This window comes from Scomber japonicus, chromosome 2, assembly GCF_027409825.1.
Source record: "Scomber japonicus isolate fScoJap1 chromosome 2, fScoJap1.pri, whole genome shotgun sequence".
Taxonomy (NCBI): Eukaryota; Metazoa; Chordata; class Actinopteri; order Scombriformes; family Scombridae; genus Scomber; species Scomber japonicus.
This window is the reverse complement of record NC_070579.1, coordinates 10009732-10122527: the sequence shown is the minus strand read 5'-3', so window position 1 is coordinate 10122527 and position 112796 is coordinate 10009732. Positions and strand designations below refer to the sequence as shown.

At 39.3% G+C, this 112796-nt stretch overlaps 4 protein-coding genes, 1 long non-coding RNA gene and 4 other non-coding genes across 9 annotated transcripts; 6 read left to right on the top strand and 3 right to left on the bottom strand.

The window, feature by feature from the left end:
* Positions 1–4507: 4507 nt before the first annotated feature.
* On the bottom strand, positions 4508–9022 carry rps19bp1 (ribosomal protein S19 binding protein 1). Its single transcript, XM_053335441.1, has 4 exons — positions 8876–9022; positions 7557–7739; positions 6070–6167; positions 4508–5355 (listed from the first exon to the last, which is right to left on the bottom strand). The coding sequence occupies exons 1-4, from the start codon at positions 8928–8930 to the stop codon at positions 5203–5205; spliced, it is 489 nt and encodes a 162-aa protein (XP_053191416.1). The 5' UTR covers positions 8931–9022; the 3' UTR covers positions 4508–5202.
* Positions 9023–10159: 1137 nt separating this feature from the next.
* On the top strand, positions 10160–14183 carry LOC128375151 (3-mercaptopyruvate sulfurtransferase-like). Its single transcript, XM_053335429.1, has 2 exons — positions 10160–10894; positions 13555–14183. The coding sequence occupies exons 1-2, from the start codon at positions 10315–10317 to the stop codon at positions 13851–13853; spliced, it is 879 nt and encodes a 292-aa protein (XP_053191404.1). The 5' UTR covers positions 10160–10314; the 3' UTR covers positions 13854–14183.
* A 1805-nt stretch (positions 14184–15988) lies between these two features.
* On the top strand, positions 15989–27710 carry LOC128375218 (uncharacterized). The gene is made up of 4 exons (XR_008323073.1): positions 15989–16003; positions 24922–24980; positions 27330–27519; positions 27647–27710. It is a non-coding gene; the product is annotated as an uncharacterized LOC128375218 (long non-coding RNA).
* A 7413-nt stretch (positions 27711–35123) lies between these two features.
* On the top strand, positions 35124–52988 carry LOC128370380 (transmembrane protease serine 6). The gene is made up of 18 exons (XM_053330962.1): positions 35124–35357; positions 38980–39112; positions 39199–39341; positions 39561–39628; positions 40859–41046; positions 41219–41260; positions 41673–41877; positions 42831–42967; positions 44313–44425; positions 44714–44823; positions 47151–47293; positions 47419–47517; positions 48751–48864; positions 48948–49064; positions 49269–49437; positions 50051–50328; positions 51849–51985; positions 52719–52988. The coding sequence occupies exons 1-18, from the start codon at positions 35283–35285 to the stop codon at positions 52881–52883; spliced, it is 2436 nt and encodes an 811-aa protein (XP_053186937.1). The 5' UTR covers positions 35124–35282; the 3' UTR covers positions 52884–52988.
* On the top strand, positions 39767–39838 carry trnac-gca (transfer RNA cysteine (anticodon GCA)). Its single transcript has one exon. It is a non-coding gene; the product is annotated as a tRNA-Cys (tRNA).
* trnac-gca (transfer RNA cysteine (anticodon GCA)) lies at positions 40030–40101 on the top strand. Its single transcript has one exon. It is a non-coding gene; the product is annotated as a tRNA-Cys (tRNA).
* Positions 52989–58873: 5885 nt separating the features above from the next.
* trnar-ccg (transfer RNA arginine (anticodon CCG)) lies at positions 58874–58946 on the bottom strand. The gene has a single exon. It is a non-coding gene; the product is annotated as a tRNA-Arg (tRNA).
* A 698-nt stretch (positions 58947–59644) lies between these two features.
* Positions 59645–59716, bottom strand: trnac-gca (transfer RNA cysteine (anticodon GCA)). Its single transcript has one exon. It is a non-coding gene; the product is annotated as a tRNA-Cys (tRNA).
* A 23741-nt stretch (positions 59717–83457) lies between these two features.
* On the top strand, positions 83458–97844 carry c1qtnf6b (C1q and TNF related 6b). Its single transcript, XM_053331916.1, has 3 exons — positions 83458–83495; positions 90072–90264; positions 97296–97844. The coding sequence occupies exons 2-3, from the start codon at positions 90084–90086 to the stop codon at positions 97841–97843; spliced, it is 729 nt and encodes a 242-aa protein (XP_053187891.1). The 5' UTR covers positions 83458–83495; positions 90072–90083; the 3' UTR covers position 97844.
* The last annotated feature ends 14952 nt before the right edge of the window (positions 97845–112796 follow it).

The window sequence follows — 112796 nt, the reverse complement described above, 5'->3', positions numbered from 1 at the left end:
AATGAAACATGATCCTAACTGAAGAGTCAAATTCCAAACTAATCATATCATGCAGTGATCTGACAATCCCCACAGAAGAATTCATATAGAAAAAAAAACAACAAATGCCTTTTAGATACTTATTTACAATCCTCATGTGAGTAAAATGTAAATCTGATCGAGACAAAAACACTTTTAATCTGCATTCCACATCTGACCGCACATCTCTACGATTTATCAACGTAGAAACCGTCTGTTGTGGTTTAATACTTCAACACAACCGTAGTTGTGTTGAAGTATTCATTGTTCCTGTCGAACATGCCGAACAAGACTGATTACATCTTGCTTTGTTAGCACTCACATCTTATTTCACTTTCGCTCTGAGCAATAACCGACAAGACTGTGGTTAAATAATCTACCTCTGCAAACTGGATATTAGCTCAAATAATAGTGATTCTGATGTGCAATTGGTCTCATGCATTTTAATGAATTTGTTCAAGTAATTTAAGTTAGGAAAGAAACAGACTGATTAAATGTTCTTTGCAATAATGAGAAGCAGTTGATATCAATTGTAATTTCAGATGACAGTCATTAATACACATATCGATAAAATGATGAGAAATGTTTCCATGCAAGAATCACATGCATTGAGCAGGAAGATGGTTTTAATATGAATTTGTGTGTGAGTGTAATTTAATTTAATTCAGACTTGTAAAGCAAATGTATCTGAAATGATACATTTTGGTGCAGAAATTTCAGAGAGATGAAGTTAAGAGTAACATCATCCCTAACCCTAACCCTCTAAATCAAAATAAAGAAGACTTTCTCACTATTGACTTGCAGATTTTGATTTTAAATGAATTGATTTGAACCCAGTGCAAAAGACAGAAATATCATTTTTTTGTCGTAATAAAAGGATTTCAGAATTATATTTGAACAATTGCACCTAAAGAAGATACAGGAGTACAATGGGTGCAGTTCTCAAGAAGTGCCCTTTTGAATCTGATCATTTGTCCTATTATAGCACCGACTCCACCGACTCCACCTGATGAAGGGCTGAAGCTCGAGAGATTTCCTCTACTCAACTAAACAGTAACATTTATTAATTCCCTGCAGTCCCTGTGTCTTGGAAAGAAAAATTAAGACATTGGTAACATTTATTTTATTCTAGACTATTCCTTTAAATAATGTCATCTTAACCCTTTTTCTGGAATGACACGTTCCAGTTTTTAAAATGTCTATTCAACTTGCAAAATAGCAGTTCATTAAATTCGATTCACCTTTTCTTTATTAGGGTTGCAGCACTGATCTCAATCTTGCAACACAAAACTATATGAATGGTTAGAAGTATTATTTGTGATTTGAAATTATGCATCAAATCTGCATTCATATAAATCCATCTGTTCAGCTACTTCTGCATAAATATTAATGTAAAATGTTAAATACTTATGCTCTTTATTTAATGATATGATTTCTTACCTTTAACATGGTGCAACTGTTCCTGCTGTACTCAAGATGCTCTGTGATTGCTCTCCTCTGATTGCTGCACTCAGGTTGACTTTCACTATAAAGACTGAACGCTGATCACTCAATCTCAATCTCAACCGGTTGGACGTGAAATGATTGACATCTCATCATTCTACGAGTATTCACTCTTTGTTTTTCAAGCATCTGCATTGTTGTGATTTTTCACCAGATTTACTTCAGGAATGAAAAATATTGTTTGTCCTACAGATAATAAAGCTGATAGATTTAATTTGACTGCCTAAAACTTCCTTATGGGTTCACACATAGGACTTAATGTTATATAACAGTGTGATGTCTCTGTGGGTGTGTGTGGGTGTGGTTGACGTTCCTCTCTCTTTCAGGTGAGGAGTTGATTGCAGTTACTCCGGGCAACTGTGCCCAGTGTCCTGTAGTATATGTGGAAAACATAAACACCCTCCAAGCCCCCAGAGCCAAGCTCCGCACCATGGGTGATCAATGCTCACATTACTGATGTCACTGACACTTCATAATTTCCTCTAATTTGGCACAACTTCAATTGGTTTAGTTGAATTAAATAAATATATATACTTTGTTAACTAATTGCTAGGGCTGGGCAATTAATCGAACAATAATCGAAACTGACATTTAGAAACTCTAATCGACTTAATCTTGCTCATGTCAATTAATCGTGGTGTTCACTGTTGCCATGACAGCAAAGGTTCCATATCTTTAAGGAATTTGAAAACTTGTCTCCAGTGATCATTTTAACCCAAACCATGATCTTTACATAGTTCTAATCAAGTAAACTAGACATTAACCACAGAGTCTCACCTTAAAACATCTTTATTTTCACTCCCTAAAGATCCTCATGTGTGAGGGCAGCAGTGGAAAATACTAAACTAAAGAAACTGTGAAAATACATCATTGTTCATCAAGGGTGGAGATAATCGTTCATTAATCGCCATCGAGGTTAAAAGTTCAATTAATCGTGATTTTGATTTTTGCCCTAATCGCCCAGCACTACTAATTGCCATGGTGTGTCTCTTATTTTCTTTGTGGCCACTTGAACCAGGTCATAACAACAACAGTCAAACCTGTTTTCTGTAGCATCTGATAAACATTAATTGTGGCCAAGCTCATTAAAAAAGCCACAGTGGAAAGCTTTTTGCATGTTTCATTTCCTTCTATTGCAACCTTAATGAAAACATAAATAACAAAGTAAACTTGTGACTCTCCATATTTAAAACAAAGATAGGTTATAATTTCTATTCAACTGTAAAGCTAAATTTAAAAAAAGTCTCACTTCAATTCAATGATGATCTGATACTAACTGGACTGACAGAAAGAGGGCAGTATGAGCATATAAAGAACAGCTGAAAATATATTGATTAACCCTCCAGTTGTCCTCAGGTCAATTTTTACTAGAGGTAGTATTTGTACTTCATTACTGTACTTAAGTGAATATCTTCAGGTATCTGTACTTTACTTGAGTATTTATTTTTCTGATGACTTTTTACTTTTACTCTACATTTGAACACACATATCTGTACTTTCTACTCCTTACATTGTCAATACAGGCTTGTTACTTTAAACCTCCATGACTTTATAAAAAGAAGACATGACATGCAAATAAATCTTTTTTTCTCTTTTGGTGTGTGCGCTGCTCCGTGTCGCCCCTGACAGTGGCGATCCTAGGAACTGGGGGGGCCACAGACAAAGAAACTCACCAAAAAATAGGTATAATTTCATTTAAATGAGGCCTATTGATCATAATTTCCAAAAGATATGTGTAAAACCTGTGCTATGAAGTTGGCTGAAGAGGTCTAACACAGAATTGGTTGATAATTAATCCCTTATGCTTTATAAACAGTCAAACCAGACCAAGTGGGTTGTGTTTTCCTCTATCACCTGTTTTCTGTTTCCTCTATTAGGCTCCCCCCTCCCCCCTATGTACGGGGATGTGTGTGGCTGAGCGCACCAGATAACCGCAGATCCAGCTGACGGTGCCAGTGGGCCGTTTGTCAAAGAAGCCCAACAAAAATTAGGTATAATTTCATTTAAGTGAGGCCTATTGACCATAATTCCCAAAAACAAATGTGTAAAAACTGTGCTAATAAGTTGGAATGAAGTTGGCTGAAGAGGTCTAACACAGAACTGGTTGATAATTTATCCTTTATGCTTTATAAACAGTGAAACCAGACAGAGTGGGTTGTGTTTCCTCTATCACCTGTTTTCTGTTTCCTCTATTAGGGGATGTCTGTGGCTGAGCGCAACCAGTGATCCAACTGACAGTGCCAGTGGGCCGTTTGTCAGCTTGGAGCTTTGTGGTGTTGCAAAACTAGTTGTAAGTGACTGTTAAGATAATTGGTGGCGGTTACTCCCGTCTGGGAGGAGGGCGAATTCCTTTAATAGTTTTTCATCGTGTTCATTTTACGTTGTTTTTTTTTCCTTTCCTTATTGTACTAGATAATCAGTTTTCAATTAAATATCAGTTTGAACCTTATATATCTGTTAAAGAAAGCTGTGTTAATCCTACTCCGTTTAACTTGTTTTTTCCCTGGTTAACATCAGTGGTCAAGCACCCCTAAATTTGATCGAAGCCCCCCTAAAAATAAGTAAATTATTATTGTATTTTTAAGTTTTAATTATTTTGCAAGCCTGCCTGTTAGAGATGGGACAAACACTTATGCTACAGGTTCAAATAGTTTTATTTTAACAGGTCTATATACTTTGGATAGTTCTGTCAGGGTTCATTAACTATCTCAGGGTCCTCTGTGTAGAAATCTGATTTATACTGAACCATTATTATTATATATTATAGTAGACCACTCTACTATGTATGTAATTTACATTATCCAGTGAAATGAGTAGTTTAGCAGAGGGAGTTGAACACTTCCAGGGTAATGTATGTTAAATTCTCATTAGGAGCTGAGCCCCCCTAAAGGTCTGATCCTAGAATCGCCCCTGGTTACCATCATTGTTACTTCCCTAATCCCCTGTGCTTTTATTCAGGGATGTAACCAATTTGGGGGGCTTGACAGAGATACATTAGATAATTTATTAAAGATAAAACAGGTAATCAGCTATATTATTGTTGGTCTTGTGAGTATGACTATCCGCAGCTCTGCAGTGTCTGGCTCTTTCTCTACATCTAAAAAACTGTTTCCACTCATTTTTGACCCATGAGGACAAAAGCTGCTTTGTGGACAGGAAGACAACGGGGATGTTCAACAAATTCAACGCAAACTCGTGTGTCAAAATCTTTTCTTTACAAATATTCAATTTGCTCTGACACATATGAAAAGGTTTCACTACATAACAAGGGTCCGAAACTTACATCTGAAGTAACCACACGCCGCACTTTGCTGACATCTGTTATGAGTCATCCACAGATGAGAAGTGTCGAATGTGCACTTCATGTTTTGTAATGAGGTTATAAATTCTTTAGAATCAACCTCCGCATCTGATCATTTACCTAAACATTACAGGACATTATATGAGTCAGGCACAAAAAAAAAAAAAACGTGGTTCCCTGAATGCATCATTGTGTGTCTGCGGTCATGTATTACTGGAACACATTTAGCTCATACAATCACTTCTCTTCAAAGTCTTTTGTCTCATTGTTGAGTCAGTCTGGTCCAGAAATCAACTTCCACTCTTCAAGCTCCACAAACGGCCGCCAACCCTGCTGTTCTCTCCGAGGCTGCAGCGTCTTTTATTTTTAGGGGGTGACCTTCACTTCTTCTTCTCCTCCACAGTCCTGCCAAAGTACTCCTTCTGGAACTGCTGGAAGTCTTCCTCCGTAAACAAGGACTCCGGCTCCTTGGCCTTCTTGGCAAGTTTCTCGGAGCGATTCCTGGACTGTCTGCCTGTATGGTGGCTCAGGATCTGAGAGAGGCAGAGAGGAAATCAACACTGTGGCACAAACCTCAAGAGAATATGTAGACCAGGGGTGTCAAACATGCGGCCCGTGGGCCAGAACTGGCCCGCCGAGGGGTCCACTTCGGCCCACTTTCCTCCCTGTCTTTTTTTCCTTCCTTCCTTCCTTCCATCTGTCCATCCTTCCTTCCATCTGTCCTTCTTATCTTTCCTTTCTCCCTTTCATCTTTTCCAACCTTTCCTTTCTTCCTTCCTCACTTTTATTCTTTCCTTCTTTCCACCTGTCCTTTGTTCCTTCTCCTTATCTTTCCTTCTCACCTTCCTTCCTTTCTGCCTTCCTTCTTTTCCTTCCTTCCTTCCTTCCTTCCTTCCATCTTTTTAATGATCCGGCCCACATGAGATCAAATTGGGCTGTTTGTGGCCCTTGAATGAAAATGAGTTTGACACCGCTGATGTAGACAGAAGAGAGAAATTAGCAATGAGTCCCAATGAGATAGTTAAAGATCCACTCATATAAATATGAATCACAAAAGTGTTGTTTAAGACTTTTAACTATCAGAAAAGCTTTTTAAAGATCTGTAGAGTAAAAAACTAATTTCTTCAAGACCCGGTGAGATCCGTCCTTATTTGTTTTATTTGGCAGCCTGATATAAAAATGTAAAGTATTATAGTTGAAGATAATAAACACTGACGGTAGCTGAGTGGATCTGGAGTCTTTCTTACCTTCAAAGTGTCCGAATCTGTTGCTTTGCAGGTGGTTTCCATGAAGTACTTGAGGTTACTACTCATCTGGCTCTTCCCCTGCTTCTTCCTGAACTCCTCTACATTCACCACCAAAGAAGAAGAAAAGGAAGATTGTAATACAAAATAAACAGTGACTGTCGCTGGCGGTGTTTTCTTGTTTCTGATTGTGGCGGTAGAATAATTTAGATTGCAGATTTGGTCGTCGTTACAGTCTGCTACGGAAAGCTTGTTAACTTTATAATGGACTTTAAAACATGTTGCATAGCTGATGAACTTCAACTGAAGCTCACATTGGCCTGCATCTTGCTGTGTGTGCATTTTAAAAGTTAAAACTAGAGCCTTAAAACAACAGTCAGGTGCCCATATAAACAGTGAAAGTGTCTTTTATGGCCATAATCATCCTGATCATACTGAATTTTAAAAGATACCCTTCAAATATGCCTTCAATATAAGTGACGGGGGCATTTTGGGCAAAAATGCATTTGAAAGTGGATGTGAAGATTATATGAGACCTCAGCAGTCTGAATGAGTCATATCAAGTGGATATCTGCCATATTTACAGTCTTCATAGCATCAAATTCCCTCTTTGTGTTTCCTCAGACAGAGTTTCCTTGTTGAGCTGTGGTGGAGTTTAGTAACAAAAAGAGGGACTTGGGCACTAAAAAGAATGTAACGTTGAAAGATATCTACTTGATTTGACAAATTTGGATCAATGAAACTTCATATTGGCTTCAGTTTTGCATCTTTTATTTTTGTCTTTTTAGTTTTGTCTTTTTAATCTATTTTAACATAATATTTAACTCTAACTTGTAAAAAAACATTTTCTCTCTTATTTTTTATTTATTTTTGTTATATAGTTTACTTTATTTATTTTTGTCTTCGGTCTGCACTTGTTCTGTCTTATCATCAGCTTGTCAATCACATGTGAAGCACTTTGAAACTACATGAACCTGTATGAAAGGTGTTATATACATTTTTGTAGAGGAGGACTGTGGATTTCGTCCTCCATCATTTACACTGTAAGTGCATTATGAAGGGATCTAATGGTCAACATGAACAGGAGGAATGATTATAGCAAGAAAAGCATGTTTTAATGTTCATTTGAGCACCTGGCTGCTGTTTTAAGACATAATTGAAAAACTGTGAAGCCATCCTTTAAAAAGAAGGAACAAGCTCCTGTGATCTTCATGATGATCCATTTGTTCCCCATTAGAGGAAAAAGCCATCCAAAACATGAATTACTAGTCTATTCCACATATTTTAGACAGCATGGTCAATCTTGGCGAATAATTTAAATCAAGATTTGATCTCACAATTAAAACATTTAACAGATTCACAGATTAAAACTGAGCTGCAGAAAAGCACCCGACTAACACGTGTGCAGAGTGTGTGTTTTTTTTTTATCTTGAATGATGGTTTGATGCTCTGATATTGATTCTGTGCGGGACAGCAGGAGGCGGACTCACCCACGGCAGACTTGATCCTCTTGTCTTTGACGGTAGCTTTGCTCTTGCCGGGACCGAGGCGACCCTGCAGCCGTTTGACCTGCTTGGTGACTCCCTGCCGCTTGGTGCTCACCAGATCCATCACAGTGGCCGAGCTGGGCGTCTGCTTCTGCTGCTGCTGCTTCTTCTTCCCTTTACTGACATCTGTGTGCAGGAGAAGAAAGAAAGCAGAGAGAAATCTGATGAGATGAAACATTCAAGATCAAGATAACGGCACCGTTACACATAGCGATTACCCAAATGCACTGGTCACTTTATACTGTCTGTCCCTTTAAACTATACTTTTACTGTTTTTGTCTTTTATCTTGTTTATTCATTGATTGCACTGAAGAGCTGCTAAACAGAATTTTATTGTCTTTTTGTACAATGACAAAATAAAGATCTATCTATCTATCTATCTATCTATCTATCTATCTATCTATCCTATAGTAATCAGGGTTGGGAAGGTTACTTTGGAAATGTAATAGATTACAGATGACTTGTTACCTCATTTAAAATGTAACAAATAATATAACTATTTCAATTACTTAATTAAAATAATGTAACTTAATACATTTGATTACTTTTCTTATTTTCTAACCAATGTTTTCAGCTGTTAGGTTAGATGTGTTTCATGGACACTGACATGATTTATAAAGAAAATAATTCCTTATAAAGCAAGATTTATCTCTCATTTGAAAATGTATTCATTAGTTCATGTGATTTTGGAATATAAAATAAAGATATTTGATGAAAAAAGTCAAAAGTCTGGCATGGAGCTTAATTGGTATTGTGGCATTATTTAAGCCCACGTCATGATTTATTTACAAAATATATAAACAAATATTAATTACAAAGAGTTAAAAGCAGCAATATATATATTCAGTAACATGTTAAATATTAAAAAATGAGGAAAAAACCCTCCTGAGCAAAATCTTTAAGGTCTGACTTCAGATGTAATCCTAATTTGTAATCAACAACATTTTCAAAAGTAACTATGACTTTTCTCAGTAGCTGTAACAGATTATACTGACATTTATGTTGTAATTAATTTATTTGTAAGTATTTTATGGTGATATCAGCTTCATATACGCTAAAGATAGCTCACTTTGTTTCTGTTTTAACACAATTTGGCTTTGTGCTGTGACTAATGAGCCTTTAAAAAATAATACAATGGGTTATAATGGAAAGTAATCACTGCTTATCTAAAGTAAAGTAAAATAATTACTCTTATTGCCAAAATAAAACGTGCATCTCATTTATCTATCGAGCTAAAAAAAAAAAAAAGAAGCTAAACTTACTTTTAATATCGTCGCTCAGCAGCTCCAGTCCTCTCCTGATCAACGACGCCGACATCCTCACTTATATCTCTACGTTTAGTTAAATAGTTTACACACTACAGGACGAGAAATGTGCGTTTTACTTAAGACATGTGAACCAACAATCAACATCCGGTGAGCTGTCCGTGTGCACCGATTAAAAGCAGCCGACAGGAAACAAACTGGAGGATGAGTAAAGTTCCTACCGCTTCACCGCCACGTACTGGACTGGAGTTAAGTGTGGAAAAATACATTAGCAGGGGAAAAAGACATCTAAATTATATCTATTGTTCATTTTACTCTTAAGTAATTAATTAGAAACTTGTGTACTTTCCATATATTTTTTAGCAAATTCCCCAATCTAATATTAGCCTATATTTCTCACACTACTGCTTTACTCATACTATTACTCATATTAACTCCCTTTTTTCTTCTTCATGTGTGTTGCAATCTGTGTATGTTAACACGTTTCCGGTATACTATATGTAGTGTAGGCCAAGATACAGCCAAGTAAAAAACGATCTGCTGTATTAAGATGAATGCAAGGTAGAAAAAAGTGTCCAAAACAACAAAAGCAACAACAAAACAACCATATGAACTACAAAATAGACTATAGGTCTACAGAAGCCCAAAAAGGTCAGAACAATATCCTAATAAAAATGCCCAAAGAGGTGTTATACGAGTAATAATAACACAATAGGTCCAAAAAGTGCATAATAAATGTGATTCTACTTCATTTAACTTTTACTTCATTTATCCTGTTTTGAGACCTTGTGCAATTTGCAACAATTAATTGTGCTATATTATTATTAGTAGTAGTAGTAGGAGTAGTAGTAGTATTGGTAGTAGTAGTGGTAATAGTAGAAGTAGTAGTAGTAGTATTAATAGTAGTTTGTAGTAGTAGTATTGGTAGTAGAAGTAGTAGTAGTAGTACTAATAGTAGTACTGGCAGTAGAATTAGTAGGAGTAGTAGTAGTATAGCAGAAGTAGTAGTAGTAGTAGTCCTAGTATTGATAGAAGAAGTAGTAGTAGTAGTAGTATTAGTAGTAGTAGTAGGCTAGTAGCAGTATTGATAGTAGAAGTAGTAGTAGTAGTACCAGAAACCTATTTAGTAGTAATAGTATTGCAGTAACAACAGTAACTATTTTATTATTATTATTATATTATTGTTATTATTAAAGCTTTTCGTTACAAAGTAATCACAACCCTGTCCTGCAGCGTGTCACCGCCTCCAGTCACTTCCAGCTGTTGCACGCTGAGCTGGGGGCGTCTTGTTTGTTGTTGCTCTATCTCTCTCCACGATTGATGCCTCTCTCTCTCTCCACCACTCTAACCCTTTGGCACATGTAGGATTGGGTCGATAGAGTTAAACTAAAAGTAAAAGTAAAGTTTGAAGCCAGTCTACCTCCTCAGAATCAACCATGGCGCTTCAAGCAAAAGCTCTGGTCACCTCTAAATGGCTTTCGGAGGCAATGAAGGCCCGGGGGAAAATGCGCATCTTGGACACTTCGTGGTATTTGCCCAAACTGCGGCTCAACGCCAAGAGCGAGTTCAAGGAGAAGCACATCAGGGGTGCAGCTTTCTTTGACATAGAACAATGTTGTGATAAAACTTCTCCTCTGGACCACATGTTGCCGACAGAGAAGGTTTTTGCAGACTATGTGGGGAATTTGGGAATAGAAAGCGACACGCACGTTGTGGTGTACGATACCAGCGACTATGGTGCGTTCGCGGCGCCCCGTGTTTGGTGGATGTTCCGGGTTTTCGGGCACAGTGCGGTCTCTTTGCTCAACGGGGGGCTCAGAAATTGGGAGCTGGAGGGGCGACCGGTGAGTGAGCAGCACGTCAAACCCAAGCCGACTGAGTTCAAGGCCTCCTTAAACCGCTCCTGGATCAAGACGTATGAGGATATCCTGATTAACCTGGACACCAAGAAGTTCCAGGTGGTAGACGCCAGACCAGCAGGCAGGTTCATAGGATTGGACCCTGAACCCAGAGACAGTAAGTAATCTGTCACCTCCTTATGATATTAAACTTTTTCCATGTCAAGGACCCCTAAACTGACACACATTAGACCACCGACCATCATTTGATAAGATTTGGTCCCATGGTCCCCTATCTAAAAAAGACTTTGGCTTGTAGATGTTTTATTAAAGAAAGTGTTTGAAACCCATTACAAAACATTCATACATATTGTCATTATGTCATTGTTTTACTTATGGAGGGAATCACCTAACCTTTTTTGACTACCTGGAACCTGAGGAACCACTGGGGGCCTCCACACTCCACTTTAGAGAACTACTGCTTTATGATGATAGTCTACTGTTTAGGTGTGTTTCACAGCTCTATTAGAGTGTGCACCTATCTGCAAGTTAAACACTATTACATGATTTAAGTGATCAATTAGACTATCACAAATTCCTTATTACATCGATCATTTTCATAGTCGCTCTCTCTTTAGTGTCATTTTGAAAATGAAAAGAAAATATGTGCCCTGATTTCAATTTTCACTCTGTGGTTTAACACACAGATGACTGAGTGACTATACTGATAAATAAATTAATGGCGCAATCACACCCCAAATCTATAGCAAAACTTGCCGTTTTATGACACTATGGATGAGTTCAGGCATGTAGTGGAAAAGCTACGATGGTCCAGTGAGTCTATGCACAGCTTCCTGCTACATGGGCTTTTTGCACAGTTTACTCAGAACAAACACTAGCAGGGAGCAAGCTTCATGGGTCTAACTCACTGCACAACTCAAACACAGAAGAAGAGCAAGCAGACAGGACATGCTCGCATAACCCTGCCTTTTATCCACAGGCAAACATACTCTCTCTCTCTCTCTCTCTCTCTCTCTCTCTCTCTCTCTCTCTCTCTCTCTCTCTCTCTCTCTCTCTCTCTCTCTCTCTCTCTCTCTCTCTCTCTCTCTCTCTCTCTCTCTCTCTCTCTCTCTCTCTTCCTCTCTCTCTTCCTCTCTTCCTCTCTCTTCCTCAAACACACTGCAGAGGGGCAGTAGCAGGTAGAATTTAGATATGTGCACACTCATACATACATACACATACATACATAAATACATATATATACATGCTCTTTCTCACAGGTGAAGCTCTCAGCAGTGAACTTTGACCTCAGGCTAATTTACTGTTGCCATGGAGAAGATGGAGATGCTTTCAAACAGTTTGCAGTTCAGGGGTTTAGGAGAGGGACTCATTTCTCCTTTTTCTCAACTCACTCTCATTATTTGGCTGACTGAATCCTCTATATTCGCAATTTTGAGTAGAAATAGTTGCCTATTAATTTTCTGTCCACCTCCTAATCCATTAATCAACAAATTCTTTCTCCTCTGATGATATTTATTAAGTATTTTCTCCAATATCAAGCTTTTTCTAATATAATAATATGGCAAATAATAATAACACAGATATGATAATATCACCATAATGATCCCAATTAAAGTCTATAAGATGTGGCCCACGAATAAATCACAATTTAGACTATATTAGGTTCCCATTAATTACTTAAATAAACTTTTATACGGCTGCTGATGGTAAGACAACACTTAACATTTGAGAACTTGAGATGTGCTTTTTTCATAACAAACTCAGGTATTATATACTAGAAAGTGAACGTATAATATAATACCCAATGACTTTATCTATATAAATGTACAGTATAGTCTCCAAGATGACTGAGAAAGGTGAAGGAAGCAAAGGGTTAACTATTCTCTTGTCTGCCGAGCTCTTCTTGCAGCTCAGACGTTCGGAGCTCAACCCTCTCAACAGCTGACATCAATGATGCTCTATTATATTTGCATGCATCTATTTTCAGTTTTAGTTTTGTGAGTTTTACATGTGACTGTCATCTGTTTTTATTTGCATCAACCCCTCATGCTTTTCTTCTGGTTTCTGGTTAAAAACAATGCTAAGTCATAGTGGATAGTGGAGTGCAGCTGAGATGATGTTACTCTTGTGACCCTCTGACCCCCTCTGACCCCCTCGCTCCCTCTGATGTATACGGCGCTCACAGCTGCAGAGTTATGTTTGCATCACAAGTCTGTTGTTGTTATAAAAGACACTTCTTGAGAGAAAATAAAGCACAGCAGTTACAGTCTGCCGCAACTATCATTTTCACTAGTAATAAAAGCAGAAGTGTTACCAGTAACAATGGTTACTTTCTATTCAAGTGTTCCAATAAGCCATGACAGTGGTTATCACCTGATAAGAGTGTCTTTGTGTCATGTGAAAGTGTGAACGCTCATATAATGACAAAACCACAGGGAATGATCAGTTCCCCTTCACCTCTGTGATTCATTTTACCATCTTCCAGCTCAAAACCTCCAAAAAAGGTGTTGGTGGAGGAAGTCACCAGGTGGGAACAATCACACCTCAGAATGAATGCTAATGTAGCTTTGTGTCTGCTAGGAGGTTAAGAAAGCCAGTATATGCTAACATGTTAGCCATGTTAGCCATTTTAACTTTACTATGTTTGCAGCTTGCTATGCTGCCCCTAAATTGTCAAAAGAATCTACGGATGCAGCTTTAACACCACAACAAAAAAACTCTCTCAAGCTTCTCCAAAATCATGTTGTGCAAGACTAACAATCTGTAAACTGTTAACTGATCATTTTTAACAATTTAAACTCTCTCTCTGACTGACAGACACAGAGCCAGGCCACATCCCCGGCTCCGTCAGCATGCCCTTCCACTCCTTTCTGTCCAAGTCAGGCCACTTCCTGCCCAAGGAGCAACTCCAGGCTTTGTTCGCCCGGGCTGGCGTGGACCTCAGCCGCCCTATTTGTGTCTCGTGTGGATCCGGCGTGACTGCGTGTCACGTAGCACTGGCGGCCCACGAGTGCGGGCACCCGGGGGTGTCTGTGTATGACGGCGGGTGGTCAGAGTGGTTCACCCGTGCTGTGCCAGAACACGTTATATCTGAAGGACGAGGGAAGCATTTGTGATTGGCTTAAAAACTACAGGAGGTGTGTTTGATAACTAACTGGATCAGACTGGGACTTGATGACAAGAAAAGAAGATTTTATTGCCTGTTTTGGGGGTAAAGTGCGGTTTAAAGGTATTGTTGTGTGCCTATCTTAATACATAATTAGTGCATCCTGAATTTAATCATGACATGAAGCTTCTTCTTTTACTTGCTTTATCGTCCAAACCGACAGTAACATTACAAGTCCACCTTTTACGCCTCCGGGCTGTGGTCATACAACCCTTCCTGTTTTCCTAAACCCGTGACTCAGTCACAGTACGTAACTCATTACATGACAGGTATAGTGTGGGAAGTACACTTAATTGTTTCTTTGCTGAAAGTTAGAAAAGAAGATTGATACCACTTTTTGAGTATAAATCCACAGCCAGCAGCTGGGCAGGAAGCTAAAGGCAGAAAATAGACGAAAACAGCTAGCCTGGTTTTGACTAGCCTAGCTTAACAAACCCACCAACCAGGATCTCTGTTTTTAACTAATTTACATGTTATATCATATTTAGTGTATATGAGGGTGTTATCAATCTTCTTATCTACTTCTTGGCAAGAAAAAAGTGTAAACATTTCTTTAAGATTAAAAACAACCCTTTGTAATGGGAACATAGATGAGTAAGGTACTTTCTTTTTCATTTCAAATGCTAATAGGAATGAATAGATGACCAAAGCCTGCAATATGTGAACACTACGTCTGATTGTTTGATTCATTTTGAAACTGGAAAATGTTTGTTTACAGCTGTAATGCTCATGTTTGAATAAAATAGATCTGTACTTTGAATTGCAAAGACTTGAGAGTTTGAATATTTGTCTGGACTTTAAGCTTAGTGAAGCGGACAGAAACAGGCTGGTAGAAAGGTGCACTTTGAGTTTGACTGTTGTGCTGAGCTCTGAATTAAAAATGCTGATTAGACAGTTACACAAACATACATATAATATCCATTAGTGAAAGTCCAGTGCTCTTATAGACAATGCACATTTTATCCATCAAATCATAGAAATTAACATGCAAGTTTTGAAAGCTCATTATCTCCTTGTTTCCCAAGCAATGTTGCTTATAACAAAAATATTACTTGTTACAAGCCTCTTCTTAAAATGAAGATCTTGTTATCTTAGATAGTTTTGAGTGGTGAGCAATCGAAATCTGCAAAGACCTACACACTGAAATCATGTAAATCTGCTAATCTCCAATTAAGACTGTCTTAAAATCAGAATAATAATCTTGCATTACATTTAAAACACCAGTGGGTAGGATTCAATGGCATCTAGTGGTGAGGTTGCAGATTGAAACCAACTGAATATCTCTCTGCTCCCCCTTTTTCAAGCATGTAGTTGAACCTGTAATGGCTGCAAAACCTTCCTCGAGCCAAGAAAAGCGATTTAAAAATCTGTGGCGTCATCTTCATGTAAAGCTTATGAGCCGAGCAGGAACTCACAGTTGGGGCCAACGGGGGAAACAATACTGGGCATATTCAGTTGTCACCGAAAGATACCGAAGATAGATACTTTTTTTTAGGTGTATGTGTCAGCTGTGCAATTCTAATTGGACTGAATGGGGGCCATTTTTGGGCCAGTATCCAGCTCTTATAAGACGTCCATGGTACCTGCCCCCTATGTAGAAATAAAGGACTCATTTTAAGATAACAAAGGGGGATTATACACTAATTAAAACATACTTATGAAGATCTGCCAGGTCAGTTCTGCTAGATGCCACTAAATTAAACACACTGCACCTTTAAAGCAGTAAGCACCATTTTGCACATATTTTGACATTTGATACTCAGATACAATTACCACCTACATATTACTTGGAAAAAGAGTAAATGCATTGCAGTAAATGATTACTGCAAAGTTACAGTAAACTCAGGCAATGAACAAAGTCAAGTCGCTTATAAAAATAACTTCCAAAGCTGTTCTCAAGTACAAAGACCAATTGATGGACATGTGATTTAAAATAAAAAGGACCTGAAACTTCTCGACTTCCTGTTTTGGCTAAAAACTGGGTTTTTATATGTTCCCCTTCATAAATGTTTTAAATGCTAGACAGAAAGGACTCAACCGAAGTCTTCTGCTCTGCCGTTCAAGCCTTTGGGAGTAGCCGTCCTGTCCTGACCCTAAACAGTGAGTGTTTTGATCTGATAAAGAAATTATTTCTGTTATCTTGCTGTAAACATGAGTTTCTCTGGCACGTTGCCAGAGATAGGCTGACCGGCAGGGGAACTACACGTCCAAAAATATCCCCAATGTGTCCACTTTTGGTGTACGCTCTTAAAATACAATTTTCATAATAAAAAAAACGTATTACACAATATATAAAAATCAAATTTAACTACAAAATCAGTCAAAATCTTTGACTTAATCTGATAAAAAAAAACCCAAATCTAATCACTTTTTATGGAGAGTTACAACTATTTCAATGAGGAGAGCAGCAAAGCCTGATGAGTTTTTACTTAAAACATAAAGAAATATAGTATTATTCATCTTGTTCATGGTGTTTTGGCTGTATGTTATTCTCAGTGTTAATAGGTATCCTGCTTACTGATTATTGAATGCTTAGCTGAGTTTTTACATCAAGAAATAATGTTGAAACAAAGTGATTGTGAATATGAATTAGGGTGTTGTAGAATATTTTCCTGAAGGAGGACAAACTGCATTGTGCTGAATCAAAGTCTGTATGCTGTCTACCTCCTTCAAAGACGCTACCAGCATTGCTACCAACATCAGGATAAAGTTTGATGGGGTTGATGTGCTTCTTCATTTTAATATTAAGACAAGGAGACAAATGCTTTCAAGACAAACACAAACATCCATCTAGCTCCTAATTGCTTAACCTGATGACGCGTCACTGAATCAAATCTGGAAATCTAATTATCAATAAATATGGATATGCTGCTGCTTGATAACTTAATTTAGTGAACTTTATTTAAACAAATGACAGTTCATGGTGGTCAGCCTGGATAACAGCTCAATGTTTAGTGGGGTTTTTTTGTTGCTGCAATTATATGATCTACCACTTGGGGGCTCTAACGTCCAATATTTGCAAATTGCACATTTGAAGGGCTGAACTTGTGACACTGTAGCTGGGGTTCATGTTAAGTGTAGGCAGCTAATCCACTATGGTAAAGGTTAGAGAGGGTTAGTGGCTTTGGTTAAGTATTGAAAAGGACATGTTCTGTCTAATGCTCTAGATATCTTTGGACTCAGCTAGGCTAGCTGTTTCCCTCTGCTTCCACTCTTTATGCTAAGCTAACAGGCTTCATATTTACTGTATTGCTTTTCTTATCTTAACTTTTAGCAAGACAGGCAATTAACATATTTCACAAAAGTTTAAACAGCAAGTCTAAAAAAGGAAAAAACATGAAGTAAGGAGAAATCGAAGCATGAAGTTGAGTCTGGGGCGTGTTTTAAGTAAGTTCCCCTTTAGACATGACATAAAATACCCCCATTCTCTGAAACTGAAAAGCCCAGAATCTATGAATATGCAAATGAACTTTTTCTTTTCTTTTCTTTCTGCAAGTAAAATAAGGGCTGCATTTTAAAAAGAATAATGTGCATCTTAAATATAAAGTGGACTGATCATATTGGGCTCTTAGATCATTCCTATTTTCTGTGCCTTTGAGTGGGAATGTTTGCTCCAGAGATTTGTGCTTTGTCTGTAGCGATACTTCACAGTCTCCATGGTTTTGGAGCATATGAGGCAAACTGATTTTGGACTGCCTGTGGAAGTATTTGCTCCTTTTTACATGCTTAACTACAGTCATTGTGTATTGGGCTCTGAGTGCTTCCTGAACACAGGCCAACCATGCACCTGAACGCCTCTTGTGTGGTCCCTACTGATCTGCTAAACGTGCTGTTAATGCTATCTGCACAGAGAGTCTAGAAACAGGGTCAGAGCATCTATTCTTATTTAAAATGTCTGTTTTCACTCTCTGCACTTCTCTCTTTAGAGCACTTTTCTCAGACTTGTGCAATAGTTTGTTTCTGACATGCAGGAGTCAGTCTGGCCTGCCCAGCTCACTGATCACTGGTGCATACAAACTTTAATAACATTACATGTCAATCACGTGTTCAATTTGCACCAAGTTTGACACAACAGTCCCCTTTATCCTCAGCCATACACCTGCCAAATGTGGAGTTGATTGGATTAACGGTTCAAGAGACACACACAGACACACACACATACACACACACACACACACAGACATACACACACACAGACAGACAGACAGACAGACATACACACACACACAACTTAGTGAAACTCTAAAGTGTTAAATGTAAACAACACCAGAACGGCAGTAAAACAGGAATAGAAAGTGAAAAAAGCAGGCCAGAAATGAAAAAGCCGACATATGCAGGGGTTTTCACCCCGTTGTTTCATAGTTCTTCTTGGATGGTGGGTAACACCATGATACTACTGACAGCGAAACCACATAACCACAGTTTTTTTTTCTGTGCCGAGAAAAATTTCCAGCACGTCACATAATCACATTTGAGAGGGAGAACAAAACTTCAGTAGTTCCCATACCGATAGATCAGTTCAGACAGCACACTAATCAATCATTTTGACTCTTAGTTATGACAAACTGTCACCAAAGTGGAAGAGCTCTTCACAGAACGACATCGGGCAGGTAAGTTTACATAGACATTTCGTATTCATTTTGTGACGTTGAGCGAACGTATTTTTCTAAGGACTGAATGAATGAGTCTGTGGTGGAAAATGATGCTCCAGCTGAAGCGATAATGGCGATAGACCAGATGATAGAGTGCAGTTTGGTTTGTTCATGAGGTGCTGCTGAAGATAAGCCAGATAAGAAGCGGTTTTAGTCCTGGTCTGTGTGTAAATGTCACAGTGATGATGTAATGATGAATGATGTTGTTGTTTTTTTAAATTTATACCAAGAAATAATTAGTAAATAATATATAAGAAATAATTGAGTAAAGTCATTATAATAATGAATGAGGAAGGTCCACTTCCTTTGCTTAAGGTCTTCCAATGAAACATGACAATAGCAGTAAATGCTTGGTAATGGGGGTGTGTAATACAAGTGCTGAGTTTAGTAAGTGTTCATAAATGCAAATATAACACTGTGGTGCATTTTAGCCCATCATAACAAATATTCAACATTGTAAAGATAATACTATGTTAACACTGGAGACACTGACATACCTGTGAACTTGGTATAATGATTATCTCCCGTAATCATTTAAAACCATCTACTTTAATATTTTTTTGAATGATTACTACTGAAGGTGTTTCTAATGCTGTCAGATAATGTGACATACTAAGTAGTCATACGAGAAAATGAGGACGTGAGCAAGAATGTAAAGAGAAATGCTGATAAGTGGGGGAAGACAGGGTGTTTGAGAGCGAGAAATGATGCATCTACGTGGTAGGGTGAGAGGAAGTGGAGGAAGTGAGACAGAGGGAAAAGCAAATAGTGTGGGCGCGAGTGATAGCGAGAGAGAGAGAGAGAGAGAGAGAGAGAGAGAGACCCAAGTAACTTTTAATGGTGTATGAAAAAGGCCACATCAATAGATCGTACATGCTTTTTTCGCCTATTAAAACTTCTGCTCACCCAATTCACAAAAACACAACGGAGCCTACAGCTACACAAGCTGCTGAACTGAGGCTGAACTTTTAACTAAATTCTAGCAACATGCTTACAACATTACATACATACATTGACCTAAAAAGTTTAACCTGATGATTGGGCCATACAATAGTTTAGGTTATCATTTAAGTGATTGTTACACATTATGTAGGGACTAGGAATGTATGTACCGAATTTCATGGCAATGCATCTGATAATCTCACAAAAACAATGTTGACCTGTTGGTGGCTATGCAGACAGGGGATCACCACAGTATGCAGTTTGACACTCTGCTTATCAGTCATGCCAGTGCTGCTGTTTCAGGTTATGCTTCTGACTCCCACATGCTACATGCTGTTGTTGCAGGTTATGCTAATTTCTCCCACCATCATCCGGCTTTGATTTTATTTCCATTGTCCATTATGTCTAGTCCATATTCAGTAAAAGATCCTGCAGTGCCACCTAGCATTATGTTACATACTAAAGGTAGCAGTAGCAATGGTCCATAAACATCCATAAGGGCTATCTCATTATTCTTTTTTCATGAATGAGCTAAATGGAGCTAGTTTGCCACTGTCCACCTGTCTTATCTTATAGCAGGATACAAGATAAGGGAATATGTAATACGTATACTGACCCTTCTCATTTGTTAACTTGCTGACAAATAAATTAACGACATGTGCCTGCATGCAACCACAGTCAACTCATGTGGTGACGGCTGAGTCAAAAAGACCCCAACCTAGCAGAGTAACACTTTTACTGTAGATGACCCATTTTAGCATTTACAAGCAGCACATTCAGTACGTGGTCACACTATGATGTGGTTGTAAGAAAATATAAATGTTCATAACTAAACCTGTCAGCATCTAGAGCTCCTCTTGGGGGCATTCATTAGTGGAGGTAGGTGTCTAAACCATTATAATGAATGATTATATAGTAAAATACAGTTGTAATAATATGAAATCTGTCTTCAGAGGAGTTATAATTGATGACAAACACTTAAAAATGTGTATATACTGCTTATAAATGCTAAATATGGTTATTTAAAGTTAATTGTTTAAGAGTTAGAACTTCACAAGTAGGAGTTAAATTAAAAGAAATGTTCTTATCATACAAGAAATTAGCTATCTCATCTTGCATGCCAACAAGTCTGACCACACGGCATCTCTTAGAAACTGTGGTGTTAGTCATCTTTAGACCAGTAAAGGTTATACGTGAGAATGCAAAAAAGGAAGAGCGGATGTGCTGGATTCAAGTGTTTGATTCTCTTTTCTGGGTGGAAACAGAAGTAGCTTTCGGGGAAGAGAAGGTTAGGAAGTGGTTTGCGTGTGTTACGTGCGTGTGTAGTTTGAGGGTTTTTTTTTTCCTGTGCTTGTGTCTCTGCGAAACAGAGAGAGGAAAGTAGGAAAAAAAGAGAGACAAAGTGTGTCCGCTGTTTCATTTCACCGTTGGAGACAGTTAGGGGAAAGCCAAATGTCAAAAGAAAACAGATAGAGTGATAAAATGTAGAAGACAGTGGCTAAGAAGTGAGACTGAATAGAGCTCTTGATTTGTCGATGTGATTTAAATAGCTGCTTTCCCAGGGAGGTTTTTCCCATGTGGCTGACTGAATTAAGTCACTTGAATTCCCCATGTTCACTTGTGGGAAATGCTGGATTATGTTAAACTGGGATAGTTGCTGGACAGTACAGCAGACAGTATTTCTATTTTTTGAAATTTCTGGTATTAAGTTGAAGTTTGTTACATCATTGTCATGATGACCTCAGCCTTGATCTGACACAATCAAAGAGGACTTGACATGAGAGGACCAGAGTCTCATCAGTCCAATAATGTTGAGTTTATGAACTGTATCCACCTGAAAATCAGCATTCAGAATCATAACACAGAAAGTGTCCTCAACCAGGGATCTGCCACCTTGAAATTGCATTAAAGAGACACTCTTCCCACCCAAGGCTGGATTAGTACCCCCAGGGACCCCTGAGCACTGACCCCCCACCTGGCCTACCCGATGTTACCCATCCTGGCCATTAAAATCCATCTTAATTGTTTTGAGCTTTCAGTCAACCTGACATGTCAAATCACAAATCTGTTGGTCAAAAGCTAAATAAGAAGTTGAGCTGAGCTGGGAGCGGGTGTACCTACCCTTCAATAATACTTCCATTTCACTCACAAGTCATCTCAGGGCAGCATATGGCTCACGATGATGGTAATATTAGTGTTCACTGAAAATCGCCCAAGCAGACAGTACAACAGTTATGACTGATACATGTGAATGAGTGTACAACAATGCCATCCTGAGATACACACAGCACAGCTGAATTCAGGTTTCAAAATCAGATGGACTAAGTGAGGTAGGCAACAGTCAGGACAATGGTTAGTCAGTAGATTATAACATACATGATGTTCACTCAGTCAGCATTTCATGTAACATACGTGGTGTCATGGTCAGCAGATTATGACACACACATACATCTAATCATATGACATAGTTGCTCATTTGTGTCAGAGTAGATGATTAATAAGAATTCCCATTACAGAGTATAAAAAGAGAGGGAAAATGAATCAGCTGATTCACGATGATCTGAGGAGAGGATGATACTGCATGATCCGTGCAGACTTCACACACACACGTCGGACTTGAATATAAGGGATGTTGTATGGGGATGTTTGCAGTCCCAAATGAGTTAAAGAGAGCTTGAGTTTATGACAACTTGTAGAGAACATAACTGCTCTCCACTGATGTAACTGTGTGTGCGTAAAGTGTTCAGAGCTGACAGCGGGCCAATGGCTGCCGAACACGTTCAATTCTGAATAAGTGAGATAAAACTCTGAGGAAGACTTACACAGCCAGCAGGCTAACCAGAGTTACATCAGATGATTTACTGGGAATATTACAGCAATGTGAATTGCGCAGTGTTTTCATGCGCAATCTGCTCCGTTTAATTTCACTGGACATGGTTAATTTCCTTCTATCCCCTGCGTACTTACCCAGATTGCCCGTGTGGTAGATCTGGGCCAGGGAACGGATGTGTCATCTCACTAAAATTAAGCTAGAATTACCTAAAATCAATCTTCCTCCTCTCCTCCTCTCCTCCTCTCTCCATGCATCCAGAGTGGGCTGGACTATGACGCAGGAGAGAGGGTGGAAGGGTGCAGTTTAAGAGGATTGGGAAGCACAGACTTCCCTCTCTCCATTCAGCAGTTAGATGAGCTGAGCTGCGGAAAAGTTTTGGAGCCGTTTGTCAGATGCTTTTGTCAGTAAACTAGCAATATTCTCAAATGATGTTGCTACCTCCACTTTTTGGGGGCATGACAGGTACAGAGCAGTGTTTTATTTCTAGCAGCTTTGATGGACATGACTTGGATATATCTTTAATAGACTGGATGGATATACAGGACATGGAAATGCAGCTGATCGTAGCTACCTCCTCTTTCCACTACTTCAGACACCTGAGAGAGCTGTCCTCCCAGCGCAACATCAGCACTGCTGAAATAGCTGCATGTATACGTGCGCTTGAGTCTGAGTTCAGACAATTTGGGGGCATGACGAGGTACGGCTGTATCTTTAATAGACTGGATGGATATACAGGACATGGAAATGCAGCTGATCGAGCTGAAGAGTTCAACACTGTGGGCGTTTGTTTGTTTGCAGATTCCGAAAAGCAGAAACCACAGCAGTTTAAGCAGAGGTGGGAAGTAACGGAGTATTTGTACTTGGTGACTGTCAGAGCTACTTTCCTCTCCCATTAACCAACTACCGACCCTTCAGATTTATCTGGTGACCCCTTGGATGGAACTGACCCCTAGGTTGGGAACCACTGGACTAAACCATAGTATATAAAGTAGTGTAAACTATCTCCACCTCCAGTAGCTACAACAGTAACATGCTGCTCTAACACTGTTGCTTCATTATTAATAATCTAATGATGTCATACCTCAGAGGGGCCAAACCACTACTCCTATGTAATTGTGTATTTCTACATTTACTGAAGTATCTGCATACTTCTTTCACCACTTCTTGTTTGATCATGGGTTTTAACCTTTTGACTTTTATAAGCATCACAGAGCCAGAACCAGAACTTGATACATGGCATTTGACTTTAAGAGGATCTATCAGCTCAGCTATCAGATGAGCTTCCCTTTTCTCAGCTTTTTTTAAACAGGTGTGAACTCTTATCGGGCGTTTTTCAGAAATAGTAAAGAGGTGTGAGTGATGCAAGCGATTTCTCTCTGATAACAGTCACCATTAGCTGTTTCCTATAAAGCACACGTGAGAACATTTACTTCTTCTTTTACATCTTTTATGGTGAAGATAAGTAAGAATGATTATGTTTTAAAGTCACCAACCGAAATCTAATTAATGCTATTTTACAAACAAGAAGAGTAGGTAGCAGGAAGTGCATATCAGAATAGTGGAAAAAAACAACCTGACCTTTATTAAACCGCACTAACAGGTGACCGGGGAGTCAAGAGGAACGGAAATGGAAAATTTTAAAAAAAACAACATATATTTTGAAATGGTATGTGCATGCTGCAAAAAAGAAAAGATTGCATTAACAGATATTTTATCTTATGGATATAAAATGTTTAAAAAGTGTGGAAGTGTGAAAGGGGATATAGGATATTGCACAGTTGTTGTTAGTGTGCAGACTGAAAGTTAGTTTTTGTATGTGGGGCTGTGGGTGTTTGTGTTCGACTTATAGTGGGCTGTAATAACCACATACCGCGAATCCTACCTGAAGCATGAGTTGAAACATGAACACTTTCATTTACTTTTTCATCCTGTTTACACCCGAGTTTAAATGTCAATGTGGTTCAGATGCAAAAGCAGTCACTTTTCAATATGTGACAAACGTGGGTTTTCCAAAAAAAAGAGCAAAAATGTTTTTTAAAGAAAGAGAAGAGAGACACATCACATTGAAGATGTAGAATGCCATGAAATGACAGGGAAGTAAATGAAGGTTAACAATTAACCTGCATGGGGTATAAAGACTGTAGCAGCAACAGTGAATTGACCAATATCCATCTCCATTAAGACAGAGTTGTGTATTTTTTTAATTTTAGTAGTGGACTAATACTCAGAAACAGCATGGTACAAGTATTGAATGCATGTGGCAATACCTTCTAGTGTATAGTTATTCATTAGTCAAAGGAAGACAGGAGAGGAAATTGCTCTGAAGTGCTCAACCGCAAACGAAAAGAACGAAAAAAAGAAGAAGTGTGATGTAAAGACAGCTTCAAATTTTCACACCCAGTTGTATAGGAGCGGCGTGGTTAGGGAGTGGGCTGGATTCAAATCGAGAAGACATAAAAGGCTGATCGAGACTTGTGATTACATTTCTTAGTACTGACCTTTATAGACAGCAGACAGTATTCTCTATCTAATATCTTTGCGGGTTGACGGTTATAAGAGAGGAAAACCTGATGTGTGATGTTCTTTCACAGGACATTAAATGGACTGAAACCAACACTTTGAAGCAGATCCTGCACAGCTTCATCAACAGGTAAGACACTAAAGCAAAGGCATTGAGCTCATCTATCATGTTTGTTTCACAGATTAAGTCTGTTCATATCTAGTTCAGTGAGGTGGAATACATGTAGTAAACTGGCATCAGGTGGTCAAAGAGGATGTGATACCTGACAGACAAACAGCTGCTTTGATTAAATACTTGTTTTTGGTTGTTTTTTTTAATGTTAATGAAAAGTTGGTAATTGGTAAGATAAGATGCATTTTTCCAAGACACATTATCAAAAATGTTTTACTGAAAGTTGTTCAGTTTCTCCAAGTCATTTAGTTTGCAGAAGCAGCTCAACCACCCACAACTACTGAATTAGGCTGTTTGTGGTTGAATAACAGCGGGAACACTGCTGGTACTCTTTTTTTTTTTTTTTTTTTTACTTGTCATAACTAAAAATCATTACAAGAGAAATAGGACCAGCTGCTACAAAAATGTCAGACTAAAGTATAGCACATGACAAAAGATAAAGTACTACCAACAATCCATATACTAAGGGACCCACCTCACCCAGGACACTTTGAGCTGCTGCCCTCAGGCAAACACTACAGGACATTGAGAGTACGCACTAATAGATTACAAAACAGCTTTTACGCTAAAGCCATTAATGCACTAAACTACACTAAATAATTGCTGACAAGAAAGACTTTCTAGGAACAAGTGCCCATGTTGGTTTTAAACATGAATCAGCTACACTGCGGTGGCTGGACATGGGTGGAGGGGCAAACCTGATTCCATGAATTGAGGAAGTTGCTTAGCATCACAGTGTTTGTTTGTTTTGTTTTTGCATCACACTGAGACATAGTTCAGAATAAAAATGCTAATGAAGTTCTGCTTTTGCAAATGACATAAGTAAGGGAATTTTTTCAGGGTGTGAAGGAGAGAAAGAGCCCTGGCCCCGATGGCATCGGAGGCTGCATACTTAAAAACTGTGCAGCACAGTTGGCTGATATATTTTGTTTTATTTCATTTTATGTTTTATGGTCACTGTCTCTCCATAGGATCACCAGTCTGTGGAAAGACTCTATAATTGTACCTATGCCTAAGAACAGAGATCCACATTCACTAAATGATTTCAGGCCAGTGGCACTTACCAGTCTAGTAATGACATAATTTGAAAAAATTGTGAAAAGTGAGTTTCTAAATGTTGTCCAAGATCAGTTAGATCCTCTCCAATTTACTTATAGGCAAGGCAGGGCAGTTGACGATGCACTTTACAATTTTAACTCATCTTGAAACTGCAAAAACAGCTGTGCGCTTGGTTTTTATTGACTTCTCCTCAGCTTTTAATTGTATTCAGCCCCACATTGCACATTAATCCAGGACAGATTTGTTGGCTTTTGGATTTTTTAACACTTCGCAAATCTGTTTTAACTTTTACTTTTATTAGCTGCTTTGGCCTTCTTAATGTTAAAGACAAAAACCTACTTCTGGGTATTACAAAGCGAGAGTTTTAAGCAAGACCCGGACAATCCTTGCTGAGCTGTTGATGAGTCTTAAAACCTAGAGTTGGTAGTGATGGTATAACCCCCTCCCTACCACCAAAAAGCAAAACAACAAAAAAACATATGGAACATCAATGTATGCCAAGAATCTTGAGATCTGAGATATTGATACACTTTCAGAAGTCTTTTCAACTGCCTCAAATGTTTAAAGATCCCAAAAGCTCCAGTATCATTTTTTGCCTTCAGTTGATTTTTGTTCCAGCACCTGTGAAAGTTTTTAGATGTGCGTACCCTACACACTGTCCTGTCTGGTGAAGGGTCCCTGTGTCAAAAACCAGTTTGAAGAACAATCTTCTTATCAGACAACAATCTAGATACTGGACGATACTGCAAAACCACCAGATTATGTTCACTGACAACATTTTTTTTGCTTCCCGCACATAGAAACTACAGTAGGGTAAGATAAATTAGATTAAAAATAATCATATGTTGAAGGAATAAAATTACATGTCGGGCTGCTCATGACCTTTTAAACCTGAAGTAGTAGGGGACTTCCTCACAAAGTATCAACTTATCACTGCATCACACTGGTATTTTCCACATTTTGCAAAATAATCTGGCCTATTCTAACAGGTGTCCCTTACCAAACAAAGTAAACTGCACCAGAATAGGATGTGAAACACTTCTGTTTCTGTTTTCCGATCACCTGTTGATGTCACAACTGTCTCTTAGTATGTTTGTGGTCAGGTTTATTTGGCTTTGTGCATGTGTGTTACCAGATGCACAAACAAACTGACATACATATAAAGTAAAGAAAGTAAAGAAGTAATGGCATTGTATGTGCCATTTGCCTCTGCCACTTATCAGCAGATATCTCTTTTTATCTACACAGGATGAGAAGAAGGAGGAAGCAGTGACTTACACCTTGAAGAAAGTATCAAACCACATCTCCTAGTCGATTGCAAGAACCCAGATGACACATTAAATGGAGAGAAATAAGAAAATCCCCCTGACTCTTCTGCTTGCTCTGCTTCTAGTCTGTGCTGTCAGACCGGATGACGGTTGCAAGGCACAACTGAAGAGTTAGTAACACTAATAATAATTTGATTTATGACAGTAATTATGTTTAATTTGACAATCGTTTGTTACACAAGACTGAACACAAAATAACAGTCACTCTTGGCTTCTCATCTCCATTATTTCTCATAGGTCTCACCTGCTACAATGACTACAATAGTAACATCACTTGTGTGTGGGACAGCACAGATGTGCCTAATCTCGCAGACAATGTGTGCGAAATACACGCCAAAAGGGTGGATGGTCGTTCAGTGTAAGGATGAGAGTTACAAAAAAGAAAAAGTGTACAGTCATGTATTTTAAATGTATGTAATTAATTATAAATTACATGTGTCATTACAGTTCCACTATTTACAGCAATTCTTGTACGTTGGAGCCCATTGATGTCTCCAAACCAGCACTGAAGAGTTGCTCCGTGATCTTCAATAAAACTGCCACTGTGAGTCTGAGAAGCTTAGTGACCAAACATTATTACTATATTATTACTATAGCCCACTTACATAAAAAAGAAAAAAAAATATATTTTGAATATCTGTGCATAACCCTGCATGGGATGTATGAATGTGTGTGAATGGGTGAATGAGACATGTAGTGTAAAAGCGCTTTGAGTGGTCATAACGACTAGAAAAGCACTATATGTACAGTGCATATGTATACTATAAGTACAATCCATTTACCACTGGAAAATACAGGAATAGTTCATTTTAAGATATTTGCTTATTGGCTTTGTTTTCCAATCTCATGTATCTCCATTAAATATGAAGCTATAGCAAGTAAACAGTTAGCTTAGTGTAAGGGCTAAAAGGTCCAATACCAAGAGTCCAATATAAAGAGTCCAATAACAAAATGGGTGCAGATTAAAGTAAAACACTAGTTAATTTAGATCTTATTTTGTTTTGTATTGTTGTCTTATTAATGTGTTCTAAGAGCAACGTTTTTTTATTTTCAGTTTTACAGTTCCCATGTGTTGTCCATTAATCTGATCTGTAACCCTGTGAAGCAATGTTGGACGATGAGCTACAAGCCATCTAGTCACAGTGAGTACAATAAAGTATATTGCCTCTTTGTGATATTACCTTGTGAGCTATTCATCACGACCTTAAACACACTCTCTGTATGTGTTTGTCATATTGCAGTAAAGTTGATTCCACCAGAAGCACCAAAAGTCAATTTTACCAGCGTTTCCTGGATAGCCCACGATCCAAATAAAACGAGACTCAAAAGATTCAACACCCAAATGCAGTGGAGACAAAACGATCAGCCATGGAGTGTGTGTACATATTTTATTTTTATGTGACTGCATGACTGGTATGTTGTCAGAGATGAGTGCAAGTGTTGTGGAGAGATCATGGCAGTGAATGTATACAAATGATTCACAAGACATGAAAACCAGCACAGTAAACATCCTAATATTTGCAGGCTGAAAGGACAGAGGGAAGGGATTGTAAGTCGGAGTGCGAGGCCGAGCTGGACCCAGACCTGTTGATAATAGGGGAGGAGTATGAGGCACGCGTCAGAGTGAAGTCTGATAAATATACGTCAGTCTGGAGTGAATGGAGCCCCACTGTAACTTGGGTTTCACGCGTTGGAAAACCTAAACCACCACAATCAGGTAAGGGTTACCAAATTTATAGAAAGCAAAGTGGTTTTGTTAAAAAACAATGTAGTCAGACGTAAGCGACAACTGCTGTGTTTAACTGCAAAGAGAAGAGGTGCATATTTTTAACTTTTGTCTGCTGCCCATGTAGCAAAGTGGAAGGTAGAGGTGAGGAGGTTGAAAGGTGTTGGGTTCGTTGTACGCCAGACTTTCAAGAAAGATAGCAGCGGTCTTGTCACAGACCTGTCATTTACTGAGTTTAGTTGCCTAACCCTGACCGTAATTTATTTATCATAGCTAATGGCAAATCCCTAACCTTACCCATACTGTAGTTGCAATGCTGCAGATACTGTTCATTGAACGTAATCTAGGGTTTAGTAGAATCATTTAATATTCTAGTCTGCCCATAGTGTTTTTCCCTTAGAGTCTGTAGTTTAGACTAGAGGTTCTCAACCTTGTTGGCTCGTGACTCCTTACAATGAAGCAATGCCTCCCCATTGACTCATAATTACCTTAGTGACCTTAGTAGAGATGGCTGGGCAGTTTAATCAAAGTGATTTTTCCCTTCTCAGATTGTTTAATTTAAGCCCCCATATACATGAAAGCGTAGAATACAATATTTCATGTCAAATTCAGCACTCAAGATCCGGATGACTAAAGAGAATTGCATAAATATCACAATTTGTTCTTCACACAGAGATACATGCCTAACCTCTTGGCTAATGTGATATGTCTGACTTGTCTTTACCAGGTGATCTCTGGATCGTCTTGGGTATGACTCTTGCAGTTGCAGGCTCCTTGCTTCTAACACTCGTATATTTTAAGACTGACAAAACCGCCTGGTAAGTAACCGCACCGGAGTAATATTCCAAGATGTTTATGTCTGTTTTGGTGCTAAACCGTGTTCAATTCTACCCTTCTGTGTTCAAGAGGAGTATATTGACAACTTTGCTTTAAGATGATGTTCTTTTGCCTTTTAGGGTTTACATAGTAGACAAGGTCAAACCACATGTGCCAGACCCAAGCAAGTCCTCCCTGATGAAAGACAAGGTGCGTTGAAATGTTGTTTTTCTCAGGGTTTGTTTCATCTCAATCAAGACATTGGGGACTTTTTAAAAATGTTTCAAAGTTTTGCAATATATGTTTAAATGTTAGTTATAAATGTGTTCATTGAGCAACATAAAAACAGTGTTAAATATTTCACAACATATTAAAGCAGAAATATTTTATACTTTCTGGCCACTTGGGGGCAGCAGAACAAGCTGTAAACAAAACATAGATGTTATTATGATTATACTGATTTTATTAGCAGATAATGGCCTATCTACATGTTTGGCTGACAAGGGGTATCTTACACATACATGGTGTATGTGTAAGAAGTCCTCTACATTAAACAACCACATAGATTATTTGGCCATGCACTTGTCTAATTTGGTTCTCCAAGCAGCAGTAATTGGCAGCACAACACCGTTACACACCACTGTTAAAAAATACTGATGTTTTATTATGAGATTACCAACTTTAGACAAAGATATCTGTCTCTTAAACTACTGGGTGTTTACCTCTGGTCTTAAGCTAGATGCAAACTTTGTCTGTCAGCTGTTTGGTGCTGGAAAAGAGAAGTCTGTGCTGCCCTAAATTTGCTAACCCAGTAACAACAACGAGCGAAAAAATACTTAGAAAATCAGCTTTGTCACTGTCAGCAACCCATTTCATATAACCTTACAATCATTTGAATACATTGTCAATACAATAATATTGATTAGTGCAGCTTTAATGAAAGAAAACACACCAGACCACATATCAAAATAAGACAGGGGAAAAACATGACACAAAAGCATGTTGTAGGAGTCAAATCGCCCACATAGGCTTTGAAAACCGACAGAAAAAATTAGTCATCACTGAAGTGACAGACATGTTATTTTTATATTCCAAAAGGTTGCAACTGTCTCATATACGACAACCATAGACACTCTGTATATGCCTATTTTTAGACTTTATGATAAACTCATAGTCCAGTGCAAATTTAAATTATTCTGTATTCATGTTTTATTTACTTCTCAACTTTTGACCCTTTATCCTCCAGAGTTGGCCGAGTCCTCAATTCACCAACAAATCCTTAAATTCCTTCTTGAAACCAGAGGAATTTGCCACAGTAGAGGTAGCCAATGTGGATGGTTTTGTGCCCTGCAGGCCAGACATGGCACTGCTCGAGAAGAAGAGGACCGAAAGCAGCTACGATTCAACCAATTCCAGTTTCTCCAACCCCAGTTACTCCCACCTTGATCCTCTTCCTCCTGTCACCTCTCTCACTGCGGGGAATCTGGCGCCCTGTCCGACTGATTCACCTTATGGGCCTGTTGGTAGTCATGGCAATGGTAACACTGCAGAACAGGATAGAGAGGTAGAAGAAAGTAGGAAAAACGAGGAGATTCTACAGCTGCTTACCAGACGCAGCAGCAACAGCAAGCCGATACCAGTCATTTTCGACTATAATAGGGTTGAGAAGCTCCAGGCTGAACGTGTCAGGCTCCAGAGTCTAGATTCAGGTATGTGCAGTGGGGAAGAGGTCAGTCAAGAGAGCCTGGAGGCAGATAGCATCAATATGACTGATAGCCATGATGAGGTACCACAAACCAAGGAGGAGAGGGAAGGAGACAATGGGCAAGATGAAGGTTTTCGGAAGTTATTTGGTAATAGCAGCGGAGGTATTGTTTGCAAAGGGTCCATTCAGGTCTGTTCTGGTTACGAACCAGTCCAGAAGCTGCAGGCTGAGAGCAATGAGCTCCTTAGCCTGGATTCAGGTGTGAGCAGTGGGGGCGAGGAGCAGCTGAGTCAAGAGGACAGCATGGAGGACATTGACAAGTCCACTGAATCTACGAGGTTCCCGTTTCCTCCTGCCTCTTGTGCTTTACCGTGCATGCTGCCATTTTCCACATCACTGCCTTTCAGGTTCTCTGGGCCACTTTTCAGTCCAGCTCAGCAACCTCTGCCATGTCACCTACTGGAAAGAATTGCTCTGATGTCAACTTCCAAGTCAGTGGAGCCCTCTGGAGATGGATATATGCCAGTGGCACAGAAACAGAGCTAAAACAGACAGAAATCTGTTCAGTAAGCCAAACAATTAATGTTCTACGATACAGTATCCCTGTAAATAAAGTATAAGGTCTTCTGTTAGATATATATACTATACAGATTACTGAATTGACACATCATATTATCCTTTAGTAGTAATAGTAGTAATAGTTTATTTTTGGATAGGGACAGTGCATATTGATGAACATAAATGTTAAACATCTCTGTACTGCATGTTTTCTGCCTGTGCGGAATTTGAGCAGGTATGGGGCGTGGTCTCTGTTCCTGAACTTTACTGTTATAAACCTTCATTGAATGAATGTATTCTTATTGTATTTATTATATTTAAACCAGATGTAGTATTGACCTATGTACTAGTTTCCTGATTGGCTAAAGTGAAGACATAAGTTTTTAGCTTCCTTTTAAAAATATTTAGTGAGCTGGCTTCACTGATATCCATTGGTCCTTAACTTTGGGGTGTAACTGACGAAGGCTGCATCTCCAATTTTCTTTCAGCTGTGGCTGGGAACGGCCAATAAACCTGCAGCAAATGGTTGCAGTGTTCTTGAAGGAAAATAGTTAAAAAGGCAGTTAGCAATGTAACCCATCTAGGGCTTTGAATGTAAGGAGGAGGATGTTAAAGGGAATTCTAAATGTTATAGAAAGCCAGTGCAGAGCAGCTAAAACTGGACTAATGTGCTCGCTCCTCTTGGTTCTGGTTAATAGCTGAGCTGCAGCGTTTTGAATGAGCTAAACAGAGGTGGCAAAAGTACTCACATTTTGTACTTAAGTAGAGCTACAGATACAGAATCTATAAAAAACTCTGCTAAAAGCAGAAGTACTGATTCAACTCTTTTACTCAGATAAAAGTAAGAATGTGCAGGCTTTAAAATGTAATTAAGTAAAAAAGTAAAAATATGTTTTTACTGTCAATGATACACAATACCTCTTTTAATAACTCAGTTTTCCTGTTTGTTAAAAAAATGAGGCACATGCCACATAACAGCAGCAGCATCCCTGTTTTGGCTGCAGGTTTATTTGATAGAGGGAGGTCCCCTCCCTTTATCAAATAAAGGTAAAAATGCAAAAATGTGCCTCCAAAAAATCGTAAAAAAAAAAAATCACTTTTTGCTACGAGCCAAAAAAAGCTGTTAAAACTGTCACAAACTGCTGTTATAATGGCCCTCTGTAAACTGTGTTTGTATGGAAGGAGTCTTCCTGCTGCTGTAATATTCCTGCATTGTCTGCATTGTCTGCTCACATTGTCGGGACTTTCATGGAGTGCACACACCAAAAGAAAAAACGTTTTTCTATAACTTATTTGCATGTCATGTCTTCTTTTTATAATGTGACCGAGGTTGAAACAAGTAAAAAGTACAAATACTTTGTTACTTCCCACCTCTGGACGTGAAGTTTAGATCTAAATCTATGATAATGCTGAAATAACCTCATATTTAACCTAGCAAGTTTATTGCTCCACATTATTAAACAACTTTTTTCTTTTTGTTGGGTCAACTCGAAGGATCTCAGTTTCGTCCTCATTTAACTTTCAGAAATTATTGCTCATGCATTTATTTAGATTAGGAGTTTTATAGCTGCTGACTTGCTCCATTTAATGTATGTTTTGAACCAGTTTAACACAAAGTCAAAAAGGCCACAGATTCTGAGGTCTTTGTAATATATATATATATTTGTAGTTCAAATATATGTATATTTTATTTTGCTCATTGTGTGAGAACTTTTTTTTTAACTTGTTTTTTATCATATTGTTTTTATCCAGTGTTGTTAGTGATGTGATAAAATAAGTCTGAGCTGATTGTTTTTTAAAGATGCGTATACTTGCAGATAATGATGAATTCTGCCTAAATGGTCCAGTGTGTGAATTTAGGGGGTCTTTCACATTTGATGTAGTTTCACAGTCACTGTAGGTTGTAGGTGGACTATGAGGGGAGGGGTATTCAGTTGGTCGCTTAATCACACTCACACATCCTTCTTCTGAAATGCCGACTTTTGACAAATATTCTCCCTGTGAGAGATCAGTGTAACCACTAATAGGAAAACAAGGATTCCACTAGATGTTGAAACACACACTGTGTAACACTGAACCTTAAAACAACATTTCTCTTACATTATTACAATATAAGTAAGATAAATTGTATATAATATTTTATATCATTTGCTCTACTAGTTAAAACCCATGGTCAGTTTTTGATGCATTTCTGTATTGTATTCTGTGGAGTTAACCACCTTCTTGTCATTTTGTTTTTTTTATTTTTTTGCACTGCTACTTTGCCTAAAGTGTGTATTATATATCATGTACTTGTGATATGCATGTGGTGAAATATTCATCCAAACATTACTCTAGAGCATAACTAATGATGGATGCTGAATTTTAAAGGGAAAATATTTGAATTGAGTGAAAAGTGAAAAGAGGCAGCTATTTTATAAAGACACCATGCAAATAAATTTGATTGTATCTACCAAATGTTTTGTTTGCCTCATAATTTAAAATACACGATCCTGATATATACAAATGTCTGTTGGTGCCTTAGACTTCCTCACTATGTGCTTACATTATGGTCCACTGGGGAGTCTTGTTTTCATGGAAAATGAACTCTGGAGAAATGAGTTATAGCCTATCCCTGCTCCACTCCCATCAGATCTACTTGTGCAGGGGGAGGTGACTCGGAGCATCACTGTTGCTAGGTGAGAGTTTTTGACATCAGCGTACCTGCTGCCTATCTACCTGACTCACTGCTGTGCTTTGCTACCTGTGTGATCAGTTGTAATTAAGCTACCAGTCAGGGCTTTGTGAATGTGTTTTTTATTCTACTATCAGTCAGAGCATATATATACCTATCTTTGAGAAATGGACGGATTCAAACAAGCTTTGGGAAATATTGACTGACATGTTTTTACCTTTGGACTTACAAACAAAGAGGCAGCCATTCTCTGTCTGTCGGAGCAGCATGTCTGGTTGTGTGCTTACCAGAGATGCTTTAAAAGCTTAGTTAAATTGTAAATTCAGACATCGATGAGCTTGCTCACTTGACAGTGAGATGTTTTCTCAAGGAACGAGGGATCTGGAGTGACACAATGGCGCTCGGACAGGGGTCTAAGAAGTCCATTTCATGTGACCAGGGTATTGCACCCGCTTCTCTGAACAATGGGGTCAGTAAGGCAAACACTGAAATACATATGTTTTAATCTGAGGTTTATCAGTCAGTATGTTCAGATAAATGTGTCAAACCTGTAGAGGTGTTAGAATAAATAAGTGTTTAACAGAAGGCCTTCATATGATGGAAAAGCTCTTGTTTTGGTTGACTGTGGACCTTTAGGCTTAAATCTCCACATTTAGAAGCTTCATTCATATATTCTTGGGTTCATGAATGCTTCACACACTGAGAGGCAAATTAATCCACATTCATAAATACAGAATACTTCAATGAACCCCAGAGGTATTGTATCTACACTGGATTAAAGCTGAAGAACTTTAGCTCAAGGCTAAAAGTCTGTATTCCTGCATTTAAAGGAATAGTTCAACATTTTAGGAGATATTTGCTTTATATAATAAGATTGAAAGAACTCCCTTTTAAGAACGGTATCGATTTTCTGATCCAACTCTCCACCAGAAAGCAAATAAGCTTATTCCACAAAGATATTTCTTTAAAATCTGTCTGCATGTCCCATTTAGTGGACAAACCTTCCTTGTTTGAGTCTCGCCACAAGGACAAAAGATTTGCTCTTTTACTGCAAATGCACGCATATTAAAATTGTAAAACATTTTAAATTCTCAGTGTTTTAAATTCATGATGGAAGTGGGTAAAATGATCAATATAAATGTTTGCACAAGGTTGTCTTAACCCTTAAATACTGTTCAGGGTCAAATTTGAGTCATTTATACACTTGAAAGCTATAAAAACACCTTCTACACATTTATTTTGTGACCCACAGTTTACAAAAATGCAAATAAAATGCATCTTTTTTACATTTTTGTGCACATTTCATATAAGCAAATGTACAAAGATGAAAAAATCAGCATCCAACATGTTGCTGTATTCATCATGTTCTATAAAATAGTTATTGTGAATGTCTTTTTTCCTATAAGATTTATCAATTGAAGGATTAATCAGTTTATTAATGACTGATGGGGAATTTATGAATGTGAAAAGGTGTAGAGACTAATTAATGAGTCAGAATATGAACAGTATGTAAGAGATAAAGATTATAGATATGATGACAGTTGCAAATATTGAATATATTACACCACTTATTAGTATCTCTGTTCATCATCATCTCTCACTAGCACTTTCCACTCAGACCAGGACCACTAACGATAAATTATTAGTGAGAAATGTGGCTTTTGACCACGATAAGTTGTTGCTTACGTGAATGTAAAGGTGAGTGAGTTCACCCACTCACCTTTTCACACGTCAGAGCAGAGATGTGGCTCATCTCTAACCTTCATAGAAGTCAGTAATATGTCAGTAATATTGGCCTATCACAGATCATATTATATTATATGTTGTCTAATATGTGCTGATATTTTTATTTTAGGTATATAGGTATCATCTTATGTATATGTGATCCTTTTTCTTTATTCAAGCTTATACGTAAATGCTTTTTGTTGTGTTTTTTAATTTATAGTTATTTATGATTATTAAATTCTTTCAGTTTCCTGTTTCAGTGCACAATAAAATATATACATCAACCACATTTGAGGGATCTTTGCAAAAATATATGCGTTTAAGTATATATAATATGTATAAGATTATCATTTAAAATATAGATATCAGACATTTTTTACTCCCTAATATCGGCATCAACATTTACCCAAAAAAGTTGTAATTAAAAAGCTTTCTGTTAACATATATGTTGTTTTTATATATATTTTAAATGATCACAGGTTCATTATAGCATTGACAGTTCAGAGGTAGGTGACACGTGAATAAAAATACAACTAATTCACTAAGTGCTTAAAGGTAGAATATGTAGAATGAGCAGAACAACGCCATCTAATGTTCGAGATCGTAGTCGCAACAACCAAAAAGTAATTCCAGCAGTCGGGTTGCCAGGTCCGGTGCCGGATTTTATTTTAGCTCTAACTCTGTAAATATACCACTTTATCCACATGTCTAACCTTTTTAGGCGAGAAAGTAGCCCTTTAGATCCACAATGTGACGCTAATTTGTCCAAATAACATCTGCTTAAAGTTTTGTTCCTGCGAATTCGGAGCCACTCAAGTTAGCCGTAGCGAGTAACGCACTTCCGGTCATTTTCACAAAATAAAACACCCGTTGCCTTTTATTATTAAGAAAACCATAACGATAGAGTTGCTGATTTTATTTTGAAAAAAGGAAGCGAACATACCCTCGCTGTAACTGACTTGAAACCACCGAGGTACATTACATTGTAACGCCAGTGGGAGTAGCAGCAATGTCTCTGCATGTCGTCAGAAGCAGAAGAGGCTCACGGTCGTAAACATCTAGTCACGTGTACTCTGAGATGGACGCGCAGGTCAGGAAATGACGTAAACGGACCGTATATGGTTTGTTATTTGTGTTATTACGTTACGTGTTGGACTAAATACATGGACATATTGAGGAAAATATTCCGGTTTTATGGAAACGGATTTCATATTTCACAAGAATGGATACTTGGCGAGCTGTACAGAAAGTCCTGAGTCATAAGATGATCGTTGTGGATAAAGGGAAGACTTTGAAGGTATGTAGGCATTATAGCTTTTCTCACTTAGCTGAGTGGCTAGCCAAGCTAATCGCTAATACTATTACGGCTGTGAGCAACCATATAAGTCGTGAGTGGTCTTGAAGGAATCAGGACAATCTAAGCTTTCCAACAATATACGGCATGAGTATATATGTTTAAGGGTTGGTGTTTAAAACATTCAGAAGAACGTGTGGCTACCTCCTAACATCCGTCCCGTCCCGTGAACGGAACAGCGTGCGTTAAGAGGTTAATGATCAAATATCAAAATCCGATTAGCGTCAGAAAGTCAACCCACTCTCCACATTTCCATTGCTACCGTTTTGATACTTCATGGTACACAAACAAATAGCATCTCATATGAAAGCTAAGACCCTGGCGAGATCAACAGTACCACTATTATTGCGCTAAAAACTCAGTGAACCAGCAGCATACAAAAGGTAAACAACCACTTATTTACAGCGACTAACAGATATTCTGTCTTACCTTCGAAGTTTTGTGATGAAAAGTTGTACTTGAGAGCAAAAAACGCTGGTTTTAGTGAGTCCAACACGGCTCTGCTTGTTTACAACTCCATTTCACCCAGTGCCAGCCTACAGTAGCTGCAGCCTGCACCGGAACAACAGACAACCCTGGCAACCCGCAATTCCTGTCGCTAATTGGCTGGTACAATGTACACAGAACGTGTCAGAACGTCATTGTCGAACCCGTCAAAAAATTTTAAAAATATTAATTCAGACAAAAAATTTTTTTTTATGGAAAAGCAATACTTTCATTCTGTACCCCTCAAAACGCCCCGTGGCTGTATTATTTTTTTAAAAAAAATATAGCTTTTAATAAATATTCTACATATTTTTTTTATATTTCCAAAAATCAAAAATGTAATGCTGTTTTGTAAGAAGACACATTTCACCCACCAGTTAAAAACAAAGCACCTAACAGCCCTGTGGCTAAATATAGTCCACTGGGAAACATCTCAGTGCCTTGTGTGCTCTGTTGTGCAATCATTCAAGTTTGTTTTCAACATTGCAGATTCATTATTATTAAGAAATTAAGTGTATCTCCACAGATAGTAACTGGTGCACAAACTGTGGCTCAACCCATCAGGAAGACTCGCTCCTGCAAGTGTCTCCTGGCCTTTCTCATCATCCTCATCATCATCCTCATTGCTGGAGCAGCCGCATTGGCCTGGTACTTCCTGGGTGAGCGACTTTTTTCCCTCCTTTCTTGTGTTATATTTACATATTTATTCATGCTGTATCGATCTTCATACATTTCTCTCCGACAGAGTACAAGGTTTGGGTGTTGGAGCCCCGTGTCCAGCAGCAGTACACGGCCTATGTGTCAATCCTCAACAGGAACTTCTCTGCTGATCTGTCCTCTCACAGCAGCCGTGCGTTCAAGAAAGAGGCCAAGGGAGTACAGAGCATGGTGAGCAGGGATCATTCATTCCCTTGATACTAATGTACACTTGAATAACATGGCTCATATGGCATGGGAGTTCACAGGTGTGGGTTTTCTAGGTATTTGTGAACTTAACTACTACTTGTAAAAAAGGAAGCAGCAATATTTAGATGTGGGTATACATAGGCCTAGATGTGGTTTAATACACTCATGTGAAAGGTGATATTTTCTTTCTCTGTGTTTCAGGTAGAGAAGATAATGAAGAGCTCTTGCCTTTCTCGATACTTCAACTACACCACTGTGTTTGCTTTTGGGTAACTGAATCAGACTTTTTTTGTTTTAGAAGGAAGTAACGACTCTCAGTAATGTTTTTGCTCATAAGAAGCCAAATAAAAAAACATAATCACTCAGCCTATAATGAATATTGTGAGTATGGTACTTATTTTAAGGAAGGGGGTATAGCTCAGTGGTAGAGCATTTGACTGCAGATCAAGAGGTCCCCAGTTCAAATCTGGGTGCCCCCTGTAATACTCTGGTGACTTCTAACAAGTATCAGCTTTGATCCCAAGAGTGAAGCATGGATTATTTTAGAACTGATTTCTATTTGGTGTGCTTGAAAATGAACAAGAACCACTTGTTTTCACCTTCATCCAGTTGTTCAATTCATCAGCAAGCTTATATAATCAATGTTTTGAATGATCATCTACTTATCAGAGGGGGTATAGCTCAGTGGTAGAGCATTTGACTGCAGATCAAGAGGTCCTCAGTTCAAGTCTGGGTGCCCCCTTTATTGGTGTTGTGGTTTCACTTTTAATAAGTGCTCAAGCTGGTTTGAAGTGATGTGTATTTTATATTATGTTATTCAAAAAAAAGTGCAACTTGCAATCCTAACATTGTGGTGCTCCAAATAGACCACAGACATATGGAGCATTTATATCTTAATTTAAAGGATATTTCCAGCTCATTTTAACCAGATGTATGTTCCTTAAATGTGACCATTGTGGCTCTATGGGTCATGCCAACTTCTTATGCACTCGCCAGCTCCAATATAGAGATTTGGAGAAACAAGAACTGGCTCAAAACAACATATACTGGGACCATTAGCACAGGCCTCAAATGGTTATAAATGAACGAAAGCTGACACAGAAACAAACCGCAAAAACTCCCCATTATGATTAACTGCATATGGCATAAGGTATTTGTAGAGCTGTGAACGGAAGAGGACTGTGAGAACGGGTGTGGTCCTGTTGCTGAACTTCAGCTGACATCATCTCCTGTGGTGTGTATGTAGGAGATGCACGGTGACTTTTCAGAGCTTAAATGCTTTACCTGAAAAAAATATCAAACACACACTTGATTGTATAATAGGTTTGTGAACTCTGCCCACTGTCTCCATTACTGTTGGTTTATTATACCCTTTAACAGATGGACGATAGCCAAAATGGTTGCAACTTCTATAACAAAACAAACAGAAGGAAAGCCATATTCTGACTGTTCACATCTCCTCAACACCATAAATGTTGGTCTCTGCTTTGTTTCTGCAGGGAAGGGAGTGTTGTGGCTCACTTTTGGATAATACTGTCTGTGCCCAGCAGCCATGTTGAGAGGGTGGGACTGGAAAAGGTAACCAGCAGCGTGGTGGACGGTCTGAGAGGTTACTGGAGGTCAGAGGAAGAGGAGACGGTCAGCTTTGATGGATACCTCCTTCACCTCCCCTCGCTGTCCATCAGTGGTGAGAGAAAGAGAGGAGGGGAAGCAAAGAGAGGGGAGACTTTCTCTGTGTGTGTGTGTGTGTGTGTGTGTGTGTGTGTGTGTGTGTGAAGACATGAAAATACAGGAATGGAAAGTGTTTTTTTTCCTTCTTCTTTATTTTCTCTTCTGTCTTTTTGTTCTGCTCCCTACAGAGACCGACTCCAAAGTTATAGAACTTCTCAAAGCCTCATTTGGTATAACTGTGTATTTTCATTTCCTTATTCATAATTATAGTTTCTTTCAATGCTTTTTTATTCATCTGGTCTATGAGTATGCATCATAAAAAATAATTAGCAAATTCATTTTCTGCATGTACTGCAGTGATCTGCAGTATTCTTCTTGCATGCACTGCTATACATGGTTGTTCCAATGCAATGTAATTACCAAAATGAATAACATAGGCCTTCATAATGTTGAGTAATAGATCAAATCCTTTATTAAGGGATCGATAGTGTTGATATTGTCATTCATCTCCTACAATATCTGTAACAACTTGGACACATAAGTCAGTCTCAACCGCAACACAAAATTTACTCAAAACAGTTCCCACACAAGGACAGCTTAGTTCTACCGCTCCTCATTATTCTTTACAATTTCTTCTTCCAGACTGTTACCGTTATCAAAAGTTGGTGTCCAGCAGTCCTGTGGCTCTCCGCGGCCCCGACACGCAGCGTTCCTCCTGCATGTGGCACCTCCAGGCCGCCCCTGGCTCCCAGCTGGAGCTCCACATGGAGTGGCTGCTGCCAGAGTGCCGCGACAGACTGGTGGTGTATGACTCCCTCACCCCTACTGATATTCACCTCATCACCTCGTGAGTTTCATCCACAGAGACAAGGAAACAATTAGACAGATACTGTACATATTAGTTGTGACATATGAGGCCAATATTAACCCTCTGGTAAACACCTGATATCAGTTGGTCACTGCTGTCTGCAAATAAGAAGAACAACACATTCACATCACTTTCTGTCCACTTCTTCCAAAGTCAGTGCATAATTAGAGACTAGAGATTTGGATTAAATGTTTAATTTAACCCTGTTCCAGACTCTTTTTCACTTAGGTAGGTAGTGATGTCCGATATTATCGGCTGATATTTACTTAAAAATGTGATATCGGGAAGTATCGGTATCGGGTTTTTATAACCGGCGTCTGTTCTGTACATTTCAGCCTTTCCGAGTCTGCATGAACGCAGCATGGGACGTTTACCTGCGCGCGCTTGATGACGTAAAACAACAACAACACGCTAGACTCGCGGATTGCTAACCGTGGCTAACAAGTTCATAGCATCCACTGCAACATACACGAATACACAAACCAGAAACGAGGTTTACCTCCTCGTTGTCATTTTCTCTGTCATGTTTTCGGCGAGTAGCCTCTGTCAGAGTCCGGTGGGTCTTATCTGGGTGTCTGTTGGAGACGCAACAGCTGAGAGGATCGAGCGAGAAGACTTCCTGGAAAGGTCCCGCCTCCAGAAACGGGGCTTATGTCTGTGGTTTGGAACTATAGTCAATTTGTAATTATAAATAAATATGGCAGTGACATATTGTGTTAATTCCACAATAGGATATATGTTGTTACCTAACAGCCTGCATCGGTATTGGGTGATATATCGGTATCGGAAATTAAGAGTTGGGGAATATCGGAATATTGGATATTGGCAGAAAAGTCAATATCGAGCATCCCTACTTATCGATGTTTTCACCACCTGTCACTAATTATCTTTGCCTCTAACTCCTTCTATCCATATTTCTCTCTATCCTTTAGGGTTTATGGCTGCAGCAGACATGAACGTATAGTCCGTGTCCTTTCATCAGGCGAGTGGATGACAGTAGTTTGGAAACAGGGTCTGTACAACTACAAGGACCCCTTTTCTCTGACTGCACAGGCCTGGGACCACCAAGGTAAGACCACCTGAATGCCCAGATCTTCTTTACTAGTTCACAAATGTTACATCCACAAGACTGAAAGGAGTAGGATGAAGTATAGTACACTGAAATGTGAATTATTTACTTTGCAATTCAGTGAGCAGAATAAAAACCTGAGGCTGAGGCTGATGGGAATGTCATTATGCAAATAGACAATAAGAGACATTCATTAACTGCGAAGACTTTTAATTTAAAATGACAAAAATGTCAACCCCATGAGGTTTTAAAAGTCAAGTGATTACAAAAGTCGTTAACATCCATCTTCTGGTCACGTCGATGATTCTTAACAGACCAATTCTTTTACTTCGTCCTGCAAACAGACTTTATGTTCATGGCTTTTCTTATGTCCTTTGATTAGTTTGTTAGCTCTTGGTTGGTTATCTATGCTATTAGCTTTCTATCGACTGACCATGACAAAAGAGAGACACACCATGACAAATGTTTAACAAAATAAGTTTATCTAAGCCAAAAAATGTGTGGCATCAGTAGTGTAAGGGCTGGATGATGAATGGTGAGGGTGTTCGATATCTACAACTGAAGATGCATATCCAGAAACCAAACCAAAGATGGTGATGCCTGTGGGGAGAAGCAGAGGGAAGAGAGTCAGCAGGATGCTCTGAGCTCTAGCACAGCCTTCCCATGAATGAGAAAGAGGAATCACATTATAAGCTACAGGGCGTTGGACCCAGATGATCTGAGTTACTGCAATCAGCCTCAGCTCTTCACCTGCAAGCGAGAGAGAAATTAGTCCCCACACATGAACCCACAGGGGCTTCACAGACCACAGCACTATTATTATACTAGCGTTATAACACTACGCCGTCAGTCCTCAACGTTCTAATAATATTATTTAAAAAATGATACATCATCGTTTTGGCTACATGAATGTCTGAATAACATGTTTTGCCACTTTATCAATCAGCGGCTGTAGGAGTTTAAATGTTTCATAGGAAAAAAAAACAAAGATGTGATTATTCAGCAACTGACATTAAACCAGAATAAGTTAATGATGTTATTTCGTTTTCAAGGGAAAATACGCAAAAAAAAACAGTGGTGCGGTGAGTCATCTCCGACATAACTAAATGAATACCACTTGGGACCTGATTGAGCCAGTTTGTATGAAAACCTGCAGGCTCTGTTCTCAGATGCAGACAATGGTGGAACGTAGACGCCACAGAATCCAAGATGAAATTTGTTCTCATTCTGTGTGTTGTAATTAAAATGCATTGAGGCCTCAAATGAGAATGGATTTTTATTTTGAGGAACATCTCTCTCTCTCTCTCTCCCTCTCTCTCTCTCTCTCTCACTGTCTCTTTCTCAGACTGTAATTACACTATAGAGCTGAAAGCAGTATCAGGGATCCAGGGTGCACTGAAGACACCCTTCTTTCCCAGCTACTACCCCCCCGACACCAACTGTACCTGGAACTTTACTGTAAGACACTTGTTGATGGACTAACTGATAAATTTGCTCATTTAATCATCAATCTAATCATTCACCCAATTGCATACATTACTTAACCTTTACAGATCAAATTTGACTCATTTTTGACATTTGAGGCCAGTAAAGAACACGCAAAACCCTTTTAGCATGAAATTTACCAAAAATACGTTGGGTTTTTTCTGTCTGTGTCTGTGTGTGTGTGTGTGTGTGTGTGTGTGTGTGTGTGTGTGTGTGTGTGTGTGTGTGTGTGTGTGTGTGTGTGTGTGTGTGTGTGTTCAGATGCCCAGTGAAGGGATGGGCTTATCTCTGACATTTGAGGGCTATGAGCTAAGCCGAGCCAGCTACAACCAGGCCTGTACTCAGGGAGCGTGGATCATCCAGAACCGCAGGTAGATTTTTACCACAGTGAGTCCAGCTGGTCTGGAGGAACAGAGGGTGACTCAGTACCTCAGTGGGATTAAACTAGAAAAAAACTGCCTTGTGCTTTTATGCCATCACCAACCAGTCAAGTTGCAGTTTACATCCATGTCTATCCAGACTTGAAGGAATGTAATAAGAGGTATTCAGTGTATTTTCCAGACAGTACACAATGCTTTAAATATGAATATTGCAGCAAAGAAGCTACAAATTTTAAAATGTGGATGCTTCACACACCTCATCAACCCAGCAGCACAGAAGATCAATACAATCATCAGAGTTTCAAGATGAAGAGTTCAGTATCTTACCAAATTACCCTTTTGTTCCTGAGTAAAGGCGTTGAATAATGGTCATAAAAGTGTTTTTTTGCAGAATATTAGAATATTATGAAATTATCATAAAGCCATGTTAAGCTGCTGCCTCATGTTTTACTATAATACGAGACATTTAAAGCCTTTTTCTTGATAAAACTGAGTCTAATTTGAAATTGAAATATCTTTAATTGGTGTTTTTCTACCAAGTTAATTAAGGGTTTTATTAAAGTTAAGTCAATTGCAGTAGTAAGGTAATCATTTAAGTTGTCATATTTAGAGTTTTAATGAAAAGTAGTGGATTCGTCTATGATCTTCAAATATTGACTGAAGACAATTATGAAGCAAAAAATTACCAAAAGTATTAACATAGGCCTTCATAATGTTGAATATTACATAAAGTCCTTTGTTAAGGGTTTGTTAATGTGGATATTGTCATTCATCTCCTACAATATCTATAACTGCTTGGACACACAAGTCAGTCAGATAATATCACATTTGACCTTTTTAGATATCAAATGTCATCACTTAATCATTTTAGACATTTTTGGGAAATTTTGTCATAATCAATGTATCAATTCTTGAGTTATGGCCAAAAAAGATATTTTGTGATGTCACAACTTTGACCTTTGAACACCAAAATCTAGTCATGGGTTAAATTTTGCTGCGTGAAGACATTTTAAAACTCATCTGTATAGTGCTACAGGTGTTTGATCTTCAAATGAGAACAACTGGAAAGTCTGTTCACCACAGCTTAAATATATAAAAACTTTTAATAGGCACAGGTGTTATAGGTTGAGCCCTATATCTTTAGTCTGTATTTTTCCTCAGTAAAACCACACGTAGAGGACATCAATAGATAGATGTTACGCAAAATGTGTACAGAGATCAGAAAAAGGTTGTGCATATTTCCACCAGATTAATCTAATGACTATTTTTAGTCTGCGTAGTTTGCTATCTGACAGGAAGCGTTGGTGCAGGTCAAAGTTTTCCATGTAAGTCACAATGTGCAGACTAGTCAGGTGTTTTCAGTTATGATTAAAAAAGTAAATGATTAAACTTTCAAATACGTATATTGTGTTAAATAGGCAGAATTATTACACAGCATTAATTTTCTGTCTCTGTTATGTCGTCACATTTTCCTACACCAACGAGAGTGGGCAACAGCATCTCAATATACTGCAGATAGCTACATAACTCTCAACCCCAACCAGTCGAGGTAGATGTTCTCCCACTCTGAGTCTGGTTCTGAGGGTTCTTCCTGTTAAGAGGGAGTTTTTTCTTGCCACTGTTTCCAAGTGTTGCTCATGTGGGAATGTTGGGTCTCTTTAAAGTTAAAACCTGAAGAGTTTGGTTTAGAACCTGCTCTATGTGTAAAGTGCCTTGAGAGAACTTTGTTGTGATTTGGCGCTATACAAATAAAGATTGGTTGATTGATTGAGAGCTTTTCATGCATTGCCAATTTTTACCTTCAGTGTGTGTGTGTTATGGCCACCAAAACTTACAAATGGCTCAAAAGATGACCGACCTATAAGACACAGAATCCAAACTCACGATCGCCAAGTTGATTCATTTGAAAAGAATACGTACGTTTACCAAAACTATGAATACCAAAATGAACCCCAAAAAAACAATGAGAGTCAGGAGGCCTGGCCAAAAAGAACAAAAGAAGAGGAAGCCTATAGGGAAACATAGCAGGAGTTCAAGTCAAGTCAAATCAAGTTTTTATTTTTATAGCCTAATATCATAAATCACAAATTTGCCTTAGGGGGCCACAACAATCGGTACAGAGATACAACATCCTCTATCCTTAGATTCAACATCCTCTTGATTCAAATAAGACAAAACTCTCAGGAAACCTCAGGAAGAGCAACAGAGGAGGAATAGACCAAACAGTATATCACATGCTAACTTCCATGCACATCAAAAAAGACACAAACCCTTTGACTTCCATTTGATCATACTGTAGTATCTCTGTCTATTATCAGACTGTGTGGTACGAGGAACCTCCAGCCATACAGCGAACGCCTCTTCCTGCTCTCGACGACTGCCACTGTTGTCATGACATCAGAGGTGTCACTCACAGGGCCGGGCCTGCAGCTGCATTACAGCGTCTTTAACCAATCAGATCGTAAGTTATGGATGCAGAAGAGACTGCACAGTACATTTCAGATAAAGCAATCAATAGGTAAAATTGATTGAATACAGTTTTTTTGAATACAGATGTGTGACTGCATGCATTTGTGTGTTTCACAGCTTGCCCGGGTCAGTTTCTGTGCACTGTGAACGGCCTGTGTGTCCCCGCCTGTGATGGAATAAAGGACTGTCCCAGTGGACTTGATGAGAGGAACTGTGGTATATATATTTAGATTTAAACGTATGAATTCACACACAACATCCTGCACAGTGTTTCCTGTTGAAACTGGAGCAGCATAACGAATTGACTGCTGTGTTACTTTGGAAGATAAAAAGTTGATGGTTTTGTATCATAAAAACTGCTAAGGGCCGGATTGTCCAAGCATCTGTAACGTGAGCCTTGTCAGCTTGTTGCTCATGAAAGCAAGCTGGCTTTAAAATCTGTGAGTGATGCTGATCTGATCTGATCTGATGGGCTTTCTTCTCGATTCTGTCGCTAAACCTACTTGGATGGTTGACAATTTCTGGCAAAGTGAAAACTTGTCAAGCTAAAACTATAATCAGTTTGACTTTATGATAGACAAAAACTCATATGCTGTGACAGCCAAGAGATAATACACAACATGTGATGAAGCAATGGAAAGAGAAAGCTAAGAAAACAACAATTCAAGTTGCTATGACCTCATCAAAAGGTGAAGATGATGGTATTACTGCAAAACTAATGCTGGTCAGATAGCTGCTTGGGCCTTCTGGGTAAAACATTTACAATAAGTACATTATATAAAACCCCAACTCACAAGATATATACATCAACTAGAAGAACTCTCACACATCAGTGCACACAAAATGTAAGATAAGATAGATAAAGATAGATATTGAAGATAAACAGATTAAAAGTGTGAAAATGTGGTTTTCAATGAGTAAGGCAGTATGATTTATATATAGTATAGAAAGTGAAATGGATGCAGATGGTGCAAAGATTGAGTTGAGAGGAAAAACATTCAATCATGAGATATAAAAACAGAATGTATATGAGTAGGTGTATGATATAATATAGACTCTTTCTGATGCATAACAGTATGGCATGTATGTTCTGTAAAGTAAAAAGGGAAGGGCCGCTTTTTCAATCATCATTATCAATAACTGTATTACATACTCATAGTTGATATATTGTTACTTTTGCATTTCCCACACCAAAGATGATCAAATATGACAACATGTACTGTACTGGTTGTCCATTTATGTATCAACACAGAGCAGGATGTAGCCTTTGTTGCTAAATCTAATGCTAATGTCTTTCTGGTGTCATTCAGTGACCTCAGTACTCATCATAGGTCTGTGTGTGTGTGTGTGTGTGTGTGTGTGTGTGTGTGTGTGTGTGTGTGTGTGTGTGTGTGTGTGTGTGTGTGTGTGTGTGTGTGTGTGTGTGTGTGTGTGTGTGTCCTTTTTAAGTGTGTGTGGCGCAGTACGAATGCCCAGAGGACAGTCAGTGCGTTGACCACTACAAGGTGTGTGACCAACATCCAGACTGCCCCGATGGCACAGACGAGCTGAACTGTACTGATGGTACTGGAACACACTCAAATCTACATGTGGATGTTCATACAGCATTTCAAAGTGATTCACAATGTGTGTGTGTGTGTGTCCAGCTGTGCAGTGTACAGATACGACCTATGTGTGCGCTGATGGAACATGCCTGAAGAAACCAAATCCAGAGTGTGATTTCATCTCTGACTGCCCTGATGCCTCCGATGAGAAACATTGTGGTGAGAAGTATTTCTGTTTGTCTTTAATTTGACATAGTTTGTATTTTGACTTTTATGTTGTCTTCATGCGGCTTCTCTTGACTAGGTTCCTGTTAGACCAATACATTCTTAAACCTGATCTTATCTCACAGTATCATTCTTAAACAGGCATTTTCTCTCTTATAAAAATGTCATGTTCACCTTTGTACTTCTGTGTGTATTCAGAATGCGGACTGAGGCAGTTCCCCAGCCGTATTGTTGGGGGGGGCAACGCCACAGAGGGAGAATGGCCATGGCAGGCCAGCCTTCAGGTACGAGGTACCCATATCTGTGGGGGCGCGCTTATCTCCAGCCAGTGGGTGATATCTGCAGCCCACTGTTTCTATGACGACCGGTGAGTACAGGAAAAGAGAGGGGAGGAAGTGGTGTGTGACTTGAGGTGTGAGAAAGTGTTTTTAGAGCAAAAACAACCCAGGGCACGTTGTTGAGCAAAAACTTTAATTATCTTCAGTAAAAGATGTTTATGTGCTGATCTCATGGAACATTTTGTAGCATTTTTAGCACTTTTTTATGATTATGTCACAATGACATATGACTATGTCTCTACTATTCAGGGCTTAGCTGTGACAGCATGTCTGACTCACACGAATGAGTATTTATTGGATGCGTTTATACACTTGTATCTTTCAAAGCCAGCATCAGCCGGTTGGATCAGTGCCACGGCTATAGCTGCTTGCAACATACTGTAAAGGATTAGCTCTCTTTTAATGTTTCTTGTACAGCGATTAAAAGCTTGTGCAGCTCTCAGAGAGCCATGAAACTTCAGTGGATGAGAGATTTGGCTCTGAAGTAGAAAGTAAGTTTTGAAAGACAGAAACCGTTTGAAGTTGGCAACAGTCAACAAATGCAACTATTTAAAATCAGTGAGGTATTTTACATTCATTTGTGCCATTGGAAGAAAAAAATCATACTTATTGCCCTCTTCTTCTCTCCTCCTCTTCCTCCAGTCTCTACTCCCCCTCGATGTGGACGGTCTATCTGGGAAAACTCCGTCTCAGACGCAGCAGCCCCACCGAGGAAGTGGCGCGAGTTCAGAGGATCCACCTACACCAATACTACGACGATGAGTCCCACGACTACGACCTGGCCCTGCTGAAGCTGGATCGGCCCGCCTCCATGCTGCTGGCCGGGCACGCTCGACCCGCCTGCCTGCCCCCACCCACGCATCAGCTCGAGCCGGGCCTGCTCTGCTGGGTCACCGGCTGGGGGGCGCTACGAGAGGGAGGTGAAGAGGGGAGGAGAGAAATCGGGGGCGGGGGGCGGGGGGCGGGGGGGGGGGTAAGAGGGTGAAAGTTTGGTTGTGGAAGTGGTTTAGTTGGTAGACAATGAATTTTACTGGTAGATTTCACAAACTTCTGCTATTTGGAAGTTATTGCCAAAAGGTTTTGTAATCTTTGGTATGTTGTGTTAATGTGTCGTCATGATGGGAACTACTGGGCCACAGCAACTGCACAGTTACTCCACAGGTTTGTTGAATTCATTCACAGTAATGAATGAATGAATTCAACAAAGTTTATCTCAGCACTGACGTCAGAAGAATATGTTTCCCTGCATCGTGCACACATAAACATTTGTAATATTGGCTTTTATTTGGTGCTTTTGAGTATTTTGTTTTATTGTAAATTCCCTTTTTTTCGTGTTAAATGTTGAGCACTACACTTTTTCTACTGACTGCAGTATTTTCACAGGAAGCGACCTTTTATACGTCTTGTGCAATCGTTGAAAGCACGCTTGTTCTGGGACACTTTGAACACTTGTGGTGGTTTTTTTGTGGTGATACAAAAGAAAAAGTAGGCTATACTATCATAATAATAGAGCAAACATAAGCTGTGGAGTAAGTCTGTGGAGCAATGAAGCATTTAGATTAAAGTACTGGGAGTGAATAGAGTGATCTGACCATTTCAAACATTAGTGCCAAGTGCCTTACAAAGACAGGAAATAAAGAAAGAAAAAAAAATAGGAGACCAAAGTAGAATAAACATAATTAATTAAGACTGAAAATACCACCAAAATATTAATATTTGCACTTAAACACAGAAAATGAAAAAAAAACACTAAAAAGAAGAAACAGTTTTGTCTTTAAGTAAAGGGGGTGGAAGTTTGTGGTTCTGGTTTCCGGTATTGTGATGAACTAAATGAAGTGGGTTAAAGTTGCTTGAACAAGAAGTCAGTTTCAAAAATTCATAGAAGTTGACGGTTTTGCATCTTTTGAGAGGAAAAAGTTTACCTTGATTCGTGCACATTCGATGCAATGCGGTTACACCACTACAATTCCAGTGAAGTGGTTTCATTTAGCTGTTAAGATAAAACATGTACTACATATTGAGCTGGTGTGTAACTGCACACATAAAAAGGGCCGCTACAGTCATGTAGAACATTTTCAGGCTGAATATTGTAGAGTGGTAAAACGTTTAACGACTGATTTTACAAGCAGAGCTCTGCTGAAGCTGAGGATATATGTGACATCAGTCTGTGAGATATTTCACAGTTGATTTGTGTGGTTTGTACTTTGCTCATATAAAGTCATCTGAAGCTCTAGGATTGACATTCAGTAAGCGAATCAAACATAAGTAGTTATTATCTTAGTTTCAATTCTCAGCAGGCTTAAAAAACAGGATATTAGTAAGGAGGAGATGACTTCTGGGTTCATTTTGAGAGTTCATGCATTGTCTCAAGTGTATGAACAGGAAAAGGATTCATCTTTTGGCCTTCCCTTGCTGACCTTTGCCCTCTGACCTCTTACAGGCAGTGCCAGTAACGTGCTACAGAAGGTAGACGTTCGCCTCGTCAGTGAGGAGGCCTGTGTTCGCTCCTACGGCCATTTGGTGACTCCCAGAATGCTTTGTGCCGGTTACCGCAGTGGAGAGAAAGATGCCTGTCAGGTACACAGAAACACATACATAGACCACATAGATATAATGCTCTTTTTCTACTTAATTGCGTGATCCAAAGCTGCTATAACCAGTATGTTTATCAATCAAATGTGAAACTTTATTTGCAGCATCTTTAACTGTAAAGAAAAAGTGAGCATCTAGTTGTTTAACATAGTTGACTATTTAGCAGATATTTTCCTCAGAAGTTAGTGGAGAGTAAAAAAAGAGTGAATATTGGATCAAATCATTGCCAATGTTGCTGTATATCTGCTGCTGGATGTGCATAAAGGCAACTGTTACCACCAAATCATTACATAAAGCCAGATTTTTAGATGATTTGGCACAACAGTAGTGTTTTTGTAATATTTTATAGATAATTTTTTCACTGAAATGTAAATTTAGGTATGTATGAATTGGGTCACTTTCTCTCTTTCTCTGTTTGGAATCCATTTAATGAAAAAAGTGAAAATCGCATGTCCTCAAAACAAACCCTGCAACCTATTGCCTCTCAATGTAAATAGATAGGTCCAGAGAATCTAGAAAATCCTATCTATCTGTGTATTCCTCCCCATACACAGTCCATAAAATGAGTCTTAACAGCAGCACATTCATGCAATCGGTGATGTCATGCCTGAGTCACTGGTATTGATCATCAGCCCTTTCAATGAGTATGGTCATTTTTACTGTAGAGCCAATAAAATCTAAACCCCCCTGCCCCTTTAACATTGCCTGTCTCTGTCAGGGAGACTCTGGCGGCCCCTTGGTTTGCCAGGAGCCGTCAGGTCGCTGGTTCCTGGCCGGGGTGGTGAGCTGGGGCAGAGGCTGCGGGCGTCCAGACTACTACGGCGTCTACACTCGTGTCACCAGGCTCACCTACTGGATCAAGCAGGTCATCAGCAACTTCTGAGTCATTGAGTATCTTCATCATTTTTACATCCTCATCATGGTGAAGCTGGGTGAAAATGAAAAAAACATTAAACCAATGAACTCAGAAATCGATGGTAGATTTTTTGAGATTTCTTCCCTGCAAAAAGAAAGGAAGTAAAGTTTAAAAAAAAGGGCTTCCAAAATTAGTAATAAAGCTAAGACTATTTATGTGGCACATTTCAAGAACTGGTATTATGAAGTGCTAAGCTGGCACATACAAGGAAAAAGAACATGCCAAAAAATAGCAACAGAAAGGGGAAATGAAACTTTTAGCTAGGCTACTTCCTTAAAGACCATCCCCTTTTTTGATCATGTACTCTCTTACAGACTGAATCTTTTTTATTTGACAGTTTCCCAAAATAAAACATAGTCCTCTTTTGTATTCTTGCTTGCAAATATTAATTTACTGTGTGTGTGTGTGTGTGTGTGTGTGTGTGTGTGTGTTTGTGAATGTGAATCTGTGCTAGCAGCAATGTGAGCTAAATGCTAATGCCATATTCACAATGGTAAAGGACCATCCACACTGAGAACGATAAATATAGCTATAAATGTATAGTTTTATATGTTGTTCTAATTCAAATGGATGGCAGAGTCCACACCACAACTATAACGATAACGATAGAGGAGAACTATATCGTTGGAATCCATTTCAGAGTAATTTGATGAACGATAAAAATGCTGACTGTCATACAAAATCCTTATTTAATTATTTATTTATTGATCTATGCTCATACTTTGTGTCACTGCTGCAGCGATGCACTTTTACACACCGCGCTTCAACATCTGCTGCGGGTCAGTTTGGTCTGTAAAAACTGAAACATCACAGCAACTAGTGTCTGAAATACTTCTGATCAACACACTGAATCAGCAGCCGCCTCTGAACTCTTCTGGTTTTCTTTTTATTTATCCGTACTACAAACTACAGCAGTAACAGCTCATCAATAATTAGCTGCAGACACAGCTGGAGCATGCACCGCTGTTTACAGGACATTACCGTTATTCTCAGTGTGGACGCTCACATCGTTGTCATCATAGTTATAGTTATAGTTATCATTATTATCAGTGTGGACAGCCCTTAATGCTAACATCTGGTTCAGCAGGTGTAATGTTTACCATGTTTACCATCTTAGTTGAGCATATTAGCACCCTAACTTTTGCTACTTTGAGCCAAAGTACTGGACACATCATAGTTTTGGTCTGATATAAAGTCACACAATCACCTTACAATTCTTCCTAAAGGGACATTATTTTCATGGCAGCTCATTCAATAGTTGTTAAGAATATGTCGGCCTCATGGTGGCACAAGTGGAAAGGTCAGGAAATTACCAAAGTCCATAGGATACATTATGTGGGCATTATGGACATCTGCACCAAAATTCATGGCAATCCACCCCATAGCTGTTGAGATATTTCATAGGATACATGGAAACGTTGATCTGCTGGTACTGGTATGAACCTTTCTCCATCCTCAGAGCCCATGTATGGTTCTCTGATTGTGTGACTGACACCTCCCTCTTGTGGAAATCACATGCAGCTGCAGCAGCCAAGGTACAACTTTTAATCCTCTGACATCTGAACTCAGCACGACCCATGCAGTGCAGGTGTAAGGTTTAATGTTTATTCCACAAGCTGCTTTTCAGAGTGTAAGGGGTCTATGAATCACTGCATCCAAGGAGAGGCTCTTTTTTTCTTCTGCTTCTTTTCGGCTGATTTTATTTTGCTCCCTGTGGCTGGATGCTCATAAGTCAGTGGTTTGTAAATAAAAATGGATATCATCAAGAGAAGACACACATCTATCTATCTATCTATCTATCTATCTATCTATCTATCTATCTATCTATCTATCTATCTATCTATCTATCTATCTATCTATCTATCTATCTATCTATCTATCTATCTATCTATCTATCTATCCTCATACTTCTCTTTGTCTCATTAACTTCTCTCATCTTTCTCACTCTGGAAATGAGCTATAATCCTCAGGGGATGTTTCAATATTTGGAATTTCCCATTTTCAATGTAATTGCTATTTTATTAGGCTGTAAACCATAATGACAGTTCTGCTCTATGAAGCATAACTACAGTGCTCAAACTGGCCTCTGGGGGCCACAGAAACCATCTATCATCAAACATTTTCAGTAATGGTCAATGCTTATAAATGACCTTCATCATTTGCTGTGTAGCATGATTTTCATTGACATTTAGGCCTAAAATAGACAATAAGTTTCAAACATTCAATGGATTTTTTCCCTTAATGTTATGTGTAAATGACAGCAGGATTTCTAGGTCATGCAGTTGAAAAAGTTTTCAAGCTCTTTTGCTTCTGATCACCATTAGAGGGCACCATTGAACAAAAATCCCACATGTGCTTCACAGTTTTTCCTCAAATGCTTTATAGCACATTTTCTTCCTCCAGTTCCTTTATGTAATGTCTCATTTAGACTTATAAACAGTAACCTAATAATAAAGTCAAATAGGTGAATGAGCTCATGTCACACATACATTAGTCTCAAGAGTCAATCCTCACTACAAATGTTTACCTTTCAGATATGTCCTCCTAAAAATCTAACCTTTTAAAGCTGTCTATCTGACCACAGCATATGCTATGATATCAAAATGATGCAAAAAAAAAACACATTTTGGCATTCACACATCTCTGTTATAATGTCCTCACACAGGCAGCATGTAAGCTGTGTCCTCTGTGACTCCACCTCAAGGGCCATCGCTCTCTGACCGAGCACATCACATACTGTGTGCATTTTCCTGTTGACGCTCTATGATGTCTGCCTGGACCAAAAACTCAGGTCCACCTGTGTTGTGTAAATGATAGCTGAGGGGTTGCCCTTGTAATCCATATTTGACAACATGAGATAAACTGTAAAGCAGAGCACCACAGTCACTGGCCAACAACACAGCATGAGTGGCGATGGTCGTTTCTACTGCTGTTATTCCTGTTATACTTCCTGCTATATTTCCTGCTACACAGAATACTGTAATTGACAAGAACTGTTCACTAAGTCTGTTGTTTTGTCTTTTGGATTTTATGGCAATTGGCAAATTTTGTTGACATAAACTACAGATGCTATTGTTTAAAGCAATCAAAACTTTCCCCAAACACATGGATTAGATAAATTTCATGTTGTTCAACAGCTTGTCGAGGACACTTTTCCACACATGCTGTTTTAGCCTTAGACTGGCTTAATGCTGTGGGTACCAACAATTGAACTGCGACCCCTTGATTTGCAGTCAAATGCTTCAACACTGAGCTATAACCCATTCTTCTCTGAACACGAGGCCCTCTATTATTGTACATTTGGTGAAATGTGAAAGCTTGAGGCTGGCCTTGATTTAAGATGTCCATTTCAGACCCTGAGAGCTGTATAGCATGCTAGTTCAAATGAGTAACTACGCTCAGTATGAATGATAGCAGCCAGGATGGGGATGACTGAATGTCAACTTCAGTTCAGAGTGGGATTAAATCTCTCATAATGACCCATTCTTCCAAAGAAATAGTCCTGGGTCAAGATTGGATGTTAAGGTCCTTGAGGTATTGAAGTACTCCACATGGCTATTGGTGTAGCTATATATACCTACTGCTATTAGTTATAACTGAAGCCACTGGAGCTCAGGAATAGCTTCACCTTAACACTCGACCAACTCGTTGCAATACAATCTGATGCAATTGAATTTCTCCATTATCAATCTTTTTATGACATTACCAGATTACTTCTGTTAAAAGGGTTGTATCAGTTGTAATATTTGGCATATGAGGATTTACACAATGAGCATGTTTAGTAATACAAACCACTATAAATGACGATATAAAATTTCTGTTTGAAAACTACAAAAAATTGTTTAGAAAATGGAAATGATTTTAAAAAGCTAATGCAGTCTGTCTCGCTCACTAGTGTGTGGGAGCTATTTTTGGTAGCACATTCCTCCTTGACACACCAGGTAATACTCAGGTGTGCAGAGATTTATTTATTTATTTATTTTTAGAGAATCTCAATGTGAAATTAAGGTAAAAATCAATCAATACATTTTTAAGATAACACTTAGTTACATTATAAGAGCTTTAGCTATTCACAGGCTTAGTTTTGTCGTCAACAGCCAACATATCAGTGAGGCCATAGGACCCATGACGGACTTATACCCACAATGCACAGCTTCAATGGGCTGTTTTGAATGTGATGTAGATTTAAGAATCAGATACAGAGAGATTGACAGACAGGATAAAATAAAACTGTTTTATGTCGTTTTTAGCTATGATTCAATTCTAGTTGTTGGTGCTCGTTTACAGACAAGTCTACCAAACTGGGCCACTGAGCTGAAGTTGTAACAAACAACAACAACAATAACAACAAAACAACAACAAAAAGAAAACCTCTTCCAAACTTCCTTTCTGAGCTTTCCAGATAACATCACACACATATCCTCGGGGGTCCCAAAAACACAGTTCTGGTACGTGTTTACCGTCTAAAAATATGATGCGTGTCTTAAAATATGTGTCATTATCATCGATGCAAGAACATAATTGTTATTTCCCTGGGAGGTAAAAAAGAAACTGCAGTGTCTTGGTTTGTTTTCTTCCTTAATGAGCTGTTTCCCACTTTGCCCTCTGAGGAGTTTGAGGTTTTCAGGTCACTGATTGACAGCTGGTGATAGAAAAAGTGACTGAGGTGAAAGTGAGGGGACCCGAGGCTGTATTGAACTCCATTATTCAGACAACCGAGCAATTCATCCATATGTACAGATCAACCAAACAATCAGTATATTTATCAGGAAGGCAGACGCTAAATGAATGCAGGCTAAAGTAGAAGAGTGGTTATGAAAAATTGTGCAGAGAGAGCCAGAAGGAGAAGGCCAGCAGACGTGGGATGTTGATTAAATTATGGACATCAGCCATCTCGCTCCACTTATGTTTTGCTTTGACTATGAAAACAGTTAGGGAGACAGATGGAGCTGATTTTATTCCAACTAACAGAACAGCATAATGTATGTCCTGTCAAATACGACTTGACAGTGACCACAATATTTACATTTATAGCCTGTATGATCAAACAAACATGCAAGACAAGACATGAAATATGTAAGAAAATAGACATATTTAAGTCCTGTGTGTGTGTGTGTGTGTGTGTGTGTGTGTGTGTGTTTTTCTATCCTGGTGGGGACCGAAACCTGACATTACTAACCCGTGGGGACTGACTCCTGGTCCCAACAAGTGGGGGCAAAATTCAGGTTTCAGATTTATGTTCGAACACAATTATGATGAATTTAGGAGTTAAAATTACGTCTCTAGACCCTTTAGAAAGGCTGGAACCCAGTCAGGGTCCCCACGAGGTAGTAAAAACGGGTATACGTGTGTGTGTGTGTGTTTTCAAAAGCAAAGGCAAACAAAAACTCAAGTGTTGGAGGGATTTTTGTGGCATTTGTTTTTAAAATATGTTATAGCTTTGTGATAACAGCTAGATACTGTTACCGTCACAAATCCAGAAGCAACAATCATAATTAAGCATAAAATCCCAACAATGGACAGAAGCAGTCTTCATGCATTGTTTTTGAGTTGTTTATTTCTGTGCCCTTTTTTTTTTTTGTAAACAGAGACTTGGAAGCTTTTAAATGACTGGAAACAACTTCTCTTTAATTTTAAACTGGCAGCACTTTTTTTGGTGAAAGTAAATCATATAAGTGAAAGCAGAGATGATTATGGGGGAAAACGACTAGCTGTGGCCGACCTTGTTGACTGTCAACACGTTCCTCTGGTCACTTTGACTGTTTGTGAAGTCAATGAATATCCAGCGAGCCTCCGGCTGCAGCTTTAATTTGGTATAAAGGATGTATTCTTTCTTCAAATGGGGTATTTATTTTTTATTAAATTTGAAAATCACTATGACAAATTCAATTTATAACAGCACACTTCCTTCAAATGTTGGAGTGTTTCATGATTCACAGTTAAATGTTTCCACTTTCCGACCCAGGTGGGACTTGAACCCACAATCCCCAGCTCCGGAGGCTGATGCCTTATCCATTAGGCCACTGGGCCACACTTTAACTGTTATAAACAGTTAAATAGCCAAAAAGGGATTGACAGATGGTATCAGTTAATGATGATGTTGCTTCTCCTACATCTTCCTGGCGTCAGTGTGGAAAGCTTGAGTCTCACAGTTTCTGTAACTTTCCAAAACCAACAATCTAATATTTACACCCACTTGGTCAAAACGAAGCAAGATTTCAATTTCTATCTCAAGATCTCTTACAAAACTATGTCACTTCTAATGTACACTATAGGAGAAATACCTTCTAGGAGAGATTGTTGAGCAGTGCGTACCCCCCCCCCCCCCCCCCCCTCTCTTCTAAGATGATGAGATAATAAATCTTACATACTGGGTCTTTTCTTACGTCACTCAGCCCTAACTCGAACTTTCTGCTCAACAAGCATTTCAGGCTGTCAGTTTGATCAGCAGCCGTATTGCTTTTTGCATGAGTCATTGTTTTTTAAAAGGTGAAAGTGAAGGCGCTGTGTGTCATTGCTGGAAGTCGCAAGCTGCTTGAAATTCATACCTCAGCACTGTGTTTAGTACATTAAATCAGTTACACAGTCAGAATGGGGCAGATGCTGTTAACACACAATACAAATGCTATTGTTTTAAATGTTCCTTGACATAAACTGGAAGAACACATGTTGAACAATGTGTGGTTGAGATAGTTTTCCATGTGAACTGAAGCACATCAGCCTAACAAAGGGGGCACCCAGAATTGAACTGGGGACCTCTTGATCTGCAGTCAAATGCTCTACCACTGAGCTACACCCCCTCTTCTCTAATCAGAATTATCCAACACCATTATCCAACATTTGGTGATATGTGAAAGACTAAACTGAATTTGGATGCTGTCCAGAAAAAGGCGTCTTTTGTCTTTATGGATTTTTTTCGAACTGTCCTTTTCAGACTCTGAGAGGTGTATAGCATGCTTGTTTGAATGTGTAACTATGTTCTGTGAAAATTATAGCACCCATTGAGGGCATGACTGAATGCTAACTTCAATTCAGAGTAAGAGCAGCCTTCTCATAATGACCCATTATTCTAACGAAATAGTCCTGGGTCAGCATTCAAGTATTTAGGCCAAGTATGAAAACGCCCTTTGACAGCATTAAAGTATTCCACGATTCCAAACAGCCTCTCTGACCTCAAAACACATCGACCAACTACGTCTCACTCACTGGGACATATTTTTCATTGCACAACTAGGCAGCCATATTAAACTTTGAACAGCTGGTTTAAGTACACAAACACGCTTTGTTGCTGCAGGGAGTTCAGATCTAACAATAATCTGTTCACAGCTTCCCACAAAATATTCACCCATGGTGTGTGACATATTGAATACATGAGGAGAGCGGTGACTTTTTATTGGATCAATAGATGAGCATGTTTGTACACGGACACATACAGAAAGTTACTGTTGGAGGTTAACACATCACATTTGTCTTCATAAATGCGGTCAAACCACAAACTAAATCCTGCTGAGTCTTTGTAATGATACTGCTGCTATACCAAAGCTTGTGTGTGTGTGTGTGTGTGTGTGTGTGTGTGTGTGTGTATGTGTGTGTGTGGGGTAATAACTTTGTCCACAGCGAGATGAAATCCATTTAATCTACATCCAGTAGTTTACTTGCTGTCCTCGAGGCTACTAGATTAAAACATCTTCACTGCACTCACTGAACCATGAATACTGGCCTTGCAGTAGTGTAAGCGGTGTCCTCGCACACAATAGGATTTACAAACCAATTTTTCACTGTTATGGAAGAACTGAGTACACGCCATGGACGCAGGCTAAGATGCAGTACATTTGTCATCATAACTCAAAGAAAAAACACAGGAGCATGAAGGGAAGCTTCTGTTTTTCCTGACAAGGACCACAGACTAGGAAGAAAGAGGCACACGTTGCATTCACTGGAATCATGTTTTTATTAGCTAGTAACCTCTGAACTTTACTGACCTCTGCCAGCAAAGAGGAACTACAAGAACAGCAAGATCCTGAAACAGAGCAGAGACATAAGTGAAAGGTCTCATTAAGACGGAGCATACAGTTAACTAGTATTAACCCTCCTGTTGTCCTCCAGTCAAGGAAGGAAGGGAGGGAGGAAGGAAGGAAGGGAGGAGGGAAGAAGCAAGGAAAGGAGGAAGGAAGGAGGGAAGGAAAGAAGGAGGGGAGGAAGGAAGGACGGAGCTAAGAAGGAAGGAAGGGGGATGGAGGAAGGAAAGAAGGAAGGGAGGAAGGAAAGGAAGAAAGGAAGGACAGAGCTAAGAAGGAAGGAAGGAAGGAGGATGGAGGAAGGAAAGAAGGAAGGTAGGTGGAAGGAAAGGAAGGAATGAAGTAAGGAGGGAGGGAAGGAAAGAAGGAGGGAGGGAGGAAGGAAGGACAAATGGAGGGAACACTTACCCTAACAGCTGAATTTAGATCTTAGGAAGGAAGGAAGGAAGGAAGGAACGACAGATGGATGGAAGGAAGGAAGGAATAAAGGGGATGGAGGAAGGAAAGGAGGAAGGGACGAAAGAGAGAGGAAGGAAAGAAAGAGAGAAGGAAGGAAGGAAGGAAGGAGCAGTCAAAACAGACGGGGCCAATTTGACCCGGGAGGACGACAGTAAGGTTGAGGAACATGTCAACCAGCTAATCCAATCCAATCCAACAGCAGTGCAAGATTTATAAGGCCCAGTTTTTGCTGATGCTATTAATACAAAGATTTTCAAATACAGAACCCTTCATATCCTTAAAGGTGATACTTTACTTTAGACACACACATTTTCATCTTGTTTGCACAAGTTAATAACATGGATCTAAAAATATATCACTTTTTGGGCCTCTATAGTCATCCCACCATGAAAACCCCAATTCATCTCAATATGTGCTCAACATACACTCAGTGGACATTAATAGGAAACTCTAAATGTCTCTAAAGGTGTTTGTGAATGTTTTTGTCAGTGCATTTAGTCCAGTAATAGTCTGGTAAACTGTTTTTTCTCCAGCCCTGCAGCAAAAGGATCATCAATATATTAGGAGTCATTCTCTGGGTAGAAACAAATCCATCCTTAAGAAGACGATATAACACTCTGAACTAAAGTGTTCAACAAACAGTGACAGGCTGACGTTGCCAAACCGATGGAAAAGCCTGCACACTTAATTTTCTCTGGACTGATGAAGGTTAATAGCTCTCTCCGTCTCCAAAGCTGACAGCAGTGAATCTCTCTCTTCATAAAAACTTAACAATTTGAGTCCTGGTGGCCGAATGTCACAGGACCTATAAAGAGAGGAGGAACCACACGCTCCCTCTTCCACTTCACAGCAGCAGCTTGTGTGTTTCCTGTTGTATGTTTGTTTGTTTAATTGGAACCGGCAGTCCTGTTTCTGCTGTATTTTCTCAGTTAAGTTGTATTTTTAGGTTAGAGGGAAGAGCACAGATCCCACGGCTCTTTGTCGGCTGGTCTGGGTCTCTTCCCTTCCTTTTGTTCAATTTGGCCGGCCCATCATCTTTAGTTAGAAAATTGGTCATTTTTCCTGACAACCTGATCTGATCTGGTGATGTTGTTATGTTTGTCCCTCTTGGATACGAGCCATTTCAGAGAGTCATAACAACCACATATCCACAAAGTCCCTGGTTTGACTCCAGCAAAGGGACCTTTTCCTGTTTCCTGTTGGCCTCTTTGCCACTAACGGTCCCATAAAGCCAAAAATGCCCCAAAACACAACTAAAAAAAAACAAAGAAAGAAAGAAAAAAACAAAAACCCTACTACTCAGTCAGGGATACACAGATCTCTGACTGACAGTCAAATGGAAAGCTCAATCACGATCGATACTGTACACAAGCACTTCAATTAATGGAACAAAGACGACGTAATGGGTCCACTCTGACAGCAGTGGAGAGATGCATGCAGGGATTGACATGGACAGCCTTTTACTTCAAAATATCAAGTTTATATCATTTTATCTTATTCATGACAACATCCACGTTAAATCACATTTAGTCATCCTCTCCTCTCCTGCTGTCAAAAATAATATCAACGTATTTCTTCTATGTATGTCAATATTTTTTAGTCTTGTTTTTGATGGACAGCTGCTGTCAGGCTGAGCTCTGGCAGGAAACTACAGAGACAAAGTAAACAGACTTGTGCTGTAGAGTATAAGTCATGGGCAGACAGTGTGTTGTTAGAAGTGGTATTAAAGAGTATAAGGGCAACAGCATCTAAACAGACCAAAGTGCTATTTTCCGCTGTGTATACGGATGCTGATGCTTCAGCTAAGCAGATAATTATCTATATTGCCTAACTGACTGATTAACAATGCATTTGTCCCTGCTGAAGGTTTGTTTGGTCGCTTGTTAAGTGAGTTCACATGCAGGACAAGACGTATGTTCATATTTATAAGAAGTTGAAGGAGACTTTACCAGGAAAGCTAATGTGGGCTGTTGTTTAACCCTCCTGTTGTCCTCAGGTCAAGTACGGAAGGGAGGAAGGGAGGAAGGAAGGAAGGAAGGAGGGAGGGAGGGAAAGAGGAAGGAAGGACAGGAGGAAGGAAGGAAGTAAGGAAGGGAGGGAGAGAGGGAGGGAGTAAGGAGGGATGGAGGGAGGAAAAGAGGAAGGAAGTAAGGGGAGAAGGAAGGAAGGAAGTGAGGAAGGAAGGAAGTAAGGAAGGGAGGAAGGAGGGAGGGAGGGAGGAAAAGAGGAAGGAAGTAAGGAGAGAAGGAAAGAAGGAAGGAAGTGAGGAAGGAAGTGAGGGAGGAAGGAAGGAAGGAAAGAAGGAAGGAAGGGAGGAAGTGAGGAAAGAAGTGAGGGAGCAAAGAAAGAGGGAAGGAGGGGAAGAACGAAGGAAAAATTAAAGACAGAGGAAGGAAGAAGGAAAGAAGGAACAGTCAAAAGAGATGAATTTGACCCGGGAGGACGACAGGAGGGTTAAAGTCTGTGGCCCTTGTTTTTAGTAGCAGGATGCTATCACGCTTTTGGTCAGCAAGACTGTGATAGAGGAAGAAGAAGAAGATTTAAATGCTTTATGGAAATATAGTTTAAAATGAAGTGGTTTGATTGGCTGTATGGAAACAAGTGCTCTTTCTACTTTCCTGAAACCAAATAATATAAAATATAAATCTATCCCTTTTCAGTTTCTCTGTCTATTCTTTTTATATTTCCTAGAAGGAGAACACAGTGCAAATGATTTATGGGGCAGGAATGTACATTATAAATGAAAAAACATGCCATTTCATTTCATTTTGACTTTCATTTTGGTCCATGGACTGAGAAACTAACATGAAGGCTGGTTAGAGGAAGACAGAAAGTGGAGCATGCTTTTAATTTACAACAATTTTGAATTCTGCAACCTTCATGTTACATTATGGTTTAACATTGCTGTTGAACCGCACTGTTTTTGGCTCACAGCTGCGGTGCCTGTTGCGCTGCCTTGATGACAAAGCCAGCCAAGTAACTTTTATCTTATGTTGAAAAAATATTTCTCTGCCTCGTTTTTTTTTTTTTTTTCCTTCCTTCTGCATCTCTCCATTGCTCCCCTGGGCTCCTCTCCCTCTTGTTCCTTGCAACGATGGGTTAAACAGCTGAAGGCAGTGTGTGTTTTCATTGTGGTTGAGATTTATCTTGGGACTTGGGAGTAGAGGTTAGACTGGGAGAGAGGGAGGATGTGGGAGGAGGGTGTCGAGAGTGTGCAAAGGTCCAGAGAGAGAAATGTGCAGAGAGAAGTAGACAAAAGAACAGATGGACACACACACAATGTAAATTTACACATAGGCATTATTTTTGATAAATTGACCACATATTCCAAATCTGCAACTTTAATTTCTTGTCTTAAAGTCTCCAAACTTCATTTTGCTGACTTAACAGTGATGAGATAAAAACTATGACAGTTGGGGGTCTGGCTCTGATCCTCACTGCAGCTGGTTGATTCAAGTAGCCTGCTGGGAGAGGAGTCGTCTTCCCCCAAATCTGCACAAGTAAGCTCCCAAGCATTCTCACTAAAATGGGTGGAACATGAACATTTCTGGTCATTTGGGTATTTACAGTGAGACAATTCGGAAGTTGAACATTTTTGACCTCATTAATTGAACATTTTGGAGTGGCTCTCAGAGTTTGAGCTACAGCTGGGAGCTTCAGGCCAATTTCATGCACAAAACCTACGACCATGGAGGGTAACACAGTGAATGGTAATGAATCAGCTTAGGGTCGATTTTCGATTATCCAACAGAGTCTAACAACAGTTTTATGAAAGAGTCACACAATGTCCATGTTTGTAGGAGGTGGATTAGGTGGATGGTTAGACAGATAAGTAACCAAACGGGGACTTCGCTGCAGGAGACCAACATTTGCCCCCTGTTTCCAACCTCAAGTGTCATGCCTCCAACTGCAAGTCCAGATGGTTTTGTGTCACAGCGTTTATTTTGCCATGACGACAATGGTTACCCAACTTTAAGAAAGTATCATTTAACCTTAACCATGATCTTTCCTTAACCCTAACCAAGTGGTTTTTGAGCCTAAACCAAACCAGATTTTAACCACGGCACTGTCACATCTATAAACATCTTTTTTTTTTAAACAGTGCAACAGTTCAGAGTCCCAATTGCCAGAAAAAAGGCATGAAAGATACCCCCATTTAAAAATGCATTAGTTTCAAAGTCATGCTGAGTGCCATGAAAAAATGTGTCCAAGTACATAAATTTACAGATTAAATTTTGTGACTATTTCACAAACTGCTGTAAAGCTCTGTTGGATTATCTGTGCAGAACGATGTCAAAATTAATCATGAGTGTTGCAAATATTCACTCTGTCTGTTCTAAGAAGGCAAGTTTATTTTCGGTCAGCCAGGTTCATTGTTTGTGTTTGGCGCCTGAGTCGTGGAACACTTTGGGCCTGATTTACTAAAGGTCTGCGTGTGCAAAAACGTGTGCAAAGTTGACATAAGATAGTACACGCTGTCCATTTAGTACGTTTGCCATAATGAATGTAATATTAGTAGTTTACCGTAATGAATGTAATATGAGGCATTTCAACCCCAGTGTGCAAAATACAGAGAAGAGAAAATGCAAATATGTTATTTAGCACACGCATTGTGATTTACCAAACATGCGTCTATAAATAATACCTTTGAAGGGCAGGTATTAACTGGCTACGCACAAATGACTTCTGTTACTATGGAGACGAGGAGACGGAGGCACAATGACAGAATAGACACAGGATGGAGTTTTTCCACCTGTATTATAATTTTGGAGTGGAATATTTTTGGTTTTACTAACAGCACTGACTTCATCACTAATACTCTCCCATATGTCAGTTTTTCTGGTAATATTTGTTTTTGTTATAAGTCAATATGTTTATTAACCTCTTCCATTAGAACCTGATCACATTTCATTTTGCGCTTGCAGCTTTCTGCTCGTCCAAACTCTCCATAAAGACACAAAACCCTCATTTAAATACTTCTGTCTCCACCCTGTTGCACCTGTTTTCATTTACGCAGTTATTACGCAATTTACTACCCTTTATTTGGGATCTTAGTAAATCAGGCCCTTTGAGTTTTGAATCCTTAATTTTCAACTTGGCAATGTCCAACTTTAAAGGAACACATACTGCAAGATACTGTAAATGTTAACCCTTACATACTGTTCATTCCCTGACTCATAATTAGTCTCTACACCAATTCACATTCATAAAGTTTTGAACTACTTGAGAGATGATTGTACAAGTACAGACACACATGGGTATCGACAAAGGACTAACGAGAAGCCAACAGTGACATTGGAGACTGTCTGGCTTATTTAACGTAGGTCAAATACAACCTTAACCCTTTTTAAAGCAACACCATCAACCCCTCACCCACTTTAGCTCTTTGAATCAAGCTTCAGTTTAATAATGAGCTTCTATACTTAAATATTTCACCATTTTTCTCATGTGGCTGTAATAACCTCTAACAACTAAGATGACAAAAAGCTGTAACTGTGACCAAATTCAAGGTTGGTTTGTTGAACCTGCACCTCTTTTTAAACAAGGCAGCGTTTTTCAGACTAATTTGGAGGAGGTTTTTTGGATGAGACAACGCTGTCAAGACATATTCAGCCTTGAAGCGCAGACTCTGTAGGAGGTACAGCCTAGCCCCTGAAATAGGACACAGCTTGAGTATATTTACCCAGGTTAATGAGGTTCAGGTGTGTCTCATTTTCCAGCTGGGGTGCTCACAGTTCTCTCTGCTCACTGACTGGAACTGGATCCCTGTTTTTTGGATTTTTATATTAAAAAAACAAGAAAAAGGGACAAAAAAGGGGAACACTTGGAGCATGACAACTTTAATAACACAGCATGTGTGTTATACTAATGTACACATACACACCACATCAAAAGTTAAAAAAAAAAAAGATCAGGCAAGCTGAAAAAACAGAAAAGAAGGGATGGGTGCTTTAGTTGAGAGTTTTGAAGTGCCTGTGTGGGTTTTTGCCCCGAGCAAAAGCAAAACACAGACACACACACACAAAATCAAATACATAGCCACAACATGTGAGGGGAAAATCTCATGCACATGACATGGATGAGTCACCAAAGGAAGAATACTGTATATGTTTGTGTTTATGTGCAGTCGTGCAAGATGTACAGAAAAAAAGAGACACATTTTAAACTGGTTTTATTTATGGAAGCAATAAGAAATGCTGATAAGAGAGAAGGCTTGAGAGATAATAAGAGACAGGCAGGGATAGAGAAACCTCATTATACTGTATTTTCCGGCTTTCTGAGTGAATGCATTAAAGTGATTAGTCTGACCCACGTCCACATCCTTTGGTTACTGGAATAGGGCTTCAGCTTACAGCAGCTTCCCACAGTTTACCAATGACGGAGAAGTTGTTAGCGGCAGAGGAAAAAGCTTAATTAGAAAATGTTGTCTACATGTCAAACATTTTCCATTCAATGTATCTTCAAGTTGTTTTCTATCCACGCTGAAGCACTTGAAGGCAGAGCAATTTTATATATAGTACAGCACAAACATGCAGCTACAAGGACATTTAAAGTGCTTTATGTAAAGCATAAAAGACTTTCAGGCAATAAAAAGTATGCATACAGATAGGATTTAAAAGACAAGAGAGAATGTTAAACTAGAATGAGACAGATTAAACAGCATAATAAAAGTTAGAGCAGAAGATATAAATAAATGGTTCGCAATCAAACAAAATTAATTCTTGTTACAAGATACAATTTAAAAGATTAAACTGACTATTTTCAATTTGTTTGACTTTAGAGCTATATTGTCAAATATATATTATAATGTATTATAAATGAATATATATGATATGGATATAAAAAAGTCAAATACTGAATGTGGTGGGAAAGAGGAGGGTTGTGTGGTGGAGGAAGTAGAAGATTGAAGATGGTTGAGATTTCTTTTTAGGGTCCTTTTTATTTAGTTTTTAATTTTATTGTTGTATACATTTGGTTTTTGGGGTTTTTTTTCTATATCACTATTTTTTGAGCTGCTGTAGCAATGCATTTTCCCCACTGTGGGATTAATACATTTATCTTTATCTTCTTACTGGGCTTTTAAATATGGAGTGCATTCATATTAGAATAGGGACACATTACAATAAGTGTACTGATAGATTTCAGTATATGAACACTATATTAGCTTGGTATATTTTCTTTGTGTGGCATTGAATGATTTTGTTGTCCCACAGTCCAATCCACAATGAAAAAGAGAAGAGAAACTTCTGGAAATGATCAAAAACCAATTGTGGACAAAAGGCAGTGCTAGAGTTGGGCTAGAAGAGGCCCCAATAAGTAATTACTAGATGTTTGACATGTAAACTTTTGCCTGATTTGCTTCTCTTTTTTTTGGCTGCTTTTTCCTCATATTTCGGTTACCATAGCAACTTTCCCCATAATCGAATCATCTCATTGAGTAAGTTGCTCATGTCACGCAATGTTTTCAGGGAGTTCACGCTAAGCTATTATTTAGTTTGCTTTGGTACGTTGTCAGCGTGATGAAAATATATTGTTTCATCATGAAATAACCTCGTCAGAGAGCGAGAAACTAGTGAAGAAGACAAAGTGGAGGCAGGCAGAGAGAATAGCCTGTAGTGTAGCCCGTCACACGTTTGGTGCCACCTGTGACAGACTACATTAGCTCCTCCGGTGCTGCAGCCTCAGGGACCCTGACACCCAGCCTTGAAAATTTACCCCCACAAAAAAACCTCTAAAACCTGCAGCAGGCTGTTATTGAGAGCTGTTAGGAGTAAAAGCCCTTTCTGGAAGATTCTGTCTCTAAAGATGCTGTCATCTCGTGGCAATTTACTCCACTTTACTTCTTGTTTGTTGCTTTTTCCCCTCTCTAAATGTGAGCTGTCAGTTTTTTCGGTCAGTTTCCAAAGTTTACCGCAGTAATCAGACATCTGCCTGCCTTCTGTTTGCACGTGGCTATTAAAATGCTGAACATTGTTGTTAATTATCACCTTGAAGAAAAAATCTGGAGTCATTACTTTGTGTAGTGTGTTTCAATACTCAGAAGGGTTTGTAGGTCCCTGCTTGGGGGGGTTTATGCTCTACCAGTAAATGACACAGCCCCCAACTATTCCCAGCATCAAACTATCTCTGTTGTGGATGATGGTGAGACAGCTTAAGCTACGTTTCCACCACAGGGGACTAAGAACATTTTGAGGAACTAATTTCCTTTACTTGTGTTTCCACTAGAGGAAGCAGGCTCTAATGAAGTTCCACAGAGATTTTGTTACTGCCAAATCGTCCCAGCTTGGGGGGTTAATAATACTTTCCAAAAGTACAGAAACTTTTGGGGCAGAGCCTGTAAAGCTGACCATCCCTCATTGGTCAGACATAGGAACCGTAGCTGCTTTATCTTGATTCAAAGCTTTTTATGCAAGACTTCAAGCCTCAATGTTAGCTAGTAGCATGCTAACATTTGGCACAGCTAGTATGATGTGTTCTGGCTACAGTTGTTGAATTATTTCACTTTAATAAAGTATGGCTTTCTTTGAGTCAAAGTCATATATTATATAGTATCTTGATTCAAAGCTTTTGTTGCAAGACTTCAAGCCTCAGTTTTCCTCAGTACAGTCAGCTAGTAGCATGCTAACATTTGGCACAGCTAGTATAATGTGTTAGTTCTGGCTACAGTTGTTGAGTTATTTCACTTTGAACCAAAGTGTTGACCAACATATAGATTGACATTGCTATCATGATAGCCCTCCAACTAGTGAGGCATGTCATACAGGTACATGAAAAGTATGAGTAGTCTTTCTTTTTTTTAATTCTTTAATACTTTCTATAGGGCTGGCCATCGCTCATTGGTCAGAACATAGGAACCGCAGCTGCTTTATCTTGATTCAAAGCTTTTGTTGCAAAACTTCAAGCCTCAGTGTTCCTCAGTACAGTCAGCTATTAGCATGCTAACATTTGACACAACTAGTATGTGTTAGTTCTGGCTACAGTTGTTGAGTTATTTCACTTTGAACCGAAGAGTTGACCAACATACAGATTGACTGACCAGCTGACATTGCTATCATGAAAGCCCTCCAACTAGTGAAGTCATACAGTTACATGAAAAGTATGAGTATTTTTGTTGTTGTTGCAAGACTTCAAGCCTCAATGTTAGCTAGTAGCATCCTAACATTAGGCACAGCTAGTATGATGTGTTATACTAGCTGGCTATAGTTGTTGAATTATTTCACTTTAATAAAGTATGGCTTCTTTAAGTCGAAGTCATATAGTTACATGAAAAGTATGAGTAGTTTTTACCTTTCCATATTCTACTTTAGGAGGAGATTTTGAAACTCACACTTTGACAGTTTGGTGGTATTTTTTCGCATTTATAAATATCATGAGGATATACTATGAAAACGAGTATAATGTCAAATATTTATCGTATTAGTAGGTAGTATGGAATTAGGTCATATGAGAGACAAGGGGGGCGGGAGGCAAAAGCAGAAAAACAGGGTAGTATAGGAGCTGAGGGAACAGTAACACGAGTCGGAAGAAGATATTGAAGAAGAGGAGGTGACAGCACAGCAAATGGGAGAAAGTAGATAGTGAGGCAAAAAGAAATCAGAAAGAAAGAAGATAAAAAAAGAATTGCAGTAACTTAGAAAAAGAAGATGAGAAATGGAGAATATAGAAAGAGGACATGGGAATGAAACAGACAGATAGAAAATGACCCAAAGCTACACAATGGAAAACTCCATAAAGGCGAGCTCCAATCAAGTAGACAGCGTGACCGGCAGATGAAAAGAACTTAACGATGTGAGGGAGTGGAGGCGGAGAGCGAGCAGGACAGGAGATGACAGAAGGAAGGAAGAGGAGAAAATTGGATTGAGAAAGAGTGAGAAAGATGTTAGAGTGGAAAAAGAGACTTAGAGAATTAAAATGGCGGTGGGTGTAAAAGAAAGCGAGAGGAACCGAATAAGAGAGTGTTACATGCTGCAATGTTCAGTGAGATCTCAAACTAGTCAGATACAAGAAAAAAAGGGGAAAGTCGGTTTTATTTTATGTCTTATTTCAATGTTTTTGGTCATTATTCATGTCAGTTGTGATACCATCTTCTTATTAACCCTGCTGTTTATAGCAACTATTTGAAATTACTAACCTATACCATAAATTCAAATATGAAAATTGTTCAGGTTTCATTTTCTTTTTTATGTTAGTGTTACATCATGGGGTTGAGTAGAAGAGACCAGCCAGATAAATCTTTGTTCTGGTCACATCATCCTTTCACTTTGAATGGTCCACATCTATGCAGACATCAGTGGCTTGTCTAATGTTTCTTTAGTCTTTTTTTTTTCATCTTGAGTGGAGTGAATGCATTATAGCGTCCGTCCTTTTGAAGCCATCCTTTCAACCGATTCAATTCATTCAAATACATATTTCTCTAAGATAAACATAAGAGGTGCATGTAATAGAAACATAAATAATAAAAAACGCTGTATGCCAGAATCAACACAGTGTTTTAAAAATGATCTCACCTTTATTCAACCAGGGAAGATTGCCTGAGCAGTCATGATTGTTTTCAGCTCTGCTTCACATTATTCCTGCAATGCATATTCCTGCAATGGATTACATCTTAATTAAAAGTAAACTGAAATGTTAAGTTTGCTTGCATCCAACTTTGGCGTGATATAAATGATATTGTGAAGGTTTAGCAGAGTAATCCGCTGAAGGTTGCGAGGTTTATGTGTCTGACTCATAAACGCAGAGTTATTTGAGACAAGGGAGCAACAAAACATTTCCCTTTTACTCAGAGCATGTTACAGTAAATGACATGGAAACTATTGTTGTGTATAAAGAGAGGACATAGCCAGACATACGTCAAAAGACATTTTTGGAAAAACAGTAAGAGAGGAAATGGGAGATAGATATGAATGTAAATACACTTATTCTAAAACCACAATTCATTCATTCAAAAAAAAAATTTCAAGGTTCAAGCTTCAGTGTTTATTTGAATTGATTTTCTACAATGCAGGCTTGCACAATGAAGTTCAGCTGCAGCCTCCTCCATGCTACATACACAAACAATTTACAAATATTGAAAATATGAGAATGGAATAGAGGTTTATATACCCACAGGTTTTATAATATGTGCAAAATAAATGTAATATGCAAGTTATAGTGCCAAACAAAGCAACAAAAAACCTGAAGTTGAAGTCGTGCAGGTAATGCAAAGCTAAGAGCATGTAGTGATTTGTTTAAAGCATACCTTCAAATTTTAGATTAATGAATGCATTTCTGCGCTCACACATTATGAATAAAGGTCAAAGAATGCATAAATACAAAAGAACTTGAATATTTCATGTGTTTTGAGTATCGAGGTATTCTTCCTCTCTATTTCGTGCTTTGATCCACAGTTCATGCAGTTCAGTCTTGTACATGTATGCAGAGCTAAGCAGGTTTGGCATACATGACTGGCCGTGGTGGATAGATTTCATCCTGGCCAAAACAATTTTTTATCGGTTTCGATTTTATAATCCATTAAACAAATGATTTTAAAATGAATTTTGATGCAACACTAGCAAAAAGCCACATGTACGTGAGCTCATAAAGAAGATGAGTGGACAGAAACAGACAGGATGCAAAGTGGAATTCATAGTCCGGGAGACTAAACTAAACAAAAGTGTACAGAATGAAGCTCAGTGTATACAGTTGAGGCCCTGAGCAGTAAATCTGTCCTATTCTGTGTAGTTCACTGGAGTTATGAAACTATGTATACAAAGGACAATTTGAGGGGTGAAGGAAGACATGAAGATTCAAAGGGCTATAAACTTTCCTTATGAAACCCTATCAACACCCATTTTTTGACATTGAATAGCTCCGCAGAGGCAGATTTATACTCAACGACAACACCTTTTAACATTCATTATGAGATGACGAGAGGAAAGGAAAGAAGTAGTGGGAGAGGGATGTAAACAGAAGAGAGGAGACCGAAAGAGAATAAAAAGAAATAGCGAAAAGCGCAATGACAATAAAGTAGAAACTGAATAGGAGCATATACTGTGTGTGGGTGGATGTTATCCATTACTGATCCTACAAATGTTCTGGCTTCATGTGCTATGTGTCACACAGAATATTCCTCCTGAAGCTGTTCATTGCATTTCTATAGAGAGCTCAAGCCTGAAAGCTCAAGAAAAATCTATATTTTATTTTATGTAACACATACATACATAACATTTTACAGGAATCAGTCTGACATTAAGTGGAATCTTTTTAAAAATGAAAGAAGTTGTGTGTGTGTGTGTGTGTGTGTGTGTGTGTGTGTGTGTGTGTGTGTGTGTGTGTTGGCTTCACTCTCACATGCTGCTCCTCTGTAAGAAGCCTTTCAGTTCATAGATGTGTCTCTGAGCTTTTAAATAACACTTAATACCGTCATACTGTCAGTCATGCACACACACACACTCTCTCTCTCTCTCTCTCACACACACACACACACACACACACACAGACACAGAGAGAGAGAGAGAGAGAGAAAGAGAAAGAGATACAATAAACACACAAAAACAGAAGACACATAGAAACAGGAAGATAAAGACCATTAATCTCACACAGAACACACACACACTCAGAACACACACACACACACACACACACACACACACAGACAAAGAACACACACACACACACACACACACAGAACACACACACACACACACTGTCAACTCCCCCAGTATCTCCCACCATCTGTCTCATCTTCTTCCATGTTGAGTTTCCACAGATGGGACCCAAAGGTGTCACACAGAGCTGGGAGATGATACAACCTGAACCTTGATTATTAAAAAAAAGGGGGAAAAAAGGAAAGAAAAGGCTGGTTTAAGACGTCAAGAGACAAAGAGGAGCAGAGAGACACACACAGAACAAAAGACAATGTGACAGAGAGACAGGTGGTATTATGAAGGTTTACAATAAGGTATCAGATGAATTGTGAATATTTTTGGCATGTGGAGTCGCATGGAGGAACGGGGATTCAGCTGCACTTATACTGCTCTGAAATTTATTATGATAATACTTACAGTACCTACAAAAGATTTTTACGTCAGCTGATAAGACAAGACACTGAATAAAAATTAATCTTTTTATCAACCAATATCGATAGATTCAAATTCAGATCAACGTTAAATCTGTTTTCATGGTTTATTTTTATATCATTTTGTTGCATCAAATCTAGTTTTAAACTGAACTGGATGAATATTAAATCTTTTTCATTTCATTTCGTCAGTAATGTACTGCATTGGTTTAAATTTCCAAATTATTGTATTTTTTCTTTGCAGTAGCTGAAGCAGTATGAGTGATGCTCCAAGAGACAAGCAATTAAAGAAAGTCTAATTCAATTTTATGATTCAGAGCTTTAAACGTCAGAATAAATGTAAACTGATGAATGAAAGATCATTTAAACCTCCTAAAACTTATTAAAATCAAATTCAATTCAATTCCAATTTAACTGAGCTATGATTTTAAATTAAACCTCCATAAACTGATTTTTCCCAGCACTTTGGAGCCACACATAAAAGCTATGAACACAACAGTGACATAATATCACCATATAAAGTTATGCTGCACTTGATAGTAATCAGTTTTTAATTAAAGGATAATTACCGTTTTTTACAACCTGGACCTTATTTCTAGCATAAAATACGATCATTTACTCACCCAGACAACTTAGGTGTCATTTGGAGTCGTTCGGATGAAATTAGCTCCAGTGTTGCGCCGCGTATATCCGTATAATGAGAGTACACGGGGCACCGAAGCGGAGCCTCTATATAACACATTATCTGCCGCGAAACTAGTTAATTTCACCAATATTTAGTTATGATACGTTAGTGCTATTCCCCTCCGAGCCCGTGGTGGCATGTTATCAACATCCGGGGTCTGTAGGTTGACCTACTAACCTCTGATCTGGATGATGTCATTGAAGGTCTTAGCCATGGTGAACTATAATAAGAAGGTTACTCGCATTATACGGATATACGCGGCACTCAACAGGAGCTAATTTCGTCCGAACGACTCCAAATGACACCAAAGTTGTCTGGGTGAGTAAATGATCGTATTTTATGCTAGAAATAAGGTCCAGGTTGTAAAAAACGGTCAACACATTCAGCAGATGTGAAGTAATGTTAGAATATATTGGCGGTCGTGACACTGAGCACTAGCTGTAGTGAAGCTAATAGCTGTAAAACCAAAACAATGAGCTGACATACACACACATGCTCGGTAGAAGAGTCACACACATGGTTATTTTTCAATTATTAATATACAAAATGTTGATTATAGCAGCTTTAAGTCTGTATTGATGGAGCACATTATAAATATCTGTTGTATCTATTATATCTAATCCAATTGCCCTTATGAAACTCTGTAGACTTCCCCAACAACAGCAAGTAACAAACTCAGCTTGACAGACGCCCAGATTTACTTCCTTGCTTTTGTAATGAACTGATAAGCCCAACAAACTCCAGATCAGATGAACAACGACGTTACATCTGCAGCCAAGTCATGCAGCACACTGATCCTGCTCGGCCTGCTATTAATGATAAATATGCATACATGCACAATATAGTTGGAAGCCCATGAGTCGAGGGGGAACTGGGAGGAAGTGTACGCTAACTTAGAACATATGTAGACCAAAAGTAGTAAAGACCAATGACTGCACACTTAAATGAAGTGAAGAGCGCTTCATGCCAAAGAGGAATCTTCTGTTTGGAAAATGTAATGCCGACTTTGAAGTTTGGAAGATTTCAGGTTCGAGTCCCCAGTTCGCTGGCTAACTAACTCAGGGCTGGAGTTAATAAGAAATACCTCCCTTACCTTGACAATCAGCAGTGAGTCGCTTTTATACAGTGCATTCAATTCTATGTTCTCATTTTTTTGTTTTTTGTTTTTTTTTAGTATCTCGTCATTTTGAATCATCCTCAAATGAGTCATAGGACACAATAAGTTCACAGAGCATGGAAACTTTTGAATTCCCGACGTGAATCATATACTTGTTTGCTTTAAGAAAATTTAAGGGATTTTCCATTGTTGTTTTTTCCATTATTCATCTCCAAAAACACATTTTGTTTTTGCCAAATGTTGCCACGGTATTCTGTGGCATTGCTAGTCAGTCCACCAATCCAGACGGAAATATCTCAACAGCTATTGGTGCTGTTGAGACTTAGAGTAGATGTTCCTGTTGAATCCTAACGACTTTGGTGGTCTTCTTGCTTTTCCTGTAGGGCCACAAATAGGTTTACATTTTTGTTTTTTACTGGGAAGTTTCAACACATGGATTGGTAAGATTTGGTACAGGTATCTATGGCGCTCAGAAGATCCTAACACATTTGGTGATCCTCCAACTTTTCCGCTTGTGCCACCAGCTGGTCAACATCTATCTCAACATCTGGATGAATCAGCTCAAAGTTTTGTACAGTTATACTGACTTTATGAGCCCCTGACTTCTTCCTTAGTGCCTCTACAAGGTTCACATTTGTGGTTTAGAGTGAAATGCCTCTACAACGTAGACGTGACGTAGAAGTCAGTAACATTTTATCTAATACTATCATCAGGTCAAATTTGTATTTTGTCCAGTACTTTGGTTTATGACCAGACCATCAATGTGAACCGCACTTCACTTTCTATTTAGTGCTATTTAGCCAATGTTAGCATGCAAACACTGTAATATGGAGTGCTAAGACATCTGCTAAAAGTCAATACGTTAACATTACCATAGTGAACATGTTAGCTTTCAGTTCAAAGCATCGCTGTGACTAAACACAGCCTTACAGAGCCGCTAGCATTGCTGGACTGTTGTTCTGCATAACACATAACACATTTTGTTTATAGTTTATTCCTCATAAACAATATATCAGAGTTTCCTCTTTTGCTCCATTAATAACTGAAAATGAAAATTCTTTGCAATGTTAGTCTAATATATCCGTTTAGGATGCTATAAACCTGGCTCTTTACGTCATTCTGCAACACCTGGAATCACTCAACACCAACGCACACATCCTGTTCATGACACCATTAATCCTCTCACGCTCCTCACCAGGCTTCAAGACGTAGACGGCGACTCATCTCTGTGTTACTGGATACTGGACTTTCAGAATTGAATCTGTCAAGGTTAACAACGCTACATGACACTCTCTGATCCTCACTACTGGTGCACCACAGGGCTGTGTGTTATCGCCTCTGCTTTTCTCCATCTACACTATCAAGCTCACGCTGACGACACCACTAACACCAACCAGAGGTGAACGACAACCTCTTACACAACACCTCAAACATGATTTAAACAGCTGTAGACTTCAGCAGCAAGACTAACATGAAAGCCTTGCATGGTTCATATCACTGACCAACCTATAACTGTAAGAGACTCCTTCAAATTCCTTGGCACATATATCAGTAACATCAACACCAACCACATCAAAAAATACTTTTTGGCCCACTTCTATATAGCCATTATCATCTCACTGTCTGGTACGGGAGCTCAGACAGACACACCGAGAGGAAACTGTCACTAAAGCCTCCAACATAATTGGTTGTGACATTCCTTCAGTCAGCTCACTGTACAGTACATAAAGCACACTTTCCACCAGCTAAAATAACCACCTCTTCCAGCTTCTCCCCTCTGGAAGGTACAACAGGAGGGATATATGATATGTAGAGTTCAGTTCTCCAGCATATTGAGCAGCCTAACACATTAAAAGTACAATGATTGATGAACCAGTGCACCAAGTTTAGTCTGCATCAAGTACATTCAAGTCACCATAAGGGGGGCTAGTAAGAGGTGTTCTGACCACTGTAGGGAAGACGTTGTTCTTGAATCAAATAGTATTGGTTAATATGGACCCTCCTGTTGTCCTAAGGTCAATTTTGATACAGGAGGACTACAAGCATTAACTCACAGATGAGGTATACCGTAAATTCCAGACTATAAGCTGCTACTTTTTTCGCATGCTTTGAACCCTGCAGCCTAAACAATGATGCGGCTAATCTATACGGGCTAATGGCCTCCAGGGGGTGCTCTAGCAGGAAGCGCAAGAGCGAGACAGACAGGTGGAAGAGATAATGTGCCGAGGAAGATGCTAGTTTGATTGTGTTTTGAACAGTCATTTTGAGCATCATGCACACACCCTCATCATGGAAAACACATGAAGAAATGCATATGATGCAGCTTTTAAGTTAAAGGCAATTGATCCGGCTGTCGAAGAAGGAAATAGAGCTGCTTGGCGTCAATGAATCGATGGTGAGACGTTGGAGACGGCAGCGTGAAGAACTGACTCAATGCAAAAAGACGACAAAAGCTTTCAGAGGTAAGGTTCACCTGCAGTTTATAGACAAGTGCGGCCTATTTATTTACAAAACTTTTTTTCTTTTTAAATTTAGTTGGTGCGGCTTATATTCAGGTGCGCTCAATAGTCTGGAATTTACGGTAATTTCATTTAAATAAGGCCAATTGACCAAAAATATGAGTAAAAACGGTGGTAAGAAGCTGGAATGAAGTTGGCTTAAAAGGTCTAACACAGAATTGGGTGATGATTTATATCTTATGTTTTATAAGCAGTCAAACCAGATCCGGGAAGACAGCAGGATGAGTATATTTACAATAAATACTCTCACATTGATGTGTTTCCTTTTTGTGTGTGTGTGCTGTTTTAATGGTTTATGTTCCCTGTTTGCTTGTTTTCTTCTTTCTTTTACGCTGGAGCTGAGCTATCATGCTGTACCAAACAATTACCACCAACACTGTTGCCTGGCAATAATAAAGTACCCGACTACGCTCAAAATATCAATCCTCTGTTTGCCTGTTGGGTTTATGATCACCCGGAGCACTAACTGATACTCTCTGTCACTAGATGGTCCACTGTAATGAATGTCTCTCCCTGTCAAATGCTGATGCTGTGAATGCTGCTGAACCAGAAGTCCAACAGTGCAGCTGTTCAGAGCACCAGCTGCGGACTGTGGCTGTAAAGTGTGAATGTTGGTAACTATGAAGATGAATCAGCCCTAATAAAAAGAGTGTTTGTATGCAAAGAAGCAATGCCAGAGCCCAGATTGTCTAGCTGTTCACCTCTTGTGGGGAAAACCTGAGTCACTCCCTTCACATCACAGGTTTGGCGGCTACAAGCTAAAACAAATAGTGCAAAAACTCTCGTGAGAATAAATTGGACAGAAAGACTCTCCAGGTCATGCTCTGCTGTTTTTGAATGCTTTCTGCACTTCACATTCCTCATTTGATGTATCTAAATGCATTTATTCGTTGTGATTGATTTTAAGATTTCTTATGTTTGGGTGAGTATGTTTTAGGTTTCATGCCTTTCTGCACCCAAGTTTCCAGTCTGGCACAAACAAGAATTTAAACTCTTGAACTTGCGTGTTCAGCAATACTGGCGTAATAAAGATGTCTAAACAAAGATGAATACTTTTCCAGTGAGATTTAACTGACTTTGCAACAACTGCTTTGCACGCAGTCACTGGTTGTTTGAAAGTTTGCCAATTAATCACTTTAATAATTATATTCTAATTTATTTTTAAGAAAATATATTAGTTAGGGGCCCCATGGGAGGTGATGAAATCTAATTACTTTGGTGATCCCATTACTTTATAGCGCCAACGGCACTTACTAAATAATTTGACATGTACTTGGCGGATTAGCGAAGAAATTCATGGTACCTTAATGATGAATCATTCATGATGATCAGGTCAAAATTTGAAAGACATGCCAACTGAAAAGAAAAAAAAAACATAATTAGCCAATTTCTTAGATAAGCTAACCTGAACACACACACACTCAAAAAAAACCTGCCAAATATGATTAATAAATCAAAAGCACTCCAATTAAAGCTCCACAGTCTCAAGGGAAATAGGAGCCAGAACAAAAAGTCATCTCATCAGATCAAATTGTGTCGTGTGGGCAAAGGATCCATGCAGCTCCTCCCTGCACCAGTATATTTGGCACGTACTATAATAATACATATCGCTCAAAACTCCAATTATACAGTGTCACTTTAAACAGGGTGCATAAATATAGGCCCTTAAATCTAAAAGGTTGGTAATAGGATTGTTAATATATGGGCTTATATCATAGTTTATTTGATTATACTATATTAATGTACAGAGATTGTAAATAAGTGCAGCTTTTCCTGCTCCAATACTTTAAAAAGGAGTGAGGAGCAGTAAGATAAATGTCTCTTTGAAGTTTTTCCTCATCTTTCAAGCTCTGTTAAGACATTTTTCTCTTCACTAGGATTGAAATACATTCAGCTCCAACACCACAGATAGAGATTTCTTTCCTCTTCTTCATGTGCTTGCTCTACTTTGTCTTTTCACCCCTGTGGCATCTGGTTGACTGAGTGCTCTCCAAGCTGAGCGGGCCAACAGGAAACAGAACAAGCAGAACACAGCCAGGGCCCTGAGTGAAAGAAGGAAAGTCTGGGTGATGGATAACAGGCACAGGAGAGAGAGGGGAGAGGAGGGGGGGGGGGGGGCTGTGAGAGTAGGGTAAAGATAGATCATGAGAAATTTTCAGAGACAAAATGTGAATAGAGACACACTGAAACAAGATTAACCAAAAATATACTGGTATGACAAAAATAATATAGTTTTCTTCCTGTCATTTATAGAGTAGACTAAAATAGAAATCTCAGCAGTGCCAATGTTCAGCACAGTCCCTCCTTGTGTTGGGTGGATGGAGTTGGTGCTTCCAGGTTGGCGAACCTGCACTCAAAGCACGCTGCAGAAATGTACTGAGACAGCGAGTTAGGAAAGTGCAGCTATACCAAACGATGGTTAAAAGGCACCACGGGGTGTGCTCGCTGTATAATTAGCTGTTATTACGATCACAGACGTCCTTGCATGTGGGCTTCAACCAATGAGAGCTCTAAGTGCAAGTGGGCTCCGGGCCAAAGCCACTAAAAAAGGAGCAAGTGACTTTGTTCCAGTTTGGCTTAGATCACAGCAGTCTGCTATATTTCCCCTCTGAGTTGATTTGACTGTACACAGTGATATATCATCGGGAGATATTTATGATGGCTGTTGTGGTGATGGGGTTTTGTATGTCTTTATGCTGATGATGACTCCCTCAACCCAAATCTCAACTGTAGTTCTTACTGCATTTCCCAGATTGCCTTTCAACAACCCTCAGAGATTGCCAGAGGACGCTGTTTGCTTCATCTAAAAAAAAATGTGTATATGCCAGGTTCACATTACATGGGACTGATGGGAAAGAACACTGTTATGTTATGGTCGTGTGATTACAGAGTTAGTTGTGTGAGAACAGAAATGCTGGCCATCGACATTAAGTCTAATTTTACTGAATAATGATGTTAAGATTAAGTGAGGCACTCATGTTTGTTTGGTTTTCAGGATAATATTTAGCGTAAAGTCAGATATACAAGAGCTTTCGGATACAAGTTTCCAAATCATAATTGTAACTTGGACGGTTGCATGAACCATTTGGAAACCTGTAATTACAATAACGGTGATATAACAAAGAATGTTGCATTAAGCCATGGAGGTAAATAAGAAAACTGGATACCATGTTCCAAGTTGATGCACCATTAAGTGTAATGAAAGTTTCTCAGAAGGTGCATAAATGGTTTTCAGGCTTTTGTTGACCAATTGAGCATGCAGGCTACTCCTTCTAGCACCACCAGTTCACTGCACACTTCACCCCCCCCCCCCCCCCCCCCCCCCCCCACACCCACACACACATGACTAATGTAAAATTGCTTAATTCTACAGCTTTGTGGGACTTTTCCAACACTAATGGAGTCTGATAATACAAACAGTCATTTCAAGATATTTGTGATTTTTAGGCAGAAAAAGAAATGGCAAAAGGGAGGGAAAGATAATTATTTTCTTGCTGGTATACAATGGATTGGGTAATGGTGAGGCTATAATGCTAGTACAGAAATGCCCAATATCTCTCTCTCTCTCTCTCTCTCTCTCTCTCTCTCTCTCTCTCTCTCTTTAAAGACTTCTATACGCCACTGTGTTCAATCCCACAGGGCCACAAACATGCAATTTGTTACAGGAAATGCATGCTTCATGACCCTCCCACTTTATATAGACGAGCCTGTTATTGAATTCACAATCACAGCTGTCATTTTATCTATTACACTTTACCCAATAATGATTCCCCCCCCCCCCTGGACTCATGCAGGGTACATATCTGTTGGATACAATGCAAGTGTTTCAGAATTTCGGTGTGAGAGAAACCAAAGAGAGTTTTGTGATCTGCATTTGATCACTTGTATCTTTATTACTCTACAAGGACATTATTTTTGTGCTTTAGTAAATAATCATGACACAACAATGCAGGCTTTTATACAGAGATAACCAATCAGCTGAGAGCGGAGAAAAGATGACAGGCTTAATAGAAAAGAATTTCCTACAGTGTGATTTAAGAACAACAGTGGGAGTTTATGAGAGGTGATATAATGAAGTTATTTTTGGCATGCACAATAGGAAAGCATGGTACAAATGAAAGGAAAAGGAGTTGCTGCTGTCCAGGACCTGAGTCATGGACACTGTAAAGTAAAATGCAGGCGGAGGAGAGACAAAAGGAGAGTCGACCTACATTTTCTGTTTAGGTCCCTTCATGCCACACTTTCTGGCTCTCTGTTTTCTAACTGCTGGATAGAGAGAGAGAGAGAGAGAGAGAGAGAGAGAGAGAGAGAGAGAGAGAGAGAGAGAGAGAGAGAGAGCAGTCAAGACTCCCTAAAGTAAGAGTGATGGATGTGGAGTTTTTGGTGAGGGGGAACACAGGAGATGATCACAGGAGATGAGGGGACATAATTGGGGTATGAGAGAGAAAGATTTACTTTTGATGTTCTTTGATGAGGGAAGGAGGGAGCAAAGGTGTGTGTGTGTGTGTGTGTGTGTGTGTCCCAATGCATGTATGTGTAGAGAGAGAGAGAGGGGGGGAGGGAGAGAGAGAGGGACAGAGAGGGAGGGGGGAAAGAGAGTGTGTGTGTGTGTGTCTATATGGGAGAGAGAAAGAGTGAGAGAGCTTGCTCCTCAGTAGTTCCTCCTCTCAGTCTTGACACCAGCACTCCGTTTTTCCTCCTCTGCTGTAGTGAAACTCCACCAGGTAAGAAAAAGCGACCAGACACACAGACATGATGTGACAATGACTTTATGGCAATTTGTTTCATGGCCGACACGACTCTGCAAAAAATAATCCTCCTGAGTTTAAAAAAGAAGAAGAAGAAGTTGAAGAAGAAGGCGAAGAAATACCCGGCGGCGCGTTTGCGTGCGTGCAGAGACGTGCAGGATTTAAAAAAGTTACTCAAAAGTAGCCAACTCAGCAGTAGTTTAAAAAAAAAAAAAAAAAAAAAGTTACCATTAACATCCCCGTGCACGTTCTCGCGCCCGAGTTTGCATGCATGTGTGCGTGCATGTACGCGTGCATGTGTGTATGTGTGTGTGTGTGTGTGTGTGTGATTTATCCGGAGTGCAGCTGCATGCCAAACTGATGCTCTGGCGTTGTAGACGTGGCTTCCCAAATGAATTCATTATGGCTGTTGGATGTGTGTTGTGGTTGGCCTAGTGTCAGTCAGTGTGTGTTCAATTCATTAGCTGTGTGTAGTCATCATAATTGTGCACACAGCTCTGAGGGGGTCCCAGTGGTCTCTGGGGGGAGGAGAGGAGGAGGTAAAAACTCAGGTTATGATGTAATGGATTCAAATAGTTTCTGTCAGACAGAATGTGTGGTGAGGAGATTTGAAACTGAAAGTTAGTCAGCTGCACATTATGCATTGTGCAAAGTATGTTTGAAGCTTTCTGTTTGTGTGCTTGCAGTTTGTTTGATTGGCAGATCAGTAGCTTTCTTTTCCTTTTTTGTGTCTTTTGCACAATCAGCCACATTCAACAAATGCATTCAGTCAAAGAGCATGTGCATGGACAGTGATGGTTTGTGAAGTACAGTATCAGTACTATACTGACCAGTAGGTTAATGGATTATGTCATTGCACTTCAGAGCACAGCAAACCGGCCCAGTTGAATTAACAGATGTCAATAAATCATGTTGTGTCAGCACTTTGAATTATACACTGATATAAAAAATAAACTTTGGGTCAAATATGTCATAAGGATCATCGTTTCAAGGCTCTTTTTGCAGGTTTTATAAATATCCTCTGCACTCCTAAGCTATATTTTTGACAATAACCACCTGCTGCTAACACTAACACTGTTGTATGTTATATATTTTGTATGTTTTTAATGGTGTGTTGCACTATGCGTAGTGTATGTATATTCCTATAGCTGGGGAAGGCTGTGACTCAGGAGGTAGAGAGGTCATCCACAAATCGGAAGATCAGCGGTTTGATACCTGGTTCCTCCGGTCTGCATGTAGACGTGTCCTTGAGCAAGATACTTAACCCCAACTTGCTCCCAATGCCCAATGGCCAATGATGCCAATGATGTATGAATGTATGAGTGAATGTGACTTTTAGTGTAAGAGAGCTTTGAGTGGTCAACAGACTAGTAAACTGCTCTATAAGTGCAGTCAGTCCATTTACCATTTACTTTGGGAGAAGTCAAAGACAAATTTCCACTAAAGTGAACAATAAAGTCAGTCAATCAAAACAAGCCAAGATCTACTGTAGGACCTTCATGCTTGATTATACCGCAGTCCTGCATGATTATACTGCTCTACCGCCCCCCCCCACCCCACCCCGCCCCCCTGATGATTTCCTGTGTGTCTACTGCTAATAAAGGTGTATGTGCCAGAAAAAAAAAAAGTAGGTGTGGCAGTTCAGGAGATTTCATACTTACTGTATATGAGTGTGACCTATATATAAGTTTAATCAATTTCCTTCCATTTTAACCCATTGGTGGCCAGAAATACAGTAGCAGTCTTTATTCCTACATCAATATTTTTGCAGTATAGCTTGGATGGGTGATGCTGATTGGTTTATGATTTTAGCTGACAGCTGTTTTTACTTTTTCCACCTTACAGTGTCTTCACCTTTTTTCCAGTAACAAGGGTGTAGTGTAGTGTAGTGTTAGGGATTCAGATTTGTAAATTCAGCAATTTCATCACAAGTCAGTAATCCCAGTAACGATCTGTTACTTAAACATCTCGTGGGTCGACCCGTTTACAGTCTTACAGTTAGAGTTTGACGGAGGGTTAATAACAGTACCCACTTTTACTGTTGAGCAATGAATAAAGTCATGCAATTAAATTTCAATTAGTATAATAAGTAATAGCTTCTCTGCACTGTTTAGTTGTATCGCTGGCTGCATCCTCTCACCTCAGTACACCCATCAAGACTCATATGCTGCATTCAAGTGATATAGGATCTACTGTAAAAATGAACTTCCACTGGGGAAATCAGAGGCTGCTAGAAGTGGCAGGTTTTGTTTCGATGGTTTAAGGCTTCCAGCGTCTCAGCTCCGTAGTGTCAAATACTGCAGTAAATCTACCGTCGACAGCTTTCCAAAATAATAAAATACGTTATAGTTATTCACACCAGTGCAATAAACTCTCCTTGTTTTATTGTGAACACTTCCAAACTGTAGATGCCATATTTGCCTTCTTCCTAAATTACATAAACGTTCCATTAGCTCTCATTATTTTGATGGTTTGTAAAGTTGATGCCAAAGGAATTTGAGCAATTTTGTTGATACAGTCATTGCAAACCTGAAAAAAAAAAGAAAAAAGAGTTGTACACATTCGGAAATGAGTGCAAATGTACCCTCTGACATCTGACTGGCTGAGATACTGAAGCATATTCAGATAATGGCTGTTCTGATCATATTTTATTATCAGACACATAAAAATATTGAGGCAGAGCTCCAGTCATTTCATTTTCTCACAGTCATGCCCCATCCATCATCTCAAATCCTGTTAAAATTCATCCATCGCTATAAAAAAAAAAACCCTCTGGGAATCTTTCTGTTATCTCTCTCATGTGTCTCTCCCCTGTTTTACTTATTCACTCTCATCTTTCTCACATTTTTTGTTTTTCTCCTCTCCATCTTTTCCGAGGATTACTGCTACAATTGTTGAATTTCAGAGGATTATAATGAAGATGGATGACAAAATAAAGAGGAGTGGGACATAAAGAAAGCAGGAATAGATAGAAAGAATGAAACTGAGATGTACTGCAAGAGGAAAAAAGACAGTAGAAGGATGCCATGCTCATTTATCTGCTGACTTTTAGTTCGTTGTTTTGGTTATCCTCAAATTCTACTTTCATCAGACTTGTTTCCCACAGCAACCCTGCAGCTGTTTTCAGAAAATAAGCTCTCATAAAGCAACTAGTATGCTACCTGCCCGGCTCCAAACTGCAGACAGACAAAGCAATAAAATAGCTGGTGAACACAGTGACGTACCTAGAAGCTTGAAGATCTCACTATAAGTCAATGTGATGCCGATGTTCCTCTTTATTAGATCATTAAATAGGAAACTGTTTCCTCAAATGTTATATATAAAAAAACTTTATGATACAGTAATATGTGAAAATCTGTCATCTTCTTGGAGTTCATCTGCCCCCATGTGGACAAAAATATGCATATATTAATATAATGCAGCTTGAATAATGAGATTTGGTTGTTGTCTTTGTTCATGATTGTATTAAAATAACTGTCTAATATAACTACAGAGATTTTTTTAATAATGTGTTTTTAAGTTGTGTGCTGGAAGTTTTGGTTTGCATTTGGTTCTGTCTCAAACGATACAGTTATTAACCCTCCTGTTGTCCTCAGGTCAAGGAAGGACAGGAGGAAGGAAGGAAGAAAGCAAGGAAGAAAGGAAGGAAGGAAGGAAGGGAGGAAGGAGGGAGGGAGGAAAGGAGGATGGAAAGAAGGGAGGAACGAAGGAAGGAAAGAAGGAAGGAAGGAAGGGAGTAAGGAGGAAGGATGGAAGGAAAGGAGGAAAAGAGGAAGGAAGGAAGGTAAGAAGAAGGAAGTAAGGAGAGAAGGAAAGGAAGGAAAGAAGGAAGGAAGGAGAGAAGGAAGGGAGGAAGGAAAGGAGTAAGGAGGGAGGGAGGAAGGAAAAGAGGAGGGAAAGGAAGGAAGCAAGGAAGGATGGATGGATGGAAGGAAGCGAGGAAAGAAATATGGAAGGAGGAGGGAGCAAAGAAAGAGGGAAGGAAGGGAAGAACGAAGGAAAAATTCAAGAAACAGGGAAGAAGGAAGGAAAGAAGGAACAGTCAAAAGAGAGATGGGGTCAATTTGACCCGGGAGGACGACAGGAGGGTTAAATACATCAGAATTGTACATGCAACATTTTATATTGCAAATTTACTTACATTTACTTTTGAAATGATGCTTGAACAAGTACTAAGACATATTAAATTATTTTTGAACCTGTTGGTTTTAAAGCCACATCATGTTCTTATAAGATTCAGTCATTTCCAGAGTTGGGAGAGTTTCATCCCCCCTTCTCAGATTCTACATACTAGAAACATGTGCGCTCAGTTTACCATAACGCTCTCTGGATCAGAGAATCAACTGAGCACCATATGTTTTGTGTTATGAAATGTTATGTCATGTGACACACAATGATGGACTAAAAAGCATCGTCTGTAGCCAAACTTTCATTCAACCAAGTTTCATTGTTGCTAAATACAATTAAAAGCTTTCAGGGTTGTTAAAAAAAGAAATCATGAACTCATATAATTATATTCAGAAGGAACAAGAAGACACAATAGGTGTGTGCGTGTGTATGTGTGTGTGTGTGTGTGTGTGTGTGTGTGTGTGTGTGTGTGTGTGTGTGTGTGTGTGTGTGTGTGTGTGCCATGGGTAACAGGTTAAGCAGCACATGTTGGCCTTGGAAATGTGTGAAAGCAGGTCTCGCTCCAAACTCATGCAGAGAATATCAAATCCCTGCTGATGTTTTCACATCCAATCAAGTCTGTGTGTGTGTGTGTGTGTGTGTGTGTGTGTGTGTCTGTCTGTCTGTCTGTCTGTGTATGTCTATGTGTGTGTGAGTGTGTGTTTGTGTGTGTGTCTGTCTATATGCCTATGTGTGTGTGTGTGTGTGTGTGTGTGTGTGTGTGTGTCTGTCTGTCTGTCTATATGCCTACGTGTGTGTGTGTGTGTGTGTGTGTGTGTGTCTGTCTGTCTATATGCCTACGTGTGTGTGTGTGTGTGTCTGTCTGTCTGTCTGTCTGTATGTCTATGTGTGTTTGTCTGTGTATGTCTATGTGTGTGTGAGTGTGTGTGTGTGTGTGTGTCTGTCCGTCTGCCTGTCTGTCTGTCTGTCTGTGCCTACGTGTGTGTGCATTAGAGGTCACATACCTTCAAATCTGTACTTTTTCTCCGGAGCTTATCTTCCTTCATCCCAAACCTCTGGATCCCATATGAGAACTCAAGTTGACGTCAATCCTGCATTTTCAAAGAGTTCCTTGACATTGAAGTGTTGTAATGTCTTCCCCTTTTTCCCCTTTTGTGAGTTGGCGTATCCCACTTTTGATTTATATTGTAGAAATATTTCAAAAGACATCCCATAATTGGTTGAAGATGGGCACATTGATCACTAGCTAATCACTTTAGAGACATTTCCATGACCTCCACTGCACCTGTTATTCAAAACCACAACATATCCTGCCTGCGTTGGTTTCTATTCTGTTTAGAAAAGCTGTCATTAGAGAAACTGGTACCTTCAATATGTTTTATAGTGAATTCCTGCCATGTTTTTCCTGTTGCACAAAAAAATGAGGAATCTAAAATTAGTTTTTTTTTTCAATTCTGAGTTGCAACCAGCAAAAAAGATGATTATTATGAATGTTAAACTATGAAATTACCATGGAAACATTTTGATTTGCTGTGATATCATCGGTGCTTGAACTGAAAATACAACACCAAATAGTTTTTTCTTGAGAAACTTGTTCTGGGAATATTTATTATCAAGAAGCACAAAGTCGTTCGTTGTCTTTCTCTAGTTTATTCAGTCGTCTGCAGACGGACTCCTTGCTGTCTCAAGTGTGAGATGGCATGAGCGAGCCAAGAGCAGAGGAAATAGTCAGATTACATACAATACATTATCACAGAAAGGATGACGTTGTTCTACCATCAGAACAATGTAAGCACAATAGTCATAATGTGTGTACAATCAGGACAATGGTTAGTCAGTAGATTATAACATACATGATGTTCACTCAATCAGCATTTCATGTAACATAAGTGGTGTCATGGTCAGCAGATTATGACACACATATAAACCTAATCATATGACATAGTTGCTCATTTGTGTCAGAGAAGATGAATAATAAGAAGAGTAAGGAGGGAGGGACTAAAAGAGGAAGGAAGTAAGGAGAGACGGAAGGGAGGAAGGAAGGAAGGAAGGAAGGAAAGAAAGAAAGGAGTAAGGAGGGAGGGAGGAAGGAAAAGTGGAGGGAAAAGAAGGAAGCAAGGAAGGATGGATGGATGGAAGGAAGTGAGGAAAGAAATATGGAAGGAGGAGGGAGCAAAGAAAGAGGGAAGGAAGGGAAGAACGAAGGAAAAATTCAAGAAACAGGGAGGAAGGAAGGAAAGAATGAAGGAAAGAAGGAACAGTCAAAAGAGAAATGGGGTCATGGTCAGCAGATTAAGACACACACATACACCTAATCATATGACATAGTTACTCATTTGTATCAGAGAAGATGAATAATAAGAATTCCCATACAAACTTTAAAACTCTTAAACTTTTTAACTTCTCTTTTTCTTCTATCCGTAGGTTGTGACAGCCATGTTGGCGGTGTGCTTGAGGCTGCTTTTACTCCTCCCCCTGATTTGCTGCGTCCCCTCCCCCTCCAGACCTCCTTCCAGAATATGCAGACGGTGCTGCGATCACTCTGAGCCTCCTGCAGCCTCGGCCCAATACCAGATGCCAGAAGTCCGTACTGTTATCAACATGACCATCCTCAAAGGTACCAGAGCCGTTGATTAGCTTCTGTCAGATACTGAGTGTTACTGACTGCAACCTTAAGGAGAACCACTTAAGTTAAGATGTACATCCTGTCTGTTTGGAAAGTGGTCAGTTTTTTTTTGGTTTTTCTACTTTTATCCTCTGATTCTGGCAGAATACAGAAGAAAATGGAAAGCCAACCTTTATCAATGGTTTGTATGTCTGAAAAGGTTACATGTTCATTCACTGAAAACAATACCTCTTTGAATATTCGTGTCACTATCTCTCTTATTCAAGCTATTTTCTCTTAATCATATCACCAAATTCTGCTTTCCCCAGATGGTTTGTGTGTCTGGCAAGGTTACTATTTAATCAGTGGAAGAGTGCTGCTCAAGTGCAACCATGCGTTCACGGTTAAGTAGGAATGAGACAAAGTCAAAAGCGCATCTGTCTTTGAAAAGGAAATAAGCCACTACACCGATAGAAACAACCTGCAACCACTTTAAAAAAATCAACCTCTATTCATCAGACAGAACCCGACTGCCAAGTATGAGCAACTTTTATAGATTTTGACAGTGTCTGTCATGGAAATGTGTATCAACTGAATATCTGATTTTTTGTAAGCCATGAAGTGAATAAATTGAAGCAGTCATGGGGAATAGCTTTTATTTTTAGTTGGCGAATTCTAATTTAAATTCATTCAATAGAAAAATTGACTTAAAAAACAACAAACATCACCTTCACCTTCAATTTGTTTGTAGTTTGTGAAACAATATGAATTTCATATCACCTCATCTGTGTCAACTCAACATAGATGAAGGGAAGTAGTAAAAAAAAATGGGTAGTAGAGGTGGATGTAGAGGTCTTCAAGGGTTCATATATTTGGATCTGACCTGAAACTGTTTCCTGAAGTAGACATGGATGAATTTCAACAGAGCGAATGACAGGCAGGTTCAGTGTATGAAAGAAGATAATATGAAGAGAAAAGGTGCCAAACTGCAGTTTACACAAACAGACCCAAATAGAGAAAGAATACCAATACTGACAGGAACATGATGTACGAGGACCATGGCTGGGTTACTAATCTAGTCCTGGGGTCCCATAGATTGTGTGTGTGGTGTCAATGACTCAGCAGTAGTATGATCAATATAGATTTGCTTTAGAATAACATTTAAAGTATGATATAAACTGGGATTTAAAGGGTTGTCAGGTGGCCTCTACGTAATATCGAGGCTCTATGTTAAAGATTACTTATTTTTTGTATTGTTATGGTGGCAGATGTCAGATACTGCTATATATACGTAATCACGAGCAAGGAACACATCACCAACGAGATACGTTTTAACAGATTTATTGACGGAATTTGAATGAATTGTGTATTCTTGGTACGGTGATTCTTGATGCGGTGTGGGGAGGCCGGATAAAGGATCCGCCGCAGCGCCCGGGCAGTGACGAACCCCCAGGAACCTGTGAGAGAGGAGAAAAGAACAGAAGAGAGGGCGGGGGGGGGACTCGAATGCTAGAGTGAACGAGGGGGAAGATGTTTGGTCTGTTTATATAGGAGCCGGAAGGGGTGTAATTGGTGTGTGTTCCCGCTCCTGAAACTGTGCTTATCAAGCTTCGAGTAAAAGTTCCACAATGTGAGGTGAACATATGTAAAAATGCTCTCTCCCAGGGCTTCAGCCTGCCCTGAACGCCTCATTTGAAATCTCACCTCTACTTCCTCCTCGTGATAACATCAGATAGTTCATAGATGCCCACAAACAGCTGTCTGTTGGTAGATGTTGTTGCTAAGGTTGTTCCCTGGCAACAAGCCAACTATTAGTGTTTCTTTGGACGAGGTGCAGCTTCTGAAAGCTAATTAAAAGAGAGTGGGCTCATTAGGAGGGGAGACTTTCTTTCTTAAGAGACAGGAGATTAAACAGCCTATTTTAGACAGAGGCTGCACTGAGGGGCTTCATAAAGAGCCAGTATACGATAATTAGTAGGTTTTTAAAACTGGAAATCATGTAAAGATATTCTCAGCAGAGTCCCAGATCTAAATAAAGACCTGGAAATGTGCATAATATGTCTTCTTTAAGAGCTAGTTTTACTATCTTAAATATTTGATTTGATGTTCTGCTCATTTGATGTGGATTTCTAAATAAATTTGTGTTAAATCAAGGAATCGCAAACTAATAACAGCAAACCTGAAGCTGGTTGTTCAAGCGTATGAATACTGATTGGTTTGGTTTATAGCAATAGATGGGATTTATTTTTCATACTTTTGGTTTTGCCTCAAATAACACATTTCTTTCCTGTGATTATTATTATTACTCATTGCATGATTACAGTCCATAGCCACTTTCCATCTGGTATTAGACCTATTAGCGCACTCTGAGCCAAGACCAACTGTTTGTGACAGCTTATATCAGTTACTGCTCGGTCCATCAGTGAGGAGAAGGAGAGAGTGTGTGTGTGTGTGTGTGTGTGTGACTTTATTTGTATGCAAGTGTGTGTTGAAGCTCCGGTGAAATAGAGATAGCATTAGAAAAAAAAGTGATGAGAGAAAGAGATTAAGATTACAAGGATTTTATATCCAAGAACCAAACAATCACAGCTGGAGGAGGTTTTCTGAGAACATACAGTATGTATTTGATCTTCTAGTCTCGGTGGCCAACTTGAGGCGAGCGGTCCAAACAGTGTGTCATCACTCAGCTGTTTTATCTTCTGGCTCTTTGATAGCTGGATTTTCCAAGTCTGTTCTGACCTGCAATCAACCCCTAAACCATTCCAACTGCTGAACCGAGAAATGGAAAAAATTTCTTCTTTTCTCTCTCTCTCTCTCTCTCTCTCTCTCTCTCTCTCTCTCTCTTGGACACACACACACATATCCAAACACAATGCATGCACATACTTTTAGGTAATTCATGCCCTTTTTTTTTTTTTTTTTTTTACCACAGAGGAATTTAGGAACTTTTCCATCAGAGGGACTGAAGCCCAATTTTGAGTTCTTGGACTCAATTCATAACCTAAAAACTCTCCGTGACTGAAGCAGATCTTTCCACTTGGCCACAAACTAACTAACTGGACTCTGCGGTATCATAGAAAATGATACTTGATGATGGTGATTGACACAATGTAGAGACACATATGGACCGAGATGTTTGCAGCCAGCACAACAAAACTCAGTTCAAAATTATATTATTTTATTCACAGTTTGTCAAAATCATCATTGTTTGACTTTCAGGTTGGATTTTCATTGGTGGGAAGCCAGTGAGGGATCAAGCAAATGTAAAATATGCCCTAGGAACTCTTGCAGTTATATTTTTGAAGGTCCTTTAGTATTTTAACCCTCCTGTTGTCCTCAGGTCAAGGGACAGAAGGAAGGAAGGGAGGAAGGAAGAAAAGGATTAATGAGGAAAAGAGGAAGGAAGGAAGGAAAGGAGGAAGGAGGACAGAAGGAAGGAAGGAAGGAAGGAAGGAAGGAAAGGGTAAGGATGAAAAGAGGAAGGAATTTAGGAGAGAAGGAAGGGAGGAAGGAAAGGAGGATGGAAGGAAGGAAGGAAAGAAAGGAGTATGGATGGAGGAAAGGAGGAAGGAAGGGAGGAAGGAAGGAAGGAAGAAAAAAGGGGTCTTTGTTTCAGACCAAAATAGGATAAAACAGATACATTTCTGAGAGTTTTCAACCCTTGAAGCTGCATTTTATCCTAAATTGTTGAGTCAAACGAAGCAATGGAACAGATCGCTCAACTGCAGCTGTGCAACGAGGGAGGTCTCGAAGCATTGATATAAGATGTCAGTGTGTATTCAAAGTTTTTTATGTTGTGTTAACTCTACCTCCTGGTCTCTCATAACAAATGAAACTGGCTCAGGCATCATCCCAAGACTTGAGTCAAATGGTCATGTACTGTATAGCAGGGAGATGGTTATTATCACTGTCTATGTCAGTGGTGTGCACAGACTTTTTGAAGGGCAGGGGCAAAAAGAAAAAAAGGGCACATACTGCACGTTTTCGCCACTGAAGAGGGCACCTTAGCACGCGTTCTGGCTCCCAAAAGGGCACCTTAGCACGTGTTTTGGCTCCCAAGAGGGCACCTTAGCACACGTTTTGGCGCCCAAGAGGGCACTTTAGCGCCCATTTTTCAACAATTGGGCCATGAGGATGGTCTTAATCTCACTCCAGCCCTTCTTTCACTTTGGATTAATGACTCTTACTATTTGAGGTCTGTGTCTGTTTTTGGTCTTTTGTTCACAAACGGCTCTTGTTATTTGTTTCCGATGCTCATTAGTCTCTGGTCCAGAATCCTTGCTGTTTCACAGATGTAGTTTCATGTCTTAAGGGTATACCAGTCCAGTTTGTAAGTTTGTGTTCATTTGTTTTATAGAATCAGAGGAGACAGATATATTTTCAGAAGCTTTTGGCAAAAGAATATTTTGTTTGTTGTATTACTGCAACACAAATTGCTTCAGTCATTATGATGATGTTTTGTCATTTTTAAAAAGAGAGATCCAAGATAGTGATTTAAACTTGGCAGATGTTTCTCATCTTCCTGCTTTCCCCTTTTGTTCTGTTTGTACACAAATATGAACTTCGAATGTCATGTTTTAGTCCAAAAACCTTTAGCACTTTAACATATTTACAACTATTATTAATGTAGCTTGTATATGTGAAACCATTTTGTTGTTTGCCAGCATATTTGTCTTTTTCTTGTCAATGCAGATAACAGATCCAATAAAGACAAGGTGATGCCACATGGTAGATGATCAGTTTTTAATCCAGAGTAGAATCAATGATGGATGAAATAGATTTACCAGTTTCACTGTCTCAATATGCAAATGTGCAGGTGCAGCCATGGAGCATATTTGGGTATTTTGAATAATATAATGAATAATCAGCCCCTTTAGAGGAAGTTAGGCATGTATGATAAACGGTTGAACCTGAAAATATGTTTTATTTATTTCAAATGTACACTGCATGAAGGTGGTTGTTGTTCTCGTGCAGTTTCTCATACTGAGAAATACTAAACACAGTGCTGGATCTAAAGTTGGCATTTCAGTCCCATATATGGGCATCAAAGAGGCGCTGCTAAGCTGCTGCTTGTGGAAACTGCTGTAACAGTCCTTAAGGCTCTTTGTATGGACACTGGTCACAGCTGGACAGATCATTGTGGATCTGAAGAGAGGATCACTGATGTTTACCTCAGGTCTGCAGGAAGTGGTCACGCTGTGGGCAGACAGCGAGGCCAGAGCTGTGGCTTCCTCCTCTGTGGCTTTACCAGCCCAGAGGTGTTTATTTCATGACCACATTAGGACCTGCCTGAGGAGATGTAGTCAAAACAACATCCTGGAGACAACATGGCTAGAGTTTTACAGAAGTCAAGTCTGTCGGCTGCATAGCTTCTGTTTTAATTGACCCAGATGTGGGTTAAAGATGTTATGTAATGACTCAACTGAAAGTCACTAAATCTGTCACTAACTTTGAATGCATCACTTTCAAAAGGCTGGTTTACTTCTCAGTTTATTTGCCTCTATTTGTTGTTAAAGGGCTGTTTGCTTGCTTAGCTCTCAGGTCTTCTTTTTTTTTTTCTACAGCTGCTTCGTAGTGATATGGATGATGAAGTTTATAAAGGCCTATAAGCGTTGTCACTGCATTTCATAGCAAAGCACTGGCAACAACAGCGACACTGAAAATGTTCACTCAACCAGAGACATTTCGGTCAGGAGTGGTGACAGAAGCTCATTAATCATTTTCACAGATTGCCGTCAGGTCGCATATGATTTTAAAATCCAGAGACGTCGAGCTGTTTTGGCTGCAAACTGCCACACACCGCAGGAGCAGCATATAAACTGTAAATGGGGGCTAAAAAAAAGAGAAATACTTTTGAGCATTTTGAGATATACACTTATTCACTTTTTGGCAAGTGTTAGATGAGAGACACCATACCACTTTTTATTTCTGGAGCTGGAGCTGGGAGTTGATCATTTCTGCTTTGCGTGAAGACTAAAAGCCTGAAAGCGGAGAGAAACCGCTAGCTTGGCTCTGTCCAAAGTTCAAAAATATGCCTCAATCAATAGCACATGTGGAGAAGAATGCAGAAAGAAAATGTACAGTATGGAAACACCTGAAAAAATGAGCGGAGAGACAATATGAATGCAGATAATACAGCACGGGGCACAAGAGGTCACCGAGTGGTTAGATGAGTTAAATAATGTGTTTTTATCTTAATTACATGTCTTATAGCGTTCCAGTTGGTTGAACTCAGCTTATTATCTTTATGAAATTGTTGTTTTGACACCTAAAGTGTATAATTTTAAACCAGACTATAATTCTCCCGTATAAAGTTTGTTGCCCTTTTTTCAGTCAGGGAGATATCTAACTTTCAAAACTAACCTTTTATCTCTTTTTAAAATGTTTTTTTTCTCTCTCTCTCTCCACATCTTGGTATTACATAATCTTCCCTGAAGGCTTTAGAAGAAATAAAGTACATCATTATTATTACAGCAGTTGAGGTCAATAAAGGTAATAGATTATTTAAATGACTCCGATTTTAAAACTCCTAGCACTTGAACATAGCTCACATTTTTCAGCAGACCCTCCTTACACACTTCTTTTACAACATCTTGTGTTATTGTCCAAGAGGAGCTCAAAATTACGTTAAGTACGAGTCTGGATTTATAAGCAGGATTTGGAGTGTCGGTTGTTGCTGCCAATTCTTGATTTGTAACCATCATAAAAGACAAAAAAACTTAATGTTATTCTGTCAATGAAAAAAACGATTTGTTCTACGCTAAAAATCTGGATAAAGGCTTTCATTGGTTTTCTATGCGAGAGCTTCACTTGACTAAATGACAAGATCGCCTCTGTAAATCTGTGATGTTCTTCATGATGTCAAATATTTGAGAGTTGCAGCCATTTTGGCCAGTCACGTAGTCTGGACCTTGAAAAAAAAAACACAGTGCGAAACTATTTAAATCTCCTTTTATACGCCCAAGTTAAATAAAACATGAACTTCAGATCAAGCCAATGTTTCTGTCTGCGCCGCTAACCTGGCTTCACTTTCATCCCTGCAGGTGATAAAGGAGACAGAGGGGATAAAGGTACACCTGGCAAACAAGGTCTGGAGGGATCCCAGGGGCATCGGGGACCCATGGGCCCTAAAGGCAGCAAAGGTCAGGCGGGAGCTCCTGGAGACGCCTGCAAGATCCCTCACTCTTCCTTCTCAGTGGGGCGCCGCAAGGCCCTGCACAGCGTGGACTACTACCAGGCGCTGGTGTTCGACACAGTGTTCGTCAACATCCACGAGCACTTCAATATGTTCAAGGGAAAGTTCTACTGCTACGTGCCGGGGATCTACTTCTTCAACGTCAACATCCACACCTGGAACTTTAAGGAGACCTACCTCCACCTGATGCACAACGACAAGGAGCAGGTGATCCTGTACGCGCAGCCAAGCGAGAGGTCCATAATGCAGAGTCAGAGCGTCATGATGGATCTGGCTCTCAATGACGAGGTCTGGGTCCGACTCTACAAGAGGGAGAGGGAGAACGCCATTTACAGCGACGACGTGGATGTTTACATCACCTTCAACGGATACCTGGTGGCACCCAGCGTCCAGTGAGAACAGGCAGAAGGAGGATTGAGAAGAGTGGCAGAATCTCTGAGTTGGATTATTTGCTCTTTTTTTTTGTTGCCGTGGATACTGCTTTATGCCAAGAGAGGAGGAACTAATACATGACATTACAAGTTTTGGTGCTTATTAATTATTCATTTAATCCAAGAGAGGAACATACTGTGCTTTCTTAAATGAGGACTTCCCTAAAAATATAAATCTTAAAAACCAAAAGCAACAGTAATATAGTGAAAGGTAGCACAGCACATAATTAGGAAAGAATGTCAAATTACTTCCTTTGCACTAAAAAAAAAAAAACTTTTGTACAAAGTTAAATCATCTGTCCTACTTCTGTGCTGTGCTAGTTTTCCCTCTTGGATTACTCCTTTCAGGGACTTTGTGTAAAGACACAAGTTAAATCACTTATCAGGAATCGTAAATCTGTGCAATCACTTTATATGTCTGTGCTGTGACAGTTCGTATCATGCATAGAGTTTCTGTCAGATTAAAATGTGTTCAGACAGACTGCTATCTTTAACAAATGTTTCCATTGTGCCTTTCAGAAGAACACTTGGCTTTAAAGGGTTAGTTCCCATAAATTGCAAAAACACATTCTTCCACTGACTCCTGAGCCATGCAGATAGTTTCAGTTTTATTTGCTGAAGCTTTGAGTCGCCCCATTGTTCAAACGTCTTCCACCACCTTTATATAATAGTGCCACACAGCGATACATTCAAATACTGCAGGAAATTTGAAACCATGCCCACACCCCTTACAGCGTAGCCCTGCGTGTTACAAGTTTGATGTGAGGCTGTTCTTATTGGTCCCACATGAATGTAGAAGTGAGAATGATGTCCTTTCCTGTTTTACTGACCTGGGGGAAGTGGTTTTATTCACCGGTCAAACATCCGGTGATAGTGACGGTTTTAGCTGGAAGGCGTCTTCTGGCATTGGGCCTGCTTTCCTCTGAACCTTTTCATTTCAGTTCAGGTTTTGTCTCATGGTTCAAAGCATAGATGGAAAAACATTAAACTGCTACATGGTCTAAAGCATTTAATCAAACAATTCACTTCCTCCATATTATCTTGACATTGCAGACCTCAACATCCCTGCCAATGCAGATGTCTTCAAGGTGTGTGGTGGCTAATTACAAGTCAGACTTTTCTTTCCATGTGCAATGTCATTTCTGAGTTTTGAATCACTTCCTACATACACCCTCATCTACCAAAGTAAAGGACTCAATTACAGAGATGAGCAAATTTTCTTTGGCGCACTGAAAGCATAAAAAAAAGAAGCTTATCTCTTTCCAGAAACAGTGATGTGGTTTCTCTGGAAAATCTACAAACATCGCCGTCAACAGCTTTTATTAGAGCCATTTTCCACTGAAGAAATAGTCCCAATGAAAACTGTGTGGAATCTCTGAGCACCGAAAGTATCTGCATAGGTATGTTTAGGTGGAAAACATAATATTGTTTTGTGATTTGGGTAAACTGACTCTTTAAAGATGAACATTTTCCCACATATCAAAATGAAATTTTAAGGTGCTTTGTGACAAAATGCAGGAATGCATTAAGATTTTAATGATTTCATGCAATCTTACAGAGACTTCAAACTGCAGAGCAGTTTATGTAAATAGCTGTATAATAGCTGTCTTTATAGTCTAAATCTGTGCTACCGCTGTTAGGGCTGGACTGTACTGTATATGTGTGTGTGTATTTTTTAACAATATCCCTTCTTTTAAAGCATTGCTAACCAAATCTGTCTTTGTTCTGTTTGTTTTGTAATTTCACATAAAATCAAGAGATTGTGGGAAAAGGTAATTGCAGTTTGCCATGAAGCACATTGAAGCCCATTGTCATTCCTGTGAGAACATTTTCTCCACCCTTCTAATTCTTTATAAATGACACCACGCAGCATAGGACTTGGCTCGAAAATAAGCCATTCAGTCCTATGAGGACATGGTATTTGAGATTTAACCCCCCCCCCCCCAAAATTGGCTAAATAAACAAACAAACTAGCAACCAAAAAAAAACAAGCTCAAACTCTCAGAGACAGTGGATGGGTCTGCAGCATGCCAGCTCCATCTGTTTGGCCATATCTCTCCCATTAGCTGTAATACCGTCCCCAGGGAGGTTTTGCTAGAGGAAAAGCAGACTGCAGCGTTGTAAATACTTTAAGCCATGAGTGGAGATCTGAAAAGCTCTATTGGGAAACAAAGCAGGACATCTGAACAGTTTCCTGAATTGTCAGCTCGGTCTAGTGTCGGCTGTTCCAACACGGACAGTAGACAAGCTGTTTAAATGAGCATTGGTTGAACTAGTTCACTTTGGCAATTGGTTTGTCCTAGTTTAGGTTTGTCAATAGTTTTGTTGTTAAAAACGTGACAAGTGAAATGAAGTGAGGGAAACATAAATCAATACATTAAAAGTAATTAAAAACCAAATATATGACAAAACAGTAACAGTAAAATAGATTAATAATAAAAATCTCACCATGTCCAAATCATTTAAACATATTTGCGCTCACTTCGCCGCCCATTGAAAATAACAAGTGCACTTTCACAGTCAGTTACAACGATCGGCCCTATTAACTCAACTTTTACAAGACTGCTAAAAAAAACCAACAAGCAGCCAGTTGAGGCCGTTTCACTTAATCCTATTAAACAATAAACAAGTGACAAGTGGTAAATTCACTTTCAATTATCCCTGCTGTGTGTAAAACACCAGCTAATAAAGAGAATAGTAGGATTATTAGGACAGTCTTTGTTTCCCGTTGTACAGTGATGGGGATGCACAGATATTAAAGGATAGTTTCACATTTTTCCAAGTCTGTCCTGATGCACATAGGAACATTAATACAGATTTTAATTGCTGTCATAATTCCTCCATTGAAAGATTCATTCAATGCATGTGATAGGGGACACAATTATTAGTTTTTATGCAAAAAAGTACAAAGCAAATATGAAGCTTCGGCTTTCAGGATCAGTAAAATGAAGGGGATATCTTCCAAAGTTAGTCTGTTAAATACCAATTTTTCTGTTTTTACTACCTTTGCTCTGGCTCTCACCAGGAAACACTGTCCAAAGAAACTCAGATGGGGAACTCTGTACTTACTTTGGAAGATCTGCATTTGATTTGACTTTTTTGGGATAATGAAGCAGATCTGTAAAATCTGTAAAAAAGATTTTGGCAGATGCTATGACCGCAACACAACAGTAAGAACATTCAAACTTAACAGGAACAAGAGTCAGATGTTATCAAAAAATGGAAAAGCAACTCTCCCAAACATTACTCTACTGCACAAGTTGTTGAGAAGTACTTGACCTTTAATGACAGTATTTATCCTATTTTAACTGAGTTGCTTGGAAACGGCCTGCCCTAAGGGGAACATACCAGAAACCAGGGCCAGTGTAGTCTGTATACTCTTCTATCTTTTGGCACCTTTGAACAAAGCAATCTCTGTTCATGACTTTTTGTTAAATTGTTAAATGATATTCTCTTTTTAGGTCACACTGAATGAATTATCCTGTTAGACTGAAATTCAATTTTCAGCACTATGAGTTATATTGCAGTATTTATGCTTATCTTCCTGACAGGTTGATCATTTTCTCAGGTGCCCAAAATGTCATTATATCAATATGAAGATTAAAGGAATAGTCAGTCATTTTGTAAAATATGCTTATTCACTTTCTTGCCTATATAGTTAGTGAAGAAGAATATTAGTTCAGACTATTTTTACTATAATAGTGACATATAAGCCTCTTCATCCCCACAACTTCAGTTTTAATACATTAGTGAGCTTTAGAAATGCTGATAGGAAGATTTTTTGATGGCTTCAGTCTGTTTGCTAAGCTAAGTTAGCTAGCTGCTGGCGGTAGTTTCATATCAAACATACAGACGCGAGTGGTATCGATCTTCTCATCTAATTCTTGGCAAGAAAAGCTAATTAGCATATTTCCAAAAATCCCAAACTTTTTATTAAAGGAAGCAAATAATTCAGCTTGGAAGCTAAACTATGATCAACTCGTCTTAGCCACAAAACTTGAACCAACTCCCCCCCCCCCCCCCCCCCCCAATTCTCTCTGATCAATAAATACTCTTCTCTTTAAATGTTATTGGCTTACAATGTGAACACAGGACTAAAGCGCAGCCTTCCTTACACTGCCTGACCTAATGAAAAAAGAAGACTGGAGACTTTCCCAAAAACTAAACCCGGATAACAAGAGCCACCTGTAAAGGAAAGTACAGCAACTTGAAAACAGACCGGAAGATGTTGGACATGGCAAAAAAAGAAAAAAAAGAAAAACTGGATTATAACCTTTGATCTTATCTAATGACCCAAAACTTACAGACTAATAACATTCCTCTGTTAAAAATAAAAGGATATGAATATAAGATTTACAGCTCGGTACATACTTGGACTGCTGATAAAGACAGTATCAGTGCTCTGAGGCCTCTGTAGTTCAGCAGTTATGTAAGTGATCATGCGGAGGGGGGAAATTGGGGGGTAGACCTAGTTTGGTGTGGGGGAAAGTTGTGATAAATGTTATGAGACTATGAAGACAGGTTAAAGACAGTTTTATTTAGGTTGGGGAGTTTGAAGGCTGAGCCCCGAGGCTAACAGCTGTTTTCAGAGATGACTGAACCGAAGCCTGTTTTCTCGTAGATCAGAAACAGGAAGCAGGGCAAAGTGCCGAGGCAGCGCTCTCCTAATTACAACCACATGACCTCTGACCACACTCATCTGTCAGAAGGAGACAGTATTGAGGAGTAGATGGAGAAAAAAAAGAGGAAGGGAGGTAAAAAAAAAAAGAGAGAGAAAATCAGGTAGGAGCATATAACTGGCTGAGAAGTTTATGGAAAGAGAAAATAATGAAACTGGAAGTTCAATAAAATAAACTGTATGTATGGCAGATCAAAGGGGCGCAACTCAGTCCCTGACAGTTTCTTGAAATCACAAAATTACAACTCTTTAAAACAGAACACCCCAAGATATATGATATAAATCTCCAAAATCTACAGTTTCTACTCAATCCGCCACCGCTATATAAATAGAGCAGACAGGAAAGCCTGCTGAGTGAGCTCCAAAGTAAGCAACATAATTTCTGAGGTCTGGAGAGTTATACTCCTTTCAGATGAAATGTACATACTGCTGTGTGTTTGTGTGTTAGACTGAAACATTTAGGTCGTTTGGCTACTTAGATTTAAGACCACACCAGTGCTTTCGGTTCTCTTTACTGCACTGTTGAAGGTGAGTGATGCTTTCTTGGCATGTTTGATGGAAGTGGTGGATTTACCCAACAATCAGTTAGCAAAGGTATAAAAATACAGAAAGTGTAATAAGCACTGTACATTTTTATGAGTGCATGAAACTAGAGAACAAAACTATGTGTGATTGGCTGTGTTCAGGGCTGAAAGGCATACAGCCAGTGCCAAAAAAAAGTTGTATGCATGTGTTTTTAAAGTTAAATTAAATGAAAACATTGATTAATGGATAAATTTGGACCACCAACGTTATTATAAACCATCGTCGTGGTAACAGACTTCATGGCAATCCATCATAGTTGCTAGTTGTTGAGAGATTTCCTAAAAAAACTGCAAATGTCACTATTTTTTTAGTATACTAATTTCATGGTAATTTATCCAATAATTGTTGAGATTTCTGTCTGGACCAAAGGTTGAAGCAACCTGCTGACACACCAACATTCATTCATTTTTACATACAGCTTATCTTCTAGAGCAGGGGTGTCAAAAATATGGCCCATGGTCCAGTAAGGGGTCATATATACGGCCCACTGGATAGCTTTACAAAGTATGAAAAATGCAGCTTTCAGAGTTTTTCCCATCCTGACAATGAATACATATTGTGATCATATTTAAACCACTAATATATTGAATAGTGTGCAAAATGTTGTCAATTAGCAGCTTTAGTTCAAAATAATGTGAAAAAAGGACATTATATTGATGAAATTGCATTATAGTAGATGGTTTATTATAGTAAAGTTATATAATATTATTCGTAGGTTATTAGGTAATGGTTTTACTGGTCCGGCCCACTTGAGATCAAGATCAAACTGGGCTGTATGTGGCCCTTGAACTACAATGAGTATGAAGCCCCTGCTCTAGAGGGTCATGGTGGGGGGGCTGGAGCTAATCCCAGCAGTCATTTGGCGAGGTACATCACAGGGCTAACATATAGTAGACTGGCAACCATTCACACCTACAGGCAAGTTAGAGTGACCATTTAACCTAAATTGCATGTTTTTGGTCTGTGGGAGGAAGTCAGAGTAGGAAAGAACTCATGCATGCTAACTCCACACAGACACACCAACATGGCCATTATTAAAGCCATACCACTAGTGTGACTACAAGGTTACCACTGACATGTTACTAATTACTTGTTAAAGTTAGATATTATTTGGAAACTGTTTCTATGTATTCTGTATGTATCATGAGTTATAAAGTCTATACCCACATAACCCACTATAAAAGTAGCTGTTAGTCACCATAAAGCAGTCTTTTATTATTATAACACTGTGTAAGGACAAGCACATACTCTCTTGTTATTCAAAGTCAGGGTGTCTTGGTATTATAGTGTCATAGTGTGACAGAGAAAGAACATAACAGTCATAAGGTTTGTTGATCGTTACGCCAGAGTCCACATTAAAAAAAACCTGTGTAACGACACTGTCAGACCCATGGGACACTTTAACCTCATAACTTTGGTTCAGGATCAATTCACACTCATTCTGACTTTTTAGTTGTTAAAATTTAAAGAGTTACTTTACAAATGAGACCAGGATTATTAGCAGTAACCTTTTTTATTTTGGGTACATTATTTTCGGGCTTGTGCACACAAATCCTGTTGCCTAGCGAGAGGTTAAAAGATCACAGCACTTAAAGTGGAACCTTGGCAGCTAAAGCATCACAATGTTTAAAACACCTCATAACCTATTATGTAAAATAAACAAAGAACTATGTGATATCTGAGCTAAGAGGTTCAGAATCTAAGTATGGCCGTCATGCTTGTTGCAGACTACGTAGGCTATCTATACAACATTATAGATGTTTTTCTTAAATCAGTATTGACTATTACATGACTGTAGAACTATTGAATACGTCTGACTTTGTCCATCTAAAACAGTTTTAAGTGGAAGTGGAACTGAAATGTGATCCAACACAGAAACAGAGACTATGTTGAAAAAAATCAATTTTGATGAAATAACAGTAATTAACGCTCCTGTTGTCCTCGAGTCAAGGAAGGAAGGAAGGTAGGAAGGACAGACAGAAGGAACAGTCAAAACAGACAGGGTCAATTTGACCCGGGAGGACGATACAAAGGTTAAGGCGCTTTTAATCCTTTAAAACAAGACCTTAAATTCTAATCAAATACCTGAGGATCTGACTACTGTTCCCATCTTTTTCCACATTTTCCATCGTGGTGTCTGTTTATCAGTCACCCTTCTCTCTTTCAAAAACCTCACTACCTAATAATTGGGTAATGGCTCTTAGCAGAGCATTGCCAGAGCGCTGCCGAGAGAGAGGAGGTATGTAGCTCTGCCAGACACTGCTTCACGCTCTGTTGGCTTTATTTTATCTTGCAGTGAAGGTCATAAGTTGAGCAAAGACAAGCAGATTCAGTTCTGTGCAAATGAGGTAAAATCTTGTCTGGAGCCAGCAGAGCGGGCCCGTCAGTACAGACAGAGGCAGATACTTGTTCAGAAAATGATTTAAACTTTTAATGACAAACTCTGGCATCTACTTAGGTTCAGGTTGACTGCTGCAAAGTTGATGCTTTTTAGTCCATGAGAAGATATATTTCTTTAGGTACACAATGATGGCATCTCTAGGTTTAACCAATCAGGTTGGCTCTTTTTCTTAGGATCTTCTGCTGAAGCTAAAAGAGTTTAAGTAAGAGTGCCATCAGTAAACAAGAGCTTAATAGGATTTGTACTTGGTTCCCCATAGAATTACATCCATATTGGACAAATCCACACTTCATGATTTCCATGTAATGCCTGTGCCAAAGCAGGAAGTTGTAACGGGTGGAGGTGGTAGGACCCAGTTGCAGCACAGAACACCAGTGAGCAGTTTGAAGTGATCTTTATTTTAGTCCGCAAGGTAACTGAACAGGTACAGACAGAATGTGTAGGGCAACAGGCAGGGCTCAGGGTTACTGACGACAGAGTTGGCAGCAGGTAAGACAATGCCAGTAGCACTCACGGACATGAGGTTGACCAAGCTGGAAGTTCTGGGTTCTCCTGACAGGATCGAAGCCGGAAGACACCACACAGCCACAGGCAAACAGGAACAGGAAATACTTGAGGTCAGGGAGAGAAGGCTGGTGCGTTTATCGGGGAAGACACGAGAAGAGAAGGTCAAAAACAAGCAGGGTCGAAACCAGGAAAACAGCCCATGAATTAGCTCTGGAAGGTCTGGCATGAAGCAAATGCAAAATGACGATCTCACAAAGAGTCAGTGGACAACAGGAGTATATATATACAGGCTTGATTACAGATGGGGTGCAGCTGAGAGTCCAGGTGATTTACTGATGAGCTGCAGCTGAGTGCCCAGGTGAACAGAGTTAACTGATGAGGTGGGTGTGGCTGATTAGCAGGAGTAGGGCAGGGGTGTGGTGAATGGAAAGTTACCAGCAGCAGGAGAAGAGCAGAACAGACTGTGACAGAAGTAGTGTGTAAATTAATGGAGCATTTACACCTATGGGCTCAAAAGTAATAGGCAGTCTCTGACCTCTCTTGAATCTCGTTGTGTTGAGCATGTCATTTACATATTCTGCTGCGAACGGCCACAACAACACCATCACCATCAACAAGGTCAACAATGTGTTTGCATGTGTTGTTCTAATTACCTCTGAGCCTTTGTCAACTCTCCACTGTAGTAACTGGGCACCTTTTTAAGTCTTTAGGGTACCAGGCTGCAATTCTGTTCACAGTTTTCATGTTCATATATGTGAGCAATGCAGTGGTTGGGGTGGAGGAGACCGCAGATGCAGCAAACTGGCTTTCAAGTCCTATCACAGACCTGCAATTAAGCATTCTAGTTGTCTAACCCCACCATTGCTTAACCATACATGTGCAGACATAGTAGAAAGGAGGAATTTTCAAAAATGTTAGACTCAGATGTAAAACTATTTTGCTACTGAACATAATCATCAGTTTTGTTATTCGCTCTCTCTCTCTTTCTTCACTCTCCTTCATTCTTTCTCTCTCAACCCAACCGGTCAAGGTGGATGGCTTCCCGCCCAGAGCCCAGTTCTATTTGACGTTTCATCCTATTAAATGGAAGTTTTTCCTCGCTGCTGTCGCCAAGTGCTTGCTCATGGAGGAATGTCGGGTCTCTTGAAACCAAAGAGCACTGTCTAGAATTGCTCTATGTGACAAGTGCCTTGAGATAACTTTGTTGTGATTTGTCTCTATACAGTATAAATAAAATTGGTGGCATGTCAGTAAACGGCATTCTCATCAGGCAACAGTGTTGATACTTGAAACACTGACTTATACAAGCATAAGCACAAGCATTAGACTACATGCTGTCTGCACAAAATGACACAATCTGACTTACAGATGTCATAAATAAAGAGAATAACAACACAACGATTGTTGCTTTATGCTGTGTAGTGTGTCATTGTGTCAGTCGTCACGAGGCCCAGAAGGAAAGTCTTATATGTCAGAACGTTTTTACTTTATTTTGTAGAGTCTGACTACATCTACACAATGATTCTATAGTTGTTGACATTCCTCATCCTGGAAAATTGTCTATGGCCCTTCCTGCACAATCACCTAAAGCATGTCATGCAGTTTTTGAAAGGCTGCAAGCAAATACTCTGTCAGGGTCACAACCAGGCGGGGAGTTCTGGTCCTCTGAAATGAAGCCAACGCGGAAGTAACTTAGAGCTGCATTCTATCAAAAGGCCACCAGGGGGCGACCGTTTTGGTGTCAAAAGGACTTCCGTCTCTATACAAGTCAATGGAGAATTCACCAACTTCTCACTTGATTTCTAACCTCAGTAAACGTTTTCAAAATGTGTTTATGGTCTCAATCGCTAGTTTAAAGCCTTCTTCAATGCAGTATGATGTTCATTTGTGAAATTTTGGCCTCCCTGATTTTATATTTGACGATAAAGCAGGGTATGCATTAAGGCGTGGCTACGTCGTGATTGACAGGTTGATTGACCAATGTCCTCGAGATCCAGCCCTCGCAACCATAGCAACCTCCCCGCTCCGCCCATGACTCCGCCTCATGCCCATATAAGTAGAATCCCTGTTTTTATTTTTCACAGCATGCACCTGAAATTTTCAAGATGGCGCTGCCTAGATTCGAAACTATTGGCTTCCGAGCAGCAGTCCACAAACCAATGGGTGACGTCACGGATGTTAGGTCCATTTCTTTTATACAGTCTATGGTCACAACAAGAGTATGATAACCATATCTGACATAGTAACCATGTGGAAAAACACAAATGTTGTGTAGTCTGATCCTACCATTGATGAACTATACCATAGGCTTGGGGGGGGGGGCGCCGGAGAGCAATCTCGCCTAGGGCACTAAATTAGGTAGAGCCGGCCCTGATAGGCTATATACATTATAATTGACTGGACTGTTGCATCTATAATTGCACTGTTAGTATTTCTGTAAAATCCCTTTTTAAACTGCAGTGAAAGTGAGGCCAAGGTTTTCTTGAGGACACACATTAGCAGATATACACCTAGAAAGAAAAGCTTATCTCTCTATCAAGGGCTAATTTAGTCATTTGGTTTTCTGAGCCAGAAAAGGCAGCTGACAGGGCAATCCTCGAGGAGATGGATAAGGTTTCTTCTCTGATCCAGGCCCTGATCTGCCCTGATGCTCTATGTGGACTGAAGAACAAATGCCGACTCCTAAAACACACGCCCGAGGTCAGAGCTCTTATCTGCTCTCTGCACAGTCTGTGGTGTTGAGCTGGGAAGGAGTAAGCTGATTCTCTGGTCGATACTTGAAGACGTTGTGTATGTCAGAGTCTGCACAGTCTGTGTGTGTGCTGCCAAAGTATAGGTCTGTGTGAGTTATATGAGGGAAACTTATGCCCAAACAAATTAGAGTAGAGTATCATTTGTCAAACTCCAAAAGGCCATTTTGCAGAGTGTTCTTACCATGTCTTGTATTGCATTACTTGAAAAGGTCATTTCAGCTTTTCATTGTGCATGAATCTAACATCTCTGTAAAATGAATGAATGTAATCTGTACAATGAAAGTTCAATTGCAAATTACCTGAACTATTCTGTTGAGGGTCCTGCTTTCTTTCAGATTGAACATCAATGGTCAAAGCTGCAGTGGAAATTCACAAGGCCCATCCAGGCGCTCAGCATGGAAACACATTTGGAAATTAAATCATCAGCTCAATGCGTCCATTTTTCGTCACCTATCCAGCTCATGGTGCCAACATACTAAGCTTGATAGCCCAGATGTCCTTCTCCACAATCATATCTTTTTGTTCTTCTTGAGGCATCCCAGACCAGATGGGATATACGATCCCTCCGGCATGCTCTGAGTCTGCCCCAGGTCTCTTCCCGGTTGGACGTGACCTGATTACCTCCACATGGAGGCATCCAGGAGGCATTCTGATCAAATGCCTGAACCACCACAACAGGCTCCTTTCAGTGTGAGGGAGCAGCGATTATACATGTGGATATCTGACCTCTTCACTCCAGCTTAAAAGAAAAGATCAGTATCTCTGAATAGATACACTTAATTTGTCCTGCAAATGTGATGTATAAATCACAACTGTGTGTGTAAATCCTTCAATTATGTCAAGTCCTCTTGCAAAAGTCGGCTGCAAACAGGGCTTATGATAAACTACTCAGCAAGTACAATTCAACCAGGAGTAGAATATAGCTTATTTTTGTGTAGTATTTTATTTTTATGTCTTTTTATATTGCCTTGTGTTTCTTTTATATCATCATTATATCATGTTTTTATGATTTATGTACAGCACTTTGGATTCCCTATTCAAATAAAGTTGTGCAATACAAATGAAACTTTCCTCGGGCCAAAAAATGTTGTTGTTATATACAATATATACAATCTCCTGACAACTGCTGATGATCAACCAATCAAACTATCATCCTGTGCCTTTGCTAAAGGGTTAAAAAGTGGAAATTAATAAAACGACACAGCTCGAAAGGAATGCTTTATTTCATAAAGGCTGGGGGCAAAGTAATTTTCTCTCAGAAGAACCAGAGTTTGTTGCTTTTTATAAGCATGTAGACTCATGTAGTTTTGTATCCCAGGTCCTGTAAGTAGGTTAATAGGAGACAGTTTAAGTCTCCAAAGAGCCAAATAATATACAGTATATATGCAATAAAAGGTTCAAACATTGATGACTACATTACATTTAGGTGTACTATGATCAAGGCCTCAGTGCTCTGGTTGATGGCTCCCTGGCATGGCTTTCTGCAACACTTCATTGAAATGAGGGGAAATTTAATGTTATTAGTAACAGCTGTGTGTTTTACACAAATTAAAGGGCATATTTTACACAAAGTTGGTGGTGTCATCCTTCAAATTCTTGTATAAACACAGCAGGATTTCATTTTGCTTATTGTCACATTTTAGAAGTTTTACAGTGACTGTTTGAAAAACTGCAATTTTGATGTAATTTGAACTTTTGACCATTTCAGTTACGTCTTCTTACAACTTCTTCTTAAATTGGAGACAGTTTAAGTCTGTGTCACACTTGTGTAGTCGTGTTCGGGTCAATCACAGGAGCAGAGCTTAAAAGCTTAAAAACTTGATGGCTACATTACATTTAGGTGTGCTATGTTAAAAAACTGCAATTTTGATGTCATTTGAACTTTTGACCATTTCAGTTTCAGTCTTCTTACAACTTCTTCTTAAATTGCTAGATTCTTTTCTATCATTAGGATTTTGTCGTGTTGGAAGTTTAAAGCTGATGGTGTCTGTCTCGAGCTTCACTGATTCTTAACAATTAAATAAAAAATCTGCAATATTTTCATGCAAATTGAAGTAAGAACTAAAAAAAAAGAACAAGGGACTGGATCAACCTTGTCAAAAGGGATTGGATTTTGGCAAGTGTCTATGTGCTGTAAGCTGCTATATCTGCTTTGCCATGCCACCTAAGGGAAGTGCAAACAATACCTCAGACAGACAGCATGTCTGTGGCACAGGTGCATGAACTGCTACATCAACAAAAGGATTTGTATGAGACACTGCTGGATTAGCTGAAGCAAAACTGTGAATCTTGTGTTGAAATATCTGTTGCTCCAACAAGAGAATGAATGAGGTGTTAAAGAAAGTTCTTGATCAATGATCCATGATGAAGGAAGTTTGATGATTCTAAAAGTTGCTGCGGAGCGTGGGTTGTAAAGATATCAGGAATGATGATGAAACAATCTGCAAATGTTTTTCTCTCCCTCTGGGACAAAATAGAATATATTGAAGGCTAGACTAGATAAACGGGTATGTTAATGGATTCAGGGATTTGTCAATGAAAAGTGGTTTGATACAGACAAACCTCCACAAGGTGAAAAAGCAGGTGAAAAAGCAGCTGTCTGACAGACTGCAAATTGACCCCCGGAAAATTGAGCTGGAGATGGATCCCCATCCGCTACTTACAGCAGTAAAGCCCAGTTCTTGAAAAGTTCAAATCTTTTCATCAAAGAGTACTTCCCAGAGTGTGTCTGTCAAAAGTGAAAGAAACTTCTACCAGCTATCAACATCCAGCTACGAGGACTGGCAGCTTTGAGGCCAGAGTTGCCTCAGATGCAACATAACTTTGTGTTTAAATGTTGGTTTACGTAAGGGAATCTTGAGCTTATCCAGATCAACTTTGCATCAACAACCCTGAGTCAGCCTGCTGACCTCAAGTCACTCCTCCCTCGATTAAAGAGCAGCTCCATCAGCTCTGTTTGTGGTGGAGACAGCCTACTACAGCTCCACCCAAATGTCCTGCTAATGGCGTTACAAAATCTGAAGCACCCACAACAATGATTGCATCACCTATAAACAAAGACACACAGGTTGAAACACACTCATGTACACACTCAAATACATTGCAGGCACTCATTTCGTCACACAAACACCCACGCACATGCACCCAAAATGACGGGTTGTCTGGCTCCATTTTTTGGGTTGCAAATTACAGAGTAGCTCGTGCTGGTTAGCCTGACCCCACCCCGGGCTTCACAGAGAGGAGGCTTGACTCAACACACACACACATACACACACACACACACACACACACACACACACACACACACACACACACACACACACACACACACACAGAACCCTGCAATACAGCAGCAATAGTCATCCATTCAGCCCGAGGCCTTCTGTAATCTCTGCCATCCAGCTCTGCAGCAGCTATCCAGGGTTTTCCATCTGCAGTAGGTTTGTATGAGTTATTGTCATTAATATTGACACTGGCCTCTGGCTCTCCCTAGCCTGATTTCTCTTTCATCTGTGTAGCATTTCTGCTCAGTTTGATAGGAAACTGTGAAGTGAGGCAGGAAATGTACTGTAGGGGAGAGGAGACCACTGACTTAATCATTCTAATTATTTAGAAATGTAATAGTTACTGTACACTGTGTGGCATGTATTCAAAGTTTGCCTATATTCATATTCTGAGGGACATAAGGAATTCACTCCTCAAGGCAGTGTGGAGTAGAAGGCAGTCAGTGTGAGACTGACCAGCTCTGCAAGAAAAAGGAGGGGTCAAAGGTCGAACAGGAAAACTTGACTGGAAGGTTTGGCACAAGGTTCTGTTCTTAGCTCTCCTTTCCGTTGTGTTGAAGGATTTACAGTGTTTTATTTTAACAACCCATGAAATGATCTTTTAACAGTTCATAAAGCATTTAAGCCTGCATAGTTGTGTCTGATATAGTTCATTTCCAAATGACAAAGAGAGGCATTGGTCATTGTGATGAACCTTCAGAGAATTATCA

Excerpts from the sequence above, each read along its gene's own strand:
- rps19bp1 (XM_053335441.1), bottom strand. The coding sequence starts at position 8,930 with ATGTCGGCGTCGTTGATCAGGAGAGGACTGGAGCTGCTGAGCGACGAT. Across the intron at positions 6,168-7,556 it reads GAGGATCAAGTCTGCCGTGG|AGGAGTTCAGGAAGAAGCAG; the intron begins GTGAGTCCGCCT and ends TGGTGAATGTAG. Across the intron at positions 5,356-6,069 it reads CAGATTCGGACACTTTGAAG|ATCCTGAGCCACCATACAGG; the intron begins GTAAGAAAGACT and ends TGCCTCTCTCAG.
- LOC128375151 (XM_053335429.1), top strand. The coding sequence starts at position 10,315 with ATGGCGCTTCAAGCAAAAGCTCTGGTCACCTCTAAATGGCTTTCGGAG. Across the intron at positions 10,895-13,554 it reads GGACCCTGAACCCAGAGACA|ACACAGAGCCAGGCCACATC; the intron begins GTAAGTAATCTG and ends TCTGACTGACAG.
- LOC128370380 (XM_053330962.1), top strand. The coding sequence starts at position 35,283 with ATGGCGCTCGGACAGGGGTCTAAGAAGTCCATTTCATGTGACCAGGGT. Across the intron at positions 39,113-39,198 it reads ATTGGCCTGGTACTTCCTGG|AGTACAAGGTTTGGGTGTTG; the intron begins GTGAGCGACTTT and ends TCTCTCCGACAG. Across the intron at positions 48,865-48,947 it reads CGAGCTGAACTGTACTGATG|CTGTGCAGTGTACAGATACG; the intron begins GTACTGGAACAC and ends GTGTGTGTCCAG.
- c1qtnf6b (XM_053331916.1), top strand. The coding sequence starts at position 90,084 with ATGTTGGCGGTGTGCTTGAGGCTGCTTTTACTCCTCCCCCTGATTTGC. Across the intron at positions 90,265-97,295 it reads CAACATGACCATCCTCAAAG|GTGATAAAGGAGACAGAGGG; the intron begins GTACCAGAGCCG and ends TCATCCCTGCAG.